Source organism: Coturnix japonica, chromosome 1 (assembly GCF_054131305.1).
Source record: "Coturnix japonica strain WE chromosome 1, WE-NBRP24, whole genome shotgun sequence".
Taxonomy (NCBI): domain Eukaryota; kingdom Metazoa; phylum Chordata; class Aves; order Galliformes; family Phasianidae; genus Coturnix; species Coturnix japonica.
The window spans coordinates 83,926,102-84,066,854 of NC_140663.1; the positions used below are offsets into that span (position 1 = coordinate 83,926,102).

At 44.7% G+C, this 140,753-nt stretch overlaps 7 protein-coding genes and 1 pseudogene across 15 annotated transcripts in view; 4 read left to right on the forward strand and 4 right to left on the reverse strand.

The window, feature by feature from the left end:
• Positions 1 to 390: 390 nt before the first annotated feature.
• STYXL2 (serine/threonine/tyrosine interacting like 2) lies at positions 391 to 22,368 on the reverse strand. 2 transcript variants are annotated; one of them, XM_085547009.1, is made up of 6 exons: positions 22,250 to 22,368; positions 21,202 to 21,296; positions 19,961 to 20,192; positions 18,360 to 18,577; positions 13,912 to 16,769; positions 391 to 8,984 (listed from the first exon to the last, which is right to left on the reverse strand). In XM_085547009.1, the coding sequence occupies exons 1-5, from the start codon at positions 22,360 to 22,362 to the stop codon at positions 13,945 to 13,947; spliced, it is 3,483 nt and encodes a 1,160-aa protein (XP_085403135.1). In that variant the 5' UTR covers positions 22,363 to 22,368; the 3' UTR covers positions 391 to 8,984; positions 13,912 to 13,944. The 2 variants fall into 2 exon arrangements, with proteins under 2 accessions (XP_085403135.1, XP_085403125.1); XM_085546999.1 differs by having other exon boundaries at positions 391 to 16,769.
• Positions 22,369 to 27,745: 5,377 nt separating this feature from the next.
• GPA33 (glycoprotein A33) lies at positions 27,746 to 35,900 on the forward strand. Its single transcript, XM_015879444.3, has 7 exons — positions 27,746 to 27,890; positions 30,873 to 31,024; positions 31,886 to 32,096; positions 32,627 to 32,785; positions 34,509 to 34,622; positions 35,049 to 35,166; positions 35,696 to 35,900. The coding sequence occupies exons 1-7, from the start codon at positions 27,857 to 27,859 to the stop codon at positions 35,775 to 35,777; spliced, it is 870 nt and encodes a 289-aa protein (XP_015734930.2). The 5' UTR covers positions 27,746 to 27,856; the 3' UTR covers positions 35,778 to 35,900.
• Positions 35,901 to 38,441: 2,541 nt separating this feature from the next.
• Positions 38,442 to 57,923, reverse strand: MAEL (maelstrom spermatogenic transposon silencer). 2 transcript variants are annotated; one of them, XM_085526962.1, is made up of 12 exons: positions 57,582 to 57,923; positions 48,573 to 48,659; positions 47,748 to 47,844; positions 46,247 to 46,402; positions 45,710 to 45,751; positions 45,004 to 45,131; positions 43,882 to 43,936; positions 43,216 to 43,357; positions 42,128 to 42,190; positions 41,173 to 41,305; positions 40,815 to 40,893; positions 38,442 to 40,032 (listed from the first exon to the last, which is right to left on the reverse strand). In XM_085526962.1, exons 2-12 carry the CDS (start codon positions 48,636 to 48,638, stop codon positions 39,917 to 39,919), a joined length of 1,077 nt encoding a protein of 358 aa, XP_085383088.1. In that variant the 5' UTR covers positions 48,639 to 48,659; positions 57,582 to 57,923; the 3' UTR covers positions 38,442 to 39,916. The 2 variants fall into 2 exon arrangements, with proteins under 2 accessions (XP_085383088.1, XP_015734893.2); XM_015879407.3 differs by lacking the exon at positions 57,582 to 57,923 and adding an exon at positions 48,987 to 49,284.
• Positions 55,553 to 57,318, reverse strand: LOC146762563 (uncharacterized). Its single transcript, XM_085526972.1, has 2 exons — positions 56,285 to 57,318; positions 55,553 to 56,116 (listed from the first exon to the last, which is right to left on the reverse strand). Exons 1-2 carry the CDS (start codon positions 57,203 to 57,205, stop codon positions 56,066 to 56,068), a joined length of 972 nt encoding a protein of 323 aa, XP_085383098.1. The 5' UTR covers positions 57,206 to 57,318; the 3' UTR covers positions 55,553 to 56,065.
• Positions 56,296 to 92,051, forward strand: ILDR2 (immunoglobulin like domain containing receptor 2). Of its 4 annotated transcripts, none has more exons than XM_015879379.3 (10): positions 56,296 to 56,413; positions 63,287 to 63,619; positions 64,119 to 64,238; positions 72,333 to 72,389; positions 76,708 to 76,854; positions 77,584 to 77,760; positions 83,037 to 83,153; positions 84,304 to 84,514; positions 85,376 to 86,057; positions 86,517 to 92,051. In XM_015879379.3, the coding sequence occupies exons 1-10, from the start codon at positions 56,365 to 56,367 to the stop codon at positions 86,550 to 86,552; spliced, it is 1,929 nt and encodes a 642-aa protein (XP_015734865.2). In that variant the 5' UTR covers positions 56,296 to 56,364; the 3' UTR covers positions 86,553 to 92,051. The 4 variants fall into 4 exon arrangements, with proteins under 4 accessions (XP_015734865.2, XP_085383064.1, XP_015734871.2 ...); XM_015879385.3 differs by lacking the exon at positions 56,296 to 56,413 and adding an exon at positions 56,615 to 56,791; XM_085526938.1 differs by lacking the exon at positions 72,333 to 72,389.
• Positions 92,052 to 93,528: 1,477 nt separating this feature from the next.
• Positions 93,529 to 98,423, reverse strand: LOC107321933 (uncharacterized). Of its 3 annotated transcripts, none has more exons than XM_015879431.3 (4): positions 98,373 to 98,423; positions 97,183 to 97,330; positions 96,083 to 96,173; positions 93,529 to 95,309 (listed from the first exon to the last, which is right to left on the reverse strand). In XM_015879431.3, the coding sequence occupies exons 3-4, from the start codon at positions 96,132 to 96,134 to the stop codon at positions 94,396 to 94,398; spliced, it is 966 nt and encodes a 321-aa protein (XP_015734917.2). In that variant the 5' UTR covers positions 96,135 to 96,173; positions 97,183 to 97,330; positions 98,373 to 98,423; the 3' UTR covers positions 93,529 to 94,395. The 3 variants fall into 3 exon arrangements, with proteins under 3 accessions (XP_015734917.2, XP_015734906.2, XP_085383116.1); XM_015879420.3 differs by having other exon boundaries at positions 97,183 to 97,363; XM_085526990.1 differs by lacking the exon at positions 97,183 to 97,330.
• Positions 98,424 to 99,214: 791 nt separating this feature from the next.
• LOC107321945 (uncharacterized) lies at positions 99,215 to 110,132 on the forward strand (annotated as a pseudogene).
• A 14,612-nt stretch (positions 110,133 to 124,744) lies between these two features.
• LOC107321952 (uncharacterized) overlaps positions 124,745 to 140,753 on the forward strand; it is a 16,055-nt gene continuing 46 nt past the window's right edge. The window contains exons 1-8 of one of the 2 annotated variants that reach the window (XM_015879481.3): positions 124,745 to 124,795; positions 131,169 to 131,206; positions 131,773 to 131,803; positions 132,625 to 132,903; positions 134,991 to 135,239; positions 137,281 to 137,418; positions 137,995 to 138,114; positions 139,446 to 140,753. The exon at positions 139,446 to 140,753 is cut by the window's right edge and continues 46 nt beyond it. In XM_015879481.3, coding sequence (XP_015734967.2) covers positions 124,777 to 124,795; positions 131,169 to 131,206; positions 131,773 to 131,803; positions 132,625 to 132,903; positions 134,991 to 135,239; positions 137,281 to 137,418; positions 137,995 to 138,114; positions 139,446 to 139,606 — 1,035 coding nt within the window. In that variant the 5' untranslated portion in view covers positions 124,745 to 124,776 and the 3' untranslated portion in view covers positions 139,607 to 140,753. Of the gene's footprint in view, positions 124,796 to 131,168; positions 131,207 to 131,291; positions 131,804 to 132,624; positions 132,904 to 134,990; positions 135,240 to 137,280; positions 137,419 to 137,994; positions 138,115 to 139,445 lie in introns of those variants that run through there. The other variant, XM_015879490.3, reaches the window with a different exon arrangement.

Genomic DNA, 140,753 nt, shown 5'->3' on the forward strand with positions numbered 1-140,753 from the left:
TCGCAGCTGTAGAGAGTGTAAAGCATTTATAAATGTAAAAAATACGTGCATAATGACTTCAAAAAAAGTGTTTAATGAACTCGCTAATAAATATTCTATATTTCAAATGTTAGATTTATGTTAATCATAAAATGAATGTCTAAAGCCTCTAGAAGAAACAGACAGCATTGCCAGGTGAATATCATGAATGAAAAAACATGAACCACTGTGAACAAGACCATCGTATTTCCCAGTGGCAGCTCCCTGTCTTCCTCTAATTCCCCCCTCCCTTCCCTCTCCCTCCTCAGCCACATACGCATACACTATGGGAGGAATGACAGCTGTTCTTCATGGAATGACAGCCCAGGGATATTGCATCCTCCCTTAAAAAAAAACAGGCAAGGTACAGAATAAGGTCAGTGAAGGGAGACAAAGGGGTCTCCCGGAGATGGCAAAGGGTAATTTATTGACAGATGAGATAGACGTTACTACAGAAAAAATATTAAATGGATTCTTTTCTTCTTTTCCCCCCATCTTTGGAAGGAAAAAAATATATATGTGTGGGAAGGGTTAGGAAGGACAGATGCCAGAAATAGAGAGAAATTTCCCAGGAGGGGAAGGAGAAATCCTGAAGGAAATTAGGATCGCGGCACAGAAAAAAAAGGAAACTGGGGGGAAAAAAAAAAAAAAAAAGAAAAGAAAAAAAAGGACATCTGAAGAGCTCAGAAATTCTGTATGGAAACAACAAAAAAGGGCAGTGGAGAAGGAACACCACCACTAACAGCCGCACTGCTTCAAAAGCACTGTGAGAGAAGGAAGTGCTGGTAAAACAGAGCCTGATTAAAAGCCAGTGTTTGAAAAGGGCTGTCGGGAAATTGAAGAGCTGTGCATGCACCCGACGTCAGCAGTGAGGAAGACTGCAGGAGCGCTAATCAAAGTGAGGCTGAGGGAGCATATGGAGCACGGAGATTTTATTAAGGACAGTTGTGAACCAGGGCTCATATAATGGGAGCAGCCAAGCTCGGGAGATGGGAGGAAAGAAAAGGCCAGGTCTTCTGGTGCAATAAACCGCCATAGCACTGTCAACTTTGACAGTATGTGAGTTTCTGCTGCAAGGAAATGACCTGAGTGAAAGGCTCAAACAGTGGATGTTATTAACGTGGCTGTTCTGGCCTAAAGTAATAGGTTTCTCTAAATAATTGTGCAGGAGAGGGCGGGAAAAAACACTGTGCAGGTGTGCTGTAGGCAGGGTTCTGTGAGTCCCTGCTGCCCTCAGCCAGGATTGCAAGATACCGACAGCAAGATACCGAGGACCTGATTCTTAGAGCCTGTGATGTGAGCAGAGTTTGTGATTTCCACCAGTCAGGGCCAGAGTAACACCAGAGGAGCAACCAAGGAAAGGTTCCACTGAAAGCAACAGAATAAAATGAATGTGTTGGAGGACAGACCCAATTTACATTCAAAAGCAGGGTTTAAGCCAAACACCTTACATCTTATTCTGATCTCCTTGCAAAGAACGTGTTTTTTATGGTATGTAACTCAGCCTGAGTGGTAGATTAAGGGAGCAGAGAGAGCCTTTTTGTGTCTGCTGCAGTGTGCCACATCTCCCTCATCCTGTTCTCACTGCACACCTTTTGGCACAACACTTCACTCAGAGCAGGTCCTTGTCCTCAGAGCCCTCCCATTCCGGCACCATGACATTACAAGACAATATCTCATCAGGCCCATACTCAGCAGAGACACAAATAAATACATGGTTCTGTGTTGTCAGCCTACTACTTTCTGAACGTAACGGTTGAAAAGTGGCAGAATTAACACTAGAATCTAATAATGAGCTTTGTCTGCCACACTTAGGGCTGACTTTGTGCCCACTTGTGGCCCATCTGCATTCAGATTTGGCACTCCAGAGGCATCAGCAGACTTTTAAGTCTCAAGAGAGAAGGACAAAGCAAAAAGAAAGGCTGGAGCTGTGCTGTGTTGTGCTGTTAAAAGCAAAGGAAATGCTAAATGTTGAAGAAGCCCTGCGCTCAGCAGGTGATGCAGCCCAGCTTTTGGCTTTCTAGCCAAACTGCTGCCGTGCTCTGGCAGTAATCTGCCATGCAGAGCCAGAGCCATCTGACTGTTTGCGAATCATTTCTCAAACAGAAAAACACATGTAAAGGTGCCAGTTTTGCTAGGAATGAATACCCCATCCAGGGGATGGCCTGCACTTGGATCTGAAAGCACCTACAATACCACAGCATGACCCAGAGCCAAAAGATGACCCAGGCACCAAATCAACAAGGTAACCCAATGTACTCCACACCCACATCACTGTGACATCATGTCAGAACTGTGATGTCACTGGGGAATGCGAACAGAGGGGATGCCACCACTGCTTCTGGCAGTAGTCTACAGTCATCCTGATTAGTCCTACACATGAGGCTGCAACAAAGCACACCTTTCCAGCCTGTTCCTGGAGCCCCGAGGTTCTGACACCAACTCAAGACACAGCATGCGAGCAGCCTTTTTCCACTTGGTATTCAGGTATCTCAGAGGATGGGATGGTTCTTTAACTTGCCAGGAGAAGGTGAATCTGTTTCCATGTGCATATTGGATGCTCTTTTCATGTGCTGTCGTCTGTTCTGGTGTGAAAGAGGGGCTGTTAATGAGTCCCACATCAACTATTTCTCTTCAGATGGATTATTTCAGTATTCTTTTAGCCAGAAAGACGAAGCGCAGCTTGGTGGTTAGCAGTCAGGAACGCTCACATGGGAGGGGATAAGCGTGCACTAATGAATCCTTAACTCTCTCACGTTGTATATTCTCTGGAAAAAGGCCTGGAACATATGTCTCCCCCTCTCCAGCGAACACTTAATCGCTAGTTTAGAGTCACGCTTGTGCTCTCTCTTGAGGCCAGTGAGTGTTTAATTGTGCCGCATACAGCTGAGTGATGGCTCAAGGAGAATGACTTTGTGAGTTGAATTTTCAGTCCTCTGAACTTTTCCAAGGTCTTCCTCTATTCTTCTGCAGTGTCAGGCTCAGTTACTGGTGTCAAATACATTTCCAGACACATCTCTTTCTCCCAACCTAGGTCTGTTCTGTTTTACAGCTCTCTTAGGGTAAGAACATCTTGAATCTCTGGATACTGATGAAGTAACAGTACATAACAACTCCCTTAGATATTAATTTATAATATCAATAAGTTGAAAAGGATGCTCAGAAATAAAGGCAAGGTCACGAAGAGGAAATATTTGGAAATACTGTGTATAAATATCAAGCCTAAATAAATAAATAAAAAGACCTTCCCCACAAAGAGAATTCTGTCTGCATCGAGGCTGGTACAGCTTGCCAAGGGAGGCGGTGGAGTCACCATTTCTGGAGGTGTATAAGAACTGTGTAGAGGTGACACTGAGGGACATGGTTAGTGAGCACGGTGGAGATGGGCTGGTGGTTGGATCGGGTGATCTTAATGGTCCTCTCCAACCTCAGTGATTCTAGGATTCTATGAAATGGTCATCAGGTGCAGCTCTCCATTAGCATCATGATAGCCAGGGGTAGCCCAGTTCCCCATGCAAAAGGTTTGTGGTTGTGATGGTGAATTAATACGCTGATTTAAAATCCTCATTCTCTGAATGGTGAATAAAGTATGACAATTATTCCAAAAAAAAATAAGGGAAAAAAATGAGCTAGAGGTAAAATAAAATAAAATAAAATAAAATAAAATAAAATAAAATAAAATAAAATAAAATAAAATAAAATAAAAACCTGCTGCTGTTCCCCCATGCATAAAATGGAAGGCAGGTTCCCTAGTAGCTTCAGCAACCAACATTGAAAAAATCTCTTTACATCTTCGCATAGGAATGCCACTCTATTTACAACATTAGTACTTTTTCCTTAATTGGACAACATTTTTGGAAACACGGGACTGACTTCTCAGAAATACTTCTGATGGTCTGTGCCTTTTTCCAATGTTTTTGTAGTGAAATAGCTATGATTTCAATTTTGCAAAATAGAGACTATTTCACTGAAAATTTCTAGGAGAAAAATCACTTCCACTTAGCAATACCATTAAAGCCACTGAGTTGGGCCACATTTTGCTATCAATGCAGTTTCAGGGACACTTGGAAAATATTTTGAACAGCAGGGAGAAAAAGTGATTACCAATACACAGTCTCTCAATGGTGTGAATATTGCAGGTTATTTTCCCTTTGACTGTTTATAGCCTATTTACAGTATAACCATACCAAATCAGGTCATAACGTGGCTCCTTTTTTATCGTGAAAGTAGAATCTAGCATCATATTTTATTTAGTGTATCTCTCCCAGAGAGCTAAGGAATGTCCAGCTGCCACGCAAGGATGATCTCTCTTCCAAGACATTCATGAAGAGACAAGGAGAAAGGTGACTGGGAAGAATAATAGGCAAGTTAGTCTCCATTTCTATGCACTTGAAATAGCTGCATTGCTGTCATCATAGCAAAAGTGCAGTTATAAAGGGAACTCAGTTGTGGACAGAGGGAAGAGGGTGCAGACCGTGAGGGGTTATAGTATGTGGCTGTCATCAGACCAAGCTGCGGACACGTGTGTGAGATCAAGACAGTGAAATATTATTCCTATCACCTCATCCATACCAGGCAGTGGCACTGTGTTACAGGTTGAGAAGAAAATAGCCATTTGAACTTGTAAATGGCAGCTTAAAAGGGTAATTGCTCTGTTGTGCTACAGACTGTAAGTAAAGGCCTCACCTGGGTATCTACTCATCAGAGAAAATCTAGCATGAGAATTGGCTGGCACTAAACTGCTGCATTTCTGGCATCTCATTTATCCAGCATGGGGGAAATCTGTTAGCCAGCACTGAGAAAGCCTGGGCACAGATCACTTCAGCCAGCGGTCTGCTGCTGGAAAGAATTATCCCAGCTGCCTTCTCCAGTGAGCCGATAGGAAAAATAATATAGCTCCGCAGTTTTAAGGATGCATACAGAAAAGAACAGCTTATAAGCTGATACATTGGATTTGGCGAAGGAGATACTTTCCAAGTGACAACCTTGTTTTCTGTTATTTAACGTATGATCTCATAAGAGTGATTCCTTTTTTCTTGTGAAGAAGAAATAAGCTCAAATGAGCTTCCACACTGGTTTAGATTATCTTATTTATAATTCTATTATTTATTTCATTTTATTGGTTGGAGACCCTAGCCCATCAGATAAGATCTTTGCTCTACCTAGAATATATGGGCAACCATCCCTGTTCATATGACAGGGATGAGGTCCTACACCCTGAAGAACACCTGGCTTTGGGTTCCTAAGTCAGGAAGAAATAGAAGAATAACATGTTTTAAATTCCTGTTTAATGTCTGTTAGCTCCTGGTTACTCCAATACTTCTTTCCAGAAATGAGTAATGAACTGATGTGTAAGGAAAAGTTCTCTCAGAATGAAACAGAATAGTTTTCTCAGGACCACTCTAATACTTCTACAGCTGTAAAAAATACAGATTTATTATACACACACACATATATAAGTATAGTTGAACACTAGCTTCAACCAAGAGCTGAATTTCCCAGTGTGCTCCAGGCTGAAATTTCTGAAAAGCCAAAATGCTCACTTGCAAGCTATCTGCACAGCCCAGGTCAGCAGGCAGCAATTAGCTTCTCAGCCACTCACTCTTCTTTCCAGCTTTCTGATAGATATTTCATCTGAGTTTATGCTCCCCTCCCTTGCCTCCTCTTCACCTCTCCATCTCTCTTTCCAGTAAGGCTGTGATGTGTCACTGGCTCTCAATGGACAAGACCTATACATCCCATCACAACACTGTCATAGGCAGCTGCATTAGACAGGCCAGGATGAAAAGCAGTTTGGAAGGGAGAGAAGCTGTCATGCTTCAGGGAAGAAACTTGAACTCTAACCAAGGCAGAGAGATGAAGGAGGACTTTGGGCCAGGCAGGGAGAAAAATTCAACTCAGGGCAGGTTATCCCGTAATTGCCCACTTAGGCTTTCTTTAGACCTTCTAAGATGCATCTTGTTCTGGCCAACATCAGAGAGAAAAGGGGTGGACCACTGGTCTGATCTAGCAGGGGAATGAGCTTCTTCATTCTTTCTGCCAGTGTGCTGAGTTTATAACATTTTCTGAAACCACAATGAGATCCCTTTTCCAAGCATGACCCTTGCTCTGCCAGTGATAGCCAAAATTCCTTCCCCTCGCCCCGTCCTTCACACTTCCACAGGCAATACAGAGAGAAGCCAGTACAAAGCCAGGTCAAGATGATAAGAACAAAGCCTTGAAGACTGCTCTTAGATACCAGCTTTACTTCAGCTGAGGGGGGAATTTTCAAAGAGGTGAACTCTTTCTGTCTCTCTCTCAGGCAGGAGTCTCCTGGGAGGAGAAGAAAACAGCTTTCATTTTAGCGAGTCATGATATTTATGGCCCTTTTATGAGTTTTGTTTGAAAATATAAAAGTGGATGGACTCAAATCTGTTTCAAAAGAGAGGAGATGGGAAGGGGAGAGACAGAGCATATGAAGGGCAGGTGGGTCTGAATCATCTGCCCATGTTCAAAGGAAAATCAAATACCTTCTTTGTTTTAATACAGACCCCTTCTGCTGGTCATGGGGATAACGTCTGACCTTTCCTTGCATAGGCCCTTTTATCCCTAATGACTTACAAATTTCATATGTCTACTGCCACCATGAACACTCTCTTTGGGATGAATTGAGACAACTATTCAATTATGCAGCTGCAGCACCATGCAACAGGTCAGGTCTGATTGCTCCCAAGAAGCAGACCTTCAGATCTCATCTCCTGCAGAAGTGAAAGCTTTATACTGCATTCCTGAGGGGCGACTGTCAGCTTCTGCTTGCTCACATACCTGAGTTTCATATGGGCTTTTATCCATCCTATTTTGGTGTCTGTTCAGCAACTGAGGTTGCACCCTCTTGAGGGCCTCCTGCTTTTCATATGTGGAATCTCCTCTGACCCTTTGCCTCCAGGCAGTACTTCAGATCCAATTCACAGACTAAGCAGCACATGCCTTGCAAAACTATCCAGGGAGGGAAGGTTAAGTTGAAGAACCGGATTTTGCATTTAATTTTGGATGTACTTAGGCCTGTGGTCATTTCATCTGCTCCGTGAGTGAACCTCCATAGGTTACAGCAGTGACTGAGAAATTTCTATGAGCACGATGTATAAAGCTTCTCATTAATTGGCAGTTTCTTAAAGGACACTGTGTTATCATAAAGCTCTCCTCTCCAACAGGGAGAAAGAGAAGATCTACCAGACCAGCAGAAGGCCTTGGACCAGATCTGCATTAAATGCAGTCATAACAAAGATCATAACAAAGATTTCTAGGATGATCCATGAAGATGCGTGAAGTCATACAATCTTTAATACCAACTGATGTGTGCTACATCTTTCTTTGATGCTGTGTCCTGCAATAGTCAAATGTAGAGATTACAAACAGGTTAACCTTTGAAGTTAGGTATATCACTGGCAGTATGTGACCCGAAGAGAACAGCTATCTGGCCAGTTGTAATCAGTTATTGCCACAACAGCTGTTTTCTAATGTCACTCAGAACTCCAAAAAGACTATAGGACTGTGAGCTCTGGGTGACAGATGCTGTTGGTAGTCGGGTGATGCCATAAAAACTATCAGTTCCTTTAAGCATTTCTGTCTTCTAACTAACATCACCTATGTCTTGGTTCAGTTTTATGCCTGTGTACATGCCCTTCTGAATGGATTTGTTCTTCCTTCCATGGCTACTTGTTCAGAGTCCTTGGTAAGTTTGAATCAGGTTTCAAGATTTATTGATCTGGCCTTGTCCATTTTGTGGTGTGTTCTTTGATTTAATTTAATGACCGTAAAGCATTCAGGCATGTTGGCATGAAGGGTGCACTGGAAAACACTAAGTGATTGATTGATTGATTATGGAGGGACATTGTTCTCTCCACAGTTAACAATGAAGCTAGTTTCCCATTACACTCATCTCTGTCTTCCAGGACACCCGTGCCCTAACTAAAAGTTAACCACACTGTCTAACATTTCCCAGGTTTGAATCACTGTGGGAGCAGTTACATTTTTTGCATATGGATGAAGTTTATCTATTTTAAAAGATAACAAATATCCTTGAAACACAATATATAGGGGAAGGCTCAAAGCACAAACAGGCTGTCCCTTCTCCTGCTCTCTAAGGTGATTTTTGCACCACCAAATCTGGGTGGCTTGACATAGACATTCCAACATTTACTTTAACCTGTTGGTCTCAGGGAGGAACTAAACCATATTGTTGCTTGCTCTCATGACTCATAAATGTGTGTGTCTGTGAATGCATGTGTGCATGTTTGGGAGAGGGTGCAAGTGCACACTCTGGTAGGGGAACAGCAGTCACAGAAAAACACTGAGCTGAGAAGATACTGAACAACTGTAACAGAAGGATAAAAGGAAGTAACATGAAATCAGCTTTTGAATAAAATATAATGTACTGGAAAGCAAAAGGCAGTCCAGAAAAATAAAATAAAAAAAAAGAAGAGATACAATTCTTCCATATCCAAAAAACGTATGTTCATAAGGTTAGCCAAAATGACAGAGTGCTCATCTAAACTGATTACGCTGGTACCAGCGATGTAAGCAGCCTAATCCCGCACCTCACCACAACCTACTTTTAACCTCTATCCACTTTTAATGCAAAAAACAATACAACAAATCTTGTTGGCATTTAACTGATTACTCCCAGGCAAAGAAGTGAACACCTTTCTGAGAAGACTGGGGCAATTCACGCACCATTTAAAGCAACGATCCAATCTCTCTGGAGAACTGTTTATTTGTTACACATGGTTCACATTTTTGAAGGTTCCTTCACAACTAAACAGGCAGAAAATTAATGCAGATCGGTTTTTCTGAATGGCAAATGAAATTCCATAGAGTGGGCAGGGAACTCTCAGCGCAGATTCTGCTGGAGTGTATGAGCATGCAGTTTCCGTTTCCGAGCCCTAGACTGTATTAATCCCATGCTTTCTGCATCTCCGCTAGATTGTCTATAAATTTAGGAAGGTTATATGGATACTATGTTTTCACGTTATAATGTATATATCCAATATATTTCAGCTAAACCTTTTAAGGAAATGCAGACAATGCAGCATAACCATCCCCAACTAAACTTTTAGTCTCATAATTCATCTAGCTCTCCACTACAACTAATGTGTAAGCATTTCTCAAGGAGCTGTATAAAAATGAAATTGTGCTAAATGCCTTTTAAAATTACCCAGTCTAAACTAGAGCCACAAGCAATAAAACAAATTGCCCTGAAAATCCTAGAGTGGGGGTGGGGGGGGAGGAATGGGCTGCAGCCCTGCCCTGCCAGTAAGGCCATGCAGAATGCAGCTGATACACCAGGAGTAACTCTCTCTGGCAATGCTTCCACTTCCTTTCAAACTTGCTTCTTGAATTCCCAACCTAGCACAGATGCCACTTTATCATGTATGTCCCATCAACGTTTGTCACCATTTCTCCCAGTCCTCCTCCTTCCCATTTCCCAGAAACCCATTATTTCTGTAAATCCCACTATCCCCCTCCTTCCCACAGAGGCTGCCCAATTGCCTATCAGCGAAACTGTTGTGCAAGTAAACAGATGAATACTTGGCATTAGCCTCTTTGGCTCCCATAGATATCTTGCTCTTCCATCCGCTGTAGATCTGATCCTTAATTTGCCTATTGTCTTCTCATCTCTTTTTCAATACTTCCTATCTCCGATCTCTCCAGCTTTCATCATTTTCTTACTTATCTCACTCAGACCAACATCAGATGTGTTTCTCTGTCCTGTTAACCCTCCTTTACTTCTTTGTTCCCCACACAGCCTGGGTTTCTACATTTCTTTTCAAAGGACATCAATGAAACAAGAGTAGTACAAGTGAGGGGCCAGCTGTGAAAAAAACACAAGACTTAGTGAGACTGCAACACTAAGCACTAAAATAGTAGATGAAGCCCAAGGTTAAAAAATGTAAAGCATTGCACATAGGAAAATTTAACCTATAAAGCGATGATCTCGGAGATGACCACTGCCACCCAGCAGCATGATTTTGTGGCTATAATAAATAGTTCAGAGAAAGTGTCACCTTGGTGCTCAGCAACAGCCAAAAAAGCACGCAAACTGTTACCAGATGATAGGGAAGGAACAGAGAGAAAAATAAAGGAGGCCTCTGTGCCACAGGATAAATCCCTGCTAAAACTGCACCATGTGTGAGGACTCAGTCTCTCATCTCAAACATGGTAAAGTCAGACTGCAAGAGGTTCAGAGAAGGCTGGTCAGAGGAATCAGAGACATGGAGCAGCTCTCATAAGGAATGAGAAACTCTTTTAGGCTGCAAAAGAGACAGTTAAGGTGGGACATCATAATGATAGAAGAGGGTAAAATCTTGTGGGCCATGTGGATTCTAATCAGGGATCGGTATCTTGGTATTGAAGCATGCTGGTAAGGAGCAGGTTCAGAACAGAAACAGTGTGATGGTTTAGCATTCAGTGCATAGTAAGTATAGAACTTCTTGCCAGGAGAGATCATAGAGGCTAACGGGTACAAGGCTATAATAGTTATAACTCAGAAATGATTAGGCACCTCCATGGAAGGAAAATCTGTCAAGGGCTATTAAATACAAAAATATCACATTTGGCTCAGGAAGTCCTTGAGTTGCAAATGACTGGGAGCTAGGAGATCATCCTGGGGAAAAATCACTTATATCACTGCTTTTATATTCTTCCCTAGGTATTCACTGTTGGTCTCCATCAGAGACAGGATATTAAGCCAGATGGACCTTTGGTTTGACCTCATATAGCCTTTCTGATGTTCTTATGTTTATATTCTTAACTGACTGTATGGATGCTCTTTGCACTTTCACCTTCCACTAAACAATGCCAAAAAAAAAAAACCAAAACCCTCACCTTCCTGCCTACAGCAGCGAAGTGAGACTGAGGAAAACATCAGCCCCAGAGCATATTTGCTGAAAAATCCTTCCCAGATAAATTTGGATACTTACCTACTCTTTCAGCCTAATGTCACACTAAGTGTCATTGCTGAAAAAACATTCTCTCTGCGGCTCTGGTCACCCGAAACAATTGGCGCAGACCTTTCCTCTTTCACCGATTCTGTATTGCCTTCTAAAATCTAATCTTAAAACCTGACTTTCTAGCCTCCCTTCAACCCCTTCATTTCTGTCTCTCCTGGTTATTGGTCTTATGACTGAATGCTTTAATATTTTCACCATGCAAGGTCTTTATGTCACTGTTTCATGTAATTTATACTTGTGAGCTGGAGCCTTTCCCAACTCACTTTCAAGCACAGACCATACACTGAATGGAGTCCAAAATGATCTCCACCCCCTTATTGCTTTGGGGGTTTGGCTTTATTAGCAAGGATATAAGCAATAAGAAAATAAAGTTCAGCTGTTTCTAAGGCTTCTCCCTCATGACTGCTCAGCCTGCATCCTAGACGGCTTCTCCCCAGCAAACCATTTTTATCTCTCTTTTAGACAAGGGAACTAATAAGCCACCTACCTCAGTGAGTCAGCAGAACCCACTTAACCCTTTCCCAGAAGGGTCAAAACTCGCTATCAGGATGGTTTGGCTCAGGCTGGTTACAGAACCATATTCTGCCCCTCGGTCTTGAATAATTTATTTGTGCAGCAGACCTGGATTGCTGTTTAAATCAAAATGCTACCCAAACAAAGGCTGTGCTGTGCAGTGCAAAATGAAACCAATTACTACATGGTATGATGCTCATCTTTTACAGTGTGAGATGCCCCCTACAGTACCTGCAGAGGACAGGCGTTTCTGTCAAGAGCAGCAGCAGCCTTAGGAAGGGAGAGAGAGATTTTCAGAGGGAACAGCCTTTGTAAAAGAGCAGATTCACTGCCAGAAGGTGTTGTGCACTTTCACTTTGATCCATCAAAACTGAAGTAACCACTTACTGTTGTGAGGAGGCAGAGGATGGATCCGGTGCTCACGCCCGAGATCTTTTTGAAATTGAAATTAAAGTAAGCTCCAATTAAGCATAAGCATCACATTGTTTTGCACAGAGCAACTTTAGCAGAGGTAAAGAAAAGCAGAAAATACCTATTTTAGCACTTTGCAGAAATTTAGTGTAAAATCTCCAAATGTGGATCAAAGCCAGAAATGCCACCACTTTAAAGAAAAACCTCTGAGAACTACACGGAAGTAAGGGATGCATTGTATTGCATTGTGTATTATATTGCAGTAGCTGTGCACTATAAGCCTTGCAGCACCTCTGAATGCCTGGAACATTAACAAGACAATGTTCCTTATGTACTTCAAAAATGAAATCTGTGCTTACTCATAAAAAAAAGAGACACAAGTAAAATATGTTCTTCTTCTTATTTTTCTAGCCCTGTTATTGTTCAATCACCTGATTTTGAGACACCATTCACCTGACAATAAGTAGCTATCATTTGCCCTGGTCCTAGCTGTCAGAAAGAGTAATCTTTATCTTCAGAGAAGCAGGGATAATGTCTAATCAGTGAGTTAGAGTCGAGACAAATGATGCTAAGTTTAGGAAAATTGGCACCTGCATTTTGTTATTAGTAACCATTATTTAGATAGCACTGCTGATGTGCGTAGTGTCATACAGAGAAGGACAAAAACTAGGCTCTGTGGAACTTACTGCCTATATTAGACAATTAAAATAGTGAGAGGTGATAGCATAGCAATATAGTGAGCCCTAAGAATCACAGTGAGAGAGAGAAGAAAGACAACTTTCTGTGACAGAGTGATGCTGTGCTGTTGCATCATCCCTTCATTGCTGTTTGTTTTACATTCAGCTCTGCCAGAGGACCCAGAGAGGGAACAAATAACTCCAGAGAAGGAACCCAGAGCAACTGGCCAAGGTGTTTATAAGGGGGAGGTGGAGGATGTCGCCTGGTAACAAAATGTTACAACAGGACAACTAAACCCACCACCTCCTAAATCAAGCTTCAAAGCACCACACTCAACAGACATACATTTTGTCCTTAGAGAAGTCTTTGCACAATGTCTTCTACCAACAGTTTAGTTATATGTTGCTTTACTATGAGGTCAGTTTGTGTATCACTCTTTTCCACTAAGGTAATTGCCTTGACAATCAAGACATGACAATTTGACTATCAACGTGAGAGCACAGACTCAGCTGAGCCGCATACAAACAGCAAACTGAAGCCAGTGCTCCAGAAACCCTGCCTAAACTAACACTAATCTTCACCCTAACTCTAAATCTTGAAGTAGATTTTAGACTGATGTCAATATTACTGCATTTTGCTACATTGGCCCAAAGTTATTCACAGGAACCAACCATGAAGCAAAGGTAATTCTATCTAAAAGACAAATACTGTGCCACAGGAATACATTCATTTCTGCCTTATACTTCTAAAAAGAAGGAGGCATTTTCTTTTTTCTAGTATTTGACTTTGCTTCATCTACTCAGTGAAAGAAAACAGTACCTGTATTCTCCTGAACAGTCTTATTTCTGTAGACACGCATAAGACTGGAATAAAAAATGGAGCCTTTCTAGCAATATCTTCTCAAGTAAAATTAAGACAGGAACTCTTCGAGTTCCTAGGAAAAGTTGTTGGCTTCTGCCTTTTATGATCAAAAAAACCCTAGAAAAATGTATGTTCGGTCTTCAACAAAACTAGGAAATTGAAATAATCAAAATGTGATATGATTGGTCTTTCGAGTGGAGGTGCTACCGTTACTTTGCTGCTGAAACATCACCTGGATCCTAACATTCTAACAACATTGTGTTCCTACCTACATTGATCATTTAATTCTAGCATCTTCTTTCTGAAAAACCACAAACACTTCCAAAACTTGACCTCTTCCCTTTATCGCTTTTGATTAAGAAAAGAACTATCTGCAGGAAATGCCCTGCAAACCACAAAGGATTATCAGAAATATAATGATGAGTGATTCTAGGCCTCTTACACTCTGCTTGTGTTCCTCTAATCTGATCCTTGGTCACTCTTCCTTTCTCCGACGGAGCTTTGCAGTAGTTTCTTCTAGTCGGTTTCTCCATGCAGCAATAATAGCATCATCATCCAATTCTTCATCCTCCTCTTTACGCACGCTTCGCTTGTACTGAGAGAACTGTCTAGATGCAAATCTCTCCTCACTTTGTTCCACTTTTGCCTCTTTCTTTCCATTTTCTTCAGACTTTGAAAAGCTCTGGGTGAACTTTCTCTTAGCTCCAAATTCTGACGTGTCTGACATGGCCTCCTCTTCACATGCCTCCACGTGATGAGATCTAACTCGACTCTGTGTAGATGACTCAGGGGATTCAGAGTCATAGGATGGTTCTGGTGTTTGGCTAAAAAAATGTGGTTCTGGGCTTTTTTCACCAGAACTTGTTGTCTCACTGACCCTCGACCTTGAGAACTTATACATCTTTTTGTCCTCTTTTGCCGAAGCAGAGGAAAATCTTGACACGCTTCTCAGCGAATCTCCTTTTGACTCATAGGAAGAACTGTCAAGCTCTTCTCTTTGGGATCTGGAGAATCTGTAACTGGATGTTTCAGAATCCATCTCTCTTACTTTGGATGATCTGCTATATTTCTCTCTGAAATTCTCACTTTGATCATGATACGATGATTGTTTTTCTGCTTTCAGGCCACTGAGCCACTTGGTAACATCAGTCTGTACTTCTGACTTAAGTGCACCTGTGTTTGCAGATAGACTGGACAGAGTAAAGACTGCATCATTTCTGTCTAGATCTGCTTGCAGTGGGTGCCTGTAGTTTGTTACGCTTTCTACATCATCTTCTGTTTCATTTTCCTCTCCTTTGGTCACCTTTTTCTTAAATAGAGTACTGCGTTTATTGTCGCTTATCACCTTTTCAATTTGGTAATCTGTCATTTTCTCTCTCATTTCCATCTGTATCTCCTTCTCCTTCCTGCTGAGTTTCTTTAGATCAACATCATCAGCAAAGAGGCTATACAGTGGTTTGCTTGTTTGCATAGTCTTCGTGTTTGCACTAGTCCCTTCTGCCCTCGCACTCACAGAGGTATTGCAAGACAGGACAGACTGAGACTCAGCCCTGTGCATGTCTTGCTGACCGAGATGAGAGGCAGAAAAAGATGAGCCACACTGAGAACTGAGAAGGGAAATCTTATCGTCATCTACACGCCTGCCAAGGTCTCCTGACATTACACTGGAGGCCATTGCAGACGATGGACGGGACAGCATCATAATCTCATTTTGCTTTTGAGCAATGGTTTCACTGACGACATTAGCAATCCAGTTCTGAATGCTTGCCATAGATATCGTGTCACCTGGGCCAACTGGAAGATTGGGAAGGGGAATATTTGGCTGTGTTGCCCCAGTGCTGCTCCTGGTCTGTGATAAAGATGAATGATTTGTCTTCATGCTCATTGTAGAAGCTGCATCCTCAGCACCATTCGCAGAAGGCGCGGAGGCCCAGAAAGCAGACAACGGGATACTCCCACTCATTGTACTGTCTGTCTCCCAGCTGCACATGGACTGGCTTTCTTCTAAAATTTTCTTTGAACGTTCAAGGAGCTCTACCCGCCTCTGCTTCTTTTTAGCTGAAGCAGAATCGTCACCTTTGGCAAACTCCACAAATTCCTCCTTGCTTTCAGAGCTCACCTTCTTCTGCCGCTTCATTTTCCAAGCCTGGTAAGCACTCAGGTTAACATCTGACAAATTCCTCCCTTCAGTCCCCTCCTCACCAGTCTGGCTGCCATCTTCTGCTGGAGATGGTGCAGAGGAGGATGATGATTCTAAATCCTTCTTGTGAAAGCCAAACTGGATTCTCTTGATCTTCCATCTTTCTAGAGGAGTCAGCTTGTCTTTGTTCCTTTGGCAGAAATTGTAGAAGGAGCTACAGTCTGACAACACGCTTTCCTCATCCACATCCCTCTCCTTTCTTCCTGTTTCTGGGGATTGTCTCTCCCCACCGTTCTTATTCTTAGAATGATACCTCTGAACAGCTTCCTTCTCAATCTCCATCAGCCTCTGGTTCCACATGTCCCAAGTGCTCTCTGAAGACATAGAGTCTGTGCGACTCCTCCTCATCCTGCTAAAGCTGCTGGCTTCCAACTGTTGCTTTAGGGTTCGGATCTCAAAACTGCTCACACTCTCATCATCACTAAATTCACCTGATCGGTAAGATCTTCCTCCCATGTTAGAATTTCCATCCTCCTCTGTGGGTGGACCCTCCATTTGGTATCTCTCATTTCTGCGCTGCCAGTCATGGATCCTCCGTTCCACATCCTCCTCATATTGCTCCCCTTCCTGAGCCTGAAGCCTCGAAGACACTCTTTTTCCCTGGTCACTTGCTGATTCCTTTGCAGGCAGGCCTTGTTTCTTCCTCCATTCCTCATATAATTGTTCCTCTTCCTCCTCACTGATGAGGGTAGAGCGTTTGGAAACCCAGCTAGTTTTTCCCACTGATGAAGAACTCATAAAACTACTCAGCATGCTGCTGTTGTCTTCTTCTTCTACTGTGATGGAGTGTGCTTTGGGTCCTATGACACTTTCGGAGTCCTCAGCTCCAGACAGCCGGGAAGATGTCCCTGGGCGGGTGACAGGACTTTGACTAGGAGTGACATCTTCGTCTCCAGTATGATCCAACTCTCGTTCCTCCAGTAATTGCTCATTAAGCTCCCTTAGCTGCTTGAGGAAGCCATCATTGGGGTAAATGGCACGCTTCTTTCTCAGAGTCATCAGAGCCTCCAGAATGGTCATATGGTGATAGATCATCAGGTAAGCAGCCACCAGCACAGCTGAGCGACTGATTCCCATTTCACTGCTGACAAGGATTTTTCCTACAGACATTGAACACAGAAGTAATTAGCTATTTCCTAAAACAGAGAGAAGTAGCTCCAATGTGTAGCACAAGTGCATTCTCTGAATACTGTTAAAAAACAGATTACAAGTTTCAGTGACCGAAATTGGTAACAAATATATTTTTGCTAGTTTAGTCCTAGTAAAAGTCTAGATACTTATGAACAAAAACCTCATCAGTTTCAAAAGCTCCGGGCATGCACATTTTAAAACAAGCTAAGCACCATTCATAATTTTACCTACACAATTCATTTCCCCAACTAATCAAAAAGCTCACAGTAGGTATTAGAAAGAGAAGCAATGCAGTATTCTTGACTCCTAGGCTGACATAGGGTAAGACATGTAAGCCTTCCATGCTTTAGTTTTCCCATATGTGAAAAGGGAGATATTAGCAGTAGCCTCCAAGAAGGTATTGGGGGGATACACAAATAACATCAATTAGGAACATCATAGAACTTTTAAATTTTATATTTATTTAATCATGTATTTTTTTTCCAAAGCCCATATCTGCTATTTTGCAGGGCACACTGAATCTGTTACAGGTGGAGTGACTAGAGGCCAGAGCCAGAGTAGATCTCAGAATAGGAGGACCAAGCAACTAGAGGAAAAGAGCTGATTTTGACTCCAGTAAGCTGGCACAGGTACTTACTCCAAAGTTTAGGACCCACTGTTCTGTAAACAGTGAGAGACATAATGATCTGCTGTATTTCACTGTGTTTACGCAGTAACTGAATCTTGCAAAAAAACCCTAAGCTTTGGCACAGAAATATTGTTTTTTAAATATAGTCTTACAGCAAATTAAAGTTAAATAAAAGCTTGTGAATACAAAGGGAATAAATGAGGCTTTGCTAGCCTGCAAACAACTGAAATTATTGTTCCCTGATGTGTGATAAACTCCAATTTATCAACGTGCTCTTTGCACTGAAACTTAATGAAGCCAGTTTAAACACCTCCTTCCTGACTGTTGATGTGTTACCATGGGTATTTTCTTGATGCACCTATTCCTACACTTTCCAAATAAATATATTTTACTTTTTTTTTTTTTTTTTTAGTACCAGAGTCCTAGTTGTCTTCCAAGTGTTTTAACAGCCAGTAAAGCCTATCTAACAGCTCAGCAAAAGGGGGAGATCTCATTCCTCTTCTTTCTTTCTTCTGTCTGCCTGCACCTTCCCCTGTGTAGTCTTTGGTACCCTTTGGTGATCTAGTTCAGCTTACTAGCCCAGTGAAAAATCATCTCTTCCTTGGAGGAAAGTTGGATTTGCTGTCTTTGTGAGCTGAAGTCAACAGTGGCACAAACTGAGCATCATTCATATGCAAAAGGAATAAATGGGAGTTATGAGTAAGAACTTGGAGGAGCAGAGAGTCCTCTCGTTCATAGTGGTTGAAATTGACTCTCTGTTTTGTATGAAGCACCATAGAAATGGGCAAGAAGTGTTCTCTGTACTTGGATACAAAGAGCAATGAATCTACCCTCTACCCACTTAAAAATGTATAATTGGCTGTTTATCAGAGTAACACTTCCACCCATTAATTCCCAAGCATTCCAAAGAAATATAATCCTTTTGCCTTACCCCTGTAAGTCAACAGTGCTTCATCCAGGAACTCTGCAGCTGGATGGAAGTGTTTGGAGATATCCATATCTGGAAAATCATCCACTTCAATGCCCATGTATTGGATATTTAGACCATTGTAGAAATCTGGTCCTGTGTATACACCTGTACCATGAGCTGCATTCAAGACATGTGTAATGCCCAGTCTCTTCAAACGGCTTTTGTTCACTGCAACACTCCTTCAGAAAAGAAAAGAAGGTGTTAGATATCAGTGATCCTATTTCAGGTAGGAAAGAAGCTGTGTGCTGCAAGAGCTACCCAAATCCCAGTCTGCGTCACTCATCCAACACGTGGCTCCCCTAAGACCTTAAGGTCTTTTGAGAGTTCTGCAAACATTTATTTTCAATGCTCACTGGGAAAAGATAAGCCTGCACTCACCACTATTGCTGCATGTTCTGTTTCAACTTCAGCTTGATTTTAAAATCACCCTGCCATCTTAGGCTCATGCCATTTACTTATTTCTCCATTTTTATCACCCCATAACTGATGTTTTAAACTGTATCCTCTTCTAATTCTATCCTGGTCACCTGTACAGGTGTCTCAGTGGTACAGCAGACCTAGTCATTTCTACTCAACATTTGCTATGGTATTTCTTTTTCAATTTTCTTTTACGCAAGAAGGTCTTTAGTCCCAATTTCAAGGCCAAATTCCAACCAGAAAAGCTCAATTTGGGCTCATTTTCCTTTTCTTATGCTACATTTTCTGAAGCTTTAAAATAGCATAGGAAAACTACTGAATGCTGGTCCAGACATATTTACTTCTCAGCATACAGAGATCTTTGAACTATGTGATCCACGTGAGCATATGTGTGAACATATATTCAGATGGCACAAAGTTGCTCAGAAAGAGCAGTGAGGCAGTGGCACCGGCTGCCCAAGGATAGGGTGGAGTCAGTGTCCCTGGCACTCTGACCCCAAAAATGGGAATGGAAAAGGGGAAGGGGTATGGAGATGGGAACTGGACTCAAGGAAACAAACGGAGCAGTGGCAACAATCTAAGGAGGAGATCTTATTTTACTAACCATTATATCAGCATGCAAGATAACACAGTATAATACAATCTAATTGAAACTGAGGCTAATAAGTCAAGTAAAATAAGGGAGAGAGAGTTTTCTGAAGACCGAGAAGCCTACTTCGAAATTGTAGTTGCCATGGCTTGGAAGCACACCCACACCCGCTGCCAGGCAGTGAGAGAGAGAGCCAGTGTCACTTCCGTGACATATTTCCCTCTCTGACTGCGAGGCCCTCTGGGATGTGTAGTTGTTCTCTGTGCTCCACATGATGTCATGGTGTGGAATATCAATAGCAAAAATTACAAAACCATGGTAAAAACATGGTTAGTGGACGTGTGGTGGGGATGGGGTAGTGGTTAGACTGGGTGATCTCAGTGGTCTCTTCCAACCTTAATGATTCTGTAGTTCTACGGTTAATATTCTAAAAAACACTGTGACTTTCTGGGGATGAAAGATATTAGATACATTTAATATATTTTATGCCTTCAGTGGTTCCATCTTACCCTTCACTGGGAAACTCATGCAACTTGATACAAAAGCTGATACTCACTTTTCCGCTATGAAGACATTAGGCCAGACTTCATCCACAGCATCTCTTGGCGTCTCCAGCCTGTCCTTTACAAGTGCCCTCTGCAAGTCCATGACACATGGAGTGTTAAACAAGCTGGTGTCATCGATCTTTTCTTTAACTCGGTTGTACAGGTCTTCCACCATCAACTGCTGTGCAGACTCTAACATCTTGGGACACACTGCATCTATCTTGATGTGCTTTGTCTTCAGTTCTGGAACAAACTGACAATTAACTAAAATCATGTAAAAACAAATAAAATACACAGCCTGGCATTCTTTGTTCCCAAGATAACCCTCATAGATTTTTTTCCCCAGTGACCTCGCATTGTCCTGTCTGCAACACATGAGCATACATGCTTACCTAATAGCCTGAAGGTAATTATAATGGGAAAAGTATAGTACACAGTCCTCTTAGTCCAGAGACACAATGGCTTGGGAGTTAAAGTGCACGCTCCTTCTGGCTCCAAAAGAACATTAGAGAACACTGTTGCAGCAAGCAACTAGCAACCAAAACATTTTCATCACTGTAGTACATGATTACGCCACAGATTCAGTCCACAGCTTCAAAGGAAGTCAATAAACCTGTATTTTGTATATTTCTGTATATTGTTATATGCTACTGTATGGGAAATTGGTAATCACAGCCTGAACCTCTGATTAATCAGCTGAGGCAAGTGTTGGGTCAGCTGTGGGAGCACAGGTGAGAGTAATTGAGCTGTGCTCCCAGAAGGGGTGGAGCTTGACTCCACCTCCTCCAGACCTCATTTAAGGGCTGACCACCACTAAGGCAGCATCTCTTGGAGATTGCTTCCTAGTGGAGATTGCCTCAGCATTTCCCAGTGAAGGCATCCATATTGGTGAGTTTTTCCCTATAAATAACCTCTTGAATATCTGTTACCATCTTTGTATCATTCCACCTTACAGCTGCCCAGAGATGTAGTGGAGAAACCTTCCCTGGAGAAGTTTAAGAACCCTGGAAGTGTGGCACCATAGAACATGGTTAGTGAGCATGGGGTAGGTGGGTGGATGGTTTGGACAATGTGATCTTAGAGGTCTTTTCCATCTTTAATGATTCTGGGATTCTCTGACTTTTTCTTAGTTTTCACCACCGCCTCAGGTGTGGTTTGCTCATAAAGGCTTTTTTGTCACTTTGAGTAGGCAAAACAATTGCAACTCAGGTCTCTACTATGTACATACTTCTTCCACATTTCCTCCTCTTACCTTCACTGATTATTTGTTTGGCAGCCACAGCAGATGACAGGTGGATAGGCTCCATGAAAATGCTCTCCGTATCAGCGTCCGATATCATCGAATACCTGCCAAACAACCACACTTCCTATTAGGCAAATGCCCTCTACTGGGATCCCATCTCCATGACCCATGATCCCATTAAGCCTTATACTCATTCTAGAGGACAACAAGAGGGAACTGGAGCAAAAACGATCTACTGATGATATAATGGGAGCCCTGCCCTCCTTGAGCCCTCACATTGCTCTCCAGAGAAGAGCTAAAGGCTTCAAATATGCCTTTCAATCTATATATAAAAAAAAAGATCCCGAGGGAGAGGAGCTTCAGTGACCTGTGAGTACAGAAGGCCAATGACATCCAGGCTTGTATCAGAACTTGTGTAGCCAGCAGGAGCAGGGCAGTGTTTGTCCTGCTGTACTCAGCTCTGGTGAGGCCTCACCTCGAGTATTGTGTTCAGTTGTGGGGCCCTCACTACAAGAAAGACATCAAGGCCCTGAAACTTCACAGAAGGGCAACGTGGTGATGGTTCTGGAGCACAGGCCTTATGGGGACCAGCAAAGGGAATGGGGTTGTTCCTTCTGGAGACAAGAAGGCTCAGGGGAGACCTTATAGCTCTCTACAGCTACCTGAATAGGTTGTGGTGAGGTGAGGGAGGGGAGGGGGCAGAGGGAAAAGGAAGAGTGGGGAAGGGAGAAAAAGGGTTATCTTGGAGCTCTCTTCCAACCTTGGTGATTCCATGATTCTATGACTTTTTCCTTCGTTTTAGGATTAGATCATGCTTTTTTTTACATGCAATAACTCACTGCTTGCTCCATGACAGCTTCCTGTTTGGTACCCAAAGCCTACGGCTAAAGATGGCTCTCAGCTAAACCCAAATCCAAAGATCCTCAGTCTTTCTTGAGGGGGAAAAAAAAGGGACCAACATGGACATAAAAAATCCACAGGTCCTTACAGTGGGTAGAAATTGGGCTTTTAGAGAGCAGAAGGGAAAGGCAGGCAATGTGCTACCACACACACTCACCGGCTGGGCGAAGGGCTGCGCAGGTAGTGGGCCTGCACTGCTTTCACGTCTGGGCCATCCTTCTCTTCATCAGGCACCACCTGCTCGCTGTCTGAATCCCCACCGCTGGCCATAGCAGCTGAGGGAGGCTCTGCTGGAAGGGAGGAACATGCAACACAGCACCGTTACACGCAGCACCAGGCTGGTGGTGAACCCTGCCACACGGTGGGCAGAAGGGTATGCATATCTTCCCAAGCAAGGCAGTGGTGCAAGGAGCCATGTCAGCTTCTCTGCCAGGGCACCTGCTGATCCTGTGTCCTCGTGCTGCTCCCTGGCTGGTGCCCAGCAGGCACCAGCACCTTCCTTGCCCGTGAGTAAGCATGCAGGAGGAAGGCTGGCAAGGCAGAAACTCTATCTCCCCCCTGTGCATGGTCTCTGGCCGGAGCTGTATGCCGCTAGGCTGGGACGGCAAAGAGCGGCGGGGAAAGAAACATGAGATCTCACCTCCCCAGCATGAAACACTCATCCAATTCCAAGCCAAAGCCATGGTTTCAGCCACCTTAACTCTCAGGACTTTGTCCCAGTAGCCTTTTGCAGGGAGGCAGCCACGCTCACCCAGGACGGCCATTGCTTGGCCTGGAGCTTGAAAACTGCTGGGTGGAAGCAGCAATCTGACAGGGCAGCAGGGAGGCAGAGAGCAAGGAAAAGGCACTTACCACCTGTGCCTGGATGAAAGGCTATGTCCCAGTTGTGGCACAGCAAAGGAGCTCTGAAAGCGGGGCAGGAAACCTGGCAGGGAGCTGTATGAGGGAGAGAAACCCACTGCCCCCCTCTCCCCGTGCTTTCTTCATCGAGGGGCAGGACAACTGTCGGCACCAAGCCTTTATCAGCTCTCTAAATATAGCCTGTCCCTGTGCTGGCTGCTGGGCTGCATGGGGAGGAATTCAGTGCCTCACAGGCGGCAGCTGGTCAGCCACTTAACTCCTTCCCCGCTGCGGGACCCATCCCTCTGTGCTTTTTCTCCTTGCAGGAGGCACCCAGAGAAGATACCAGAGCTGCTGAGGCTGGACTTCACTTGTTGGGAGCCTCCAGATGGCTGGGACCTAGCTGGGCACAACCTGAAATGCTGGGGTGACCCCTGATGTCCTTGGGACGCACAGTGAGGGGTGAGCCACCCCGAATTTATTAGGAGTAGTGTTTCACTTCTGGATAAGCCAGCACTGAGGTGCACTGCATCTTCCTCTGATACCACTTCAATGAGGAAACCTCCATTCTGGACTTGTTGACTCCCAGCAAAGCTTGCCAGACCGGCTGGTGGGGGAGAACACTGTGAAAGCTGGAAGCGCTGTTTACAGCATGGATGGCTCCAGTTCTGAGTCATGCGGTGATATCCCACTGTTGACTCCTTTTGCAAACATAAACTGAACAAGAAAGGACACATAAAAGGGCAAAGACCCTTCTTATGGCATAGCTCTCTGTGCTGCTGTGTTGTGCTGGGCAGGGGGTGCAGCTGCCCTGTGCTTCATACCTGAGGGCTGTGTCCACACCATGGGATGAGGCCACATCTGCAGGGATGCTGCATGACAACAGGGAAGAGCCATGAAGCAGGTACCTGGGTTTTTGTGTACTCACAGCCTAGACTTGTCTTCATTCATTTACTGGGCCAGGCAAGCAGGAACAAGAAAAAGTAATATACTGAATCTTGGGAGTTACACCAAGGAGGAAATGGATTTTGGCTTACAGGTTTGAACAGATACTGATGTACCAAAAGAGGAAGAATTAGTTGATCTCACAGCTGTCTTCTCTGGACGATGCAAGTTTTAGCCACTTCTCAAATGTAGTGCCATGTGTGTTCATGTTAGCTGATGCTAACTGAGGAAGTGATCCAAAGACGTTTGCTTGTGGGCTCCCATATTATTGGAGAATGGAGTTTAGTTTCAGGAGCACATACACCATAGATATCCAATAAAAACTGATGCTTTTAAGTCACTGAACTGCTTCTGAAAATCAACCTTGTGAATCTTTGGATACAACTGCAATGGGGGATGATGTTTAAACCTAGAATCATAGAATTGTTCAGGTTGGAAAAGACCTCTAAGATCACCCAGTCCAACCACGGAGCCATCTCCTCCATGCCCATTAACCATGTCCCTCAGTGCTACATCCACACGAGTCCTGAACAGCTTCAGGGACGATGCCTCTGCCACCTCCCTGGGCAACCTGTGCCAGTGCCCAAGGTATTATAGGACTAGAATATCCTGCCAAGCCCATCACAACAAGGCAGAGATGCTGATAGGACCTGCATATGTTACACAGAGAAACGCGGCCTGAAAGTTCTTCCTTACCTTTTGTTGTTACAACTTATAGGATCATGATGGCAGTTCTTTTGGTGGTGGTGTCAATACCTATGAGTATTGCAGCTCACACCAGACAGGGAAAGGAGGTCAACACAGAAACCGAATTAAAATCCCTTAAAACTGCCAGCTGTCGTACTCCTTCTGCACACAGAGATCTACGGAACTCTTAAAGCTGTGCTTTTGTCTCCCACATTTATCAGAAATTCCAGAAGCCCTCAGCAAAGAACTGTCGGGAAAAAGAATCAGGATTTAAGAGCCCGAATATCCCTAACTAACTAGAGTGGTAAATAGAAGGCTTCTAAACAAGTTGCTTAATATCAGATTTATGTACATGTACTGAACATGCTGAAGCATATTCTGTGTATGGAACTTAGGACAACAGATTTATCTAAGTCTCCAAACAACAGGGCATTATCCATCACAGTGCCAGTGTATTTACTTACTGCCTATGGAGACATCCCAGGTGTTCACTGGCAGCAAAGAGTTTAAAAGGCATGATGGCCAGCTGCACTGAGTTAAATGTAATGCCAGGTATTTGCCAGAGCTGCCTTCAGCCCTCCTTTCAATCTCCAGAGTACAGGTTTAACCCCGGCATGCAGCTCAGCACAACACAGCTGCTCGCTCACGCTCTCCAGGTGGGGTCAGGGAGAGAATCGTGATGGTAAGAGTTCAAGAGCTCATGAGTTGAGACAAAGACAGTTTACTAAGTACATTAAAAGCTGCATGCACAAGCAAACCCAAGCCAGGAATTCATTTGTTGTTTCCCACGGGCAGGCTGGTGTACAGCCACTCCCAAGAAAGTAGGGCTCAGCACGCATAGTGGTTCCTTGGGAAGACAAATACCATTGCTCCAAACGCCCTGCTCTTCCTCATTCTTTATGCTTTTTATTGCTGAGCATGACAATATGTATTGGGGGACACCCCTTTGGCCAGTCTGGGTCATTGTCCAGGCTGCCTCCCATCCCAGCTCCCAGTGCACCCCCAGCTCCTGGCTGGCAGGGCAGTACAAGGAGCAGAAGAGCCCTTGGCTCTGTGCAAGCACTGCTCTGCAACAACTAAATCATCAGTGTGCTCCCACCATTTTCATCAAAAATCTACAATACAGCATGGTACGATGCTCTACAAAGGAAATCATCAGCTCTTTTTTTGCCTTCTAACTGCCCATGTCCAATATGTGAGCAGTGGCTGGACTCTCAGTGTACATGCCTCGAGGAATGCGTAGCTAGCATGCTGTAAGCCATCGATCAGCTTATTCAACAGCCTTTTTCAGAGGAAAGAGAGGAAGTACCTTTGGCACACACAGCTGTTGTGCAAGCAATTCACTTGGACAGATGAGCATAAGAGCTCTGAACACCTGGCTAAGATTCACAGAATTGCTAGCTGGAGGAGACCCACGAAGATCATCAGATGCTGTGATTTCTTCTAACTTCCTAGAGCAAACTCTGACTGCAAGACTTCATAGATATCGAACTTCTGGTTTTTTGCTTTGAGCTTTTTAGCCCTGCTCTTATCCCTCCTTTTTCAGTTGACTTGCAACACAAGTTGGTTGCCATGCTCTGGAACCTTTTATTATGTTCTCATCTATATTTCTTCCAAGATGAATAATCACAGTCTACCTTAATTTTGCTTCATGCACGTATGGGAAATTGGTAATCACAGCCTGAACCTCCGATTAATCAGCTGAGGCAAGTGTTGGGTCAGCTGTGGGAGCACAGGTGAGAGTAATTGAGCTGTGCTCCCGGAAGGGGTGGAGCTTGACTCCACCTCCTCTAGACCTCATTTAAGGGCTGACCACCACTAAGGCAGCTTTTCTTGGAGACTGCACCTTGGTGGAGATTGCCTCGGTGGTTCCCAGCAGACTGAAGGCTTCCATATGGGTGAGTTTTTCCTGTAAATAACCTTTTGGGTATTTACAATTACCATCTTTTCATTATTTGTCACCATACAAGGCAGAACTTCTTCTGTACTTCTGACACCTTTCTGCTGGATTCTGTACTTGCTATAAGTTTATGTGGCTTCAAAAAAGGATTGAACAAAGTGAGAAAAAATGAATGAATCTGTTCAGGACTCCAAGTTACAAAGATATGGCAGCAGGAAATCCCTGAGCTACAAATCATGGTCATGCATCACTGCACCTGGCTTAGATTCTTTCTGGACATTCACTACTGTTGGCTGTCAGAAAAATGGACAGTAGGCTTTTGGGCTTTCCCATTAATGCAGTTACATTTTTATGCCTTACTCTCTACCTTGCCTATTTTATACAAAAATCTCCTTAGTAGGGGTTGGGGAATAACAATAAGTGCTGACAGCACTACAAGAGCATTGCATTTTATACAGTCATAGTGATTTTTCATTTTTCCTTCCTATTCCTTCACTAATCATTTCGAGATTTACCTACTTCCATCACTAAGTGCCTAATCAATTCATAAGAGAATTATCCACAACTTCAGCAGGCATCGTTTCATGGATTCCTCCCTTGTCTGCTTCCATTTACATTTAACAACGTAACATTTGAAAATACAGAATTCCTAAGCAATTTTATAATTCAGTTACTTCACATGCTTCTACAACTCTTAATTTTTACTGCCCTCAATAGTTCTGTACCATCAGGGAACATTTTTAAACTACTTTTCATTCCCTTTGCCAGATGATGCATGAATACACCGCATGCTGCTACAGTTTTAAGATTGCCCAGGAGGAGCCAGATCTACCATGGAGATGAAGAGCAGCTACCAGAAGTGGATCCACCCATGATAGACATGACCTAGCACTACCCTCAGTGTGCCTTGGCTCTATGCCGCGACATCAGGGCGGTAGAATGGCGGTAGAACACCAGGCCATCTCCCTGTCTGCATCACAGCCTCTGCCCCAACCATTAACTCAGATATGCCAAATGATGACTTCAAATGTTGTGTTGTGTACAGCCTGGTTATCGTACTCTTTGGATCATGTCTTCTCTCACTGTATGTACCTGAGCGTTATGAGAAACTGGGAGAGGCAGTTAACTGGGGAGAAAGTTCACAAGAGGGTAAGTTTCCTCTCTCCAGGGGGCAGAGAGCGGCAAGAGATATCAGATGCTATTGGTAATCCGCCTTGCCATTCTGGATGGGAGGAGGGGCGAAGCAAAGCACTTTAAAAGAGAATGAGGAAGCGGACCTGTGATGTCATTGTGCAGTAGCTTTCAGATAAAGTCAATTACTTCTCCAGCCACCTCCAAGATAGAAGGAAGAGCACCCTCCGGTGAAAGGAGGGAGAAAGGAGGAAGACAGCAATGAAGGGGCTCCAGCTGTTCATTTGTAGCACAGGTGAGTGCTGATTTGGTTGTATCTTCAAGGGTTTGGGTAGAAGGAAACAGCACAAATAAGTCTGAGTAATACAGCGGACTTGGTGCGCTTTGGTTTAATATAAGTGTCTGCATGTTGGTGATCAGGCAGGCGTGTTCAGTTCCCTTGTGCTGAATGCCCAGACTCACAGGCATCTCGTAAAACTCCAAGTCAACTTTATAAACAGGAAAAGAATGCTGTACTTTAAGAGGTTGGAAAATATCTCTGAAAGCAATTGTAACGCCTTCTGTTAAATACAGCATTTCGGCTTGAAAAAGGCATTTCCTCAATTGAAAAGCCCTGGGGTTTTATTATTTGATACATCTATCTGCATGGAGTAGATGCCTCCATAAGATTAACTCCTGTTGTTTATAAATATTCGGGTATGATTTGTGATCTTTATATATTGCTCGTGTCAAAGGGATGCACAGCAATCCCTGCCTATGCATATAACTGCAGTTTGCCCCTGGCCTTTGTCAGGCTCGCTCTTCCTCACCCCACCTTGTAGAGTCTGAGCCTCACTGCTTTCAGACTTGTCTTCTCCTGCAAATGGTCCTGTGTCATCTTTCGGACTTTACAGTTTTTCTTTAGAGGAAGCTGCTTACATGGAATCCGCTCAGTTTTTTAATCAAAAATCCTGATAGCCCTGCTTTGACAAACAGACCCACAAGAAGGAAATTCACAAGGTTTAACCTAATTAGGGAAAGGGATCATTCTCTGAATAAAATAAACATGACTTGAATCATAATCTTGCAATCATTGTGTAAATTGCACAACAGTGATACTATTTGTTCCCCCTTATCCTTCCCCTTTATGCTATCTTAATTATGGATTTCTGCTCAGAGAAGTTTACCATCTGTATGTTGCATGAAGCTCTTCTTGGCTGTTTGGGTAGGACTCAAATGATAATTCAGAGTGGAAAAAAATGTTTCCCCCCTCCTGTGTCTGAACTGATTTTTCAGCTAAGTTTCTCAGTAGAAATTAAACACAATTTCCTTGTAAAATGTGAATTAACACTTTCCAGCTCTGTTCCTCAGTGGCCTAACTAACCAAGGCAACAAAGTAATAACAGTCCTGCTCGATCAGAATCTCAACCTTTTCAGCATGGAAAATATCCCTTTAATTGGTTTCAGCTCTACTACTTGCCCTTCACTCTGTTTTGATACTATGCATTAACATGTATACAATAACAAATGTGAAAGTAAACACTGATTTTCTTCTTCCTTTGCACCAGTACTAATGTTTTAAGTTGAATAGAGGGAGCTAAAACTTTTCTCAGTTTCAACCAAATGTTATAAACAGACTTAATTAATAATGATAAAAAGTAACCCTAAGGCTTAGATCTAGATGATACCATCCATCTAGTGATGTAGTGGCTATTTGTCCCTACTGCTTCCCCAAGTTCTTTCAGAACTGATTCTCCCATCCTTTCAGTTATCTAAGAAATGGGGACTGAATCTGTTCCAAACACATGCCAGCAGTGACCAGCTGGCTGTTGGTGACTTCGAAAAGGTCAAATGTGGTGAGAAAGAGGATGGAGAGAAATCAGCAAAGTAAACAGCACCTCAGGATGAGATGGTGCAGCTTCCCTTACAGCCAAAAGGAGACGTAACACAGGCAACATGGGAGCAAGAAAGAGATGTCACAGGTGAAAAACGGGAGAGCATCAGAAGATGTTGAGCATTAGGATGACAGCAACGCACAAATAAGACATCTCTCTTGTTACGGGCTGTTTCTCCAGTACACAGCTGTTCCATGACCCTGCACAGAAGATGTTTGGGAAAACAAAACAAAAACCAAATCTCTTTTATTGTAGGATTTCAGTCGTCCAACTGGAAGAAGCCAAAGCTCTTCTGAGCGAAGCCTTAGGGCTGGACAGCTTCTTCTCTGCCTCAGGGCTGAGTTAATGACCTGTCAGTGAAGCCTGGCCTGGTGGAACAAGTTTCTGAGTGACAAAAGGATCAGGAAATTGGTTTTGCTCCATCTCCTAGTACAGATTATGATGCTTTCCACCTAAATGCAGGAAAGCATCTCTATCCAGTTGCGACAGGCAACAAGCTGGCTTTTATAGGTGCCTCTCATGCAGGGGGAATGATTAGAAACAGTCAGAAAGCCCTTAGGCTATGCAAGCGTGGCCCTTGTGCTGACTGCTGCAGAACCGGGAAAGATCAGGGAGTGGCTGCAATAAAACAATGTTAGAGGTACTTTGCCCTGCTAGTTTCCCTTGCGTGGCTGTCAACAGTTACAGATGAATCAGTGCCTTAGAGAGTAGGAACTACTACTGCCATGAGGAAGAAACCAATACGCACAGTTAATCGTCAGGACCACAGAAACCTCAGTTACAGAGCTGAGAACACAGAAAGGTGGCAACTTTGGCTAGAAGCTCCAGTCAGACAGCCTTTCCTTACCAGGACACTACCAAGCACAAAAACCAGCCTTGGCAGTGCTGCTGAAAATGCCTGAAGCTTTCTGAAGGCAGCTGTGGAAAGGAGGGCATCTCTGCCCAGCAGTAAGGAAAGAGCCTGCAGAGGAGAGAAAAGGTGTGGCTGCTGGGGAAATTCCCATCTAACGCATCTCAGGAGAGGGAAATGCAGCAGGTCTGGCAGGACAGGCCATGTCTACAAAGAGAATGAAAGGACATTTACCATGGGGAACAGGCTGGATCCAGTAAGCTGTTCCAGCAGATTTTTGCCTCTTACTACAGAGCAGATCCTAGTGCCGGCTGTCCCATACCAACCTGTGGCAATATAAAAATCATGGGAAGTAAAGCAAAGAAAGCAGAGCTTAGCTCTCCACCTGTGCAGCAGCTCCCTATAGTCAGTCAGTAGTAGCATATGTTGCCTCCTGCTCAGAAGGGAATGCCATGACTAACACAGGGGAAGTTGTAGGTTACTGTGGCAGGTAAAAAAGCCAAACATAGAAATCCAGTATTTTTGCCAACTAATTAATTTATTCTCTTTCTAGTTCTGGTGACTTCTTATGCCCTCACTGTGGAAACACCTATCAAGAATGTAGAGGTGGCACGAGGGAAGAATGCTACTCTCCATTGTAATTTTCATACTAGTATTTCCACCCACCCAGGAGATTTTGTTGTCTGGAAGAAAATCATTAGCGCGGTAAATCAAGTTGCCTAACAAAATGTATGATAGAGCATCCAGGAGGGAGGTGGGAGGAGAGATGGAAGCTGGACAGTGGGAACGTGTTTTGGAAGGAAAGGATCACTTTAAGATTTCCTTTAGTCTCAGACCTATGCAATTAGAAACTTTGGTGGTAGATTCAACGTAATATAAAGCTGTTGTGTGATATTAGGCAAGTCCCCACCCTTCTTTTCTTTCTCTTTTGGTCTTGCAACACTATATTGAGAACACATTACTGTATGTCCCTTGGGTTTGTATCTATTTATGTATGAGATATTCAGATACTTCATAAAAAGCTTTGTCAATTTTTATGTATATAAAGTGTGTATACATATTGGATGCTGTATAGGAAGTTTTAGTTGATACCAGTGTATGGAGAGATTCTTGAGGTTTCTTACATTCACGGGGAATATGACTCAAAAACCTCTAAAGTTCCTCTTGGGGATTAGTGGGAGGAGAAGCAGCACTTGGAGCCCTCCTTGCAGTAATTGCCAAGGGTTTCTTCTCCTAAGATCATTGCTGGAAGAAGGCAAGGGAATACATATAATCATAGGAGGATTTTGTTGACACGTGGGTATCAAATAAGTCTCGTAATATCCCATCATAAAGAGGAAAAGTAAAAAGACCCAACAAAAGAAATTGGCTGTCTCTGACTAGAAAAGATGTAAGGAGGATTCCAGGCAGAAACCCTCACTCTTTTGAACCTTCAAGTTGTTTGTTTTTTCCCCTTTGATTCTTTTCTGAGTTATCCTTCTCATAAGAATGAGCTTATCTAGGAGTCTGACCATAGACTTGCACAGAAGAACCTAAGATTGCTTAGTTTCCCTCCCTCTCTGACAGGATGATGCTGTCACTAGGTACTTTGATGGGCTTGTACAGTATGGCAAGGGCTATGAGAACCGAATACAGTTTAGCGGTGATGTCAACAGCGGAGACATCAGCATCACCATCCAGGAAGTAACCATGGAAGACAACGGGACATATGTATGCAGTGTTCGTCTACGGGATGACCCCCCACGGCAGTCTGCACTCACCAGTCTTTTTGTCCTCAGTAAGTACAATGGAGACAACATTAGATTCATTAGATAACCCACTGTCCTAATTTCTAAAGTCCATACTGTTGGTTTTTTATGTATAAAATAGACTTCCCAGTAAATCATAACCCACAATACTGTCTTTGATCTTTTCCTACAACTACAGAAGTAGGTTGGAAGGCTTAGCGCATCCAACTCCCTTAGATACTTTACTATAGAAAATATATAGAGTTGCATAGGTCGTTTTCCTCATAACTCAGTAAGCTTATTACAGATCACTCCTCATGCACTCTGGCTTGTCACTCTCCAGTTAATGAAAGGAAGATTTCCCCAACATTATTAGAGATATCCCAGAAAGTATCTTACTTTTTCTTCTTGACCAACAAGCATCAAGAAGGAATATACAGATTAGGGATGGTCTTCCTCTGAGAAGGCTGTAGGTGCAAGGCCAGCCTCTGTTCAGGAGGAATTAAAGAACAAATGTAAGAGACGGGTTGAAACAAAATACTACATACGATTAACCAAATTCTGTCTTTCCTTCCTTCAGTTGCACCATCCAAGCCGGAATGCAAGATTGTGGGCACAGCAGAATATGGACAGAACATCAATCTAACCTGCTTTTCTCATGAAGGCTCCCCAAAACCCACGTATACCTGGCAAAGCTTCAATGTACAAAATGAGCCCCGTGTACTACCAACAACAAACGGTATGGGAATTTCAAAGACACCACAGCTTTGAGCTCTCTGCTCACTTGACAATGAACAGGTCAACTTTCTGGAGCTAGGGCAAACAAAAGTTGGTTCCAGAAGCTACTTTAATTCCAAAGATGACTCTTAAGCTGGAGGAAAGTGTAATGAGAAACAGTTACGCCATTCCTATTTAGAGAATAAAATAAGCTTCCAATTCTTCAGGGCTGCCACAAAAGGCCTAATGTTTTATTTGCTTTTATTTTTACATCAGAATCTGAATCTCCACGGACCTCAGGTAGAATTATTCATAGAAAAATGTGAGCTTAATAGCTTTTAAAGTGCAGTAGTACCACAGGACCCAGATTTATTACTCCAAGCCACTTCCTTTCTTCCTGACATGCTGTTTAACTCCAAGAAGACAGACTACATGTCTGAGCATGTCTTTCCTGGCTTAAGTTATTGCAGCATTGCTGAACTAAATATGTTAAGACTGTAGGCAGTTCAGCTCCCAGTAGGTGATTCTTGTATAAATTATGCAAAAAAGAAATGGAACCTTCGCAGAAACACAAACCACAGTCACTTGACCGGCCACTAAGCGGTGCCAGTGCATCAGGCACAGCCCTACACACACCCTGATTCCTCTTTAAGCAACAGCTGTCTGCCCACTCCTGCCTTCATTCTGTTCTTTCCTGATCCGTTTCCACATGATTTCTGTTTCCATCAGAGTTTTAAGTTAATGTGGCAGAATTCGCAGTCCAGTAGCAAAGTGCAGTTCAGAGAGCTACAAACATCGTATTGGAGGAGGAAGGAAAAAGTGAAGCAAGCTCGGATAGCAGACTTTAAAAAATGAAGCAGGTGGAGCTCGTTAATTTTTGGTTTGCATGCTCTTTCTCTAGCTGGCACTAGGCGTCAGCAAAGACTAAACAGAATCTCTGTCCCATACAAGGGATGGAAAGAACCGAAAATCACAGAGTACGCAGCAGAAAAGCTACGAAAAGCATTCAGAGCTTTTGGATTTTAGAGCAGAATTTGGACCTATTTCAGTAGGAAACAACAACGCTGTACTCACACAGGCGACAGCTGGGGATGTAACAAGCACTGCTTGACAAACAGAGCTAAGGCTTAGTTAAGAGTTCTGTGCTCCGCTAGGTTGGATGGGCAGTGTCTGATGCCAAACCATTCCCATGTCACTGTATTTCTTTTTCTTCCTTTATTTCCACAACCCTGATGGCCTCTCTCAGAGCAGAGCACTGCTGACCCCTCTGCTATGTAATTCAAATCTGAAATCCTAAGGGTTGGAGGACTGACAAACTTTTTGGCATTTAACAAGTCAATTCATGAGATGGACGCTCATCCAAGTCAGGACACTGGTTTGTGCCATCTCACATTTCGAAGCAGAAAGGGCTTGTGGCCATTTACCCACTGCAAAAAAACCAGCCACTAAGCATATATCTTTTCCTCATCCTCCACCCACAGTTCTCTTGTTTTCTTTCTAAAAGGAATGCTCCAGTACTGCATTTTCTGTAATGAAAACAACACACTTCCATTTGTCCTCCTACAAATTACACCAAGACCTACAGACCAGCACGGAAACTCCTGAGCAAGAGGGAGCAATCCATCAGCTCCCATAACTTCTTCTCACTCCTTCCATCCTAGGCTAGAACTGAAGGACTGCTGTCCCCATTTCCTTTCCTCCTAATGTTCTCCTCTCCTCCTGACTGGGCTTGTGTTTCATAACAGGGGAGCAAATAACTCTGAAGAACATCTCGGCAGACACCTCCGGCTTTTACATCTGCACTTCAACCAACAGTGTGGGAAAGGAATTCTGCAACATGACAGTCAGCGTTGTCCCACGTAAGAGCCTATTCATTCCTTTGGAAGAATCTTACTAGAGGATGCAGCTAGCTGTGAGAGCATTAACAGAAGCAATGTAAACAACATTTAACAGTTCAGCTTTCCTTCAAGAAGCAGCACGTTACAAGTGCTCTTTATGCCGAGAGCATGTTTTAAGTTAGGGTGCTCACTAACACATAGAACTTACAGAAAGCCAGAAGTGGGCATGACAAACCTGAACTCCGAAAGCGTGAGTCTGATCTTGATAAAGTGTAGCTGCTGCTCTGACCAGGGGCTGTTCCTGTAGGCTTATCAGCTACCCAGTACAGGACTAATTCTCATTGCTGTAGTCAAACTCTGTCGGTAGGATCTAAAGACCAGTGCTTGCGCCGATTGCATCTGGTAGCGTTCTCACTGCAGAGAGGTAATTCTTTTCCTCCTTTACAGCATCCATGAACATCGCCCTTTATGCAGGCATCGCTGGGGGAGTTCTTGCTGCAGTCATAGTTATTGGTATTCTAGCCTACTGCTGCTGCTGTCGAGAGAACAAGGACTACGAAGAGACGTAAGTACCCTGCTCAAAAGAAAGGGAGCAGAACATACAAAGGGTTCACCTTCTCCTTCTGGCATCAGCCTATGGAGGAAAAAGCAAGGGACAAAAGAAGTCACCAAGGAAAGCATGCACTGGTGCCTCCCATCTCATCTCACAGAACATGCCCGTATCGTCAGGTGCCTTTGTGGCCAAGAACCCAAACATTCCATCTTGGAACTGAATTTTCATGTCCCACTCAGTCAAGCACACTCAGCCCAGTCTGTTTCTCATTTCTCCTAGTCCCTACAGCTGCTTCTGCCCCTGCATGCCCAAATCAACGTCACTCCAAGATCACTGTAAGCAGAGCGGGATGAGAAAAGACACGCCAGTCATCCTCTCTCTTCATATAAGCTCAAACGACCACCAAGACTTAATTTACAGTTCGGTTTGGTGCACGTCTAGATCAACCCAGATCAATCTAAAACCATTTTAATGCAAAATTTCTTCAGTATAATTTCTAGCTGTCTCTAACTAACATTTCTACTCCTGAATAACATTGTAGGGCAAGAGAAGATGAAGATGAACGCGTGCAGAACATACCTATGGACACTCAGAGAGCAACACATGCTGCTGAAGATGCATGAAGCGGGAAGCCAATGCCATCTTCAGGTTTTGCTGAGGAACAGACACCACTGTAAGAAAAGAAAGCCTCAAAGAGAAGAAATACCTATCTCTTGCCACAAGAAGTATTTAGAATAACCAAGAAGCAGCTAATGGCTCTGTCTTGCTGTTTCTGAGGGGGGACAGTATTCTTGTTACCCTAGAAAGATATGCTTAACATGCAACGGGTATTAATATTTAACCTCACAGTAGAAAAATGCATGTGAAGTGCAGTTCCACCCACTCATCCCAAAATAACAAGTCCTCTCACCATCCCACTTACTGCAAAGGAAGCCAGACAGGTCTATTTGGAGAACAGAATTGCTAATATATCTCTAGATCCACAAAAGGTTTCAAGGTCACTGATTCTAAGTTGTCAAGGGAGGGTGACCTTGCTTATGGTGCTATGCAAACATTATTGCATGCAGCGCTGTCCGGTACTGAAATTATTTTAGGCAAGATTGAAGCAAGATTTTTATGGACGTTTTATTAGATATATTTTTGTATGTATTACACAAGGTACATATGAATAAAAACATGGAAGAAAAAAAAAACCCACATGAGTAAGTTCTCCTGTTTGAAGCAACAATACTTGTGTTACATCTACCTTTCAAGAAGAGCCAGCAACCCTCCTACGCACAGGCAGCGCATTCTAGATCTTGAACCGTACATGTCAGACTACCAAGAATAACAGCTCTCTGCCTGCCTTTGTTTTGCATGATACTCTAATCACAGCCTTCATTTGTAGTAATAACAACTGCAAGGACCGGAGTTCTTTGTAAAGTACATCCAAACCCAAATCTCTCTGGCAATGGACAACTCGAAGCGCAACTCAGCAAGACGTTCTGAGCACTGCTTCCAGTGCTTTGTTTGGATGCATGACTAAATGTTGCTAAGATGGATCACCAGAGGAAAGAACTGCACACAGAAGCTGGAGGAAGGTAAAAGAGCAAGGTGTGTAGCTCAGAAACAAAAAATACAATGGCACGCCTTACCCTCTTTCTCAATAGGGTATGAATAGAAACATCTAATTAGGATTTTAACAAGTCTCTACTGCAAAACAAAGCTGTATCTAAATGTTTCAGGACACTGGTCAGTACTTTCTGTCCCATCACAAACACATCCTTGGGCTAAAAAGGGCTTTACTCGTGAGGGTAACACTGTAGATGCTCAAAGGCCGTAACTGGAGAAACCAGCAGGTGGCTGAGTCGCCATCCCTGGATGTGTTTAAAAACGGTTTGGATGTGATGCTCAGGGACATGATTTAGCGGAGGGCTTTTAGGGCTGTAGGGTTGGGTTGTGGTTGGACTCTATGATCTTTAAGGTCTTTTCCAACCTGAGCGATTCAACGATTCTAACCCATCATTTGTCCAACAAGCACAGTGGAGTTGATCAGTTTATGGTTCCCTACGTTGTCCCTTGGCAGATAGCTGCAATGTATTGCCTTCCTTCCACTGTTGCAGACTTCCCATGCTTTCTGTGACCTCTTGAAGATAGAATAGCTTCGCAAGGATATTAGGCAGTTTCTTTTTCAGCATCCTCAGATGCAACCTATCTTACCCCATGGCCTTGTACAGGTCAGATTTTCCCAGCTGATCCCCAACTTGATCTTCATCCATTGCTTTCCCATGTTTCAAATACAGAAGTTCAAGATCCTGATAGCAAGGACTGAGGCAAAGACGGCACTGGGTTACTGTGTCACTCACAGCTCACACTGGGGAATGGGTTCAATCACAACGTTCAGCTACAAGACCACTGCTCTCTGTTCATCCTTCTACTGTTAATACATTGCAGCTCTTCTTCCTGACCTTGATATGCCTTACAAACATCAGTGCCACACTGGAAAGCTTTACATTTCCAAATACCATCCCTACATGCCTGGCCAATGTTTTGGGGCTTTTCCTTTGTGGCCAGCATCTGTTCCCACCTCCTATATAATTTTATTTATTTATTTTGCACTGCAGTGCAGTCAAATGTTCCCTGAAAAGTCAAGACAGTCCCTGGCAGATCTACCTCCATTCCTAAACTGTTATTTCACTTGGTAGATGCGATCCTCAGTGTTCTGCCCATCTTCCTACACTCCATTAAAGAGTTGTCTCCCAGGGATTCCACCTCCCCCTTTCCTGCGCACCCCCCAGGGTCTGCTCTCACTGCACCAGTGTAACAGAGCCACAAAAAGCAGAGGATGACACTTATTTTCTACAAGAATGGTGCACAATTTGGAACTGATCGGATAGACAAGAGTTAATTACCTCACACTTCTTGTTGCTAGAGTAACAGCACCACATTTCTATTTATTCCAATCATCGGTTCCAGGAAAGACACAAAGAATGTCTCCTATCTGAAGTTCACAGAACAATAAACAAACCATTAAGGTTAATTCTGGATGCATTAGGACTAGCACCAAGTTCATAATAAACCAATATAAGGGCTTTTGGAACTTCTCTCTTGCCTTTCACCCCTTCATCAGGAGGTAATGGGGAATAATCTGAAAATCATAATCAGAAGCTTGTGGGAGCGTAAGTCTGCATTCCTCTCTTTCTGCTCAGACTTTGCTATCTTGAAGCATAGTAACAAGTTTTAGAAGTTTTTGTACTCACATTAATATGATACTGAATAAATATTTTAAGAATGAATTCTCTTCTTCATAAGAACTGAAACATGAAACTTTTATTGTACTGACTTCTGAAAAGAATCCAAAGATTACAGTTCTGTACATTCCGAAATGTCAATGCAATGCAGCCATCAGCTGGAAAACTTAGAACTTGACTGTGCTCCACAGCAGATAAAAACCTTTGTCACTAATAAGTAGACCTTGTTACCATGTTACAAAACTCTGTGATGCCCTTAAGTCTGGTAAACCTCAGTCTTCGAGGTTTACTGAGCTTTAACTGGTAATGCCTAGCAGTCAGACCAATCACCTCAAAGCAAGGAAACAGAGGTATGCCAAGGAAATTCAATGACAAGAGCAAACTCTTAAGTAGGATACATCAAAATGGCTCAGTGATCCTGGAAGAAGGCCTTCAAATGGCTTTACAGCAACTTTTAACAGGTTTCCAATCAAACCAGCAACCGGCATTTTCTAACATACTGATCAGCACACCTGAGTTTGCTCACAAGTGCGTGGATCCTCTTTTACCTCCCCTCCTATCATTCAAAAGATGGAGCTACTCAGTTCTAAGATCCAGTTCCTAAAAGGAATGAAATTCATTTCCTCTCACAGTTAGTTGCTATGGAGATCGTAGCGCACAACCGGACCTCTGCTGGAACAAGATGTAGAAAAAAAGCTAAAGAAAGCTCTTATTTTTGACAATCAGTTGTTCAAAGACACACACACTATGGAGGATGTTTACATAATAGACAACTAATTAGAGACGCATCCAAGATTTGCATCTCCATGAAACATCTATGCTTCCCATTATCCCTGGGCATACTGGAATTCTTCCCAGCATTCCTGTCCCACCAGATATAATTATGACTGGTCACAGCCAATTGAAATTATAAAAAAAAATAGAAAACAGAGCTAATTTTAGGAACATGCATCTTTTAATTGCTGATGCGAAGGAAAAAATAACAATATCTAGATTCCTGATACATAGTTTATGCCTCCAAAATAATACTAATAGACCAATAAAGCTGCCACCACACTCTATAAAGTATCTGCTCTTTTTGCATTGAATGACTATTTGAGTCCCCAAGGGGTGGGAAAAAAACAGAGGCCATGACACTTGACATTCCTCAGTGCATCCTGTCACACCTCCACTGCTCTCTCCATCATATTTGGACAGACAGTTCTACACTGAGATATTAAGTTTGCACATAGAGATGAGGTGGAGGAGGTTACTAAAGAAAAAAATTAAAGTAAAGCAGCACTTGTTTAAAGCTGCACTGGCCGCTAAAGCATTTCTAATCCAGTGATGTAGCTAAATGCACTCAAATTTGCACTCTATCCATTAAGGAACAGAGCATTGTAAATGACAGTTTAATCATTTTAACAAGAACCTGAACAATCAAAAGTTGCATGTAAGATGAAAACCTGCAGGCTGGGGAAACTGTTGCTTATCTTAGGGAAACAAGAATGGGAAAAAAACACAATGTACAGCTGTCCTGGATGTGAAGATTTTCAGTTACTGAGAGATTTGCTCAGATCAGGTGTACTTTCCAGCCATCGAGTGATTCCTCTTCCTCGAATGGTACTTCTTCCATAAGGAAAACTCCTCACATCACACGAAGCACCACCTATTGAATTAAATACAGTTTACAAATGGAATTTATACACTGTGGAGCGGAACATATTCAATATTTCTAACAGGAAAAGTGAGAGACGCGGGTTCTGTCCTGCACAAACACCAAGTCCACATAAGATGTCACTTTTTATATTTGGAATGGTTTCAGCATTTAATTCAGTGTCTATTGTCTATGCAAAAACATAAACTGCAAACTCAGAATTCTTCAGTCATTTGTCTTGCAAACTTAATTCTGCTCCTGTCTGAAGGTTAGTAGTACACTGCAAAATGAATTGAGTGTACATACTTTATATGAGAAAGATTTTTGCTCCAAGAAGAGGACTTGAAGCAAACACTTCTTATAGATCCAGGAGTAACAGAATACTTGTGACAGGTACCACTTGAATCTGGCATATACAACACCAGAAGAGAGGCAGTATTTTAAAGATGGCCGTGCCTCAAGGCATCTAAACATGCGAGAAAGAACTTCATGTGACAGAAAAATAAGGTGTTATAAATCAGATAGCAATGTTTATGAGAAAATCTGATTTTGGATAGACTTTCTGACCACAGGTTTTGGTCTAGTAGTAAAAGTGCAGTTATTTCATCTTCAGAAATTCAGTGAAGTCTGAACTACGTACGTACTGTCACAAACCCAGCTCATGCAGAGCTGAATAAGCTCTATGTCACTAACAGACAATAACATCTGAGTCAAAAAATTTGCAAAAGCTGCAATTTGATTATGTTTAAATACTCTTTTTTTTCCCTTTACAAATGGGGCGATCTCGAACTCACAACTGGAAGGGACAAGCTCTTGAACTCCACTTGGAGAAAGGATGTGTCTGTCACTTCCTGAATGCTCAGCCTTCAGTTTCTGCAGGAAGAAATAGACATTCAAAATAAGAGAAGTCTCCTGTAAGGTGACACATGCGTAACTACTCATGATACCTGTGAGTTGTAGTCAAAAAACCATCACAAGAAACAGCCCGGTTAGAGATTATTTTCCTTTCCTCAGTCTGCCAAGTATACCTTACCTTAAAAAAGGCAGCACCCAAAAAGGAAGATGGCTAACCTCAAATCACCGAGCGTGTTCCGTCTAGAATATCTGAGTTAAATAGAAATTACACAGGAAAGCAACTTAAAAGAAACTGACCTGAAAACGCCCAGCATCCAGTATTACCCTCCTGAGATTTGTATTTCCACTGGAAACACAGTCTTTAAGAGGCAGGTGAGCAGCTGTCAGTGAGACTCCATACACACCAGCTAAAGATTTACTGATGCAATAACTTGGAGCAGGAAAATAAAGAAATCAATAAAAGTTTAGTCAAGAGGGCTGCAATGCCTACCATATGGAAGCACAGCATTCTTAGATCCTCAACTGATAAAGCCACCACAGATGAAGACACAGAGATGATGACAGAGTGGAAAAGGACACTGTCACAGCAGCCAACAACCCCGTATCTTTCCAAGTTCAACAGAATATTCTACAACTTCATGTGAAATTAACACTGACACTTCCATGTGCATTACTACTATCGACTGAGATCTTAAACTGCATTTCTTTCCCAACTACCTACTTATCCTTCCCCCAGCCTAAAAGAAAGAAGCTTGTGTATTGACATCTATGTATAAACATAGAATCATAGCATGACCTGGGTTGAAAAGGACCACAATCATCATCTAGTTTCAACCCTCCCCTCCCGCCCTCAGAGATGGATTAAAATATACCGAGGATTTCCCACCAAACTGAAGTTTAGTAAACCTCTGAAGAAAAACGGTGTATTTATAACATAAAGAACTTTCTCTCAGCTCTCCAATAGTAAGTGGAGGTAATGATGACTATAAACCAAATGTGATGACTATAAACCAAGTGATAGATATTATTATCACATACATTGCACTACATTGAATTGCTAATACAGTAAACTGCTTTACAGTATTAGCACAAAAACCAAAGCAGAAAATAGTATAAAGTCCTGGAAGTGGAAGAAATAAATAAAACTGAAGGCTTAGAAACACAGTGCTCAAAGCAGCCAGGACCAAGAAGCGTGTGTGCATAACAAAATGAAATGCCATCGTACTGCAGATAACCCCTGAGAAATACTCACGCGATTTTCTTACAGGATGCCAAAGCACAGCACAGTATGTCATTCTCTTCATGCCACTCACACCTTCATAAAATTAAATTGAGGTTTACTGTGTAAGTATCTACATCTTTCATCAACACAAACAGTTGTTCTGACCAGAAGGAACAGGAGCAAACACTGAAGGTTATCTTTTGTCTCAGTGATCAACTTAAAATTACACAGCTGATCACCATTCAGTATCAGATTTAAGTGACTTAGGTAGAGTTGAGAACTGTTCTTAACTGACAACCCTTCATATGCTGAGGTGGAGGGGAAAAAGGAGAAAACGCCTACAAAATGAATTCAAAAGTAATTAGAAGCTTCCCACTACAGTAAGCAGCAACAGTGATTAGTCAGTGATCTGAAAGTCCATAGCGTAAGCAGACTTTCAGGGATAGGTTTTAGTAGACATAAAAAAAAAAAAGACAATAAATTAAGATCAAATTACTAATTCTTCCTTAAAACAACAGGAGGAAAAGCTGAAGTATTCTTCTAAGTTAACTGTATCAGTGCTAAATACTATCCCACAACGACTCTAACTAAGGGCTGTGTAAATACATAAGGATCTGAGAGTAGCAAAAACATATTCCTGTTCAAGACACACAGGGAAAAGAAGACAAACAATGCCATGAAGTACATGCATTCTAACATTATAAAAAACATTCCTTCAGGAAGCCAAGGGATTTCAGTTAACTCTTCAGCTTGTTTTATGCCACAAGAAAGCACGCTGAGTTCATTATCACAGTTGCAGTATGAGGTACATAGCAAAAGCCAGCTTCCTGAGACTCTGAATCTTCTCACTATGACTTCATGTATCATACTGTATTTTCTTTTGTAACCCTTCTTTAAATCTACAGGCTCAGCATTAAAGAGCCTCTGGTCTATTTCTTTTTTTTTTTCTTTTTTATAGACAGTATTTCGTGTTTCCTGTTGTAGTCACGCTACAAAAAGAAACCTTTAGATGAGATGGTTTGCTGAAGATTTTAGCCTAGCTATGCACAAGCCACATGTAAGGCACCAGGACAGGTCAGGACAATACCCATTTCCACAGAAAAAAGAACCCAACATACCTGGTATTACTGGAAAAATCCCACAGGACAACATCTAGCTCTCTAGACACCCAAGTCTCGGATGGCTCCTTATGGTATTTCTTCTGGTACAGTTTTACTAACAGGTCTTCTACAGTAAGAAGTTCCAGAGAGCTCTCAACACCTGGAACTCAGAGGAAATCCACGTCAGCAGAACATTCACCCACTTTTCAGCCAGTCTCTGTTCACCGTCCACCTCTTTCTATCAATCTCTACGTTCACATAAACCTCAATAAATTATTCTATCAGTGTTATTCAGATCTGGCATTTCAGCAAGGCGAGTCCTATATGCTCTCAGTTTTCTCCACCGCACCTTACCTACAGGCTATCTTTCCTGAGAAGCTGTTAGTTCCCCCAGCTATTACCTATAATCACCTTTTCAGTAATCTCACTGCTTCCACTACTCCTTTAACTGGCTGACCAACAAACAGCGTACACTGTTCCCTTCATGTGCTCATTGGCCAGTTAGATGGCTGACCATGCATTTAAGGGGAGAAAGAGAAGAGGGGGAAGCACACGCAGCAGTTCTAGCAATCAGCTTTGATGAAACCCACGAGACCTCAACTCCTTCTGACAAATACAGCGGTCCATAATCAGATAATCTTCCTTTCTTGAAGAAACAAAAGTCAAAAATGACTGGGCTCCCACCTGCCATGCTGGCCATTCGTTCCAGACACCAGCTGATTCGGAATCTGTCGTCAGACTAGAAGAAAGAAAAATTTCAGTCACATTCAAGAACGGCATAAGTACAATATATAACTCTTAATATCTGCAAGACCTCTAGCTGCACCTAAAGAAGTCATTTCCAAAACAGAAGTCCTTGCACACAGCCTTCCTGAACATTACCTTGAAGAGTAATCAAATACCAAGGCAGCCTTCCAACCAATCCTCAGGAGAAATTCTGCACTAATACGTGGAGACAAGTTAACAGGCAATTCATAACTACAGCCACCTCCACTAACTGCTGTATGGTACTTTGCTTTCACACACAGCTCTTGTATTTAAGTATGCAGCCCAAGATCAGGATCCTCCACTCCTGCTATGAATTTACTAACATTAGGAACAAGGGGATGAGACTTAAATTCCTCTGAATCCCAACATTTTGTTTCACTCATTGGCAACTCAGTGAAACGAGCGTACATAAGATGTATGGTATTATCAAGTGGAAAGTCATTGAAGTGTAAAAAAAAAACCCTAAAACCTTAGAAAAGTGAGATTATCTGACTATTATCCAGCACAGTCAAGTACAATCTTAAAAACTCAAAACAGTGTCAGAACATTCTGAAATGTTCACCAACAGACTGAGAGCCAGACGTGTGTGTTGGGAATAAGGCAGAATTTGTGTCTCTGATTTATATAAAGGTTAGCTTCTTTTTCCTAACAGCACAGGAGTCTGGATGGGTGGGTAGGAGGGGGAGCAAAAAAACCCAAACACACACACACAAAAAGGAAGTTTGCTCACTTAGGTTCCGTATCATTTTTGATCCATACAAAAAGCTGGAATTGATTAAATAAACACAACAGGTTTTGATTGCCAAACTTACAAAATTAGGTCATTTCTTTTTATAATGGAAAGAGGAAACCTTGGGAAAGAGTATTCCCTCCCCCTCCCCCCCCCCCCAAATACACACTCACACTTCCCTACAATCACTCATTTGCACACAGAATATGCAGAAAATGCTTTAGAGTAAAGTCTCTCCTTAACTATCCACTGGAAGAGAATTTAGGTTTTGATTCTGAGAGCCTTACTTTGACCTTAACCAACCATACCTTGCAGTAAAAACGAGGCCAAACACCTCTGGCTGGCTGGGCAAACTGAAGAAGTTCACGTATGACAACTGAGTAGCAAGTACGTGTCAGATGAAATCCAGATATAGGGATCTTATGAGTGGCATCGCCTAACAAAAGGTGAAGTGGAAGAACTTTTACTTACAAGAAACTCTGTTTCTTAAAATAACACCATTCCTCCTTCCTGTGTAGTTTGTAATTTATATATACACATACTTAAACACACACACACACACACACACACCTCTTTTCCTCTACAGGCAAGGTGTGTAATTAAAGTTATCAAAACGTTATTTCTTGCAGAAGACGAGCAGTCTGGGTTGTGAGCAGACACACGCACATTTATCCCTTTTGAGTGGCCATTACTTAAATATTTAACATAGGATAACATGGGCCAAGTTTGCTCTCCACACACACAAGGGGAGGAAGTGTACCAATAGAAGCAGACAAATCTATAAACACTGCTTAAGAGTCACAAGGGAAACACGGCAGTGAAGAGCTCTGCCAAATAAACGAGGTAACTGCAACAAGCTGTTCTGTCAGCCCTTTCTCTTCTAAACATGAGAGGAAGTCCTCAGAAGGAGAAACTTCCAGGGAAGGCTTACAAAACAACTGGATACAGATCTGATAAGCCGAGTCCAAAGCTGTAAACCATTGCATACCACTGTTCTTCTCCACTGATACTCACTAGCAGCCTGGCAGTGGTACCGGTAACCACGTGGTGGTACTTCTGCAGAAAAACATGAGGGATGGAAGAAAAAGAACAACCGTCATCCATCAGCGCAGTGACAGAGCCTTAATTCTGAACCAGGCAGTACATTTTGATTTAGAGAAAGGAGCAGCCTCACCTTCCCCCATGGCCTTATACAAGCATAACTATTTCTGATAAAGATATTTTCAGCTGCATTCATCGAAAGAACAGTACATTGCACTGCATGTATGTGTTAAGTCCAGAATAAACACTCCTTGGCACGAAACAAAGCACAAACATCAGAAGTACGCTCTGGATTTATTCTGCCCTCTTTAAAGCTTCATGCAGTTCCGGTACTTAAGGACATGTTCAAAAAGCAAGCAGAAAACAGCAACACTCGGTTGTAGTCAAAGAAATAAGCCTATCTGAATAGGCAGAAATGGAACCGGTGCAGAAGTAACTGACTCTAGAGAGCTTCCCTCTCAACCCAAAGCAAGACAGACGACTACCGGGCAACCCTTCCTTGGAAATCACCTGAATCTATGAAGCGATGGAAGTCAGCCATTATGCCTTCCTGCAGGGAGTACTTGACGCAGCCAATTTCACAAGGGAGGAAGCGCTGGTCACAGTGGGACGGCAGCTTGCCGTGACTGTAAACATTCAGGAAATAGAAGATGTCCGCAAGCACAGCTGAGAGGAAAGAAATAAATATATACAAGCACAGTATAATAAATATGATGTAGGCACATAAAATGTTAAGAGGCCTAGAGTCCAACAACAAATACTACTCCTTTTTATGTTGGGTCTCTGTTTACCCCTTAGGAAAAGGTAATCAGTAACTGCAAAGTACTTCCACAACTTCCAGTAACTTAGATAAGTGAACTGGTAACCTTTGTATAAAAGGAGAAGGGAAGAATTCTACTAACTGAAAGGATCACTTGTCCTCATTGAATGAGCTCCCAAAGAAGACAAGAATATCTAAGAAAAGCATTACAAAATAAAATATCTTCGATTAATTCTGTAAGACCAAAGAATGAAAAATACGTCAATTAATGCCTAACAGTCACAAATCCTACATCATATAACAGATCCTACATAAGTTCTTTCTTAAGTTTAAGATAATACCTACCCTTGAAATCTGCCCCTCATCAAAGCAATCAAACAAAAGCCTTGATTTGTTCTACTAAACTGTAATGGGCCAGATTTGATGGTGTTCAGCCCCACCTGTCCCAAGCTGAGTTCTGGAGCTGCCTTACACAGACCTTCACCTCTACGAGCTGCAGTGGAAAAGGAGAGATACCTCCTGAGTGGAAATCTTTCCACATGAATTAAAACAAAACAACTTGATATAGGTATAGGCAACCATGCAGGACTCTTACTAAGAAATACTAAGGAGCAGAAACAGAAGACACGTCTCAGACTCAAATGAAAGATTGGTTATGCCAGCTCAAGTCACCATGATCAAATTTCCATCATAGTGACAGCTGAGCAATGATTTGGGCAGTGAGAAAGCTAACAGACATTACACTTTTTAAACAGAGCTACTCTTTTCTGACCCTCTATAACCATAACACGTTCAAGAGATAGTTAGGTAAAAGGCTTGAGCAGATACCCAACAGAATAGCACAGATATAGCTTCTATTAATTGCCTACTTAACATACATTCCAGGTGCTACCATCTATCATTTTCCAGACTAAAATACTACAGATGTGTTTATTGCTTAACTCTAATCAAAACATCCATTTGAAGACAACATACAAACAAAAAAGTTTAGTTTTCAAGAGTTCTCTCAACAAGGAAACCAGGCAGGAGGTTACACAAGTACTGACCAGGTACACATCCACTCTTATCTTACTGAGAAGGTCAGGAAACCATTTTAATGCAACACCTACATGATATGAAGTTTGAGCTCCTTGCCCTTGGATCTCGATATAAACATTCTATTATCCTGAATGTGGACTAGGCCTTGTAAATCACAATTGTCAGAGCAAAAAGCCTTGAGACACAGCTTCAGCTACTGTAAGATCACCATACCCTGTTCACTCATCCACGATATTGCAGAGGCATCGAGAAGAGATGTCACTCTGTACATCTCTGTAGTCACACGATCGGGTACTGGATTATTATGCATCTAGAGAAGATGAGAAAACTCAAAATCAACCAAGTTAATGAACATCCGATAAAGTTCACCACCTCCTACACAGACACACAGGATGCCCACTGCTCACCATAGCTAGGTGGAACAAGTCTTTATGTACAAGTGTCTGCAGACTTGCTGGCTTAGGCAAGATTACTAACAAAGAGACTGTCATCTTAGTAGCTCAACCTGCACAGCTGGAAAGAACTACAGCTAAATTTCTGAAACATAATAAAAGCATTCAAAAGAAGCACTGTTTTGTTAAAGTTTAACTGCTTGTTGCATGGAAGGAAGCTTTCTGACTGAATTTTTTCAGCAATTCCCATGATTTTGATGAAGAAACTTGAGCCACTCATTTGCCTTTGATTAGGAAAGGTCTTTGTGAAAAGCTGATAAAGCCCCAGGTCATCAGATTGCTCTGCTATCTGCAGTCAAGAGGGGCTCACAGGCCTATTAGTGAAGCACTGCACATTCACACACAAACATTTGGCTTTTTGGGTGGCAGAAAGATTTGGGCAGATGCCCAGAAACCAGAGAGGCTTTACACAGTGCAATCAAGGCCTAAATTGTGAATAACATCCACATCCAGACACTCGAATTCCAGATAATTGTCCTTGCCTGACAAGGGCTGATAGTTATCAGTTTACACTTCTTAACAGGAGGAATTAGTCTCATTGAAGCAAGCACCACTTCCCAAGAGACATTCCTTTCTGAGCCCTTACCTCCTTCCCTGCCTTCTGAAAGGATTTCTTTTCATTCCACTTCTGAGCCTTCTCTGCATAGAACATCCTCTCCTCTTCCGACAGCAGCTTGAAGCAAAGCGAATTATCAACGAGATGTTTCTTTTTACCGCTTCCATCAGTAATCCCACAAACCAACAGAACATCACCACACTTTCAAAGGGAGGCCGCCAATTACTTCAGGCACACTGATAACTATTATCTCCCTATTATCACCCAACCAAGCGGGAGTTTCGGGGTAGTTTCCTCCCTCACAAAACCATCTGGCTTTGGAGCAGGACAGCTGACACAGGTGCTTTTACCCCACACATTCCTCCTGATGAGCCCGCTCCCCCACCGCTCCCCTACGAGGAGAAACATTCACCCCAACCCTTGAAGGACGGCCCTTCCCCTCACCGCCCACTCCTGGGTGAGGTGGGGAAACCCATCGACCACTCGAGCCACGGATAAGCCGCGCTGCTGCAACACGGGCAGCCGGTCACGCACGAAGAAGTAGTAGGCGCTGCGGGAGCGCTGGGAGCGCGACATGGCGGACCCAAGCCTCGCCTCGTCCTCCACCGCCACGCCGCGACGGCGCTGATGTGGGCGGCCCGGGGAGCGGTGGGCCGGGAGGGGCGGAGAGCTGACCGAGAAGGGCATGTTTCTGCTTCCCTTTTAACGTGTGGGTGGTGCCGTCTCCTGGAGGTCGGGGAAGGCCGCAGACAGCCCGTGCTGGCCCGTAGCTCAGGCTGTCGACTGTTGCAGAGTGTGGCAGGTGGCTTTTCTTTCTTCCTTTGGGTTGTTTGTGACTGCGAGCATTGAACGTCAGGTTCAGAAGGTCTTCCGGCATCTGCCAAGCCGGAAACCAAACAAAAATACAGCCTTCTACTGCTGGTGACTGCATGTGGTCCTCATCTGGATGCTGTGCTGTGTTGTCAAATGACGATCAGAGCTTTCCAGTGAGGTGTACTTTGAGAAAGAGGTGTGTGCTGCCAAAGGAAGCACAGGACAGCAGAGAGCGGCAGGGCCATGAGGGCTCTGAAAGGCAGTAATGGCCTCAGCAGCCTCCTTAGGACTCAGTGCATATTGTGCCCCTGGGCTGGAGCTCCATTTAAGCTTGGGCCTGGGCACCAAACAGAGAGCAGCCTCACACAAGAGGCCAGAGTTTACTTTTGAGATGCATAGCAGAAGAGTGGAGGCACTGAGGTGGCATGCATTTGCTTGGAAAGGCAAACTTGCTTATTGAAAATACATATGATTGCCTGCAATTGAAGACCAGAAGTTTGCTGTGAAGTAACTGAAATGGTGGTGTCAGCATCAGATCTGATTAATTTATGGCCAGTTTATTTTCTCCTTTAGATGTGTGATGTCTGCTACGTTCCTCACTGTTCTCTTTGTCTATGGGGACCATCTTGATGGGGAATCATCTTCAGGATGCGGTAGCAGTTCCTGCAGAGCCTGCATGGTGTAGCAGAACAAGAGTCAGCTCGCTGCTTCTCATGCAACCAACTTAATTGAAGGTGCTCCAGCCATCTCAATAAAAATGTAGCTCTGGCTTTGAAGATTCTTTCCAACCCTCTGCTGCAGAATACACTTGAGTTTACTGTAAACCTAGACATGAGGATCAAAAATTCTGCTAAAGACTTCCCTGTGTTTCCAAATCATTGGACAGCTTTGCCTTTTCCCTTCAGTCTGACTTCCTGCATCTTCTGTCTGGATAACTGAGTCTGTTCAGCTCCAAAGGAGGTAACCACTGGCTAGGCTTAAATCTTTAACTGAGCTAATTGTGTTTGTCACTGCTGGAACTGCTGGCAGATAAGGTCAGATCAGATTGCTTTTGCATCTTACTGGTGGCTGGTTTCTCTGATGGTTTAAAAAAAAAAAAAAGATGATGCAGTTTAGTCTTCTAGGGGCTCTTCTGTCTTGCTCAAATCCAATGAAATAGTTTATTTTATGCTGTTTGTGAACCACTTAATAGATATGCTGTTAAATTTACAGGAAGAGCGAATCACATTGCTAAAAACATATAAAATCTTGATGTGAATTCAATGAGAATAACTTTTTAAAGTCACTATCGCTCTTGTGCAAAATCATTTATATCCCAGGCTAGTTCCTGATACATTAATACCAAATCTCTCAAGAGAGACTGCAAGAAATAACTCATTTCTTTTAAATAGCAACTTCTGCACAGTCTAGTTTTTTATCCCCAGAGGTGAATATTACTGTTGTATTACTGTGTGAATTGTTGCTAGGAGTGAATCTGTGCACGCTTGCTTCAGTTTTCTTCACGCTGTGTTCTTTTCTCTCGTGCAGTTTTTTGACCCACCCTTTATCAGCCCATCCTTTAAAAAAAAAATATTAGATAACATGTGCATCAACTCTGGAAAAGACAAGGTTGCAGTAATAGCTCTCCTAGGGCTAGAGGTGTGGTTGGAAAATAACATTCATAAGCAATGAGGAGAGAAAGGATTTTCCTACACAAGGTTAAGGAAGAGAAAAAAAAGAGGGAAGAGATCATCTTTGGACGACAGTGTCATCAGTGTTCTTGGCCTTGGCCCTGGGAAAATCCCCTTGTGACTGAAATGGAAACTCGTATTTTAACTATGCAATTGTCTGCTGTTTAACTTAGCTGGCAAATGAGACCTCTAGACCATTTATGCTGATTTGTAAATAACTTTTGTAGCATTGAGGCCATTCCAGGGGATAAAAGCAAAGGTTGTGCTGATGTTTATATATTACTTTTTCACTAAAGTACTTAATTCAGTTAAATTACTCGATATGCCGACGCATGACCTTTAGATCTCTGGCCTTGGAAACGCAGCTCCAGAATTGGGGACCTGTGCTTTCCCATCAATGTATGTAGTTCATTACATGTCTCAAAAGATGGTTTGATGTAGATTGAAAAACCGCCTGGAACTTTGCTGCCACTAATGCTTCTTCATAAATTCAGGATTTATGGCAATGACCTTCTTTCCATGAGACATCTTACAGTAGTCGCTCAGAAAGAACAAATGGAGTTATTTGAAAAAAAACATGGCTGCAGTTCCATTTGCTGTTACACAGTGATGTGCTGCTCTGATTCTGGAGCAATATCCTCCAAAGTGAAATGTTAGGTGTTTAAATTAGGCGAATATACTGGACAAGATCAATAGCCTGCTTCTCCTGGGGTCTGTACTCCTCTGTACTACTTCGAGGGTGCACACCTGAGCTTTTACCACATAATTTTGCAGCTTGTATTTCTCAGCCTGGTTATGGAGATTTTAGGTTTATGTTATTTTCCTTGGAGAGTGATACAGAATGGGAACTTTGGTTTTTTAGTCCAATAATTGCTGTTGCTTCACATGTGATGCCTGTGCATTTCAGGAGTCATAACCTGCAGGCTTCCCCTTCCCAAGACAGTGATTTAGAATAAGCTACAGAAGTCGGCTTTCTCTTGGTCTTACTTCTGACCTAATGAATCCCGGATTTCTTTCTGAACAGTGTCATGACTGCAAAAGAAGCCATTCACCTCAGCTGCGTGATGGGAATGTGACTTTGAACATCTCAGAGTCAGGAGGCCTTTTTGCAGGAGGTAAGCCATGTTGCCCTGCCTTGTTCCCCTGCCTGCCTTTGCAGGGTTTCACAGTGTCGGACTTTTTGTTAATGTCCTAGATCAGGCCTCGTGGTGAAACTGCTGTTGAAGGAGAGGCTTTAAAACAGTAGTTCTACAGTTAGGTGCCAGAAATTTACCAGAGCCTTGTTTTGGATTTGACCTTACACAGAGTGATTTGGGTGATTACAGACCTGTCAGACCAGCAGGGATCTGAGGCAAAGGAATAGAATCACTGACACAAGAGTTGCTTCAATAATGAATTAAAGAAAACCAATGTCATTAATGTCAATCAAGTGGATTTGAAGAAAATATATTTTTTGTCACATTAGTTTGTAATTGCATCAAAGAGATATTAAGTGTGGGTACGAAAGGTAATGCATTCAGACACATCTGAGCCATCTAACACGACCACATAACACTAAATCAAGGAAATACAATGATCCAGAGACAATCCAGTCCCCAGTAAATGAATTAGGACATTAGCTTGCGTTGTCTCAAAATGCAGTTTGAAATGAGGAACTGTTATTGCACATTTTCAGCAAGATCGTTCCACGTCTTGGCTGCATACTGCTGAATGTTTATTAACAACTTTGAAAGTAACATGCAGTTGCCACAGATCCTTGCAAATGATACAGAGATGGGGGGATGGTTAATAATGAGGGTGACAGAACAGAATGTCCCTCAGAGCCAAAAGTCGTTTGTGGTTCTTTTTTTACCAGATATGCCGTAGTTCAAACAGGATGTAGAGTGGCAAAGTGATATGGCCTGTTTTATTAAGGAAGCTGGATTAGACAGTCAGAAAATTCCACTTAGTGAATTCCAGCTCCTGAAGGCATTTGTGCTGTCACGGTTTCCCTATAGCCAACAATCACAGTTTGGTATCTCCTTGGCTCTCTGTAGCTGTGCAAGAAGATTGTGTCTTATTCCTATCCTGTGTATTTTTTTAGTATAGTGACATACAAAAGATGGATGAGCTGGGAGGATTCGCTTCTGATCATTTGCCCACATATTAACCTCACAAAGCATTACAGCTGATGTGCACTTTGTGTTTTACTTCTGTGAATATTTCAGGTTCCTGTTCAAAGTGTAGCAAAGGTACACTGTGTCTAAGAAAGAATTGGGGGCAGCGTGGGAAACTTATATAGAGTGAATATTAGAGCGGGTGGTTTCTTTTCTCTCTTATAATGCTGAATTTATATTACAGAGATCAAGGCTCATTAGAATGAGAAAATAAAGTTTCCCCATTAAGCATTCGGAATGTTAGTTGGTACAAATGGTGTGGTTAAGAAGAAAAGCATTTTATATATCACCCAATCCTGACGTTAATGGGAAGTAAAAGCTCCATATTATTGTGCAATCATATGTACCCAGGCAGTTAAGAAAAGAAAAACCAAACAAAATATACAGAGAGAGAGCATATATTTCAGTGATGTCTTGCTGTGAAGCTATCAGCAATTAATAGGACAATCATAGAATCATAGAATTACCCAGGTTGGAAAAGACCTTGAAGTTCATCAAGTCCAACCGCAGCCTAACCAGTACCCTAACTCTAACAACCCTACACTAAATCATATCCCTGAGTACCACATCCAAACAGCTCTTAAACACAACCAGGGATGGCAATTCAACCACCTCCCTGGGGAGCCTATTCCAGTACCTAACTACCCTATCTGTAAAGGAGACTTTGGAGTAACAAAGCAAATGGGGAAAAGTTTTAGTTAGTAGCTATTGTGAAGAAACTCAATAAACACTAAGATTTGATGATGTAATGTGCTGGTCTCAGTACTAAATCAAGAGAATGGTGCCTAATGACTGAATCTAGTACAACGTCCCAGAAAGCTGCCGAAATCACTGTTTCTATGGAAATTTCTACCACAGAAATCCAGGGGACTGAATGGATGTGCAGAAATACTCATGGAGAAATGCACTTTCATGCAATATGTAGGGTTTTCTGGTATGGTGCTGAGATGGGTCGTTCTTAGCGAAGCACTGGCATGTGTCCTTCCAGATGTTGGAAGCATTAACAAGCTGACTGCTTATCAACAGAGGAAATGACCCCAAAAGACTGGTAATGGAAGATCAAAGGAGGGAGGGGAATTAGTTGGCAAGAAGACAGAAAAGCTATGGGTAGCGGCAGCATGAGTAACAAGAAGAGAATTTGTTTCTGTATTGTTCAGCTGAATTGTTCACGGTCCCATTGTTTACAGAACTGCTGCGAGCAGCATTGAGGTAGCACTTATATCTGTGCTGCAGAGTGGTATTCTTCAGAGTGGTATTCAGTTCAGCCTCAGGCTACATTCTTCAGGACAGAGACGGGGAACTTGGTCATCCATTATCAAGGTTGGAGAGAGATGAAGATCGAAGCCGTTTGATTGAATGCTGTTTTTCAGAGCACAGGTAGTCCCTGCAGTGGGATGAAGTGATCTGCCTAATTCCTTAGGAATTCACTTGCTGCCTGAAGGTGAAACAAGGCTAACTGTGCAGTCTTCTGTCTCCAAGAACAGGCTAAAATGAAGGACAACAACATTATCTATTAAGCCAGCTCAGAAGCTGTAATTTTCAGATCAAGGGTTTGCGAAGATCCGGAACATCTATTCAAGGCTCAGGCATCCATCATATGTGTGTATATACAACTGACAGCTCACGTTACATTAAAAAGAACCGTACCCCGTGTTTTAGTATATGAGCATTTCAAAGCAGCTGTAAACCCAAAGTTCCATGCAAAACAATGGCGCTTCCATGTATTGAAAATCTTTCCTTCCTTTGTTGTGAGTCAAAAGTTTAGCTGAAAGGTTGTATATGCCAAATTTATTTGGAAAAGCTGGAGTAGATTAAAAAAAAAAGAAAAAGAAAAAGCTAGGAGTAGCTAACAATAGTGACACAAGAGATTGTGCTACTCCCAGTTTTTAACCTATGAGATAACTCCAGATCAACATTGTCTCAGGAAACTGGATCGGCCTCCTGCCCAACTAAGTCATAGGAGGGGAGGGTGCAGGGATTTCACTTGGAACATTCAAGGCTGGGTTGAACAGGGCCTTGGCAGCCTGATCTGGTGGGGGGCAGCCCTGCCTGTGGCAGGGATTGGGGCTGGGTGGGCTTTAAGGTCCCTTCCAACCCAAACCTTCCTGTGATGTTTTGGATTCTATGACGTGTCAGGTCAGAGAGACCTTCTGACTCCCAGCAGATCAGGACACTAGTTGGAGATGGGTGTGTATTTCTTTATAAGCAACGCTGGATAAAAACAAACTATGTGAAAAGTATTTTTAAATAACATTGAGTTGCCGGGAATGAAGCACTTAAAAACAGGCTGTGCCTGGGGATCATCTCCTCACCCCATTCCAGTTCAACTACATCAACAGAAGGACTACAACTATTCAAAAAACAATCCAACTGTTTCAACACATCTTTTATCACAGCAAATGTGCCCTTTTGCTTTTTAGGCATTAGGGATCTATTTTTATTTGCTGGTTTTGGGAAAAAAAGAAAGATGTATTTTGCCTGCAGTCTAAAAGTTCAGTCTAAAGGCATGCAAAAAACACCTGCTGGAAGTGTCTTAGGGTCATACTGCAGGTACTGCTTTCACCCTGCTGGTAGCAGTGAGCACACCCAGCACTGATCCCAATGGGCCCAGCAGAGTGCTAGAAAATCAGCATCGGTTGTGTGCTGTGACACACTGGAACAGGTTGCCCAAGGAGGTTGTGGATGCCCCATCCCTGCAGGCATTCAGGGCCAGGCTGGATGTGGCTCTGGGCAGCCTGGGCTGGTTGTTGGTGACCCTGCACACAGCAGGGGGTTGAAACTGGATGATCATTGTGGTCCTTTTCAACCCAGGCCATTTAATGACTCAGTGATTCTCTTTGGCACATGCCATAGGAGTGGAGGCTGAAGGCTGCTCCCATGTGGATCATCGACATCTGCAGAATCCAAACTTCGGTTCCAAATGCAAGCTGAGCCCCTGAAAGAAGTACAGCGTGTTATGCATCCGGGCCCACGTTGGTCAGGGCTGTTTTGTGGCACAGCAACATCCACCATTCAAACAGCTTCCCCCGAAAACTTCCAGCTCCGTCCAACACGGTGTTGGCACCAACACCCAACGCCCCACGGCTCAGATGTCAGTCCCTACCATCCAGAACACCTCCTCCTCGCGTAAAGTTGGATCTCCTCCGGATCGAAAATCGCAGCTATTGCTCACGGTGCGAGTGGATGCCCAAGGGAAACGCTGCACTGCAACAGTCCGCTCTGATTTCCCGAGGTACGCGCGGTTAATTCGGGGGCACGGATGATCGGAGCGGACATTTTTATCAGCGGGGAGTCGCGGAGCAGCGCCGCAGGGAGCTCCTGGCAACAGAACGCCGCTCCCCTCGGCCCCAGCCCCGCGGATCCGCGCCCCCCGCCCGCGCTGTCCCCGCCCGGCCCGGCCCCGCGAGGCGGCCCCCAGCCGGCAGCCGGCGGCGGGGGAGGAGCGGAGCGGAGCTGAGCGGAGCGCACATACACGACGCGGCCTCGCAGCCGGCTCCCGGCAGGGCAGTCCCGGCTCTCTCCCGCCGCCCCGCGGCATGCTCGGCCGGCCCGACCGGCGGGAAGATGGGTGGGCGCCTCCTGGGCTGCGTGGTGCTGCTGTGGCTCGCAGGTACGAGCGGCGGGTTGAGTTGGGGCAGCGGGGCCCCGTCCCGCGGGGCAGTTTGAGGAGACTTCGCCGGGAGGGCGCGGGAGCGGCTCGGGGTGCGAGGGTCGGATGCCGCCGCGGGCACGGAGAGGAGCGCGACGGAGGGAGCCCGGGGGGAGAGCGGTGTCCTTGGATGCGGGCGGTGGGGACGGCGGCCGGGAACAACTGGAGGAACTTCTCCTTGGTCCGGAGGGCTGCGGGACCAGAGCGCTGCTCCCGGGCCTCCGAGAGTCGGACGGGACTGGGGCTCCTGCCCGGGCCGGATACCCGGGGGCGACGGGCGAGGGGGAGCGGCGGGGCTGCGGTGTGGGAAAAGGGCCGGGAACGGGCTGTGAAGGGTCGGGGATAGAGGAGAGGATGGAGGGCAGCGCTCTGCATGCTTCGAGCCGGGCACGGGAGGCTGTGGAAGGGCTGCGGCAGGCTGACTGCCAGGGAGGAGAAGGAGCGGAGCGCTCCCGATTTCACACCGGTATTTCACACCGGTATTTCACACCGCCGCCCGCGAATCCCACAGAAAAGACCTCAGGCTCTTCCTCTTCAGATTTAGGATTTGCAGGCTGTAAATTCGGCTTTTAGTCATAACACCTCTCCCACCGCCCACCCACCCCTTCCATCGCTTTCTGGCTCTGAGTCATCCCCAGCCTGCCTGCTGCTCCCTCCCAGCGCTACACGGCCTCAGCTGGGGCCTCGCAGCTCCCTGCCCGTCGCCCCCTCCCCAATTCCCTGCCCTCTGTTTGGCCGCTTTCGAGCGTACCCACTCGGTCTCCTCTCCGCTCGCCGTAGCGGCTGACACAAACAGCGTCCAGGGACTGGTAAGAGCGCAGGGAACGCATAGACGTGACTTCACATTCCTCCCTCTCCTTAAAGAGCTTCGTTATCTGCAAACGTCTGGCTAGATCGGGACCTCTCCATCAGCCTGCTGACACCTTTCCCGGACATTGAAGGAGCCCGCCGAGTCTGTGCGGAGCCAGAGGAAAGCTCCCAGGCTCCCCAGTCCTCCGGGCAGGCAACAGGTTACTGCGCGGGGATGGAGCAGGCACCGTGCTTTGCTCAGCCAAGAGCAAACCAATAAGCAAAGGGGTGTGTGTGTGTGTGTGTGTGTGTGCACAGACAAGGGAGAGAGGCTGGCAAACACAGACTCGGGATTGCCAAATGGCTGTGCGATGGAATGAGAGGTCTGTCTCGGGGTAGAGAGCCCGCGTCCTGCTGGAGGTAGTTGTGTTCCGAGGTAGAGCAGTGGGGGTGGGAGCTGGAGGGCTCGAGGCAGGGAGAGCGGGACTGGGAGACAAAGGGGAGTGAGGGAGAGGGAGGTCTCGCCCCATCACTCCCCTCCTCCCCCCTCGAGATGGGCTGAGAAATTCCCAATCAGCGCTCGCAGCTCCTTCCCCCCCAGTGACTGTTCTTCCTTGTCCGGCCTTTGTAGTTACTTTTTAGCTCTTGCGTTTATCTTTTGTCTCCTTTCGCACACTGTGACTTGAGCTCAAAAAACCCCCGTAAAGTGCGCTGGGTCTGGCTGGGCTTCCCTCCCGTGAGGTCATATTTTCTTTTCCCAGTAACTTAGCACTCAGTACCTGTTTACTTTTGTGTGCGGAAGGGCCACTGCAATGCTGTACTGTAACACAGGGGTGGGTGCATTTCCTACCCTTTCCCAGCCACAGTTCAGAAGGGGCAAGCTGGAGCACGGGTGAGCTTTGCCCTTCTACGGCCTGCACAGCAACCTCCCTGGATCCCTTCAGGGATATGGACTTCCCCAGTGAAGTTGGGAGCAGGAGTAATTGGGGTAACAGCATCGCAGGGAATGGGAACGAGTAAAGAAATCCGAGTCTGCTGCTCGGTATGCAGAGCCTGAGCTGTATCCCACGTGGAGAGTTTTCATATTGAGGTTCTGTGCTGTGAGTAGTGCCTCCGCTTTTCCACAACTTTGGTTTTGTTCCGTTCCAGGGTAAGCAGTCTTAAAAGAAATTTGGTTTTGCTTTGGAGCTGTGTAAAGCACCGCGCTTCCATTTCAGCTGCACCTGACCTATTTAGGCATTAGTTTCCTGCTGGCTACAAAAGTCGGCAGTTAGTGGCCATGGAGCTAAGAACACAAGTCTGATAGCACCTAGACTGTGACGTGCAGTCTGTTTCCCACAAACCACTCGGTCTGATGGTGGTGGCTTTGCAGGTGAATTGCATGGATTTTGTTGGTTAACCGTGCAATGTAATCCTGCCTGAGCTGATAGGAGTCAGTTCAGCACAATTTCAGTGGTGACACTGGCTCTCCATTCACTTGCTTGCATCTCTGCATATCATCACTGATTTACAGTCTCAGAGCCCAGACTTTACAATTGAGGCTGGATCCACATCTGAAAGCATGGTCTGTTCAGCACTGGGGGAGAGGACACTTCTAGTTGATGGGCAGTAGCTATGGCACAATGAAGAGAATCACTGAACCATAAAGGTTAGAAAAGACCACTAAGATCATCTAATCCAACTGCCACCCCATCCACACCAACCACATTGCTTAGTGCTATGTTTACCCTTTTCCTGAACACCCAAAGGGTGACTCCCACCTTTCTGGGCAGCAAATAACAGCAGAGAAAGAGATGTAATTCATGCGCAGATAAGGAGATCCGTACTGACCTGAAGAATGATGTGTACTGCCTTCTCTTGGGCTTGACTCTTATCTTATATGCTAGAAGGATGCAGACCTGTTACCTTGAAGTACAGTGTTTGTCATTATTTACAGAGATGAGTGTTTCAGATGAGCTTTATTCTATGCATAAAGACTGGCTTGAGGCTGGGTAATGAAGCTGAATCTTCCTGGGATCCATCTCACCTTGTGCAAGCACAGGCTTTTATTTCTGAAGGACAAGTGAAAGGAAGAACTGAAGTTTGCACCTCTCAATTACCCCTCTCGTTTTCTGTGTCTTGTGGAAGGTGCTTAGGAAGATCAGGCTCACGAGGTTCAAGTATGCCCATACGGATACCCCCTCTGTAATCACTAACTGGAATTTTCTTTCATCAGCAGTAAAATGTATTAGGAATAGCTTGTGTGTAATGTTGACTGTGTAGTTTGCATGCATAATCTAAGGATGGTTTGGGGATACAATCAGAAGCAAATATGGATACAAATACATAGATTTTTACTTTCTGATAGCCATGATATCCGTGTTTTTAAGGTGTACTTGATTAATATTTGCAGAACTTTTTCCGGGGGCTGTGGGGGAGCAAAGAAAAAGGGAAAAACAGTTATCACATGGTTCTGTGGTTCTTACAAGCTACATTTCTCTTGTGAAAGTTCAAACCATTTGAAATTCACAGTAAACAGGTTGGCTCTCTGGAGTGCAAGCATTTCGTTTCCATAATGATTTTGAAATAAGGGCTCATCTTGCTCTGCCCATGTTTATCAAAACATAGCAGAGCACAGCTCCGTTTCTTTTTAATTCTGCTAATATTAAACTCGATGCAGCCGCCGCAATCTGCTGTCACCAAGCTTGTCATCTGTTTTCATATCTTTGACTGGTTTTGTGCTCTGCTATGTAAGCAGCCCAGATTTCTGTCCCGAGGCTTCTGGCATCCTGGCTAGTCTCTTCGAGATCGTTGAGCTCAGCAATTGCTTCTTGAGCTTGAGGAATTCCTAAGGAGACCACTGTAATTGTGCGTGCAGACATCTGTGGTAGGTGCAGAGCCGCCATCTTGTCGTCAGGCAGCCTAGCGTCCTGCTGGCCTTTTGATGGGTGTTGTAGTACACCACTGCTGTAACGTGAATAGATTCAGAGGGAGTAACAGGTGTATAATTTCCCAGCTCAGCCCTGTGTAATTATATACAATTTGACTTAAATAGATCGAGAGTTTCCACCGGTCCGGCCTCAGTCTGAGGCACCGCATTGTTCTCAGATGCTATTTCTGGAAAAGATCCGAAAAGAATGTTTTACAAGTTAAAGAAGACCTTGGGATAAGGTGCAGAAGATGCCAGATGACTTACTGCACGTCTCCCAAAAGCTTTTGGATAGGAAAGGAAATGTTGTATTTTCCCCAAAGCTGCTTGCAAGTTTCTTTTCTCAATATAGACATTCACGTGGGAATGGGGTGGGGAAAGTTAGTCAGATGAGAATTTGCTAAAGCTCAGCTAATCATTTATTAAAGCAGTCCCTTGCTCGCCAAACTCATTAATCTCATTAACAGGAAAGGAGCGCTGCAGCGCATGGAGAGCTGAAAGCACTGTGTTTACTGAGAAGCGGACTTGGTTCACAAGGGAAAGATTTAAATATTCCCTGTGTCAGTGCGTTATCCCTGAAGCTGAAGTAACATGATGAGTCACTTGGTCACCTCATATCACGTGTTGGCTTTGGCCACAGGCTGCCTGGAGTCAGGTGCAGAGCTGTCAGATACAGGTCTGGCCTGTACCCATTCAATTTTTGGGGGTGTTTCTCTTGTCTCTTAAATGCAGATGCAGCCTGGGAAGCAGGTGTCTCTGGAGGGGAGGGAATAAGATCGCATCCTGCCTAGATCAGTAACTCTTTGCTAATGTCAGTGACTGTCTCCTCTCTCTGAAGTAAGCTTTCTCCCTAGGTGCTGTCCATACTTTGTCTTTATCTCCCGAGTGCTGTTTGTAGGCTTCGTTGTGATCTACAATGTGGACACTGATAATGTTTTGAAATTATATTCAGCATTGTCTAAGCTTCTCACTTTCTTTTAGTTACGACTCCCGATCATGAGGCATTTGCTTGCTTTTGCTTTTCAGGTCTGCAGCTGTATCCAACTGGACTCTGTCCCACTGTGCCTGTTGTTGTGCTTTTGATGTACTTACTGCTCCCATTGCCTTCTGCTCTGCTGCTTTAGTGTCTGTGTCTTCCTCATCCTAAAAGACATCTGTCATTTCAGTTTCTTTTGCAAGCTCTCTTCTCCTTTTCATCGTCAACTTCTGCTGTAGGTGGTGTATGTTTGTTGACTCAAATTCCTTTTGGCATCATGTTTTAATCTGCTCTAACATGGCTTTAGCCTTCTGAGATTATTTTGACCTAGGCTAAGACACCTTTAGCCCTTCCCATTTAATGTAAACTTTGTTGTTCTGCATCAGCCATCTACTTACCCTAATACTTTAGCCTTACTCTGTTCTTTCTTGGCACTTGCTCTTCTCTCCTGCTGTTTCCCCCCATAAGGAAGTCTTGCTGTGTTCTCAGTCTTACATTCTTCCCCAGGCCTCACCCAAGTCCAGCAGTCCCTCATGATGCAGTATAGGTTTCCTCTGCTTCCTTCTTCCCTATAATGTTTTCTTTTGGCTTGTTCTCTTCTTCAGTCTGCTCTGTGCCTCAGGGCATATCCTAGCTGTGGACAGGGAGCTGCCACTGTACTGAAACTGGTTCCCTTTTTCCACATGAGCTGTCACCATCAGGCCCTGCTGTCCCTCAGCTGCAGAGTGCCCCTAGACACAAACTTGTTCCTTCGCACTTCCCCCATTGCTGCAGGGCTGTTTCTGTGCCTCCACCACTTGGCACATCCAGGCTTGGAAAGGTGGCTGCATATGTTTCCAGTGTTGTGTAAGTGCTTCCTCAGTCATCCCTGCCTGCAGTGCAGGAGGCCAGGAAGCAAAGAAGGGCATGCGTGGGAGGTTTTGGCCATTTCACTGTGGGTAGATGCAGTATCTCGCTATTCTGAGTGCTCGTTGCTGGCATTGCTCACCATCTCTTGGCTTCTCCTAAAGCTACACAAGGATGTGGCAGCAATCCCGCTATGTATTTCTTTCCCATGTATCTTCTCTCAGGTCCTAATACAATCAGCTCCAAGTTGCAGCTTTCCTGTCAACTGGTAGATAAATATTATGCATTGAGCTTCATCTCCTCCATGGAAATGTGAAAAATGTGGGTGTTTGGGCCATTTTTCTGCATGCTTCCCACGTGGATCAGTTTCTCTCAGTGCCACACACCCATTGTGGCAAAAGCTATGCAATTTGGACCTACTCTTTCCCATGTCTCTAGTTTGGCTGAGCTATTGGCAACATTACTGCACAGAGGGCTGAGCTGGTGTTCCTGCTTGACCTTCAGAGAGCAAATGTGATGACACCGAAATTAGGAGGGGGTCAGTTATTCTTCATTAGGACTGGTGTGAATGTGGGATCTCACCCCTTATCTGACCTTGAAAAGTGGAATATGGCCATCCCTGAAATACCTCTTCCTTACTTATGAAAATGCCATAGAAGTGTGGATCAGCACACCACTATGTTGGTGTAACTACAGAGCATAAGGATACTTCAGCTGAACCTTCAGTCCCATTATGCAGTATTTTTCCTTGTGGCTGTAAATATCCAGGGAGCAAGCTGCCAACCTTTGTTTATGTATGCTGAAGAATATTGCACCCTGGCAAACTAATGGTCATTTTAACATTATGCACATGGGGAGAATGACAACATGGCAAAGAGCCACAATCCCCTCTTGAAGCCGTGCCAAGATATATGACACTGATGTTTTTGTCTTTCAGCTGAGGTGGAAGGACTGCAAGTCACTGTGCCCGAGAAGAAGAAGGTGGCCATGTTGTTTCAGCCTGCTCTGCTTCGCTGCCATTTCTCTACTTCTTCCACCCAACCAGCTGTGGTACAGTGGAGGTATAAATCTTACTGCCAGGACCGGATGGGAGAAGCACTGGGTATGGTAACTTCTGGTTTACAAACAATGAGCAAGAGGAACCTGGACTGGGATCCCTACCTGGACTGTGTGGACAGCAGAAGGACAGTCCGTGTAGTGGCCTCTAAGCAAGGATCTGCCGTCACTATAGGGGACTTCTATAAGGAAAGAGACGTCAGCATTGTCCATGGTAACTTTGCTATTCTGGTGACCTGTGATGGGGGTTGGAAGTGACTCTTGGCGATTTGGAGTACTTGAGGCTGGTTGTAGTTGTTCACTTAATTCCTCTGGGAAAGGTGTCAGGAGGGGAGGGAGCTCTTGTGTGACAGGAATTCAGGATTCAGCCAAGCAGCTCTGGAACCCAAAGGTCATTCTTTCCCTTTGGCGCTTCACTTCATAGCACAAATACTGTTGGGCCCCTGGGCCTTACATGGTGGAAAAGACATAACAACGCTGATTACTTTTTCTACTCTTGGTACCTGTGAAGTGAAATTCTGTAGCACTAGCTGTGTTGCCACTTACAGGTACAGGGTCTTAATCATCTTCCACTTTTTCCTGAATTTCTGGATGTTCTGGACAAGGTTAACCATTCTTCATAAGGAAATGAATTGGTTTTGGGACTTGAAGATGGACTCACTTTTTCAGTTTGTGTTGGAGGGAAACCTTAACTTTGCTTTTTTGACTTTCAGATGCAGACCTTCAGATTGGGAAGTTGATGTGGGGAGACAGTGGGCTCTATTACTGCCTTATTATCACACCAGATGATGTGGAGGGCAAGAATGAAGAATCAGTGGAGCTGCTTGTACTTGGTAAGCTCTCTTGTCAAATCTCATCTTCAGTAGGTAGCTGATGTAACTCTTTCCTTCTGCTCTCTTGCTCTCTCTCCACATATCTATGCACTGTATTACTATGGGTACCTTCACCATTGCCTTGCACCTTGTGCAGTCATTCACACCTAGGCAAAGTGGGTGGCAAGTACTGCCAAACCAGAATAGTAATGTTTACACCCACGCTGCTCACACATCAAACTGGTGTAAATGACTACAGAAAGTGCTGGTCTCAAGGAAGTCAGAACCCTTGTTTTTAAGGCATAAAACAATAAACATGTAGCAAAGTGAAGGTTTGAGACCGTGTCTTTCTCTCAAAAGACATCAAATCATATGCTTTTGCAGTCTTTCAAGTCTCTGTTGGTCCTACTTTTCTGAGCTTTGGGAATGCAAAGAAACACTGTGTTTATCTATTTGAGTGTGGCAGTTTGGGATATTTTTCTTCCTGTTTAGTTGTACTTACACACTTAGAAGTACAGTTTCATGATCACCCCAATCAAGTCTGAGCCAGTACTGCCAGTAAAAGGACCTGTCCTCTCTGCAGTATGCACACTAGGCTGCGTGTGCCTCTCTTAGGCTTCCTTGTGCATTGTGGATTAGGTTTTTGCCTGTTTGCAAGTTTAGCTTTCAGGTACAGTGTCTACGGTCCATTTTATAAGTCAAAAGAAAGCACTCATCCGAGCTATAGGAGAAAAGCAGAGTGGAACTGGACCTATTGGGAGCATTTGTTGAGTTTGCTTGAACCAGCTGTAATGCTATACTGTCCCAAATGGGTATGATATTTCTAATTACCTTGAGATCTGCTGATACCAATATATGTTTGTCTGGTCAGCATGTTTGTATGAGCTTTTGGGCTTACAGATCCTGTACATCCTGTGAAGGAAATATTAGAAAGCTTGGACCTGTAGTTCATTGTGATGCCTAGGGGCATGCAGTAGAATGTGAGATCAGGGGCATTTGAGAGACAAGGCTCAGGTGAGAATTTGACAGTCGTATTTAGAGCTGTATTTGTCATCACAAAATAAACAAGATTGAGTAGTTCGGGGTAGGAACAGTGCTGTCTCCTCTACTCATTCCTTCAGGTATCAGCCAGGTGACAGGCTGGATCCCTCAAAAAAAAAAGCATTAATACTCCTGTCAAATTCACAGTATAACTGTGTATCATACATTGATTAACACCACATCCAAGACTGATCTGTGTTAGTTTGTGTAGGGCTCTCTGCCATGAGAAGCTGTAGCTATTACATAGTCTCCATAACTGTAGCTGTGCAGTGGTGGGCTGTTGAATTTTGTCCTTTCTTCACCTTCCTTGACATAGTTTGGTGTCTTATCTGTATCTGCAGTTGTGCTCAGACACCAGCGATGATGCAGTACCATGGTAACAGGAAGAATCTTGTTTTCAGCATACACAGAGGATGGGGGCAGGGGAGAGGGGGGAAAGCTAAGAAATTCCCTCCTCTGAAGCTGGCCTGATGATACCCCTGGCCACAGGTCATTGTGGTTATACTGGGAGGAATCATGAGGTTATGCTGTGTTACCTTGACTGCATCTGATTTTCTTTTTGCAACAGCCTTTGGGTCTGACCTTGCATGTTGCACAGCCCTCTGCTAAGTTTGGCAGCAGCATGAAGGCATACTTACTGTGGGCATACTTTGTTCTGCCTCATGCTGTTTGGCGCAGCTTGCGTGTATTTCTTCTCCTGGGTAATGCGTATAGAGGCAACTTTCCAGCTTTCAGAGCAAGTCCAGGTTACCCACCTATCATCTTTCCTTCCCACTTTAGTCTTCTACCTGTGTTGGTTTTGTTGTTGTTTCCCCTCCCCCCTTCTTTTCCTTTACTTCTCCCCAGTTTTGGCTAAAGGAAGACAAGGTGGAGAAAGCAGCCAATGGTGAAAGAGACTATTTCTTAATATTCTGCTATCTTTTTTTAAAATATCATCTCATTACTCTATGAGGTATTAGTGACTTGCAGAGACAGTGATACTGATGCAGATCTGAGCACATCAGTAGTCCTAGGGGATGTGTGTTAAGAGGTTTTTATACTGCTCTTCAAATGGAACTTGGGTTCATTGTTGGAGACATTGGAGCAGCAGAGAGATAGTATGTCTTGCAGACACTGCCTATCCTACCACACGTTGCTGTTTGCTCCATGCTGGCAGTGGTCTTCCAGATATAATTTACATTGCTTATTTTGAGGCTGCTGTGTGGTTTAAGCCTAGATTAGAATTTTGAGTAGAGCAGATGTTCTGTCAGAATAGAAAAGGAAACAAAGATTTATCTTCTAATTGTTTCTTGTTAATGCCAAGAAGTGCATTTAGGTTAGAGGAAGATGCTGCTTGGCAGGGGAGCTTAGTCTCACAAACTTTGGAAGGTTGGAGAAGCAAAAGTGGAAGATATCTATCGGTAGGTGTAGAAACGTAGTTTAAAAGTAGAGGATCCTGCTTTTACACAGTGAAACACGACATTAGAATTTGGTCAAAAACTGCTCTGTCACAACCTGGGGCCAAATCCCAATCCTGATTAAAATTACAGTATTCCTTTTTTTTTCTTAGAGAAAAAATTGCAGAGACTTCTGGCTTTATTTTTGCAGTTTTCTGAACGAGTCTCTGTAGCCAGACTATGCCATTGTGGGATTGCGTATTGAGCTTTGTCCCCTGTACCTATCACATTGGCATGAGCATGATCTGGACAGCTCTAGGTAGCATCAGAGAATCCCAAATGCACTGTTTTCATTTCAAGCGTATTTCTGAAAAGCACATAAGCATTTATGTACATCCATTTATACTCAGCAAAGCCAATAGGATTTATAAAGCACGCTTGATGTTAAGCATGTACTTATATGCTTTGCTGAAAAGACTGTTTAGGTTTTGCTTTGTCAGGGTCTTCAGGGAAGATCTTTCCTTTTGCAAGGGAAGAGGGATAGTAACCTCTGTGCCTTAGGAACACAAAGTGGGTGAACCTACTGTAGAGAAAGGAAATTATTTCAATTTAAAGTATTATGTTTAATCCAAAAAAACTGAAGTCTCCTATCTTAGTAGGTAGCAACTGAGTGACCTGGCTCTTGAAACACACAGACAGTGCTATTAATCTCATTGTTTTTCATACCATGTATGCAGTTTTTATATGAGCATGTCTGTGGTCTTCAATAAAGTCATTTAGAAAGAGACTGCTTACCCTCAGAAGGCCTGTAAGATCCTCAAGTAAGTAGGGATCTCCAGATGAGATGCCCTCATCTCCACTGTCAACCCTTAAGTGAGGTCTGGGAAGGGATGGATCTTGGCTCTACCCCTTTTGGTCACTTGGGTATACTGCTTATGCCTGAGCTCCACTGGGTTGGCTCCGCTTTCCCACCAGGTGCTCAGTCACTGCTTCAAGCTGTGACTTAGCATTTCTGCTATGGACCTTGAAGGTCATCTAGTTCCAACCCCTCTGTTGTGGGCAGGGTGGCCACAAGTTGCCTAGGGCCTTATCTAGTTTGGCCTTGAACACTTCCAGGGATGTGCTTCAAGACGCAGTGGTTTCATTCCCAAGAACATTTCAAGTTGCTGGAAGAGGCAGCCAAATGATCCACTAATTTCAGTTGTTTGTTTGGTACTTTGGTCAGTGAATTTAGTGCTTTGTAGGCAATTGTTGCCTACTTTTTGTCCAACCAGTTCAGCAGCCAGTGCTGCATAGATGATACGCTAATGAAATATTGTTTTATAACTGATCTTGTAGATGTTTCAGCCTCAGCTTCTAGAGTATTATATTTTAAAAAACAAGGTTTCCCATCCTTTCCTCATATGGGATATGCTCCTGGACCCTCATCATCATTGAGATCTTTGGTAGTTTACATGACCAGCCAATACTTATATAGTCTAAAACCAAAATTTGTTACGTCTTAATACTTGTAGGTAGGAATGGAGGTAGGCACATTTACATGCAGCTTTATTGCACTGTACCTAATGTGCTAATAGAGACATGCGTCAGCTTTCAGAGAGGATAAATCTCTCCTGGGACGTGTGTGTATGGTGCACAATGCTAATTAGATGGCTCTTAGCAAAATGACTCAATACCTGGTATAAATATAGGCAGGTTGTGTGCTGGGAGACACTGTGTAATAAAAGTGGATGGGGTTTCAGAGATGGAAGAGTTCTTGGCAAAATTTTCCCTGACAGGAGGGCTGTTTCAGGATTCACTCTGTTCAGCTCAGAGGCTGCCGGCAGCGTCTGAGCCAGCACTCGGTTACAGTTCTGGCAGGTATGTCATTGCCACCAGTTGGGTGCTGGGGATGGAAGGGCTGGGTCTCAGCTGGAAGGTGTCCACAGGTTTCTTCACAGAGAGGGCTCTCTGATCCCAAGGGCGGGCAGTGGCAGCAGGCAGAGGCAGTGCTGGGAAAGCTGGCAAAGGCCTGGGTGCCATGCAGGCCGCCTGCCTCCCCACCCCCAGCACAGTCCTCTTTGGGCACTGCCTCCTTTGTAATCAACTCCAATCCTCTCTCTCCTGCTCGTCCCATGCCTGGCTACTCCTAGTTCTTTATTTCACGCCATTTAGGAGCGCTACTTGTTGCCTAGGATTTTTTTACCCCTCTTTTCCTTCTTATTTGCCAGCGACAGCCACATGCTGGTCACAAAGGAGGCTAGTGTGATTAAAGGCCTCCCTTACTAAGGTCCCCATGGCAACAGCCTCCTTGGAGGTCTTTGTTCCCTGCTAAAACTTTGATCTCCAAGAAGGGCTGCTGCTGTTCTCCCTTCAATTGGCAGCAGGAACGGAAGGGTGGGAAGGAAGAGTAAAGTTTACTACGAGCAGAGGGAGTGTGGAGGAACTTGCTGCAGAGAGCCGTGCTGTCCCAATAAATCTCACAGCAGCTTCCCTGGAAAAGTGGTGGATTTACAAGTGCCGTGTTTCCTCTCTGGTGCTTTCTGGCCTCCCTGGGGCTGTGTCCTGTGCCAGGGCCTCTGGCTGTGGCACAGCTTGGCAGAACCTTCTGCCTCTGAGGGAGAAATTGTTCCCTCTGCAGCTGCTGCCTCCTGTGGTCCCGCAGCTGCAGATGGAGCTGTGGAGGCAGCCCCCAGCAGGAAACCAGTTCAGTGGTTATTCTTGTATTTTCCAGCTACGTATCGCATTGATGCAATTGCCAGTATTTACCCAACTGCCGCGCTCCTTACTGTACCGGTGCTTTCTTTATTCCTGCCATTGTTCTCTTTTGGCTAAGCACTTATCCTAATTATTTTCGTGTCTTTTTCTCCGCAGACTCTTGCTCAGTCGCTGCTTGACTCCTGCTTCTCCCTGCTCCAATGCTACTCGTGCCCTCCTACCCTAGCCTGCCCTTCTCTTGCCTATCTGCTTCTGTCCTCACCCACACCCCTGTACCTCCGCACCATTAGAACCCTCCCGTCTCTCCTCCACCTGCCCTGCTGTGCTGTGATGGCACAGGCTGGGGCTGGTGGCCTGCCTCTGTGCTGGGGCCACCTGAGGCCTGGGGCGTGCAGGGTGCCTGCTGTGGGAACAGCGATGGGAACGTGTCCCAGATCTGTGCTCACATGAGGACAAGCTCCTGGCTCAAGTAGAGCTGCCTGGGACAACCCTAGTAAACAAGACTGTCCTCTGTATCCTCTATTCCTTTCATTCAGTGATGCCTGCAGGGAGTTCAGTACTGGGAGCTTGCCTTGGAGATGTGTAGCCTTTGCAGATGGAGTCACGCTGCAGCTTAGCAGCCGTGGTCCCTTCCTGAGTTTCTGTTGCTGGTGGTGTGGAGGGAGGTCAGCCTCTGTGAGGGACACCGCCAGGAGCCTCCTGTCACTGTGGCAACCCGGCCTATGGCCAGGCCTGGTTTGTCTGGCCCTGAGCAGAACAGCAGCGGGGGGAAGGGTTGTCAGGGAATTCATCTATGAGGGAAACAGGGAGAGCTGAGATGCAGTGGAAACTGGTGGGGACACAGCTGCCCAGAGCTGAAGCTGAGGGGCAGCCCTCCTGTGAAGGCTTTGTGCACCCCTTCATAGGTAGCAGTGGGGCCATGGGGCAGCCCCCCAGCAGGACTGAGACAGGCTACACAGACAGGAAAACAGTGGCTGGTTATAGGTAACACAGGAAAACTGCTTTGGTTGTCTTTATTATGAGTCTTCACATCACTATTGTTTCTGGGGGATGCTTCTTCTGTCTTGAGCGTATGGTTCCTCTGGAGGATTGCAGGGCGCTGTAAGCCCAAGCAAGTGCAGGGGTTGAGGCTTTTAACATAGAATCATTTGAGTTGGAATGGACCGTTAAAGGCCATCCAGTCCATCTCCCCTACAGTGAACAGGTTCACCTACAGCTTCATAAGGTGCTCAGAGCCCCTGTCCAGCCTGACCTTGAATGTGTCTAGGGATGCTACCACCTCTCTGGGCAACCTGTTGCAGTTCCTCACTAATTTTTAGGGTAGCTTCGAAACAAAGCATGGCTGCTTGGACTTGTGAGATGGAGATTCTGCTTTATAGCTGTCACTACCTTACCACTGGGATTTCATGGTAAACAGCCTTGCATTAGCTGTTTGCCTCTAGTTGTTTGTCTGTTGATGCCTGCTGTTGGTCTTGGACTGTAACACACAGGACCTGCCCTGCATGTATTATGTGCATGCCCGTTTTTAGAGAGCAGAAAGCATACATAACGTTTTTCTGTATAACGGGCTGGCTGTGAGCAGCTTGGACAGTTGATCCTTTCTGCTATCGATGTCATGAAACTGTATCTGTAGATTAAAATATTGCAGTATGCTGGTGGCAGGAGTAATTAATGAGGAACAACTATCTGAATTCTCAGTGTTGTGTCTTTTGCTAAGGCTTCAGGAGCACCCATGATGGTGTTACAGTGAGCACTAGGCAGCTTTGATGAGTTGCAACTGTTTGCAAAGCACTGCCTACATTCGGAGGATGTTTATTATGGCTCCAGCCGGCATCCTGGTGGATTTTTTATATCTACAGAAGCTCTGCTGAAACATTTAAGGAAAACTGAGAGTAGCAATCTCTTTGATAATAACACGCTAGAGAGCAAGGAGCTTGGGATCGAATTCATCATTGTGTCTGAGCACCGCTTAGTGCTGGACCTGAAGGATGTGTGGGGCAGCCTTTGCACTGGCTAATCCTTAGCTGCCTTTCCTACACTCCATCCACAGCGTATCTCTCTCAGGTGCAAGTCCCCTACCTTATTCATGTCATTAAAAAAAGCAAGCGCGAACATGGTGCAATTTAAAGGAGCACAAAGCACAGATGCACACAGTCATGTTCTGCCAGTGCATCAATGTGTGTAAATTATAGCTGAACATTATGTAGGATGTTTGCTGTGTATTAGAAATATCCCAGACACTCATTTCCAAAACAAATAGGCCCCAGGCTGCCGTGGAGCTTGGATTTTTTTTGTATTCCCTTATAAATTAAAAGATTCTTTTGTTTGTTTGCTTTCCTTTTGCAATGTGATTCCATAAAATTACATAGGAATCCTTCCCTGGTTAATTTGCTTCACTCAAAGGTTGTCTTTATAGTATACAGTCTCACTGAGTTGCTTGTTCACTGTGAAATAACCAGCACATACTCCCAGTCATTCTTCAGAACTCCTTTCCTGGAGCTGCCTCTGAAACTGCAGAGCCCCACATGGAGAGCCCCACCCACAGGTATCAAACGCATGTGACTGACTTGCCAAGGGCCTCCCATTAAAGATGTTTCGCGTCCATTCAAACGATATAAAGTAAACAAAATTCCTCTGTTTGAGGGCTGTTGTGTGTGTCCAGGAGCTTTTTGTATGTGCAAAGCATATCTCCAGCAAGATGCTGCCTTGTAATTATGCCAAGGAGACCTCCCTTTTCTTGTCATTTTGTGCCTAAATCAGAGCGACTCTGCTCCAGATTATTCCTCCTGCTGCAGCTCTGCTGACGAAGACAAAGTGCAAGGCCAGGCAAATGGAAGAGGTGCAGGGGCAGACACCAAACACTGAGCATGATGACATCTGTGGTTGATAGGAGTGCAAGTGGGCTGATGAGGAAGGGGACTGGAAGCTAAGGCAGGGGTTGGGAAGTGTGTTTTTCTTGCAGTAACCTGTCTCCTTGTTCTCCTCCTTCTGTCTTTTCTAGGCAGGACAGGGCTGCTTGCTGATCTCTTGCCCAGTTTTGCTGTGGAGATTATGCCAGGTATTCAGCCATTTCACCCATTAATTACCCAGTCTTCTGTCATCTTGTCTGTTTATCCTTCTGCAGCATCTTTTATGTGGTGTGCATTTTAACTCTCGTGTATTTTATCTGGGGAAGAAAAGAAAAAACAACTTTGTTGCTTACTGAGAATGTATGCTGGGTTGAAAATGGAGGAGTGAATCTGGGACAGGGAAGGGAACAGGCGTTCTGGGAGGTGACCCATAGAGATGTTAATGCCCTGCCAGGATCAATGTGACAGCAGAAATTCCAGCGCTGTTCAGAAGAGGTTTTGTATCGAGCTCTCTGCTAAAGCAAAGGTAACACTGCTGCAGCCAATGAAGACACTGACAGCCTCATGTGCCCATATGGCTCTGTGTGTCACCCATCCTAGCTCGCTAGGAGCTTCCCCTGCCTATCTGTGTGCTGCGAGCACTAATACAGCCATTGCCACAGATGGTAGCACAGGAGGTGCTAGCGATAGAGTACCGGCTAGTGACACGTTGGTGGCCCAGTCCTTCTTGTGCTGCATGGCCAGGGCATTATCTAGGTAACACCAGGTGGTGGGATGGGCTGTAAGAGTTGTCTGCCCATGACAAATTGCTCACAAGCCAAACTAACAGCCGCCAATTCTGGCACTCCTTAAAGAAGAAACAGCAACACATTGTCCTTGAGAGGGAAGAGCTGTGGGAACATTTAGCCCTAGAGTCATGATCATCCCCTGACAGTGCCCAAGAAGGCATTCTTTCACACGTTTGTGCAAAAATACATCTCCACATGAATGTGTGAATCTATTTTCAAAGCTATCTCAAAGATGCAAATGGAGAGAAGGCAAATACTCCCCCACCTCCAAAGTAACTCCCTTGAAGCTCAGTGTGCCAGAAGAGGGATTCAGGTTTTCATCATAGATAGAGATTGATTCTTTGTTTCCTAACACTATTTTGCACTGTTTACAGTCTGACTGGGTGTAAAAGTCCTGTATGTTGACCAGGTAATTTTCTGGTACTCTCACTTTGTGTGTATAAACAACAAGAAAGCATAAAAGGCAGTGGCAAACCACACATCATCCGAGTAAACAAAATGAGATGCTTTTAAACACAAACCAGTAGTTTTCAGACAGTGAGGCCACATAGCGTTTCAGCTTGTTAAATGTCTAAATCTTGGTGTTACACAATTGTTTCTGGAGGAGCTTTGAGAAAAGGTAATGGTTGTTAGAGCAAGGATTAGAGAATTGCAGGTAAAGCTGTTTGAACTCCCAATTTAGTGCATTAAGGAGGAACCAGCAGGCTCTTTTACTGCTTTCTTGACCTTATCACAGAAGCAAATGGTCGTAACTTTCTGTGAGATCAAATCCTGACTCATAGGACCCTCTGACCAGGACATGGATTTCAAATATCTTCTTCTGGTGCTGAGTGAATATATTTCCATGCATAAAGGGCATTGACATCTTTTTATACTCGTAGAACATTATCAGAAGGACCACATATACTCTTTGGTGAACTTGCTGTTTTTTCCCTCTATCACGTTTTTGTCCTATTATCTTTTTATCTTTTGTTAGTGAAGAGTTCTCTGATAGCTCTGGAGACCTGACACCTGTGCTTCATTGTGTAACTGTGGCTGGCCACTTCCATCATGCAATGCTGTTTTTCAATGGGAACATGACAAAAGAAGCCTCTGAGCTGTTGTCCTGTTTGGAGTGACATAGATTAGGAAACACAGGACTGGAAGAAATAGTCTGGTTCTCTATCTTACTTGCTTCCCAAGCACCTTGTAATTTTATACTTCTCATGCGCTTAGCAAATTTAAGAGTAGCCTGATTTAGGCCTTTCTTTCTTGAAACCATTGGATGGCTTTCTTTGATATACTGCTTCTAACTTCCATCTGGATTGCTCATAGCCTGTTTACACTTGTTTATTTAGGACCTTTAACTATAATGCCTGTTTTTCCCCTTAGCATTCATTCTCCTAGTGTATTTCCAGCCAGCAGCTATGCCTGCTTTCAGCCTTCTTTTTGATGGACTAATGCAGCAAGCTTCTGCTCTCACATTATAAAGCAGGCTGTCAGATCCCTTCATCGCTCCTGAATCTTTGCTTTGCATCAGCTCCAGCCTGAGTCAATCTTTTCTGATACATAGATGACCGGAGCTGCATAACATCAGTAATTTCAGATGGAGTCGCATGAAGCCCTGGTGTAAAAGCATTCCTGAACACTCCTGGAAATTCCTGCAGTTGCAGTTGTCCTGTGGTGAAATAGTCCTTTCTTTTTGGTTGTTTTCCAGTAACGCAGTCCCTATCACTGCAGAAACTGTCCTCAATCCTCGAACATGTGACCCTGCAATTACTATTGCATCCCTTGAAATTCAGCATATTGTCATGTTTCCTGTTCCTTATTTGTAGGCCCAAGGACAACTTGCCCTTTCTCTAAGATATCCCAGTCTTTGTTGGCTGTGCTTTGCTACCTCTTTGCTACCTCTCAAGCTGCATTAACATGTTCTTCTTTTCTGTCAGTCATTCAGGAAAATAATAAGATGGTTCCTAGAACCAGAACCTGAGGAACTACTAGTAATTTCCTGTCAGCTGTTACCTTCCAATTCACTAACCCTTCCCCCCAGCCATTTCCTTATTCATTAGCTGGTTTTTTCCTTCTTGACACAGACTAACAACAGCGACAACAAATTCAACGAGGACCAAAATTAATGCAAATTTAAGTGAAATTCAGCAGTTTCAGCCAAGAGTGAAATAAAGTATTCAAAAAACATAAAACATTTCACTCTACACGTCTGAAATGAAGTGTTTTGATTTGTAAGTGCCAGATCTTTCACTGATGGTTTTTTTTAAAGGAAATTTGAGAGAAATTTTAAAGGAAGTTTGAAATTAAAAAGTGCATTTGATAAGTGCAGCGGTTTGTGAAAGGATAAGGGAAAATGCCAACAAAGGCAACAATTTTACTTCTGTTCAAGCGGAATGCTCTGGATGAACCAAAAAGGAGGTTTCTTGTCTTTGCATTTCAAGAACTAAGAACTGGATGAATCTTTCATTTCGGTTGTTCTGAGCTGAACACCTTTCCTGGCCTTTTCAGCTCATTGACCTGGGTGAGAGGTACTGCATTTATCCAGTGTGATTCTGTACTCACACTGCAGTCCTTGTAGCAGCCTTCTGTGGCTTAAATGACAGTGTACCGGGAAGCCCTGTAGTGAACACTTGACTTCTGTTCAGAAAGAGTGGTCTGTTGCTGTTTCCACGGCTGAACAACCCTATCACTTCTTTCTTTGCCTTCCTAGCAGCTTTCCAAACCGCCTGGGAACCTGTGGAGATCTTCCCGTCTGGTCTTCACTCACCAGCAGTCTTGAGTTCTGGCTAGGTGGTAACATCCCCCTGCTGCAAAGCAAACCTCCTGTACATTCAAAGTCTTGTAATTCCTTGGTCTGGCTGTGTTTACTGACCATTCTCCTGATCCAAGGGGCTGCTGTGTGGTGGCATGTGCAGCTTTGTGCACATCATCCCCTGTGCAGTGCATGGTGGTTGGACGCAGAGCTGGGAGTTGCCCCCATTGCAGGCCGGGTACCTGTCCCCACCACAGCTCCTGCTGCACCATGTTTCCCACAGCAGACTTTGAGAAAGCTTTTCTTGCTTCCCTTCCTACATCATGTAAACGGAGACGATGAAAACCCTGTCGTGATTTTTGTGCCCAGCTCTTCTACCTCGTCACTTTTACAGGCTTCATCTGAGGCTTCAGTGAAAATGGGAAAAAAAAAAAAGAAGTGGTTGTTAGGTTTCCTGGCTGGCTGCAGCGCCTGAATAGGATGTTCGTTCAGCACATTCAAAAGAATAATTGTGTGCGTGGGCCTAGTTGTGAAGGGGCAGGCCTGGCTCATTTGCTGGGCTATTTATAGCCTGCTTTTCACCATAGTTTGTCCCATTAAAATTAGAATAGAGTTAGGGAACAAGCACACAAGCAGGGCATGAACATGGGCAGGAAGAATGAGTCTTAGATGAGACACAAATGCTAATGGAGCACGTCCTGCAGCATTCATACAGGTCTGCTCTGGGACAAAGGGTTTTCATATTGGGCAGACAGAGTGTTTTCCTCCATGCTGCTCCTTCTCAGGCAGGAAGGCACTGCATTCCAGTAGCTCCGGTTCTCACCTCCATGTGCCATTTCTGCTTCAATACAGTCTTAGGCCAGGAGGGAACCCACTTCTGCTAAAAGCCCCACCTGGCTGTGCTTCCCTTGTGCTGTCTGCAGGGATAATGTTGCTGCCATTCCTTTCCCCAGTGATGTGTAATCTAGTAAGTTTCTTTTTCTCCCTGTTTTTTTCCAGAGTGGGTCTTTGTGGGCCTGGTGATCCTGGGAGCGTTCCTGTTCTTCCTCCTGGTGGGGATCTGCTGGTGCCAGTGCTGCCCTCACAGCTGCTGCTGTTACGTCCGCTGCCCCTGCTGCCCTGAGTCCTGCTGCTGTCCCCGGGCGCGTGAGTGACCCCATCCAAGCTGACGCAGATCTTTCTTACCTCTTTTGCTCCCTGGCAGAACAGGAGGAAAATCTAAGAATGTTGCTTCCTTTGCCCTGAGCGCTTTGCTTAACCAAAGAACTGGTTCCTGGGGAGTGAAGCATCTGACCTATTACTCAGTGGTTGAGCGCTCAAAGTTAATTACAAATGTAATTTTCCAAGTCCTCCCTGCCTTGGCAGCTGTGCCTTCTTCTCCACAGTGTCATGCTCCTCTTCCAAAGTTGCCATCATGTCCATGAGTGTTGTGGGGGCAGAACTGAGACCATCCAGGGAGGTTTTTTTCCCAACAGTGAAAAGCAGCTGCCTTCTGCAACAGTGCAAAATACTTGCGATCCAGCAAGGTTCTCATTCAGAATCAGGCATATCTGTCAGGTTTCATGAGCCTCATTCCTGCAGCTTGAGTCATCAGTTGCTTCAGAAGCTGAATTGCTGCTAAATTGTGGCAGAAGAAATGCTGTCTCAGACACACTAGTTGTCTTTCTGTCGCTGGACATCTTACAGTGTTCACTTGTCATATGCATTTTTAATCTCCCCCAGTGCCCTTTGAGGCTTAGAGAAAATCAGATTGTTCCCTGTCATTTCATTTGTCCAATTGCCTCCTTTTGGGGTGGTTTGCAGGTTTCTGTCATGTGACATGTGGGTCTGGAGAAAGCTGGTGCTATGCTGACTGGTGTTTTTTGTGTTTTTCAGTGTATGTTGCAGGCAAAGCAGCAAAAGCAGGATACCCTCCTGCGGTCTCCTCCATCCCGGGTCCATACTACATCCCCAGTGTTCCTGTAGCTGGAGTCCCGTCTCCTGCTGTGCTGATGGATAAGTCACACCCACCTCCCTTGGCCCCAAGTGACACTGGTGGAGGAAACCAAAATGGTAATTTGCAGCATTCAGTCCACTTGGGAGCGGGGCTGAGAAAGGGAAGGATGAGGATCATTTATAGAGTACTATGAACAGGGTAAACCCAGAGAAACCACATCTTAATCCTGACATTGACAATGACAGTTGCATCCCTTAGGACCATGCAGTCCAACCTTCATAGTGCTGTCAGCAGGTTATCAGCTTGAGTAATGAATTAGGTCAGTGGAGAATGGGAGGTCCACACTGAGCTTTGTTTGATACAGCTGTAAACCTTCACTTGCAGGGTAAAAAGGGGTGAATGGTTTTAGTGGAGCAGAGGTAGTGGCTATTTTCTTCTTCGAGCCAATGCCTTAGAAGCTGCTCTTTCTTGGTAAACCTCTCTTGCTGCTCTGTGTGGGGCACTGCTTGCCCTCCTGCAGCAGTTTCTGCTGTAGCATGTGGTGCTGTCCCTGTAGCAATTTGGGCACAGATGTGTGCCTCTTCATCATTTCTACCCAAGACCATTGGAGGCTGGATCCCTTCCCCTGTGTTATGGGAGTCAGTAGGTCAGTCGGCTTATTCAGCCTTTTCATTTATGAGCCGTGAGTGACAGAATGCTTGTAACTAGAGTGAAGTTATGGATCAATGCCAGATGTAGAGCATTGGTATATTGGCCCTGTCTTGGTGCAGGGTCACTTCTCCTGCTGTGAAGGAAGCTGCCTTCAGAAAGTATGAAGTATTTAGCCACATCAGGCATTTCAGGATCAGAGTAGCTGCCTGATCTCAAACTTTTTGGAGAAGTGACTCTTAACCAAGATAGTCTCCATACTGACACAGTATGATTACAGTTGACCCAGCTGCATCTGATTTCAAAGCACTACACTAATAATCAATTGTTAAGTTTACTCATGGCAGTGTGTTGATAAGACAGTTCCAAAAAGACACGATCAAGTAGCATTCTCAAGTAATTAAGCTTTTGGAACAGTCTTCTGCAGCTTTCCCCTGCCCCAGTGAATGCATTAATCTTTCCAGAGTTACTAGAAGTATTTTCCTTCAACAGTCTGACAGTTTTTTCCTGTGAAATAAAAGCAGAGCCCTGGAATGCAACATTTTGAAATAGGAAATAAATCAGTCACTGATCCAAAGCAGAATGTATCCAATTGAAAAATCTTTGTTGGAAAGTGAAGAAAAACAGCTCAGTGCTTTTTTGTTGCTTTGCTCGTTTTTCCCTCTCTTGTGCTAAATGTCACTTCGTGTAGAGCATGGTATTGGCTGTGGGGACCTGAGGGATTTTGTAGGAGTCCCGTCGCAGAGCCAGTAGTCATCTCTGCTGTGCTTTACCAGCAGAGCACAAATGCAGAATATAAAGCAGTGGATGTGTGTGGAAACAAAATGGAGTGGCTCTTGGCATCCTTATTGCATAGAAAAATGCATTTATTATATAATCCTAAACACACTGGTGAGACTTAAGCCCTTAACTCAGGATTTGACAGGTAATACTATATGTTGCCATAGTAGTAATACTAATATAATTACACTGAGTTTTAGCTGTTGTGGAGAGACAGCACAGTTTCTTAAGCTTCTTTTTTCTTAATTAGTTTTTACTGTAATAGTTTGGACAAACCCTTAGCCTGGATTGTGCTCCTGTTGTGCAGGGGGCTGCACATAAAATATGTTCTTACACCTGTGCCAGTAAGGAAGATACTGGTATCAACCTACAGCCTCTTCCTTGCCTCCTGGGCTTCTCCATCATGCCAGCATATCCCCTAATTAGATACTGTAGAAAAGAAAACAATTGCGTGGCACTTCCAAACTATGTGTTTGCTGGTTGGCCACACACCAAGCTAAACAAAACAGTTAATGGTTGAATGGATAACGAAGGTCTTTGCTCAGAAGAAACACTAATTACAGCTTCTGTGTCTTCCACGTAGCCAGGATAAGTCTGATATGAAACTTCTAAAAGCTTGATGTCTTTGAGACTTCAGTCCTTCTGTCTAGTTCATTTAAAATTGGTCAGTGGGATCAGAAGTGCTGTGGGATGGAGATTGGAGGGTTCTGTAATCCTGTCTTGCCTGTCTGCAAAGGGCAGCCCTTGCCTTAGATGGCTTCTGTGCTTGTAGGTGACCCCTGTGTCTGGGTGAGAAAATGAAGGGGTGGGGATATTTTAAAAACTAGCCTATGGTTAGTTACATAAATACTGTGCAAAAAAGCTCCAGTGAAGCTTAGAAACTCTGTCCTAAACTTAGGTCTGAACAGGAAATAAAAATGAAATCTCAGTTTTCATATTTAGAAGATGGTTGGCAACACATGAGTTAGGATGTACGCTCTGCCTGTTTTAAATGTAATGGTTGCCTGGAGACTTGCACAGATTCTCTAATCCATGCACGTAGGGAAGACCTTGATCTGAGAGCTGAACTCCAGACCTCTCCTATGAGAAGTATAGAAAGATGAGAAATCACTTAATTCCCAACGCTTGCCTGATAAAAAAATAGTAGTGCTGTCCTTTCAAGGGAGGAAAACAGTTTACAGTTTTGTCTGACTTGGTTCCACCCACAGAAGAATGAAGAAAAAGCCCGTCTGTAGTTACACGGATTAAACATTAGAAATTCACAAACTGCTCAGAAGAAGAAAATACGCTGTAGCAGGGAAGAACATTCCATTCCTTGTGACTTAAAGGAGTGGTGCTTTAACATCCCTGCATCTTCATTTCCATGTAATTGAGATGGGCTTCAAAATATGCAGACCTTATTAAAGGATTCTGGCAATTTGTAGAAGAGGAAAGGTTTGAAGAGGAAGCGTGTGAGAATGTGGTTCTCACACAGGGGAATAATAAAGAGATTTAATCATGGCTGGAAGTATTTAATAAACCTAGAGACAAAATATGCCTTATCCGTAATAGAAAATACTACTAATGAACTGCTCATGGTCATCATCTTGCAGATTTAATTCCAAAGCTCATTTCTAGATTCTTACAGAATTAACCAAGAAGGTATTTTTCCTTTTGATACACAGCTGCAATACCGAGTCAAGCATGAAGCTAGCATGATGCCTAGCTAATTTTCACACCAGTTTCAGGATCTGTACATATTGCCCAAATAGATGTTTGGCACAGTCTCACTATGAGCACTGGCTCTGATCCAGAGTCTGGAAGCTGCTGCTCAAGGTCCCCAAAGGTTATTAGTCATTTCCAGCTGATGGTTGGTTGTTGGCCTGTGTAAAAATGAGGTGGTAGCTCAGCTGAGCTCCCAGGAGACACATTAGTAGGAAGAATAGCAAGAGGTCTCTTTCTTGGCAGTGCACCAGATCAGAGCTCAACAACAATAGTGAGGCAAAGTGGAGAACTTGCTGTGCTGTTGCTCATGCTGTGCCAACCCTTCCTCATAGCAGCAGCCTCACTCAAAGAGAAGTGCTGTCCTTCTGCTTTGAAATGTAGAGTCAGGGTTCCTTGCATTCTGTAAGTCACTGTGTGCATTTACAGACATGTTGCATGTACTTGTGGTGAAAATAAAACTGAAACACAGGCTGCTGTTGGCTGAGCTGTCTGGGTTTGTTCTGGAGACACGCTGAAAGCAGGACTGGGATAGACAGATACTGCGTTTTAACACCCAATACCTTTTGTAAGTGTAAATGCACAAGGTAACCCTCAGTGAAGCACTTTCCTTCTGCAGCCATTTGCGGGATTATTACAGGAATTGTTCCACCCATTTCTATGGCACAGCCACTTCTGAGGCAGAACATGGTTATTTAATAGTGCACAGACACATGCATAGCCATTGAGGACAGAAGGTGCCTAAAAATACTGCTGGCAAGTTCAGCCTACACAGTGCATACTATGCCCTCTACTATGCAGCATACTATTAAACCCTTATGTTAAGGCATGATGCATTGGGGTATGGGATAAAACATAGAAGAAACAGATTGGCTCAGTCCCACTGTCCAGCTGTTTTTTAAAATCATGCCTTAAGAGGACTGCTTGTGCAACGCTGCAATGTTCATGCAGGGGAACATAGCAACCTCTTGCAAGGGAGACAGGTTCATTTTGTGTTGCTAAGTGACATCCTCACAACAGTACTCCAGTGAGGCTTTGAACATTCACCCTTTTGGACTTAGACCCGTGTTCTTGTCCATCTTGGAATAGCTCTGGGCTGAGACCTTTCTTAAAGAAACTGCTGTAGAAATGTTATTTTCTTCATAGCTCCAAAAGGCAGATTTCTACTTGTTAGCTGTAGGCCTGCTGTAAGGTTGCCAGGTTAGCCTTGAAGTGTGCTTGGAGCCAACCCGGTGGAGTTAGAGCTGCTGTAGCTCCATGTGTGTCTTTTTTACATGAAGGAATATAGCAAAGCCAAAAAAGCTGTCCAGACTTCCCCTGCACATGGAGTAATCCCAGGAGGTGAGAGCTTAACACATCTGCGAGACCTACCTTTTCTGTAAGATAAAGCACATAAAGAATGCCAGGGGAAACAGTTTCAGTTACCCAGTGGTCTGATTGACCACTTAATTGAATTTGGTATAAATCTCAAAGCAGTGTGATGTGCTTTATGGGACTTCATGTTTCCTTCTGCATCTTGTGGAGCTTCTGCCACATGTTCTTCAACCTGTGTAAGAAGTCCTTGGGTGGGGAGATGGGCCGGTCCTGCTGTGTGACAGCTCCCAAATGCTCAGCCACCTGCTTCCCCTGCAGGCTTAGGGCCACTGATGCATAGAAGCGGTCTGACCTGGGACTGCTTCTCCCATGCCATGACAAATCCTTCCTGTATCACTGAGGGGAAAGAAGAAATTCTTCACTAGGAGAGTGGTTAGGTCCTGGAACAGGCTGCCCAGGGAGGTTGTGGATGCCCCGTCCTTGGAGGTGTTCAAGACCAGGTTGGACGGGGCCCTGGGCAACCTGATCTAGTAAAGGTGTATGTTTGGTGGCCCTGCCAGGCAGGGGGGTTGGAACTACATGATCCTTGAGGTCCCTTCCAACCTGGGTCATTCTGTGATTCTGTGATTCTGTGAAGTGCTTCTTTTCTCCTTACCATCTTCTGTAGAAGGTGGAATCACTCTGTGGCAATGTCATCACTTGGTGTATGTGGCTCTACATTTCCAAGCCATTTTTGCTGTCACTGCAAACTTTATAAATGATGCAGCTGCTCACAAGTTCACATCCCACCTTACAGACAGATTTCTCCTGAAGCAAGGACTGACTCATTGTTTTGGAGGCTGCAGCCTACCTGCCTGCAGACATGAGCTCAGCTATCGAAATAGTATTGGCTGAAAGTCTCCTTGAACTTCAATGCGTTTTCCTCTAATTGCTCTTCATTTCTCTGTAGCGGTGCGCAAAGGGTACAGGATCCAGACTGACAAGGAAAGGGACTCCATGAAGGTGCTGTACTACGTGGAGAAAGAACTGGCCCAGTTTGACCCATCGAGGAGGATGCGAGAGCGATGTGAGGAACAAGAATGGTTTGATTTTTTTTCACTGACCTGAAAAGTACTCTGCAAATTCATAGCTTAAAGTCAGCTGTCTTTGTCTTGAAAGACTCTAGGATATAATGCTTGGGATGGATAAAGTCTAGATTTTAGGAACCTATGGGTATATTTTGATTTTAAAGAGTTGCTTCTTATTTGATCGTCCTTCATTAGAGTAAACTAATGTCAGAGTACAAACCCAAGTGAGGATCTTCCTTACATTAGGAGATGGAGGTGCAGTAGTAGGAATGGCTATGAGGAGGACTTGCAGCACTGTGGGGGCTCAGTTCCTTTGTGCAGCACCCAACTCGTGCAGTGCTAACCCACATTAGCTGTGGTGGAGGCTCGTTTAAAACAGATGTGTGAGATCCTGCAAATCAGCAAAGGTAAGGGCTTTGGGGAGTGACATGAAATCAAGGCCTTGTACAGATTAGGCATAACTAACAAATGATATGTACTTCTAAAACAGTCATTGCTCAGTACACCGTCTTCTCCACCCACAAGATTTACTATAAAAAGACCTCTCCAGATTGGTGTGTCAGGCTTCCAGATGTCAATGTACTTGATGAGGCAGAGACTGACAGTGATTCAGACAGTCTCATATGTTTAAAAAAAAAATAATTTTTTTTTTCTTTTTGTGAGGGGGCTGTTTTTGTTTTAACTGGGCAAATCAGGCCAAATCCACAGCCAGCCTGTCTCACACCAGGAAAGGGAGAGGTGGCACAACTGCTGTGACGATGTGCCACCTCAGGGAGGTGGAGAGCTCCCACGTGCTGGTGAAGCAGGGCTGAGGAGGGATTTCTGCTCGAAGGCTGAGCTCAGCTGTCTGAATGCAGGCATCTGATGCCATTTGAGGTACCCTTGGAATATCCCATCTGGTTGCTGAGCTCTAGCTCAGAAGACTGGTAGTTCTGGCAGCAGTTCTGTGCTCAAACTGAGACCCAGGGCAGGGTTGCACAAAGGTTTGGAGGAGAGCCTTGGGTTCCATTTTGGACTTTTTCTAATGGAGAGCAGCTTAGCTTCTTTCTGAAAAAGCTGCAGCCAGTTTCACTTCAGACTTCCAGTCTTCTCATCCTCACACATGCCCTTAGGTGATGCCTATCTTATTTTCTACAACTTCTCCTGCAGATAACAACACTGTCTCTGAGCTGAGCTCTTTGCATGAGGATGATTTGAACTTCAGGCAGCCCTACCGCCAGGCACGGAGGAAACCTCTGCCTCCTGCAGAAGACCTGGATGGTGATGCTGAGTACTGGGCAGGAGTCATTGGTGGGGGCAGCACATCGAGATCACAGGCGATCTCTGATTACAGAGATGAGAGGGACACTTTCCGGCACAGGTGAGGAGTTTTGTGTTTGAGAGTCTGCCATGTAAAAGCGATAAAGAAGGGAGAAGGGCCAGATGTACCAGGAGCTTTTCTCCATTTCCTCCTGCTGTGGTCCAGTCTAGCAAGATGGAGAGGTTGCAGCTCTAGAGAAAGATGAAAGTGTCATTAGAGGAGGATAGCATGAATCTGATTTCCACAAGTCTGCTGAAGCCTGCCAAGCTGGGCAAAGCTAGGTACTGACAGCATTCCAGGTGGGATGCAAGAGTGAGATAAATAGGAGAAACAGAGCTTCCATAGTGCTCTATTCAGATTTGTACTTGATTGATCCCTTGGGCAATTTTTGGTGCTGTTGTGCTTTATTGGGAATCACAGAACTGGCACCTAGAAGAGAGATGCTGTGTGCTTTTCCCTCCTATGTTGGCAGCCTGGTCTCCCAGAAGTAGTGGCAGGGATTTCTTTCCCTCAGCACTGGGCTGGTGTTCCAGTTCACTCGCCTTAAACCTGTTTCAGAATTAACTTTCTGTGAGCTTCTATAGCCTGGTTCTTGGGTATCCCAGCAGGACATACACCTTCAGGTGCAGGGGGAAAGGGGAAGCAAGTCCAGTCCTGTCTAATGAAGGACAAGGGAATTCAGTCTTGGGGTTAATCTTGGGTAGACATGTAGAATCTGAACTATCCACAATAGGCTGCTGTTACAATCAGCAGAGAGAAGTAGGCACTTCTAGGATGTGATACATCTTTTTCTGCAGAAGGTGGTAAAAGCAGGTCAGATGATTCGTGTCCCAACAGTGCCTGTTTCCCTCCACTGTTTGTGAAGGCAGCCAAGGGGATGAATGTAGCTGATTCCCACCCTCTGTTTTTTCTCTCTTCCAGCCAGCAGAGATCCAAGTCCGAGATGTTGTCCCGCAAGAGTTTCTCTGTGGGAGTTCCAGCTGTCTCTATGGACGAGCTGGCAGCCTTTGCAGAATCCTACAGCCAGCGGGCCCGACGGGCAGACAGCCAGGAGACTCGGCGTTTTGAGCGGTCAGAGTCACGCAGTGGCCGTGGTGGAGGGCTGACCCATCAGGATAGCACCATGGATGAGTACTACACGAAGCGCAGCAGGGGGAACCGAGAGCCACTGACGGACTCGGACCGGGGCTGGTCGTACAGCCCGCCCCGGAGACGGGCCCATGAGGAGAAGCACCTGCCCAGGCTGGTGAGCCGGACACCTGGAGGGAGCCAGAAGTATGATCACTCCTACCTCAGCAGCGTCTTGGAGAGAAAGTCCCGGAGCTATGATGAAAGTGGAGACCATTGTGAAACTCCCTCAAAGCTGAGCTCACAGCACAGCCAGAGAGGAGGGGGAACATATTATGCCTGGTCACCACCTTCTACCTACAAATCTGATACATCTCAGCAGCAGGAGTCACCACCACCTGAGCAGGAGGAAGGGGAGGACACCCTGCCTCCCTACAGCGAGAGGGAGCTGAGCCGAGGCCCTTCGTACCGGGCCAGGGAGCAGGCCTACCTCAACGCCTCTGACAAGAAGAGGAAAAAGGATCCCAAGAAAACAGTGAGGCCCTGTCTTGTGCTTCTGTTCCAAGTAGGCTGAGCAGGGAACCAACAGGCAGGGGTTGCTAACCAGTTTAGCAGCTTTCCAGTTTAGCAGAGGGCAAAGCCTGGTGTCTGAGTTTGAGGAACTCCTGATAGTGCAAGGAACTCTGCAGAGACCTCAGGGGCATCACTGTGAGATGTTTGCCCGTGGGCATGTGTGCCGTGTGTGCCAAAGGCACACAGAGCCACATAGGAGGGATGCCAGTAGGTGAAAAACATCCTGTCCCCATCTGAACTAGTGAGGGCTGATGAGTCTGTTGTTTCTGGGGAGAGGGAAACAAGAACCAAAGTGTCCTGTGTGAGAAAGAAGGGTGTTGCTGTTGTTGTTGCTGTTTGCTGTGTCTCTGTCAAAGCTACATCCGTCTGATTGTCTGTTATGTGGGTACTTTCCTATTGACATCTCTCTCCTCTCTTTCAGAATGATTTCCCAACGAGAATGTCCCTCGTGGTTTGAAGTCACTGTGGACATGTCATAGCAGTGGGCTGGATACCATGATGTGATTGCAGTGGAAAGGATGCAGAGCAACAAGCAAACTGGGCCCCGGTGAACCTTTACAGACACTGGCCAGGGACTCTTTGTTCAAAAATGGTTTGTTTCATCAGGGCAGCAGGCTCCCATGAACAGCACCCAATCTCAGAGGCTTTGGAAGTCTGCCAGAAAAATGAGTCCAGGGCTCTGTTTGGCCCCTTCCATTCTGCACTGGAAGGCAGCCATGTCCTTACAACCCCTGCAGTCCTGAACTAGGAGCAAGGCTGCCTTTGTGCCTCTTTCCCTATCTCACATGCAGAAAGAGGCCTGTGTGCGTACCTCATGCTCCCTCTGTCTCCTCTGTTCACTGGATCAAAATCGTCTCCATGCTTAGAGTCTATTCTGTATCATCCCCACGCTGGGAGGAGGCCTTGTTCTTACAGCTGCAGACTGCCTCCAAGGCTCTAAATTATGAAAGAAAATCTACATCTTTTCAGACACCACAGAGCAGGACTGATGAGGTGTTTCTTTGCAAGGGCTGAACAGAGAGAGAGAGACAAGTATGGGCTGGTTTGTTCAATATATTTAGTTATGTTCATTGTGTGCTGAGAGTTGCAAGTGAGATTGATGTATTGTTTTGAAAGTGAATCAAAGTAGCTTTTCTTGTGATGAGAGCATGATGTGTTTTTCCCCCCATCCCCAACTGTGATTTGTTTTGATAAAGTTGCATTTTCTTGCAGCTGAGCTATGACCTGTTAGAGCTTCAAGCTAGAATATCTACTCCACCATATCATAAGCAGTGCTCCAACTTTGCTGGTGTTCTGCTCCCAGCGCCTCCAGACTTAGTGGCCTTTTTGTTTTAAAGAAGCAAAAGGGAAAAGGATGCAGTGAGAAGGCTGCAGATGTTTGTTTTGTGAAGTGGGACTGCTCCTCTCTGGTCACTGTTCCCAGGCTCTGAACAAAGCAGTGACAGCAGTGGAAAAAGGATTAACACTGGGTGAACACAAACCTTGAAAGACCCTTTTCAGTTACAGTCGTTTCTTTCACTACAGTTGTGACATGATTTTGGTGGCTCTTGTCTCAGGAACAGCTGAATCTAGAAGTGAATGCATCACACCATCTGGAAGCCGGCATTCTGGTTTTTGTGGGGTAAAATGCAGTCATTTATTTTTTAGCTGCTAAAATTACATGAAGAAAGATAGCGGGAATAATTCAGGGTCTAGTATCTTGCTTACCATTAGGACTGGAAACAAGTTCAGCATTCTATTTTGTTACAGATGTTGTCAGCCTCTGAAATGTCATCTCGTAACTTTGGGCATTTGTTCGTTACCTGGCCTCAAATTTATGGGGTGCTCACTCTAGCAATATGCTTTTGAACACTGGATCGATAGGTTAACATCACTGCAGTTCTCCATAAAAGTTGCAGATTCATTTCTGTACAAGTCCTTTGTGGTATTAGCTCACCAGGAGTGGTCGTGGGAGAGGAAGAGTACTCTCCACAGACTTGATGCTGCTGTAGTTTTTTTTATGCTAGAAGATGGATGACACAAGGATGGCTTTCTTTTCCACACTTTTCTTCCTGGCCAAAGAAAGATTAGCCTGCAGGAACATATTAGACCTGGATCTGCCTTGGAGTATGGTTTGAGAAACTAAATTTTAGGTACATTTTGATATTATTATTCATGTATATTCCTGGGAAAATCACAGCTCAGTTAACAAAAGGCTGGTGGGTGCTTTCCATCTGAGGTCTCTAAGGCCTTGAGAGATCTACAGTGTTACTTGATGTGCTGTTTAAAATTAAACATTTCACCCCTGACATATGATAACACTGTCAAGCAAAAAATGTTAATATTTTGTTGGTCTGAAAATCTTGGGAGGCCCTATGCCATGGATTTTAGGGAAGTTTAACTTGCTGTCCTTCCCATCAGACATTCAACAGACCCAGGAAGCTTTTCACCATGCAGAGATGTGCATCTGCATTAAATGTGCATCTGCAACAGTGATTGTGTCAGAAACGGGCCCATTAGCAACGTGTCTGTATCAGCACCAAATGGATCATCTGGAAAGTGAGAGGTGACGTAGAGTTGGGCTTCCATCTCCATAGCTGCACAACCCTAATGACCTGTGACTCTTGGATAAACAACACAAAGGGAGCAGGAAGACAGAAGCTGGTAGGAGTCACTTGTTTCAGAAAAGAGTAATGGTAGCTTTGTGCCTAGACCAAGTTTAAGAGCACCTGCAGGATGCTGGTACTGGAAAATAATGAGCCTGATTATTGCATTTAATCTGACAGTGATGGGATCTCAAATTATAAATTTTCCAGTGATCAAGTTTTATTGCTGGCATAAAGTTTAAATTTTTTTCATGCAAGATATGGATGTCTGAGTCATGTTGATGATGCAGATAGTTTTGTGGCCCTCAAATGAAGCATCACAACAGTGACTAGCTAAGTAAACAACCAAGATGATGAGCAAATCCTGTAAAAAATTAGAAGCCCTTAGGGCAGCAGCAGGACTAAGTATCAGTGCTACATCTGGCTGTGCTGTCAATAGTGTTATCTAGGCTTCAGAATAAAGTCTTGACATAATGGGAAAGTAAATACCAAGCAATGTGTCCTGGGCCTGCCTTACCTGTGCAGCCAGCAATGCCAGTCATGTGCTGAACTTTCCTGGAAAGCCCCAGCTCCTGCTGTTGCATGGATCCCTCAGCATCACACTGAATCATGATTTTAACACTGGTTTGTGACTCTGAGGGTCCCTGCTGACCATGGATCAGTAGATGCGCTGCTTTCTTGACCTTTTGTTCCAACAAGCCCACTCTGGGTGGGTAATACTAGTTCACTAGTGCACCTGCAACAGAAAAAGACCAGTAGTTAAATGAAAGACCTATACATACAACCTCCCTTTAAAGACTGACTTGAAACTGGCCAGAGAAATCTGAAGCAAAGAAAATATCAGTATTGGGCACATTAAGACAGAATTAATCTTCTATAGGGAAAATTTATTCTCTGAGAAATTTTTTTTCAAGGAGTTTTAAGAGAGTAAGCATGAGGGTGCCACTGTTGGAATGTGACCAGCCTTCCCCAGTAACAGAATAGTCTGACACTGTGCGGAAGAGCTTTTCTCAGCCCATTTGCTCCCACAGTCCCAGGTCATCCTGAGTAATCTAACTGCTAATGTCTCTTTTGACCAAAGGTTCCTTCCAAAGCTGCTTCTCTGAAGAAATACAGGGCAGTCACTGGCCTGTACAAATACAGATCCCTGAGCAGGAGTGATCACAGAACATTTTACAAGTCAAACATAGCAACAAACTTTTATAGAAGCACAGAACCATAAAATGGCATGGGTTGAAAAGGACCAGAATGATCATGTAGTTTCAACCTCCCCCCCCCCCCCCCCCCGCTGTGTGCAGGGTCTCCAACCACCAGACCAGGCCCAGAGCCACATCCAGCCTGGCCCTGAATGCCTCCAGGGATGGGGCATCCACAGCCTCCTTGGGCAACCTGTTCCAGTGCGTCACCACCCTCTGTGTGAAAAGCTTCCTCCTAATATCTAACCTAAACCTCCCATGTCTTAGTTTAAGACCATTCCCCCTTGTCCTATCACTATCCACCCTCATAAACAGCCACTGCTGTTTATATGCTCCCTTTAAGTACTGGAAGGCCACAGCGAGGTACATAACTACAATGTTTATCTTGCCTGGACTATTCTGAAAATAAAATACATCATCACTGAGACCATTCCACTGAGAAAATGCTCAGAGCTATCTTTTTTCCTCCAGGGTCCTTTCATGTGAAGTTGTGGGTGAGGTTCTGTTCTGTGCCACTAAGCAGTACAGGTCTGGGACATGTAAAAATGAAAGCTGGAGTGGCTTTAGCTCATTCTTTAACTGGGTCCAGGAGCAAATGGACCTTTGGCATAAGCCAGGTGCTGCAGAACTGACCCTCACTCCTGGAACCTCTGTGGGGCAGCACCGCCATCTGGCTATAATGGCGGGTATGCTTTGTGCAGCAGCTGAGCTGCCAAATGCACAGTCATCTTTGCGTGGGGCTCCTGAAGCCATTGTCCTATTACCCGGGAGGTCAGAGAAGAGATCCCTGTACACTGCACGATGGGTCAGCTATTTTTGATACCATCTAAAAAAATGCCAGCTGAATTATCAGCATCAGAAACGGAATGGTATTAGTAACGTTAGGAATAAATGGGAGGAATATGCCCTGATTCCCACGTCAATTCCCTTGTGACCTTTATAACTGCTTGTGGACATTCACCCCTACCTGTACAGGGGCCTTTGCCAAAAGAGACCTTCACCCCCTCTCCCTGTCTGCCCTTTGCTCTGTGTTGTGCATATGATCCCTCTCTGACTGCTCTGCATGCTCAGCTATACACAGCTGACCTTCAGCTCGGGGGCTTCAGTCAGTTTGGCTGTGGAGTGAGTTGCATTTTGTTAAAAAAGCAAAGGAAAAAAACCACCACCACCAACAGCTAAAAACGTTTTTACCCCCACAAAACAAAACCCCAAGCCTTCCATCTGTTCTTGAACTCAAGTAGGGATGTTACTGGAAACATTTTAAAGATTCAAGCCAAAGACAGTTTCTAAACAAGTGTGTATTGTTCCCAGTCCCAGGGCAGCTGCAGTAAGAGCTCTGAAGAGCAAACAATAGAAGCAAACCCATTCAGATCTCTTTGTCCTTGGTGTGAGGGGCAGCAAAGGGAAGGAAGTGGTGCTTCATCACACCCGGACTGCAATTACGGCTCCAAGATGATGTGTTACATCTGAGTTTAAAAGGATGAATTAAAAGCTGTCAGGGTGATTTTAAAAGTAAAACTTAGGTCAAGGAAATGGCATGGTTTCATCTCCAGTGCCTCCTTGGTGGATCTCTTCCACACCTGCTCACTTACCTTTATTCCTTCAAAGCCTTTACTTGTGCCCTGAGAGCCAGGTGACCTCTGTGCCCAAACGCCAGGTGAATGCGGAGGCAATGAGGAGCTCCTATGCACCTGTGTCACCCAGCCTGCAGAGCACCAGCACTGACCCAACATACATCCCTCATGTCTGGTGGCAGCCAGGTGCCCGCTTCTCACAGACCCTGCTGAAAATCCCAGCCATGGTTGTGGTCCTCCTGCTGTTGGTCACAGAGCTGTTGGTTGTATTTTTTCCTTTCTTTTGTTGCAGTTGCTCGTCTGCAACAGCTTTGTTCCCCCCATTAGGCACTGAGGGAGCAGCTTTCTTTGCTGTGCTCAGCTTCTGCTATTTTACTTAAATTCTCCTTCTTGCCTATAATGAAGTTATTTCCATAATGGGAGGCCGGAGGGAGTGTCAGAAAGACACACTGCTCTGTACAGCGACAATACAAGCACTCTGACAGCTTTCTGGGACACATCCTCACCCTCAGTTACCAAGCATTATGCATTCACCATGCTTGCAGTTTCCAATTTGTTGCTTTTGAGTTGTCACCATGGAGAATAAAAGCAAGAAAAGCTACTGCCTATCTATCTGCCTTTTTCTTACAGAATCATAGAATTGCAGAATCATCTGACTTGGAATGGGCCTTAAAGGCCACCCAGTCCAACTCCCCTGCAATGTGGCGCGCACTGCCCAAAGGGGAGAAGAAGTTGGGGCCATGGCAGAGCACCCTACTCCTACCCGCATCCTTGTTCTTCCACAGTCCTTGGCTGCTTGCTCCACTTTGCTCAGCAGAGTGCTTGCAAAGTGACACCTGAGCCACTAAACCAGGGACGTATCTGTGATGCAGTGATGACTTCACTATGACACACAGTGGCTGTCATGGTAACCCAGGCCTGAGCTGCACCTGGTATCCTGAAGTGTGGACATTTACCATGGCAGCAAGAACAAGCTTGAGCGTACTCAGCTCATTTGACAAGGTGTTGATGGTGGAGGGTCTGCAGAGATGACTTGCAGAGAAGGGATCCCACAGTGGACAAAGCCATTTTCAGACAGACACAAAGGGCTGTACGTCCTTCTTACATTGTGGTGCCCAAACGTGGCATTGTGGAAATGTTTCTTAACACCTCCCTCGATTTCAAAGGTAAGTGAATATGAAGCTGAATGGTATGCTCTGCATTTTGGACTGTAGCATTCATAACTATTGAACAGAGAGTGTGAAATGCCCTGGCTTGACATGGCCAAGTGAAGAAGGGTACTGTGAGCAACCTAAAAGTGATCTACATGAAGTCTCAATGGGAACAGATAATGCCCATCAGTAGGTTCTCTGTGTGCTCTTTGAAAAACAAACAGAAGCAGACAAGGAGTTCAAATGGGCTACTATTACTTGGCTTCCGTGCCCTTGACATGTTTAATTGACCAGGTAGAAGTAATAGTCCTGTTCATTGCATTGTGCATTACTCGGCCAGTAATTCCAATCACATTGCTTTTATTCACAGCTTGCTCCTTTCCCCAGTGCTTTCCAAGCTGGAATTTCTTTTAGTCCTTACTGCTATCTGCTGCTTGGAAGCTCATCTTCATGAGAATACTCACTGTTAGCTTTAGCAATGCTGAAAATAAAACTTCTACAGCACAACAGATTCAATCACTTCATTTTCTTGCCTAAAGCACGCTCTGATTTCTTCAACTGTTCGGCAACGTGGGCGGAACAGGCATTTCAGTATATATTGCTACGTTCATTACAGGGAGTTCTTCCGTGCTAGAGATATTAACATCTTTGTTATTACTGCCAGTTCTCTCCTCCCCCGTACCAAGCGGTGGTTGGAGCTAAATTTCCTTGTAAGGACAGACTCCCAGCAGTAGTATTTTCCTCCTCAAAGTGAGGATCTCTTCAGAGGTCACTTCATTCTGCTTTCTCGGAACTCTGCCTCCCCCGTATTCCTTAGAAAGTCATTACTAAAGATGTCAAAACCACCTGCAAAAATTCATGGATATTCCAGAAATGAAGGTCATTCATCATCACCTCTTTGCAATCATTAATGACTCAAAGGCCGTGTTAGAGTTAAAAACTTTTATGCAAGAAAAGATGTTTAACATCGAATACAAAACCGGTTTGACATAGCTTATTTTTTAAACACCGTCCTTGTTCTTTTCATCAGCTGTCAATGAAAGCTCACAATTAAAAAAACAAAAAGTCATCTGAAATACTTTTAACAGCCTTATGAAAACATTCATAAAGTGCCACCCACAAAAGCGCCTAAACCAGAATCTGTGAGAAATAACCTATTAGGATGTTAATTTACTTAACTGCTGCTGAGGACAAAGCTGTCAAACAGCAGCATCTGAGAAGCTGTCAGTTGAACAGCCATCCAACCCAGCAGAAATACAGATCCACAGGCACGGCCCACGCAGAGGATGGCTGGGCCTGCAATATACGCTCATGGGCACCCAACTCTGTTGCAGGGGTTTGAAATAAATAGCTAACACCACCTAAACCCAAGAAAACTGACAAGTGGGAGATGTGGATTCTGAGGGGAGCGATCATGCTAAGCTATAGCCTTACAACAGGCAAAATCCAGGCAATTTATACAGGAAATGGATTTTAGGACAAAAATCACACCCCTCTAAGAATAGCAAAAGAAGGCACTGATCCTTGGAATGTCTCTGTGTTCCCTCCCGTGGTCTTGAATGTACCATACAGTAAGCACATTTCTTTCCTCATCCCCGAACGAGGGGCTGAGAACAGCCAGCCCATGCAGTGAACCTGTACTAGTTCATTCAGTGCAGGCTGAGTGCCCAGGCAGCGCTCACAGACCCATTTACCCAGAGGGGCACAGGCTCTGAGGGCTCCATGCCCCCTGTTCACACCCCATACGAGGTGTCCAGCAGCACCAAGTCCATAGCCCATGGTCCACATGGCCAACTACCCTGTATGGTGCTTTTGGTGGCGCACCAGCTGGGGCTGGAAACGAAAGCTTGCTCCGCACTGGCTGCAGTGGTATGGTTGCTCGCCCGTGTGGATACGGGTGTGCTTGATGAGGTTGGAGTTGCCACTGAAGCCCCGGCCGCACTGGCTGCATTTGTATGGCTTCTCACCGGTGTGGGTACGAGCGTGGTTAATGAGGTCAGAGCTCTGCCCAAAGCGTTTGCCACACTGACCACAAGAGTAAGGCCGGACACCGTTGTGAACCTGCTGGTGCTGGAGGAGGTGGGAGTGTTGGCTGAAGCTTTTCCCACAGGCTGGGCACTTGTAGGGCCGCTCGCCTGTGTGCATACGCTGGTGTTTGATGCAGGTGGAGCTGTCGCTGAAGATCTTCCCACACTCACTGCACATGTAGGGTTTGAGCCCGGTGTGGATGCGCTGGTGCTTCAGGAGGTTGGAGCTCTGGCTGAAGCTCTTTCCACACTCTGCACAGGTGTAGGGTTTCTGGCCAGTATGGACCCGTCGGTGCTGGATGAGGTGGGAGCTCTGGCTGAAGCCCTTGCCACACTCCCCACACAAGAACGGGCGCTCCCCAGTGTGCATTCGCTGGTGCTGGATGAGGTGGATGCTCCGGCTGAATCCCTTGCCACACTCGGAGCAGATGGTGGGCCGCTCTGCACCAGGGGCTCGCCGTGCAACTCCTGCCACCCTTCTCTCTTGTCTTTTCACCAGGCTGATGGCAGAGCAAGGCAGCTTGGCCTCCTCTGCCTCCCTGTGGTCACCTCGCCATGCCTCTGTGGAACCACGCTGACTTCCATGGCTGTTCTCCAGCTGTTCCTCTCCTCCTATGGAGGACAACAAGTCCTGCTGATCTGTGCTTGCAAAGTGATTCAGAAAGGGATCGATCTCAGCACCTGGAAAAAAATACGACTAATTGTAATTTTTGCTGGGAGATGAGCATGGCAGAGAACAGGTGAGTTCTTCTTCCAAAGAGTATGGTCTGCACTGTGTAGGAGAAGCAGTTACAGGGAAGGACTGTGTAAGGTCAACTGTTGATCACAGCCTGAACCTCTGATTAACCATCTGAGGCAACCAACGAGTCAGCTGTGGGAGCACAGGTGAAGGCAATTCAGCTCTGCTCCCAGATGGGTTGGAGCTTGACTTCACCCCTCCTAGATCCCAATTAAGGGCTGACCACCACTAGGGTAGCATCTCTTTCTGGAGATTACTCTTTTGTGGAGTTGTTGTGGTGTTCCTCTACATTGGTGAACATCCATCTCAGCCAGAGGCTTCAGCACTAGTGAGTCTTTTTTTAAGATACCTTCTGGCTATTCATTTACTCTGTAATTACAGCTATACTTGTATTATTCCAACTATACAGACTGGGAACAAAAATAAAACTAGTTGTGAGAATGAGACCTCATCACGGGACCCGGAGCCAATGTGCCACAAAAAGCAGAGCCAAGGGCAGTGCAATCAACCCTTCCTTGCCCCCAGGAAACTGCCATGTTCTGTCTTCTTAATATGCTGTCTTTCATACATATTCTTAATAGCACACTGACAGGGCCACAGTGATAGGGAAAGAGATGGTCTCAAATTAAGATGGATGAAAAAAAGTAGTTTGAAGAACGCTGCAGGAGCTCAGATTGCTTTTTGCTTTCTCTATACTTATAAACTCATTTCTTACCCATGCATATCTCCTTTGAGGCCTCATGATCTTGATCTTCTCCTTGGTCCATCTGGGCAGGTTATGTCAGGTTCACCAATCAGGAATCCTCCTTACAAAAGCAAACAAAATAATCTTAGTTGAATACTCAGCAATAGCATTGTGTAATATGCTTTGAAATCTACTCCCCCTGCTGAATACAGGGACCAGATGGAATATTTGCTTGAAAGAATGGTGCCATCTGAGTAAAAAACGTTTATGGGCATCTTGTGCACTAGTGAGGTACCTGATGTCAGATATGTTGTATTTTCTTGCAGGACATTTAAGGTTGCTTCTCTTCTGATGACCGGTACATGAGGAGATAGACCAGATGTGCTGGACTCAGAATTGGTTGATAATTGCTATAGGTTTAAGGAAAAAGCAAAACTGAGCCACATCTGCATGCACAGCTGAACTGGAGGCATTTATGTAATAATGACAACCACAAGACTAATTACTGTCTTCAAATTATTCCAAATGGAAAATGACTCCTGTCATTTTGACGGGCTTTTTGTTGTGGACTGCTTCATCCATCACTGCCAGCTACTGAATGGAAGGTAATAAGCAGTAAGAGATTAGATGGCATCAGAATTAAGGAGATAATTCAGAATGGTCTTGGACCTCAGACACCAGTCTTGAAGTCTTAGTGGGATCCTGGGTGGCAAAGCTGGACAGAAAGAAAAGGAGCAAGCAAAAGAGAGACTTATTGAACTATAGAATGATGAAGAAAGAAAAGGGAAAGGGAAAAGAAGCCGAGTGCTTATTTTAAGTATCTGCTGATGGGGCCCATCTCTGCAGATGTGCCATTTCAGGCTGTCCTGAGCCAACATATGTTAGGTTGCTTTCAGGAGCCTTATAGCTCTCAGAACTTTGCTGGTACTGAGAATCTCTGTTGCAGCAGATTGATGGTAGGAGCCAACCCAGCTGCCAACATGCTGGAATGTGTACCAGATGGCCTGTTCCACCTGAAAGCAGGAGACTGATGTCACCAACAGAGGAGAAGGTCTTCAAGGACCAACAATTCCTTGTCTTCACCACAGCTGTTTGCTGACAGCTCTTTATTTTCTCTCCTGACCACTCACCTCCATAGCTGTCCTGTGGCTGTGTCAGGCTGTGGGAGTCATCCCAGTGTAGGGCTCCATCTCTCAAGCTCCCTGGGGTCCTGCAGTTTGCTCCTGTAATGCTGTTGCTGGCTGAGCGTTCTCTGCATGTTCACCCTCAGGCAGAAAGCTGCTATTCATAGCAAGGTGTGAATCTCCCATGCTGGAAGGGACCCACAAGGATTACTGAGTCTAACTCTGGACTCTGCACATGACCACCCAAAATCTAAACCTTATCACACAGAATCACAGAATGACCCGGGTTGGAAGGGACCTCAAGGATCATGTAGTTCCAACCCCCCTGCCTGGCAGAGCCACCAAACATACACCTTTACTAGATCAGGTTGCCCAGGGCCCCGTCCAACCTGGTCTTGAACACCTCCAAGGACGGGGCATCCACAACCTCCCTGGGCAGCCTGTTCCAGGGCCTAACCACTCTCCTAGTGAAGAACTTCCCCCTAACATCCAACCTAAATCTTCCCTCTTTCAACTTAAAACCATTTCCCCGTGTCCTGCTATTATCAGCCCTTTCAAAGAGTTTACTCCCCTCCTGGGAGTAAGTTCCCTTCAGGTATTGAAAGGCTGCAATGAGGTCACCCTGCAACCTTCTCTTCTCTAGGCTGAACAAACCCAACTCCCTCAGCCTGTCCTCATAGGGGGACCTGATGGCTGACTATGTCTGACAGCGGTGCTCCCTGGACTCCTGCACGTGGAGCTGTGTCCTCCACACTGAGCAGTCATCCCATGCCCGCCTGTTCCTGATATACAGCACTAGTCAGTGATGCCCTCCCTAAAGCACAGACTGATGTGCTGGGACAGGCAGGAGATGGGGTGGTCAGAGGGCACTGCCACGGCACCCAAACAGGGGTGAGAAGCGAGAGACGTGGAGCTCTGGGAAACCGGGGCAGCGTGTGAAGCTGCCTGTGCATAACACAGATCGGAAAGTGGGCAAGGAGATGCTTTTTCCTGCAGCAGGTGGAAAGCGATAGGACGGGGGGACGCAGGGACAGCGGAGACAGGAGTACAAAAGGGCAGCCGTCCCTCCCCTCCTCCTTTCTGCCTCTTTCCTCCACGGTGCCGACAGACAAAGGCTCAGCCGAAGCTTCCAACGCGGGCTGCCCCCTCCAGGCCCCGCACCTCACAGCCCTCCAGGTCCCCCGCCCTGCTCCTACCTGCAGGGCGCCTCTGCCGCCCGGCGCCGCCACGCTTCCTGCTCCGCGGGCAAAGGGCGCTTCCGGGGCGGGGAGGGAGAGAGGGGGTCGTGATTGGAGATGAGGGAAACGGGATGAGTGGGAGGGGGTTGTCCTCGAACACCTCCAGGGATTCAGGGCCGAGTTGGACGGGGCCCTGGGCAACCTCATCTAGTAAACATGGAAGTTTGGTGGCCCTGCCAGGCAGGGGGGTTGGAGCTTCATGATCCTCGAGGTCCCTTCCAACCTGGGTCATGCTGTGATTCTGTGATTGGAGCTTTAGAATGGATGTTAGGCTCAGAAGGAGTGATGAGGTGTTGGAATTGGCTGCCCAGGTAGGCAATGGAGTCCCTGGAGGTGTTCAAGAATCATGGAGATGAGGCACTGAGGGATACAGTTTAGTGGGCAGGGTGGGGATGAGCTGATGGTTAGACCAGGTGATAGTAGTGATCTTTAATAACCTAATGATTCTGTATCCCCATCTGTCTGTAAAGTAGTATGACCGTCAGGCACGTTGGTACATCCTTGTCATGTTTGCAGCGCAGCACGTCTGCTTAGAAATGTGGAAGGCAGAAGATCAATATGTTTACAGTCAGAGTACAAATGTATAGAGAAGAAAGAAAGAGGAAAGTATCCTGTGCATGAAACTATAGTACTGGCTGTGGCTTAAATACCGATATGAGGGAACACTAGGCTCAGGCATCAGACTGCTGTCCAGCATCAGTGAAGGCAACCATGGAATTCATTTCCAAATACAATGCTGAGAAGAAGGTGATTGGAAACCCTTGGTTTCAATCTACCATGACAAATCCCATCTAACTACCATGATTGCCTACTATCTAGACGTGACTGGTGGTGTGGCCAACAAATACCATATAAGTGGTATCAGCAGAGCAGCTTTACTGTTTGGTAAAGCTTCATTTGGCTGATGATGTGGAAGCACCCTTTTGTTGCTGTTGTGTTGACAAAGCTGATATACCGGTTTTTAAAGGTTCCATGCATTTAGGGTTAAACATATTTGTTTGTTTGTTTGTCTTTAAAACAACCTAAGCAGCTGCGGTGACCAAAGGTGTGTGTCTAATGAAGAGTTTGTTGGAGCAAAGCAATGAAAATCTGATGAGGTTTACAGTCAATAAGGAGAAACGCTGCACAGGGGAGTAATTAAGTTTCCACTTTGCTGTTAGTTTTAGCCTCTCAGCTTTACCATTCTCTTGGTGTTGTGGTGCCTGAATGAATGTCCTATCTACCCAACAGTCTTAATGGTAATTACTTTACCTTTAGCTCAGCTGCCATCTGAATAAAAGGGAGGAAGCTTTAAAGACGTTTGAGTGATTGCGGCTGCCCACTGAAGATTGTTTCTTAAACTTAGGTATTGATCGACCATTTTCACTTGAAAGAGCAGAGTAATATATTAATCACTCAAATGTTCACCTTTGCTCTGCACAATAGCAGCAAAGCTCAACAAAAAAACCCCACATCACCCAAACAAAAAAATCCCAGTGAAAACAGGTTGGGAAACTACATCGAGGAGTCTCTCAATAGACATGAGATTCTACGTATGCCATCTGCAGGAGATACTCAGTTTACATAGTCTGCAAATTAAGCAGCTGAGATCGTTTGATAGACTCATCATTCCTAGAGGTGTTCAAGAGCCATGTGGATGTGGCACTGAGGGACATGGTGAGTGGGCGTGGTGGGGGTGGGCTGGTGGTTGGGCTGGGTGATTTTAGTGGTCTTTTCCAACCTTAATGATACAAGGATTTCACATCGCTTTGCAGCCTATTTCCCTGTTCCACAGGAATGGGACATTCTCTTTCATGAGGTGATAGCAGGCAATGTTTGTTGGTGGTAGCAAACTGCTTTCCAAGGGTTCATCTAATCATTTTAATCCATCTCATGGATGTGGCAAGTTCTGTGCTCTTTTGTTTTTGGCTTTCCCTTAATGCCTGCAACTAAAGTGTGAGGAGTAGTTTATGTCTCTCCATCCTCCGATATCTAAGAATAACTGAACATTTTCAAGGAACTGTTACGCAGGACTTGTTATCCAAGGAAAAAAACAACAGATGCAGGGGGTGTGTTGGGGCATAGGTTAAGTATGTAGAAAACCTTCCAAAAAACCCCACATTGAGCAGCTGAAGTGAGATGAGCGGAAGTGGCAGGTACAGATATCCACTCATTTCCCAGCAGTTTTTAAGGAGGTCATGTTGTACTGCTGATGTACTCCTGTGCTGGGAGGGCAGTCGGGCACTCAGAAGCATTGGGAAGGCAGCTGGGATGCATCAAGTAAAACATCTTGTACAGCAGTGAGAGAATTGAAGGGGAACCGCCAGTGCAGCAGCTTATCACTTAGGCTTGTATTTAAGCAGGGCAAAGCTGCAAATTGTTTGTACAGCTGTCACCTTGCTTTGCTAATTTTATTGTTTTTCCAGCTATATAAATGTTCCAAGGTGTGCTGAGAATTTTGCTTTCAAATATCTGGAGAATAACATATCTGTGTACTGGAGGGGGCAGCCTTTCCCTGTTTCTTCCTTCAGGCGGCCTCTTGTTGAATAACTTCAGTGTCAGTGATGGCTGATCCAGAAATTGAACGATATTAACAAGGCTATTTGTTTAAATGTGCATTCTGTAGCCCTCATCAGGGTAATTGTGTCCTGCAGAGTTAAAGATAGCAGCCCCAGGTCCCAAGGCAGCTTAATTTCAATTGGAACCGACTGCTTGACAGGGTACAAGTGAATCTGTGTACCTGCAATTGCATACATGTGCCTTATCTGCCCGAAGGTAATGATATGCAAATAACTTGGGCTTCAGTGGCCTGTGGGTGCTGAGACGCAGTGATTCACAAAGGAGACTATCAGCAGTTCAGGTGGTGATGAGAAACCTGGCATCTAGTGCTTGGGGAAGGCTGTATATAAGGCTGTTAGAGGCAGGCTGGAGTCACTCAGCTGGTTTCCTGGATGCCTTTTCTAATTACAGTGATTGCCTGAGGGCCAACCAAGCCAGAGGGAGCTCACAACCAAAACTGAAGTAGGGCTGCACGTGGATACATGCACATATGCTTGTGTATGCACACTTCATCTTAGTGTGAGAATTATGATGTGCATGCTGAAGTTTACAGGGTCAATGTGACTAAGGATGCAAGTCAACACCTTTCCACTTTGAACCTGGTGAATGAATTCATTAAGCCCCGCTGCTTTTTTGGGTTGTGTAAAGATTCAGCCAATTACTGACTGCCTGACTGAAGTGTTGCCCTTTCATCTAACAAGGGACGTCACAGTTTAGTGTGTCGGGAAGGAAGGAAGAGGAGGTTTGCAATTACCAGTAAATGTGCAGTAGGGTGAATGGGTGCCTTTCGGGCCTACATGGCTTGTGGAGCTCATTAAGCTGACCTGGGTGTAGATTACCATACCCAAATTGGGGAGGATGCTACTGAAGCAGCACAGTTCATCTTCATCATGGTTGAAGAGGGTAACTGTTGGTGTGGCTACTCTGCCCCAGAGGTCTTTTGTAGTCAAAAGATGTTAGCTTTATATGGTACTGACAGACTCTTGCTACTTCTCTGGATTTATTAGATCACCTTGTTCATTTATATGATCTCCTTGGTGCAGTACTGTTTAGACTTCTTGTATCTGATGGTTTTCTGTGTTTACTTCTTGTTGTTGGTTTGAATATTTTCCTGTTGAAAGAAGCCAGTTTGTGGGTTTTATCCTTTTCTTTTGAATGCACCATCATAAATTCTTAGTCTTCAGAACACTGTAGTGTCCACACTGTGTGTACTTATTGAAACAAGGCAGTAAAGATCACCCACAAAGATATATTTCATGATCAGACACATCCAGTGAAGGCAGCAATGAAAGTTACAGAGACTCTGATCAAGTTTACACGCCAGAGCTGCTTGTCCTGTTGATTACCTGCAGAGCAGCAATCTTTTTTTAGTCATGCTGTGGTCTTTAGGGCAGTTGCATTTGTTTCTCATTTTCTATATGAGCGCACCATGTAAGCAGTTATTTTGGGTTGTCGGTGCAGGTTAGCTGACATACATTTCATCTTATGGCTCTTGGATATGTGCACTTCTTTGTCTCTGTACTTGGACATGAGGTATTGCTTGATAAGCAGAGAGAGGTGACTTGCTTTCTTCACTACATATCCTCTCCATTTAATTGTTCCTCCTGGGTCTCAGCTCTGCCCTAATGGTGGTTTTGCTTCTTTCTTGTAGAAGTGAAGACAAATATTTTTGGGGCAATGAAGAGACAATGAAGATAAGTTCAATTGACAGTTTATGGCACAGATTGCAGTCTCGGTGCTGTGAGTGGCAAATTCACCCAAAGTTATGGGATGAGAAATCAGACTTTTTGAACCTCAGATATAAATGCATTTTTTGAGCTGATTGCTGAGGTGACAGATACATTAGAACCACAGACCTCTCTTGAGCCTTGCAGGAGTTTGGTCTCGCTTGTGTTCCTTTGGCCTATCAAGAAGCACTTTGCGTTATCTCCCATGGGTTGTTTTATTGGTGTCATGTATGCTTTGAAAAGCTAGAAGCTGAATGGGTTGTGTGGCAATATTTTGGTGCTGCGCTATTTCACATGAACAGTTTACTTTGGGGAACTTTCACTATGGCAGATGACTGTGATATAACTCTTTATGGTAGACACTTTCACGCTTCTGGTTATAAAACTATGCACTTGTTGTGGTTTAACCTGGCTGGCAGCTAAGCACCACACAGCTGCTTGCTCACTTTGCACCCAGTGGGAATTGGGGGAAAGAAGTAAAACTTGTGGGTTGAGATAGTTTGACGTGAAAGAAAAGGGAAGAGGAAAAGAAAAAAAGAATACTCAAAACAAGTGATGCATAACAGAATCACTCAGCACTGATGCCCAGCTCGGTCCCGGAGTCAGCGGCAGACACGCAGCCAAGACCCCCAGCTCTTATTGCTGAGCATGATGCTGTATGGCATGGGATGGGACATCCCTTTGTCAATTGGATCAGCTGCCCTTGCTGTGTCCCCTCCCAGCTCCCTGTGCACCTCTAGCACCACAGTATTTTTGCAGAAGACCAGAGGAGCAGTTGTGCAGATGCACAAGTCCATCACCAGCCAGTCTTCGTTTGTTGACCTTCAGGTCATGCTTTACTCTCAAGTTCTGCATGCAGTAGCAAGAGAAAATGTATTTCTGATTGATTTATTTTTTCCTATGAAAAGCCATCTGATGGTGCTAACTTCAGCACTAACAGTCGTGTCATGATGAAAAAAGGGATGCTCACCCACAAGTTCATAGCTGCTACACCTTTGATGCAGTGGTTGAAGCCACAAAGTATGTCTTACAAATTAAGAAAAGCTATTTTGTGTGCCTGAGAATTTTATGTAGAGTTAGCAGTTAGTGTGAAAGCATCCTTTAAGTATTTCTGCTCACCTACCTCGAGACACAACATTCACTGATAAGACCTAGGTAAGTGGGGCTTAGTGATTTCTTGGTCAATAAGCCCATGAAATGGGCATCATAGTAAAGGAAGGATCCTATTTGGATTGTTATCTTTTTTCACCTTCCACACTGCATTGTGTGCACTGAAGGTAAGAAAATTTGTTTGCTTAATTCCTAAGTCCGTAGCAGCAGTGTGCTTCTACATTAAAATGGGATTTAAAACGATGTGGGTGCATTCCTGGAGGCTTATGCTGCTGAGCTTACTAATTGCAGGATGAGGACAATATTCGAGGGATGGGCTGAAAGAAAATTGCTTGCAATGACCTTGTTTTGTGTGTTGTATTTTCAGCTCATGGTAATGTGACAATAAACAGTTGTGTGTGTGACTGTTATTTTTGATCATGGCTATCCCCAGTTGGGGCAGCCTTTTGGGATCAGTTGGTACAAGGGAAATGTGCCCTTATAATGCAGGACATAGGGCAACAATAGGCATGGCCAGTGGATTCACATCTTTCCTAATGGAACACTGAGGCTGTGCACTGTTGGGAAAGAGGATGCAAGACAGTACAAAGCTATGATATGCATCAGCTTCTGGTTTTGTCCCTACAAAAGGATATTTTTGCATATGGCGTTGTGAGTGTAAATTCTCATTTAACCTTGCTCTCTCAATGCACAGGGATGCTTACATTGAAAAGGACCACAGTGATCATCCAGTTTCAACCCCCCTGCTATGTGCAGGGTCGCCAACCACAAGACCAGGATGCCCAGAGCCACATCCAGCCTGGCCTTGAATGCCTGCAGGGATGGGGCATCCACAACCTCCTTGGGCAACCTGTTCCAGTACGTCACCACCCTCTGAGTGGTTACATTATGATAAATAGGATATGTGTTCATGGCTGGCATCTTCTGCCTGTTTGTTCTTGAGTTCATGTATTAATCTCATGAGACCATTTTTTTTTCTATTTTTTCTATTGGCTTTAGTTTTACGTTGACTGATTTGAGAGTTTTGGGATGAAAGAGTTAAGTACTCTTAACAAGTTAAGTAATCTTTGCTTGTTGGGGCAAAACAATCTCAGAATTGCACAGGAGCAATTGTCATTATTAGAAGCAAGAAATTATTATTAACATGGGAGTTATTTTCATTCAGACATTGAGACCATAGTGATTTTATAACTCGGACATGCTGAATTCAACTTATGACAAAAGACACAGGATTTATTGTTTCCATATAGCTCCTGATGGAAATGACAAGATGCGGTTCTGCAAGAAAACTGTTCAAACTTAGTCTTTTGAGTTTTGTCAGTGTTGAAGACAATCTTGTAGATGTGTCCCTAGGTGTTAATACGTATGACAGATGCTGATTCATAATACACTCTTGTTGTGTCTTGTTACCTCCCAGTAGAATTCCACTGTCTTAAATCAAATCCAAGTAAACTGCTTCCTCAGCACAACAAGGAAATGGACCTTCTTATGATTCTTAGGGAACCGTTCAGGGACTCTATTCATTATCTGCCTTTCTCTTAAGAGTAAGCTCTGTTGGCATGCAAGTACCAAGCAGATAACTTCTATTCTCTGAGTGTGGCTGTGTGGTTTGTATGATTCAAGACTAAATGTGTGGCTTGTCTGGGAGCAGCAGAGCAAGGAGATGCACTTCTATGGAAAACACCATTTAGATGGTGCATGCTGCTCTAGCAGGTTTCTTTTTCCAGAGTCTGTGTTCAAAGGCTTCTAATTTCAACAAAATGAGGAGGCATGACTGATTCCTTTCCCCCTGAGACAAGCCTTGCTTATGGTTTCCTTGCCAGCATGTATGGAGTAAAATTGAAATATAGGAAATCCAAGTAAAACTCCAAACTGGGACAGGATTCAAGCAAGGTTGATGTTCCTGTGGTTTACCTAATGTTTGACTACATTTCAGAATACAATTTCATGCTCACATGTAACAATTTATTCATAGGGAAAGACTTTGCTTTCCTGGTACCTTTTACCTATGCAGAGGTAGAGCTCAGTGTGAACTATGTAGTGTGTAGCCTCCCAAGCATGTTTTGCAGCCAACCCAAAGCTCTGTGCCACTACAATGTCCTGGTATTTTACTACTAACCTTTCTTTATTGCAGGTCCATGTGACCTGCAATAAGGAGCTGAGACTGTAATGGAGATGCAAAATACGAAGTGGCTACCCTTGATTTATTTGTCTTGTGCCAGATGTGTAATCATATAGTTAACAGATGAATGAAACAGAGACTACCTGATGTAAACCTTCCTGAATAAAGCTGGGCATTCTTTTGCCAGCTTCACTACTTCAGCTGAAGACCGAGGGTGGCCGAAAGTGTCATTTATACTTTGTGTTACTCCAGTGCATGCTGGAAATATTGTCATCTGTGACTGGGAGGCAGTAAATTCTTTATCTGTATCTTTAAGTGCTTGCTGGTTTGGATATGTCAGAGGGACTTTCTTGTAAATTTGAGTTTATGACCATCTCCAAAATGAGAAATTATTCACTTGTACATCTGCAGCGGTTCCTGCAGTGGGGAAAGTGGGTAGCTTTTAATTAGATGCTGCCTATGATTGTGGTTTTGTTCTGTATTTCAGCTTGAGTTCAACCAGTTTTACATCAGTGTAACCTTTTTTTTTTAGTTTGGTTAAAATTAGCCTTTCTACTGACCAAGCTGAGTGGGGTTCATTTGAGGTGGAAACGATTAGTGGAAAAAAAATAAGAAGAAAGAAAAAGACTTTTCTTGCTTGCTGCTTTCCCTTCATTTAACACCATCTTGTCTTCATAGGCCAATGTAGACCTGGGCAGTGACATGTTAGGTCCCATATGAAATGACAGGAGCCTGCATGCACTTCCCTGGAACCAGAGGTTGTGCAGCAGTGGTGCTTACAAGGGTTTTGTTGCCTGAAGGTGATACTTGGACTACTGTTTCTGACTCCAGATGTGTGTACTTCTAGTCACTGTGCTTTACAAAGCCTACAGTGCTTTGGTCAAAGTGGAGCTGCTTTGTTTTTGTGTTTTTTCAGGCTCTGAGCCATCACTGATGTTCCTTTTGGACTATGATGTAGAAACCAAAACAGAGTGATACACGGAGACCTGCAAGTTTAACTGAGGCATATTGCAACAATAAATGCCTACTGTATGAATAATGCTTACAAGCTGTTCTTATTACTACACCTTGCACATATCTCAGTTGATACAGCATTTTCAGAAGTGTGGACACAGGACAGGTAAGAAACACTTTTCAACACTTAAGTAGCTTGTTTAAATAGCAGTTTATGTGTAGATCTAGGTCTTTGGATTTCAGGATATATCTGACTTCAGTTTTTACTATGAATTCAGTCAAGGCCAGCCATACTGCAACTTCATGTTGCTGTCAGGTAACAATTGGGCTGAAAACAATTTAACCTTCCTAAGTCCATGACAATTTTGTATGGTATGGATGAAGCTGAGTGCTTCCCCATTTGCTTGGAGGCCTGTGTGAGGCTTTAATCTAAATTGAAGATCTTTTGGTTTGTTAGTTCTGAATAGCTTACCTTCAAATGGAAGCAAGATGGAACTGAGGATCTCCTTTCCCTGCAGCAGTCATAGAGCAGTTATGATTGGAAAAGACCTCTAAGAACACCCAGTCCAACCATCATCACCAATGTGCCCATAAAACATGTCCCTCAGTGCCACATCTACCTTTTTCAACACATGATGATAGGAGAAAGTGGGTTTGCACAGTGTGGAGGATGAAAGATGGTGGCTCTCTATCAAGATGCTACTGATGAAAGATAGTGACCTTCTGACAAGATGCTGTTATTGCCTGTGGGTGTTTTGCAAAGTTTGTTCAGCACACAGATAGTGAAGGCAAAAGACAGTTTGTCTCTTCTGGTAGGAAGGAGTAGATATTTGGAAGGCTTAAACAGTAAACAGAGGAAAGGGAGGCTCTTGGAAAATAGGAGTGTGTACTTGAGATTGAAGAGGGTGCATGAAGAGACTGTAGAAATATAAGATCAGTGAGTAGCTTTTATGTCCTCCTGGGCATTACTTTTCTCTAGTAAGTGATAAGCTGTAGGCAATTGAGCTAAATGAAGAGTAGGATTCTTTTCACTGCTCCCTGCAAATATTTCAAGTATATTTATCTGCTTTTTTACTTGTATTGGCTTAAATCTGGATAGGAGGAACAAACTTGCAGCTTGCAAGCTTGAGACTAACAGATGATGATCTTGAGCATGACTGGAAGGAGACGTCCTCCTTCAGTATATGTCACTGTGTGGTTTTTTATTGGTTACAAACAGCGAGCTGAGAGTGCAAGGTATGATTGACTTAATCATACTGAGTATTGCGGACAGATATGATTCTTGGGCTTCTTTTCTGCTTAGTTTTGTAGCTGTAGTAAGTGGTGGAGGTAGTGGGTACAGGGAAGTGAAACTTGGATGTTCTCTTTGAGAGGCACAGCTGAGACCAAGGTTTCAACTTAATTATTTTTCTTATAGTTTATCTCACAAATATGAAACAATTCTAGAAATTTGGCTTCACCTAGAAAGCACAGACATTTTATTTACTATCTGCTCTGAACAAGCTATTTCCTACTTAACCCAGATCCCCAGAATGGCTTCTGGTGACATATTGTTCCACAGGGCAGATTCTGGTCCCTGATCATACGTGAGTCCCTTGACCGATGACTTCTCTGGCAGTAGTGAATTCAATAGCCAGTGCCTGAGAACATGTTGAACTACTAAGAGAACACTTTGCAGGGGGAATTGTAAGGATATTCAGGTGAAAATGCTGTAACTATTTGGGAGTGTTTCCTAAGCCACTTCCTTTGCATGAACTCTGATCCACAAGTTAGTGTTTTTCCTTTATTCTGCTATAAAAACGTCCACTGCTGCCTCAGAAGTAGCTGAAGAAGTAAGACTACCTAATGCATGGCTTTCAGAAGCCAGGCCAGGGGCTGACATCTGAACTCATCTGTTGTTATCTCCACTCTGTTTTCAACCAACTGTTTCTTCTCCTTTCAGAAAACGATAAGAACCTTTGCGTGCAAGGACTGCATGGTACAAACTGCTGAGCAAAATAATGAAAATTTGCTGAACAACAGCCAAGAGACTAACCCAGCAACAGCTGACATTGATATGTCTTGTCTCCACATTTCAAGGTAATCAGAAGCAAACACAAGGAAACTAACCAAAAGCAATACTATATTCAAGCAGCAAAGAAGAAAAGCGTTAGCAGAATTTCCCATTAACTTGTACAGTGGATTGGAAGCAACACTCAGGCTGGGGCAAGGGAAGCACTGCTGCCCATGCAAAGCAGTTAGCCTGGGCTTGGGGGAGTGTTTGGGCAGCTCTCCCCAATGCTGTGGTCAGGGGCTGCTCTGCCAGTGGAATTGAAAACTAGGCCCAAGTTACTGGTGTGCAGAGCTGTGGCCAGCCCTATCCAAAATGCTTGGGTGTCTTTGCTCAGCAGTACTGGTAGATGTGAAGCTACCAGAAGCTCTTCTCCCACCAACACAGTATAAAGGAGAAGATAAGACAGTGGAAGTTCCATTTTCTGCCTCAGGTGTGAATGGGTTTTTCCAGGTCCCTGTGTATCATCGCCAGGTGTAAGAAAATCTGGAGGCAAGGACCATGCCATTGAAAAGCAGAGGCACAAACTGAGCCTGAGTTTGAAGGGAACAGACACTGAGGATGGCAGCAGTGTCTTTGTGCCCCAACACAGATGGGCAGTGCTTGTGGGTGCCCTCATGTCCATTGCAGGTCCACCCACATCCCTCCTCAGGACACAGAAGAAAGGCCTGAACTTGGGGAGCTGTGAGCAGAGCTCGCTGTGCACAGGCAATGTGCTCCTTTACCTATGTTGCGGCGTTGTTGGCATTAAGATTTCTACTCAACTGATGTTTCCTTCCAGGTGGCAGAGCTCAGAGGTAGGAAAGCTGTAAAGCCTCCTCCTTCAGTTAATGAACTGTGTGGTGTTCCCAGCTTTGAGAAGAACATTTATCCAGAATTTGAGCCCTACAGTCCTTCAGGACATGAGGACTGTGTTCCACCACATTTTGATTATCCCACACCCCTACAGTTTGACTGTGCTGCAGAGTTTGATGATTGCTGTCTCCTTGGGTATGACAACTTGACAGATGAAGGCCATGCTATTACACCATGTGACTCCAAGATGCAAAGTGTCCTGGAAATGCAGTGGAGGACTTGATTCCATTCAGTATCATTCAGAAGGGGACACACATAGAACAAGTCTGGACATTCAAGTTATTAGATTTACCAAAAACCGTGTTGGCAGCATTGGGCAGAGATTTGGATTCTTTCCTTCTCTCTCATCTGGCTTTGAGCTCACCTTGTAATTCTGCTGTTGTTCAGGGAAACCTATTTTTTCTTGCTTGCTTTGAAGAATTGGCTGAAAGTCTGAAGAGAAATCTCTCAGGAGATTTGTTTGTTTTCCAGGGGTGATGCCTTTCTTTACCCTTTGTGTTTCTGAAGGTCATTCAGGAGGACCCATTCGGAATCCCCTGGAAAACAGATGTGTTAATTAACTAGGAGTTCAGTCACTGCATCTTTACTTATGCTAAGAGCTGTCTTCTCTGTGCCTGTCTTATGTAGTCCATGCACCTGTGTGGATGGTTGGGGAAGAGAGTGAACACCTTAAAAGCTTGATGGACGTGAGCAACTTGCCTAATCCTTCAGATAATGCATACCATTAAGAAAGCTGCAGTTTAGGCATGATTTTGATACTGGTGTTTAGTTAGAAGAATATACCACCAAGGTAGAGTCAGTTTGCACTATACATGGGAAGCATACTCTACCACAGATGATGCAGCAGTTTTTGCTGAGGAACTGCAATTGGGATAACAGCCTGTCTTTAAAACCCTTACCCTTCGTACTGTGTTCAGAAAGGAGAGGTTAGATATTTTTTTGAAGGGAATCACCTGCTAGCCCACATTCAAACTTACCACAGCAAACACCTGGTGCGAAGGCAAAACTCTTCAGTCCACAGTGTGAGCTTGTGAGTATTCATGGTGTAAAATTAAATTCCTAATGGGTGCTTGTAAGGAGAGATGAAAAAGCTGCTTACTTGCCAGAATCCACTGAATAGTGCCTTAGACTCACTGAGAAGCATCATAATTTGGTGACAACGAATGACATTTCTGGAGATGCCCAGTCTGACATCTTTTTTGGGAAAAAATATGATGATCTGATGATGACAAAGTGTCTGAAACCAGAGCGAGAGAGCTAAAATGCTACTAAAGTTTTGAGCCAGAGGATGGATGAATGAAGAGCTCATTCCAAATGGGCAGTGCACTTGGAGTTTCCTCCTGCCTGCAGGGAAAAAGCTCAGTCACACTGGCAAACACCTGACTGCTTTTTCAGCAAGGCTTCAGTTTGCAGTGTGGACTACAGGGGCTGTGCCACCTGCTATATGAGCTAGATGGCTTTGTGTTGCAAAGAAACAGATGCAGGTATCTGCTGTTAAGCTACAGCAGATGTGGGCATGCGGTGCTGGTGAGGGAAGGAGTGGCAATTGGGGCTGTAGACCTGAGAGCTGAAATTTCCCAGCTTCTTTGTGTCACTACCCTTCCTTCTTAAACACTGGTTTTATGTGCCTTTAAATGGTCTCCTATGCAGATGTAGTTCTCCACAAGATAACTGGAATAATATCCTTGAAGATACCCTATTTTGTCTAGTTGAGATACTTGCTACAGCTTCCAGATGTATTGCTTATCTCTGATAAATGTCATTTCTAACCACCAGGCTTCTATAATAACCGCAACATCCTCAAAATGTGGGCTGAAATCCCAGACAGTAACCAGTCACTGGAAACTAAGTGGAGACCAAATGTCCCTAGAAAACCAGTGTCCTCACATGGACAGCGTGAGGAGGACACCTCCCCAGACAACCACCGACTCCTGCAAAAGCACAGAGGATTCAGATTTGTTTGCTTAACCTTTTAACCACAGTAATCTTCTGAATATGTAATGGATAGGTGTGCCCTATGTAGTCAATAGTATATTGAGAACTGCTGGGTTATAAATAGTGGAGATAACTCAGATCTGCTTGATTTGTGGAGATAACTCACCTTAAGTCCTGTGCAGAAATAAAGCAATATTTCCCCTCTAATCACTTGTCTGTGTACCTTGCCCTGTGCTGCCTGGGCACCACCAGTAACTGTGAAACCAGGTGCCCAGCCAGGTAGCAGTAGGCCTTTGGTTCTAGAATGTTCTAGGCTACTTTATGATTGGCTTGGTCAAAATAGGGGGCAGGGCCTCTCTCCCCTATATAAGGGTACCTGACCAGGGGTACAGATGGGCTGGGTGGGAAATGAAGGGAGGTTGGAGGTAGAGGGGTCTGAAAGCCATGCTACTGTTATTACCTGTTACAGAGGGACACCCTGGTGATATGTTGGGATGCTTACAGAAGTACGCATCCCTGTTGAATCCTTTTGAGTGTTGTACTCTCATAATGAAGCATTGCTTTGTTGCTCTGATAGGTGGTGACATATCCAGCACTGCCTGGAGTGTGGTGATGAGTGCCATGTCACCACAAGACTTGCTTGTCAAGGCCCAGGGTAGTATTATGGGCAGTGGCATGTGGTATAGGACATGTTTCCAGCCACCCAATAGTTCCTTTCTCCATTGTAAGCACATAGCATTTGCAATTTTGAGTTTGACAGATCAGCTGATGGATGGGAATCAGGGAATCTCAAATGGTACAACATTACCACTGGTGCATCTGTGTGGTACTGATCGGCACCTGCTGTTCTTTTGCTCTTAGCAGTCCCCCAACAGAAAGGTCCTTTGAGAGACTGGGCTAAGTAGACAGTTGCCTAATGTTCTCCATCTCCAAGGCAGCTATACCAAAAACCTATTGGTACTCTTTTAGTCCTTGAAGTACCCTCTCCTGAGGTAATCTATACCAAGGATGCTCAGAGCCTCTGGACTGGTCACAATGGGGTGCTTTTGCTACTCATTGTCAGTCAGGCTCAATTCAGCCTCCACTGAATTCACACAGCCCAATAAGCCCAACTGTCCCTTTCCTCCACCTGATCGGAGGCAGAGCCTGTCTAGTTCTGTTAATTTCATTCATCAGTCATGAATGCAAACCAAAAGGCTGGTTATCAAACTCAGAAATAAGCTCAGACCATCTACTCTGTTTGGAGAACTACCCACTGGAAACTGGAGTGGTCATTTTCCAGGAAGAACTCCCTTTTGTGATGGTTTTCCCTTGCAACTCACAAATCTGTCCCCCTACTACTGAAGTGAGTTTTCTGTCCCATTTCCTCATATCCCCTCCTTGGTCATGCAGGTTAGCATCTGCAGGGATGCAAACACAGACATGCTTTAATGTTACTGACAGAGGATAGAAGCAGTTCTGGTAGAATTGGCATACAGCCTATGTGATCTTATTTGGACAGTGCTCACTCTAACTTTTATACTGTATGGTTAAAGCTAATGGAGAAGCAAGCTATACTTTCTGTGTTCTCTTAAGGGCTGCTACAGTCGATCTTTCTCAAGCGCACTACTGCCTCTTCAAAATGCTTTGTTGTTCCTTGCGCGAGAGGAAGTAAAACTGAAGCTGTCAAACCCTATTAAGTATGTAAATGGAGGGAAAACCTTGAAAAGAGAAGTATTCTGAATCTGTGACAATGCATGCAAATATCTTATTCGGTGATTCTGTGACCATTTTAAGCTCTAACATGGAGACACGTGTTTAAAGCACTCCAAAGAAAGCAGAAAGATAACAGTACTACAGAACATGTAAGCTCTCCCTCTTCTTACTTTGTACATTGCATGTATTTGCCCACTTCTATGTGTAATTATTATAAGAGTCTGCAAAACCAAAACTTTTTTTGACAAATCAAATAAAGTAACTACAATAACGTCTTTGTAGTACGGGCGAAGATGTCCCTGCTTTGATTTCAGTATAACGTTCCATATCTAGCCTTTGTGAACTTTCCACAGCCAGCCATCATTACTTAGAGTTACAGATGTTCTCAGCACAGATGTCTTGTATGCTGTTATGACATGCAATAGATTTCCCAGAAACTGAGGTGATTGCTCACACACTGCTATAGCCACAAAGCTTCAGAATACTGTTGTCATCTGATCCTTTTACTCCTTACCTGAGCAGTTGTCACGGGTTACTTAGATTTACCTATGCCCGTGACAGGGGAAGCCACCCCGTGGGCCCCCCTCCCGGGGCCCGGAAAGGAGGGGGAAAAAAGGGAGTGGGATAAAACAGCGACAATCTAAGGAGGAAAAACTTATTTTACTAAATATGATACCGAAATACAAGATAACACAATATAATATAATTGAGGCTAACAAATTGAACGAAACAGAGAGAGAGAGTCCCCGAAAACCGAGAGGCCTACTGTGAACTCTAGGCGACACGGCTGGAACGCTTCCCACTCTCCGAGAAGTTCGAGAGAAGAAGGAGGGCACTCCAGCCTGGGAACGAGATTATACAGCGTCCTGGTCCCGTGACTTATCATTAACCCTGTTGTTCTCTGGGATATGTAGTCTTCTTCTGTGGACTGCACATTCAATAGAAGTATCCATACTTTACATGATGTTATGATGTGGAATACTGATACTGATAGCAAAATTACAAAACCATGACATTCCACCCCTTATTCTACATTATTACATCATGGTAAATATATATATACATATATATACACGTATGTAAAATTATGATAGCTAAATAGTAGAATTACATGTAACATAACTAAATGTACAACTATAATAACTAAAATACACTACACATGCAAACGTATATACATATAAATACATAAAATTATTGACTGCACTCCCCCAGCATCAAATTCCCTTGTGGTACACATTGAACATCCCCATCCTTCTGCATTACCCACCAAGTGCACCCAGGTCCCTGGGCAAAGACAGTTCCACGGATAGGTTTGCCCTTTCCAGAAGCTGGAAGGACCCAAACAGCTTTTCCCAACATGTTCTTTACATGTACAACAGGGACCTTATCTCCTTCTACAGTGTGTAGGGGGCTAGATTGACTAGGACCATCACGATTGACAGATCCTCTAGTATTCACCAACCAAGTGGCTTCTGCCAGATTCTTCTCCCAGTGCTTAAATGTTCCGCCACCCATTGCTTTCAACATAGTTTTCAACAACCCATTATATCGTTCAATTTTACCAGAAGCTGGTGCATGGTAGGGAATATGATAAATCCACTCAATGCCATGATCTTTGGCCCAAGTATTTATAAGGGAATTTTTAAAATGTGTCCCATTATCAGATTCAATTCTTTCTGGGGTGCCATGTCGCCACAGGACTTGTTTCTCAAGACCTAATATGGTGTTTCGAGCAGTTGCATGGGGTACTGCGTATGTTTCAAGCCACCCAGTGGTTGCCTCTACCATGGTGAGTACATAACACTTACCACTGCGAGATCGTGGCAAGGTGATATAATCAACCTGCCACGCCTCCCCATATTTATACTTTTGCCACCGCCCTTCCTCCCAGAGAGGTTTCATCCTTTTGGCTTGTTTAATTATGGCACATGTTTCACAATCATGAATAATCTGCGCAATAGCGTCCATGGTTAAGTCCACCCCTCGGTCTCTGGCCCACTTATATGTCGCGTCTCTTCCTTGATGACCTGAGGTCTCATGAGCCCATCGAGCTAGAAATAATTCACCCTTATTCTGCCAGTCCAAGTCAATTTGAGCCACCTCAATTTCGGCAGCTTTATCTACCTGATGGTTGTTTTGATGTTCTTCAGTAGCCCGACTTTTGGGCACATGTGCATCCACATGACGCACCTTTACAACCATATTCTTTGTTCGGGCAGCAATGTCCTTCCATAATTCAGCGGCCCAAACAGATTTACCCTTCCGTTGCCAGTTGTTTTGTTCCCACCTCTGTAACCACCCCCATAAGGCATTTGCCACCATCCATGAGTCAGTATAAAGATACAGCATTGGCCACCTCTCCCGTTCAGCAACATCTAAGGCCAGCTGGACAGCTTTTACCTCTGCAAACTGACTTGATTCTCCCTTACCTTCGGTGGCCTCTGCAACCTGTCGTGTGGGGCTCCACACAGCAGCTTTCCATTTGCGATGCTTCCCTACAATGCGACATGATCCGTCTGTGAATAGGGCATATTTCTTTTCATTTTCTGGTAATTCGTTGTATGGTGGGGCCTCTTTAGCACGTGCTACCTCTTCTGCTGGTGATGTTCCAAACCTTTTATCTTCAGGCCAGTCCATGATTACCTCTAGGATTCCTGGACGATTGAGGTTTCCCATTCGCGCTCGCTGTGTAATCAGCGTAATCCACTTGCTCCAGGTGACATCGGTAGCATGATGAGTGGAGGGAACCTGTCCTTTGAACATCCAGTTCAGCACTGGCAGTCGAGGTGCCAAAAGGAGCTGTGTTTCAGTCCCGACTACTTCGGAAGCAGCCCGAACCCCCTCATACGCGGCTAAGATCTCCTTCTCAGTTGGAGTGTAGCACTCTTCAGACCCCTTATATGATCGACTCCAGAATCCCAGGGGTCGGCCTCGGGTCTCTCCTGAGGCTCTTTGCCACAAACTCCAAGTGGGGCCTTTTTCTCCAGCAGCAGTATAGAGGATGTTCTTTACATCCTGTCCAGTCCGTACTGGCCCCAGAGCTACAGCTCGGGCTATCTCTTGTTTAATCTGTTCAAAAGCCTGCTGCTGCTCAGGGCCCCATGCAAAATCGTTCTTCTTCCGTGTCACCTGATAAAGGGGGCTTACAATGAGGCTGTAGTTTGGAATGTGCATCCTCCAAAAGCCTACTGCACCCAGGAAAGATTGTGTCTCTTTCTTGCTAGTTGGTGGAGACATGGCAGTGATTTTGTCGATCACATCTGCTGGGATGTGACGACGTCCATCCTGCCACTTTATACCTAAGAACTGAATTTCCTGGGCAGGTCCTTTTACTTTGCTTCGCTTAATAGCAAAGCCGGCTTGTAGAAGAATTTGGATGATCTGCTCTCCTTTTGTGAAAACCTCTTCTGCTGTATCACCCCACACAACAATGTCATCAATGTACTGCAGTTGTTCAGGAGCACCACCTTGTTCCAGTACAGTTTGGACCAACCCATGGCAAATGGTTGGGCTGTGTTTCCACCCCTGGGGCAAACGGTTCCAAGTATACTGAATGCCCCTCCAGGTGAAGGCAAACTGTGGCTTACATTCTGCAGCCAAAGGAATAGAGAAGAAGGCATTGGCAATGTCAATGGTGGCATACCATTTGGCTGCTTTTGACTCCAGCTCGTACTGGAGTTCCAACATGTCCGGCACAGCAGCGCTCAATGGGGGTGTGACCTCATTCAGGCCACGGTAGTCTACTGTCAGCCTCCATTCTCCACTGGCTTTACGCACTGGCCATATGGGACTGTTAAAAGGTGAGTGAGTTTTACTGATCACTCCCTGATTCTCCAACTGGCGAATCAAATCATGAATGGGGAGCAAGGAATCCCTGTTGGTGCGATACTGCCGTCTGTGCACTGTCTTTGTAGCAATCGGTACCTGCTGCTCTTTTACTCGTAGCAGCCCCACAACAGACGGGTCCTCTGACAGGCCAGGCAAAACAGACAGCTGCTTAATGTTGTCCATATCTACAGCAGCTATCCCAAAGGCCCATCGATACCCCTTAGGATCCTTGAAATGCCCCCTTCTGAGGTAATCAATACCCAGTATACATGGAGCCCCTGGGCCAGTCACAATAGGATGTTTTTGCCAGTCTTTGCCAGTGAGGCTTATTTCAGCCTCCAGCACAGTCAATTCTTGAGAGCCCCCAGTCACTCCAGAAATATGGATTGATTCTGTCCCTTCATGACTGGAGGGCATTAGGGTGCACTGTGCACCGGTATCCACCAGCGCCTTATATTCCTGTGGTTCTGATGTGCCAGGCCATCGAATCCACACAGTCCAATAAACTCTATTATCCCTTTCCCTCCCCTGACTGAGGGCAGGGCCCCTCTATTGGTTACCTGTGATGACTGGAGCAACTCCACTGGTGGTTGGTATGTCTAGTAGTTCTTTCACCCGTGCTCGTAGTGCAGAAGTGGGCTGATCATGCCACTTCCTCATGTCTTCTCCACGGTCACGTAGGTAGCGCCACATGGAAACACGCGGTGCAATCGTACTGTTGTTCTTTGCTCGAGCTGGGAAGCGTGTGCGTTTAACAGCTGAGACTTTTGATGATGCAGGTGAGGAGTAGGACTGGAATACTTTGATCAGATCCTTCATTAGACCTGGAGGCCCGTACGAGGATTGACCTTCATCAGTTGTTTCTGATACTATTACGGGATCATCATTACGATTAGTTGATGGAAACAATTTCTTGCACATTTCATCTACTCGGTTTTCTAGCCGTGAGATGGCAGAAACTGCGGCATGCAGTTGAGGGAGCTGCTGATCGGTGGTTTGAAGCATTATAATCAGCTCAACAACTCGGGGCCATCTGTCCACGAACCCTTTAGAACCTGTTACCAATGACTGTGCCATTCTCTCTGGTGCTGTACTTGTGATTTTCTGCCACATGTCAGGATCGGCCCTCACTCTCTCAGGGTCAAGTTCGCTTGGATCAGGGCTGTACAACATTTTCGCCATGGCCAATTCCCTCAGGCGCTGAATACCTTTTTGGACGGTATTCCAACTATCAAATTTAGGCTTCAAAGCATCCTTATAGGGGTACCTTTCTCTCACGGCTTCTAACAGCCGCAACCAGAGAGTGGCAGCTCCATCCGAACATCTGCTAATCCCTCTGTCGATACCTGCATCTTGGGCAATGTTTCCTAGTTGGCGAGCTTCATTACCATCTAGAGACAAGCTGTTGGCCCCGTTGTCCCAGCAGCGAAGCAACCAAGCAAGGATACCTTCATCTTGACGCCGTGTGAACTCCTTTCTTGAGCCTTGGATTTCAGTCAGCTTCAGAGGTCGACAATAGGTGATTTCCTCCTCATCATCAGTCTCTTCTTCATGCCTCTTGGTTTTTGCCTTTGCTTTTTTCGGTACTGCTCCATGCCCGGCACCTGGGTCTTCTGCAGCCCCCCCCTGTGCTTCTCCTTCTTTTCGTTCTAGACGCGTGGACACCCGTTTCCATTTCTTGCCTTCCACAGGGGCAACTGATATTGCTACTGATGCCTCCTGTGACTGATCAGAATTAACTTGGGCTTGAATCTCAGATCGGAAACTCTCTCTCTCCAGAATAGTATGATACAAAGCACGGTATGCATAAGCCAAACCCCACATAAGGTTTACCTCCTTAGATCTCTGACCCAAATACTCACTTAATTTCTTAGGGTCCCTTAGGTGTTCAAGAGTGAAATCCCATGACACTGCGGGTCCCCATGCTTCTAAGACTTTTCCTAAACCTTTCCATATTCCCTGCCAGTCATCATTCTCTGGTTCTGGAGGAGACTTCCGCATAGAACGAATGCATAGGAACATATATGCATTCATTAATAGTGATAACATGGATGCAAGTATGAACCCTATCTCAGTTATTGAAAGGCGTGTGGAAATCTGAGAGTACAACCTAAATAAAAAGGGTTTTTTTAGCCTGTACAATGAATTAAACATGGTGGTGTTTGTAAAATTGCCTGTTCCATCTGGGATGCAAGTACTTGTAAGATTCGCAATTCCATCTGGGATGCAAGTGTTTGTAAGATTCACAATTCCATCTGGGATGTAGGTGCCAAAATTCTGACCATACCACATCTCATAAAAGTACCAGGCAGGTGTCTCCATCAGTATCCACCTTATTAGGCTATATACCTGCACAATTCCACAACACCAAATTATGGTGTTAATAGTTGACCAATACTTTAAGAAGATCATAATTGCTTTCAATCCCTTAAACAGAGCAACTGGGATGAAGAGTGGATTCATAGCTGGCAGGCTCTGTAAAAGTCAGAGCTAGCTAGCTTTGCTCTAAGGGAGAAAGAAATCCCTTTGTTTTCTACACAAAAGTTAGATAGCAGTGCTGAGAATGTGCAGCAGCCCTTAATGTTGACAATTTGTCTGGTATTTCAAGGTCACGTTCTCAGTGAGCAGCTACGAAAAGATAACACTCCCCTAACGAAGCTCTTTAAGAGTAAAGAGAGAGTTGTTCTAAAAGCTAAAAAGCTCTATGCCCGCATTCTCCACCAAAAATCTGTCACGGGTTACTTAGATTTACCTATGCCCGTGACAGGGGAAGCCACCCCATGGGCCCCCCTCCCGGGGCCCGGAAAGGAGGGGGAAAAAAGGGAGTGGGATAAAACAGCGACAATCTAAGGAGGAAAAACTTATTTTACTAAATATGATACCGAAATACAAGATAACACAATATAATATAATTGAGGCTAACAAATTGAACGAAACAGAGAGAGAGAGTCCCCGAAAACCGAGAGGCCTACTGTGAACTCTAGGCGACACGGCTGGAACGCTTCCCACTCTCCGAGAAGTTCGAGAGAAGAAGGAGGGCACTCCAGCCTGGGAACGAGATTATACAGCGTCCTGGTCCCGTGACTTATCATTAACCCTGTTGTTCTCTGGGATATGTAGTCTTCTTCTGTGGACTGCACATTCAATAGAAGTATCCATACTTTACATGATGTTATGATGTGGAATACTGATACTGATAGCAAAATTACAAAACCATGACAGCAGTTTTCCTTTTGGTGTCTCCATACTACAGTGTTTGAATGCCATCGGTGCCAGAAACATGAGCCTCTTCAGCCAAAGGAACCACAGAAACCCCACTGTTCTATTGGCCCAAATCTGGTTTCATGAAATGACTGCATATCTAAAGTCCCAGCCTACCTTTCTTGACCATGCAATTGGTTCATAGACGTATGCTGCAGTTTTAAAGCTGTGTCTAAGCTTCTGCCTCTGCTTATTCTCAGTTGCTGGGCCATTCAGTTTTAAAGAAGGGGACTGTAGTTAGATGGTATAGAGTGGTGAGTTTCAAAGCATGCCATATGTAGATTGGGCAGAGGAGTTCAGCACCAGCAGAGGTTAGATGAGGGAGAGGAGTGGGATGGAGCAGCAGGAAAAAGTCAGTGGAAAGGGAGTAAAAGATCCTTGTTGGATATTTCCTGACCATGTGGTTTGTGTTCTTCTGTCTGTTTTCTTTCTTTATTAAACTGCAGCATTTCCCTTTGCCTCCTTTAGCCAGTTTGGTGGTCTGGAAGCAACTCTGATGCCTTTACCCTATGTATTGTGTGGCTATGCTCAGGAAGCCCTACATGAGGAAATACTGCGCCAGAGATGTCTGCCTGGAAAAATTAATCCCCTGGGAAAGACATCCCTCAGCAGCCCATTCTCTTTATCTCCAGGCAAGCTATGTTGCACGTGCATTCAAAGGCAAAATGGATGTAAATGCTTGTAGAGCAAATTTGCCTGTAGTAAAGCAGTGTTTCCCAAGCAGAGAACAGAACAGAAGCAGCAACGTTAGATGTATGCATAACTGTTGCTATGTAAAAATACATGTAAGCCAAATTTACAGAAGTCATAGAAGTGTGTATCTCAAGGCTGAATGCAATAACGTGTAAGGAAGATGATTAATTTTACCCTCAAATCTTCTGAGATTTGAGCAAATATATATTTCTTCATGTAGACGTGCAACATTTAAATCTTTAGTAATGAAGTATTTTTTGTCTTCTGAGCCATTAAAATTAGTTCAGCATTCATTCATCAGGTTATGATCAAGGCTTTCCTCTTTGGTTTGTAAAGTGCTGTAATTGCAGGCGTTAGACCACTTAGCTTCAGTTGCAGACAGAAGCTGTAGCCTGCCTTTAAGCACAGACTGACCATCGGAACTCAGTTCTTCTAATTGGTCTCGCTTCCTCCTGCTGCATTCACTGCTGTGCTGCTTAGTGCTGTTGGACAGGATGTGCAGGAACTCAGAAGCAAATTCTGCTTGCAGACTCCGTGTCTCTGTCCATCCTCTGTGCATTTCTGAGAGTCAGGATGTCTCAGGAGCAGAGGCAAGCAAACCACATGCTCAGAGCAGCATAGAGGGTTATGGGTGTTATTCAGTGTATGTACACTCAGACACACACAGGTGTCCATTTTAGATAAACCCCATAAGCAGGTAGCAGAAACTCCTTAAGCAAGTGCACTATTACTTACTGACCCCCTCTCCCCCACCACAGCCTCCCTCCTGCTTTCATTCTCCCCGTGATCTGCAGGGCTTTTTCACACTGTACCCATGCGGCCAATGCGTGATGCAGAGCCCAAGTGGAACACCTGCTTGCAAAATAAGTTTTTGCAAAGACCAACTACCAAGGTCAGCTCTCTCTACAAAACAAGATATTTGCAGTAACAGCCACAAATATCAGTTCCCTTTAAACTGTCAGATTACTTTGTTCCATCCCAGGACCATTCTTCGGTTGGGGCCTTTAGGTCCCTGACACACCAGTCTAAATCTCCCCTCTTTTAGTTTGAAACCACTGTCCTGTCACAACAGACCCTTCAAAAGAGTCTGTCCCCTTCTTTCTTTCAGCCCTCCTGACCCTGAAAGGCTGCTCTCAGGTCTCTCCAGGACCTTCTCTTCTCTGAGCTGAACAGCCCCAGCTCTTTCAGCCTGTCCTCAAAGTGGAGGTGTTCCATCCCTTGGATCATTTTTGTGGCCCTCCTCTGGATGCACTCCAACAAGTGCATGTCTCTCCTGTACTAAGGATTCCACATCTGGATGCAGCACCCCAGGTGAGGCCTCACCAGCTCAGAGTAGAGGGCAGGTTTGCCTCCCTTGCCTTGATTCAGCCACACTTTGCTTTCTGGGCTGCAAGGGTACAGTGCTGGCTCATGTTCAGTTTCCATCCACTGGTATTCCCGAGTCTTTTTCAGCAGGACTGTGCTCTACCCTTTCATCCCCCAGCTTGTACTGATAGTGGAGGTTGCCACAGCCCAGGTGCAGGATCTTGCAAATGGCTTTGTTGAACTTTATGAGTCTCTCCTGGGCTCACTGCTCAAATCTATCTAGGTCTCTCTGGATGGCATCCAATCTCTCAGTTCCTTTTTTTTTTTTTTAATTCTCTCTTTTGAGAATGCATGTTTGCTTAGTAAGGACATTAGATACCCTTTGTTTATAAGTTTATTCAGCTGTAGTGATTTACATTAAGTATCAGTGGGTCTGTAAGAGTAAATCAGATTGATTAGATCCATTTTGATCCATACGGCATCTCTTCTGTGATCATAGGTTTGCTGTTGATTGGTAGTAGTAAGGAAATGATTAAAGACAGCAGGATACAGAAGGACTTGGGGGTCCTGATGGACGAAAGACTCAAAGTGAGCCAGCAGTGCGCTCTGGCAGCCTGGAAATCAAATGGGATCCTGGGCTCCATCAGGAGAGGAGTGGTCAGCAGGGATAGGGAGGTGATTGTCCCTCTCTACTCGGCTCTTGTGAGGCCCCATCTGGAGTACTGTGTGCAGGTGTGGAGCCCTCAGTACAAAAAAGACATGGAGATTTTGGAAAGGGTCCAGAGGAGGGCCACAAAGATGATCAGGGGGCTGGAGCACCTCCCCTATGAGGACAGGCTGAGGGAGTTGGGTATGTTGAGCCTAGAGAAGAGAAGGTTGTAGGGTGACCTCATTGCAGCCTTTCAATACCTGAAGGGAACTTACTCCCAGGAGGGGAGTAAACTCTTCGAAAGGGCTGATAATAGCAGGACACGGGGAAATGGTTTTAAGTTAAAAGAGGGAAGATTTAGGTTGGATGTTAGGGGGAAGTTCTTCACTAGGAGAGTGGTTAGGCCCTGGAACAGGCTGCCCAGGGAGGTTGTGGATGCCCCGTCCTTGGAGGTGTTCAAGACCAGGTTGGACGGGGCCCTGGGCAACCTGATCTAGTAAAGGTGTATGTTTGGTGGCCCTGCCAGGCAGGGGGGTTGGAACTACGTGATCCTTGAGGTCCCTTCCAACCCAAGTCATTCTGTGTGATTCTGTGATTCTGTGATATTCCTTTGCATCGTCTTCACTCTAAAGGCACATCAGATAGATTTGTAGTGCAACTGTTGATGAGCTGACATCATCTGAGAACAACTGATGTCCCCCATCTTTTCTTTCCAGTCTATGCTGTGCACCCTTGTTTTGGTAAGCCTTGTTTGTATGTTGTCTTCTGTTTTGGTTTCTCAGTAACATTCTATATGTGGGATGGATAGTTAGTCCGCTCAGATTGTATGTGAGAGTATATTTTTTCGAGCATAACTCTGTGTGTACTGTGTTGGGTTTTAGGTGTATGAGACCAGCTCTTGGGGAAACAGCAGAAGTGAGTCAAGAAGAACAACCAGTTCAATTCCCTGCATCACAGTTTGTGTTTGAGGGAGCCTAACTTTGTAGGGGTGCTATTCTAGGAAAGAGCAGATGACCTCCCATGTAATTGGTTAGAACATCCAAAGGGTGTCAGCATGGTATGATGGGAAAGAGGTAAAATGGATCAGAGCTCTTGTGTAAAGCAAGCATTGTCCTCAGTTATGTTTGTGCTATGGTAGAACATGATAGATGGGATACAGTGTGACCTGCATCTGGTGACCCCAGTTTTTTGCCTAAATTGCAGAGACTTGTGACCTGGCTCACTTAAAAGTGTACCAGTTTGTTAGGCCATTCCTTGTATTGGGTGGATAGCCTTGAAAACTTTGAAAAACGAGATCCTGACTGCAGTAGACAACTGGGAAAGGCACAGAGGATCTGAGATGAGAAGATAGAAAACCCTTAAAAGCTCTTTCTTTCTGGATAAGGATGTTCCAAGATTGTAAGGGAAACTGTTGATTACAGCCTGAACCTCTGATTAACCATCTGAGGCAAGTGATGAGTCAGCTGTGGGAGCACAGGTGAAGGTAATTCAGCTGTGCTCCCAGAAGGGGTGGAGCTTGACTCCACCTCTCCTAGATCCCATTTAAAGGCTGACCACTACTAAGGCAGTATATCTTCCTGGAAATTGCTCCCTTGTGGAGTTGTTGTGGTGAGCCTCAATGTTAGCGAGTATCCATCTTGATGGAAGGCCTCAGAGTTGGTGAGTCTTTTCCTTAGATACCCTTTGGCTATCTATTTACAACCATACCTGTATTATTCTAACTGTACTTGTGTTATTCCAACTATACAAAGATATTTTCTGAACTTGTGTTATTTGATGAAAAACCTTTCATGGTTGTCCCGTGATATGATGCCTATTGTGTATCCTAAAGAACTGATTGTCATGGTTTTGTAATTTTGTAATTTTGCTATCAGTATTCCACATCATAACATCATGTAAAGTATGGATACTTCTATTGAATGTGCAGTCCACAGAAGAAGACTACATATCCCAGAGAACAACAGGGTTAATGATAAGTCACGGGAATCTCGTTTCCAGGCTGGAGTGCCCTCCTTCTTCTCTCGAACTTCTCGGAGAGTGGGAAGCGTTCCAGCTGTGTCGCCTAGAGTTCATAGTATGCCTCTCGGTTTTCAGGGACTCTCTCTCTCTCTGTTTGTTCGATTTGTTAGCCTCAATTATATTATATTGTGTTATCTTGTATTTCGATATCATATTTAGTAAAATAAGTTTTTCCTCCTTAGATTGTCGCTGTTTTTATCCGATTCCTCTTTTCCCCCTCCTTTCTGGGCCCCCGGGGGGGCCCACGGGGTGGCTTCCCCTGTCACGGGCATAGGTAAATCTAAGTAACCCGTGACACTGATGAATTGCAAATTATTTAATTAAACATTTTAGTTAAATACTAATCCATAATACGCACTTTGTAAATGCAGTAAATAAAGAAGAGGAACACAGAAACAGTCTTCCAAGAGATCCCACAGCAAGTGGGGAGAATCTGTAGAGTAGAACTATTTGAATTTCCAGTTCAATTTCTGATCAGTTCTACATGACTATCCTACAGTTATAGCCCAGTATCCCTATAACACTTTATTGCTGAAGAATGTATCTGCTGCAGTAACAACCACACTGAGCTGTCTGGTATGGCTTCTCTCGATCTTTCTGAATGTCTAGAGGAACTGGTCTTCTTCAGTCAGCAGTACGTTTCATGCTTTACCTAACAGGACCTTAGTTCTCAAGAGTGCACTTCAAGAGGATTGGAGGAAGTACACTGTCAAGAGATATGATGTATCTGGTTATCTTCTTTACAAAAGAGGCTTTCAACTACATGTGTAAGATAGATTTAAAAGTCTTAAGAGTAGTGTTTTGTTGTGCTGTGTTGAGTGTCTCAGAGTGTTACTTTTATCCCTCCATCACGTTTCTTGTAGAGTATAGAAGAATTTTTACCAACCTGTAAATGATGCCTCTAAGATACAGTAAGGAACTGAGAGTCTTTTAACTGGAGTGTGAAAATGTGTGCCATCTCTGTCCATGAGTTTTCCATTGGTTTTTGAATAGCATCACTAAGTAATGAAATACAGTTTTGCAAATAAGCTTTATCATGGATTTAAGCAAAAAAAGTGATGGATTTCTTAAGTTGTCATTTCAGAATTGACAAGTGACAACTTGTAGCCGTTTTTTTTCCCTCGTGATTTTTTTTTTAATTCTGGAGAAATCTCTAGCTCCAAAACTCTGGTGAATACACAGCAATTCAGTCTCCAATGAGATAAATGTATAGAAAGAAGGGCTCCAGAGAAAAGAACCAGAGGTGAGTATCAGTTTGATCTGCATACCTCATAGTATTTGGGAGTGCTTTAAGGTTGTTAGTGTCATCAGAAATTCGCTTTAGACTGTGAACCTCCATAAGAATACTTGTCTATATGTGCAAGTGATCAGAAGTGCTGCTGTAGAGGACTGGAAAGTATAAGGTAGAAATCCTTCAGTCCATATTCTTAATCTTTCAAGATGTTAAAGTCAGTCTCATGGTGTCTTTCCTTTGTTTCAGAAGGCTTAGGTCTACCTGTACTTCCATTGCAAAGCAAACTCTGTCGCAGTGTAGTTTGGACCTATTCAGGAACTACTCCATTAGAAGAGTTTTATTAATTTTAGCTGATGAGATCTCTTTGTTTTTGTAAGTAGTGTGTACCTAAGCAAACTGAAGCCAGCAATATAAACAAAATTATCAGTTCATTTTCCAACACGGGGGATTTTGCCATCTTGATTTTTACTACACCAAAATGAATCAAGACAATCAGGAAAAGATGAAAAGGATGGCCTGGTACTTGAGGAGTGAGAATGCGACTGCAGAAAAACTCTGATAGGAGCTGAGAGCCTCTGTTGGAGATGATTTTGTCTGTTACCTAAGAGCAGGTAAGGCGAAGAACTGTGTGCAGGAGACACTGACAGTCACTTGATGGCAGCCTCAAAGCAGGGCTCAGATGTTAGTGACCAGGGACTAAAATTGGTCCGAGTCTTGTAAGTGATGTTAGAAATGAACAGAAACAGTTGACCTGCAGCAGCTAGTGGCAGTTTGTGTCCTAATGTGACTTATTCATGGAAACATACCTTCCTCTAATGCCAATGAAGGGTAGGAGTCAAGTAGGATGATGGGTGAGCATTGAGATACAGGCAATAGCTGATGCTGGAACATATGGCAGCAGAACTGGTACCTTCACAGGTGGTATCCTGAGCCTGTGCACTAAGCAGTGTGTGTATGAGAAGGCTGAGAGGATTCAGCAGAGGTGTTCTGACAGGGTGATGCACTACCCTGCTGTTGGACTGTTCACCTGGAACACGGCACTGGGTGTACTGAACAGAGCACCATAGCACAGTGCCTCTGCTGTGTGTCTGCTGCTCAGTTCTCAGATCTGCTTGGGTATCTCCTTGTATGGCTGCTCAGCAGTTGTGGAACTGGGGGGTTGCGTGTAGGTGGGGGTGAATTTAAGATGCTAATCCTGGTGCTGGCTCATGGCTGGGGAAAAGTGGGAGGTACTTGCTGATACAACAAGAAGGAGAAGATGTAAGAATGGTGGCAGCCGTTAATTAACAGAAGTCTGGTTTCATTCTGTAACCCTGATTAGTCTCATTTCAACACCAGGGAGAGTTGGAGGGGAAAGCTTGTGTATGAAAACTTGTTTGTAACAAACACATGGATTTTAACTTGTCAGAAATGAGAGCTGAAAATCTCTCTCCAGATTGCTATTTCCATGCTTAGAAGACATGGGACTTCTCTGCAGTGTGTTACAGGGCATGTCTGCTCTCCAAGAGAGGACAATGTGCATCAGATAAAAATGCTACTGTATGTTTTCTACTTGGTTTATTTTGAGCAGAGGGTTTCTGCAGATTAAATCTCCAGCTTGCTCTTGGTTACTGTGAAAGATCTTGTCTCCTTTGCCCCTTCAGCATCCTCCATGCCATGCGCTGTTACTTGGATGGTTTATTTTAGACAGGACAGCAGCCTGTGGTTCAGTGGCTCTCAGACAGCCTCAGCATTGCATAGCAGAAGTGAATGCTGTGGCAGGAAGCATGAGACAAGGGCCAGTGGTGTGTGTCTCATGGAGATGAATCTGAGGTATGGCAGACTTTCTGCTGGAGATCCTCTTGCTGTCTCTTTGTGCCTCATTGTGCTTATCTGTACAGGTTTATTTCATTTTGTCAGCATTGCCCCTAAACACTTAACATGACAAAGTCCTCATCTGTGTTTAGAGGATGAAGCTGTGCCTTTCATTCCCTTGGCAAGAGGAAGGTCCATGAGAGGACCTTCACTTATGCCTATGGTTCTGGTTACTCTTGCTCTGCTGGTGCACCAGAGCTCTTTGGCTAGATTCACTTAACAAACCAAGAACTTTTTTTTTTTCCTCCCCCTGCATTAGAATTAGTCACAGAATTGCTCAGGTTGGAAAGGACCTTAAAGATCATCAAGTCCAACCACAACCAAACCATAGTACCCTTACTCTAACAACCCTCTGCTAAATCATGTCTCTGAGCACCACATCTAAACAGTTTTTAAACGCAACCTGGGATGGTGACTCAACCACCTCCCTGGGGAGCCTATTCCAGTGCTTAACAGCCCCTTCTGTGAAGAAATTTCTCCTGTTATCCAACCTAAACTTGCCCTGGAGCAACTTGAGGCCATTTCCCCTCATACTGTCACCAGTGAGAAGAGACCAACCCTGCTCTCGCTTGTAAGCACCTTTCAGGTATTGGAAGAGAGAATAAGGTCCCCGGTCAGCCTCCTTTTCCCCAGACTAAACAGCCCCAGTTCCTTCAATCTCTCCTCATAGGGTGTATTCTCCAAGCCCTTCATCAGTCTTGCTGCCCTTCAGAGATCAGGGAGCATTTGGACATTGCTTTTAGACATAGGGTTTGGGTGGTCCTGCGTGGCACCAAGAGTTGGACTCTATCCTTACCGGTCCCTTCCAACCCGGGGTGCACTCTGATTCTATTATATTCACCCTATGGTTTCAAGGGCACTGCTGACCCCCAGAAGCAGCTCAGGCCTGCAGAGCCAGCCACAAGCACCACCGCAGCTGCTGTACCTATTTGGTGTTTCTGTGCAGCGAGGCTCCGGCACTCAGCTCTGCTGCTTTGCTCCGTGTGAAGGCAGGCTGTGTGTATTTGTAACAGCAAAAATAGGTGCCCTGCAGGCGGTCACTGGCCTATTTAAAGGCAGATGTGGGAGTTAAGATGAACACGTTTTCTTCATAGTGCTTCACAGCATATTTCCTGCTTTACTTACTCGCTCAGGCTTTTCAGTGTCCTTGTGCTCCATCAGGGCCTCATGCCATGTAGAGAACCAGTCTCCTTCCTCAGCTGAAGTGATTAGTAGTGCTATCAGCAGCTGAAAGGACAAAATGGCCCTCTGAGCTTGCAGCTCAGCCAGTGAGAAAAGATTTAATTCATTTTTCCTTCTACTTGTGGTTTCTGTTAAGCCCCACAAGGTGTTTTTTGTCAGAGAATTTTGCATCTTCACATAAGAAGGGGAAGTAATTTCCCCAGCAGTTCCGAGGTGTTGTGAGCATTCATTGGTTGATGTCAGACAAGATTAAACACTAACTTTGAAAAATACCTTGTGTATTGAATCTGGGAGGGTTGATGTTAAGAGAAGACTGCTGACGGGTGGCAGCACAGACAGTGCATGTGCTGTCATCTTCATGCTGGCTGTGAGCTCGGTCTTCTAGCTCGCAAGGGTGTTGAGGGACAGAAGGAGCCTAATGGGACTTCACATCCCATGTGATGTATGGGGCACTAGCACTCAGAAATATTGAACTCATAAATGTACTCATTTGCCCTGGAGTCACTGCGAGGGAGACTAAATGCTGGACACCGCAATGTCACCGTCATGCAGAGTGTCTTCTGTAACAACAGAGCTGCAGCTGAAAGGCCATATTTTTCTTTCATTTCACTGCAAATCTGTAAGTGAGCCCTGCAAGGCTGCTCTCACTGACTAGAGGAGAAGCTGAACACTTGCTGGATTGTGCATTAGGTGGGCAAATTGTTGTTTTTTTGAGGTTCTGAGCTTTTGGGGGGACAATGTTCTGAAGCGACCCTCACGTAAGCTGTCCTTTTTGCCTCCTGCCTCCAGTGCAGCATTGCACCCTGAAGTTCAACCAGCTCACCCTTCCAACGTGAAGGTGAAGTGAAGCTGGACACAAACATCCAAGGCGGGCAGCTGGCCCCTATCTTGCAGCAGTATTTGGAAAGACAATTTCTTTAAGTAATTGCAGCTGCAGAGAAGGAAACGAAAGTGTTTCTTTAAATACTTTTCTCTCTCCCCTGTCCCCTGCGTGGCTGCAAGTGTCTAAAGACTCACTTCACTGCTTTTCTCAGAGAAGGCTATTTCTGTCGCATCGTAGATCAATTTAGGACTGTCCTATGTATGTACAGCACAGATAGGATGGTGCTGTGGTAGCTCTGAGTGAACTTGTAGATCTTAGACACTTAGAGCAGGAGGGAAATTTCATTGTCATTGCCAAGGAGTCAGAGGGACCGCTGGCTGAAATGAGGAATTATTGAGCAAAGATAAATTGTTTGAATAATAGTACAGACTGCAATGCAAGGGCTTTAACCGTTCCTTAGAAGCATGCTTATACACAGAGCTGGACTTTGGGGTGCCTCCTTAACTGAACAGGCTGTTTAAGTCCAGAGAAACGGCACCACAGCATTAGAGCTGCAGCTGCATCCTGAACCCCTGTCACTGTTGTTCCCAAGCACATCTGTTAAGTGTGTCTGAAAAAAATCCAGATCTTTGGCTCTCATGCTGTGGCAGTTCCTGCTGCCTTGCTTGTGTAATCCTCCTCTGTGCTCTGTGTAAAACACAAGAACCAAGTGACTGACATACTTGCACTCAGGTGCTGTGGATAACCAGCTCCCAGTGGTTCTTCAGAACTGGCTTTTCAGTCTGATCCCTGGGAGCAGTGCTCCAAATAGAGCCAGGCTGGCTTTCAAGTCGTACTTGGTCTATTTCTGCAATGCAAGTTTGCCTTAGCTTATATTCTGCAACTGGGACAGTTGTACAGAGCGCTTCCTTGCCTCACAGGTGCCATTGTGTCTCTGGAAAAGCCTTGCAAAGTTCAGGTGAGTAGCATAGCTTTTCAATGCAGAGGGACAGCCTCCTCTCACACCTTCCTGCTGGTGAGGCACTTGGTGAGTGACAGTCATTGGCACTGCAGAAAATCAGCCCATCTGCATGCCCTGTGCTTTATCTGGCTGGCTGGATTTCTCTTCGCTTTGTGGGGCATAAAAGAAATTGGTGTTTCCCCTTTGCCTGGTCTCTGCATTCAGGTCTTCGGAAATGGGGTACACTGACCGGGGAGCCTTCTCCTCCCCTCACCTCTCAGTCCTGTTCTCATGCTTGCAACTAGCTCCAAGGTGTGGGACTAGAAGAGCACCGCAGCTCGTCTTGGTTCAGTCTGAGTTCAGTCACCCGCAACCTTGCGGGTCTATTTTGAACCATTATTCAGTCTGTCCAGTATAGGGTTTTGTATGGGGTTTCTTTTCTTTCTTTTTTTTTTTTTTCACTCTTGCTTCTGACATCATTTCCTGAACGCTATATTCACTGGGCTCTGTAGCCAGATCATCTTCTCTGCATATGATGCGAGGAGCTCTTTAAAATGGATTTCAACTCTCCTTTTATTCTGCAGTGTTTGCTGGTGATAACGACTGTTACTGATGGTAAGTTGGATTTTTCTTTACGAGGCTGTGGTACAGATTTGCCTAGATGAGCTGACACCTTAATATTAGTCTAAGATCTTTTAGGGCTCTACCAGATTTCTACAGATCAAGTAATTTAACTGCTAATCTATGAAGGGGGCAGCTAGACCAGAGTAAGTATTTATTATTAATCTTGTATTTACTTCAGTACTCTGGTGATAACTAACAATATAGTATTTTCTCAGTGCACTGTGACTGCAAAAGCATTTCAATGGAGAATATAAGGTCCTGGTATGCAGAATGCTGCTTGAAGGGACTGGAGAGCAATGTGGTCCTGTTCTTGCCATTTACCCATCTGGGACTTGAGTGCAGGAACTTAATCATGTGCAGGGATACTACCAGACTTAGTCAAACTAACACTGCCACAGCTTTCCTTTGTTACCCAAACGAAGCTGTGCAAGCAGCAATTGATTCTGATACCATCTGCACCAGATGCATGGCATTGATGCCCTGAGGATCTTTCTCTGTACAGACTCTCTGTGATCAAGGAGGGTGATAGAGGACAATGTAAAATCTGGGCAAAGACCTGCTGTTGAGACATCCATAGCAGTGTGTGTGGTGTGTGCGTGACCGTAATGGTACCTGGGTAAAAAACTGGCCTTTATAGATAGCATACTGTCACCCTTCCTACTCCTCTGACTTTCAATTCCTGGTGTCCTCAGCCCATCCCTAGGGGTGGGTCCCTCTTGTCTCACCTGGGCTTTCACCTTTCTGGGAGGCTACTGAGGCTGGATGGATAGATGTGCCAAGCTCACTGCCCACACTCTGTGTTCTCCTTCCAGGCTCTGCTACCACGATTGGTGTGTTCAGCGGCAGCTCAGCGAAGTTCCCTGTAGGAGCTGAAAACTTTCAGAATGTCCCAAAAATGAGCTGGAATAATAAGAACTGTTCCATGGATGTGGAACATGATACTTTGTTGGCCGAGTGTCACCCTTCTTCCAAGAGATGGCTGAAACTGGAGAATGGCTCTCTAGTGCTGAGGAGAGTGGAGAAAGAGGACGAAGGAAACTATGAGTTTTATTTCAACGATACCAAAGTACTTTTTACACTGAAAGTATTCGGTAAGTGGCCCTGTTAGCAACAGATAGCTTGTGAACGTGTGAGCCTGGCTGAAAGCCGATGGCTTGAATTTCTTTCTGAAGGACCTCTTGAGCTTTTAGGAGTTAGAAGTACCTCTGGAGCAGCAGGCACAGCTTTGTTAAGTCTCAGGGAGCAGTAATGATGAATGAAAGCTCAAGGATGCTTTCACACCTATGCTGTCGGTCTGTTGAGCCTTCCTTCAAGAAGCCAGTAAGTTGAGCTACAGGCTATTTCCCCCCTGATGTAAGTGACATTAGCATGAGGTGTTTGTAAAGCTGAGTGTACAGTACATAGATATGCAACTGGAGATATCAATTTCCAGAACAATATTCCTGATAGCTCTCATGAATAGACTGCTTCATGTAGTCGAGAAATGGTAGTGAAAGAGTCCAAATGTGATTTTCTGGTTTTGTAATCTGAAATCCATGGGGGAAAAAAAAAAAAAGCTTTCTAACTCCAATGCAGTGTTAGAAAGCAGCATTCCTTTATTACTCATGATACACTCATGAATCCCTATTGCTAAACAAACCAACCTGTATCAGTTCTCAGATGTCCACTAGTAGCTTGGAGATCAGCATTGTTGCATTGTCTGTATAAAGACCATCAGAGGGTACTTTACCAATTGTCCTGATATTATCTCTTTGACCTCAGAATTCCTGCTTCCCCTGCTTCCTTTCCTTTGCCTGTTCATCTATCTGTGAAGTGAGAAGATGGAAATGAGGTCACTTTGACTCAGAGTACAGCTTATTGCTTTATTTTGTACAGAGAAGGCTTGAACAGGTTCAGCCCCTTGCTGAATAGTGCTCTAGACAGCCGGTGACCATGGGTCCAGTCCTAATCTTCACTATTCCTTTTACATTTCTTTCACTTACACGGGTTTCTAAGAGAAACTGAAGTGCATAAAAAATGTAACGAACATGTCAAAGCAAAGTGATCTCAGTGAAGACAAATGAATCTTACACCACTGAAGTGTAAATGAGTAGAACTGACACAGAATAGGTCAAGGATGTGACTCCTCAGCAAAAAAGATTGGGGGCTGAAAGTAGGCAAATACTGCCAAGCGTCCTGGTTTTAACCTCTATTTCAATGAATTTGTTCTGGGAGCTTTTGTCTCCCCCTTGTGTTCTGTTGCCACATAGCTGTGAAATTCTTTCCCTAACTTCTAAGGTATTTCTGGACTCACTGAATTTAGGCTGAAGATGATGTCGAAGTTGAGGAAAACGATTTCTGAACTCATTTACATTGATGTTTGCATAGATACTCACAGAAATCACAGAATGGCCTGGGTTGGAAGGGACCTCCAGGATGATGAAAGCCTCCACCACAGGCAGGGCTACCAACCCCCCCCCCCCCCCCATTTAATACCAGACCAGGCTGCCCAGGGCCCCATCCAACCTGGCCCTGAACACCTCCAAGGACAGGGCATCCTCAACCTCTCTGGGCTACTGTCATAAAATCATACAACCTGTCTGTATGTATTTGCAGTGTGGCAGATGTAGGAAGTAGGCTGGTTCCTTGCAATAGACTAAAGAGAAATTCAGTGGTGTACTCTTTCAGTATAAAATGTCCTCATCTGGATTGTTCTATCTAACTAACTGCAATTGTCTGGTGTTGATACCTACCTTGGGCATGGTTTGTATTAATTCCTCTCTAAAACAGAAGCAGATACAGAAACAGCAGAAGTACAGGCCTCTCCTTTGAAGCTATAATGGGTGTAATCAACTACCCACTGATTATAGAGGAAGCCTCTGGCCAGCAGGAGCTTAGTGTGTCCTCAGATCGTGGTCTTCTGTTGCTATCTTTTTCACTTTTAACAAGGAAAATAGAGGTGCCATGTTTTTAGAGTGTCCCCAAAATGCTGACCAAGTGTCACCTGTAGGGTTGGGTGGGTGCTGTCAAGAGCTGGGATCTGGCAATTGAAGAGTGTGGGTACTTAGCGATGTGCTCCCTGACTAACAGTGAATGTGGTGGGAGCCCTCCTTATAGTGCAGAGCCCTCAGTCACTGCTGAGTCTTCTCATTGTCTCTCTTCCCTCTCCATTCCCCACTGCCCTATGCTGTGTGACCAGAGCCAGTCGTTGATGTTTGGTGCTTCCCCAATGGAACTGCAGACTTGACTTGTGACATGGACAGCAACGAGAGCATGACATTTGAGTGGCTGCTGAACAACTCTCGGCTGAATGCCCATGAGGCTTGTATTAAGGATGGTGGAAAGAAGGTCCGCCTGGAGAAAACTGTGCCTGGGGAATTTGTATGTAAGATTAAACACGATCATGGCCTCTTGAGGACCAGGCCCATTGTGCTCTCCTGCAGCTATGGTGAGTAATGGCAGTGCCAGAAAATGTCTCTTTTGGTCTCTTGCAATGGGAATCAAAGGTGTTGTTGCTGTTGGTATGAAAATGAAGTCTCCTGTCCTTGGGCAGCTGCTTTCCAGACTTACCACATCCTCCCTTAGAAAGCAGCCCCTTGACTTCCTTCAAGACTTATTACCTTCCTTATCAGACTGTACAAATACGTCCCTTGCTTGGTTATGTTTCTCTGTGAGGATACTGTGACCTCACCCATCTACAAGCTTTTCATAAATGCCCAGTGATCTGATTGAATGAGGCTACAGTTAAATGAGACAGTAAGTCTGGATCCTAGGACTACTAGAACTTCATGATGCAAAACACTGGTCAGTGTTGTAAACTAATTTTTAATAAAAACAAAACCAACCTGATTAGATATCACAGATGGAGATGCAAGTGAATGGCTTTTGCAGTGAAGGTAGTCATAATGTTTTTGACTAATTTAGCTGTAAATAATTTAATCAAACTTGGTTGGTAAAGAAACTGTGCTGTGCAGCAATACCTAGTGTTTTCGAAAACCATCTGAAAAGCTGTAACTCTGCAGCAGATCAAGTACTGCCTTTTCTTATATGGCTGGTGTAGAGTTGGTATGAAAGCAAAAATATTGACCTGAGCCCTGCATCATGTGTTCTGGTACCCTGCAGAGCTGCCATGGGCATTTTGCACCAGATTATATTGGTGGCACGGGCCTGCCTGTACAGATATGGCACTAGCAATTGTGCAGCAGCCATCCTATGTCCAGCTGAACTGACCTAAGGTTGTTCAGAACAGACAAACACAAGTTAACTGAGACACCGAGGAACAAGAAAGCAAACAGCCGTGAGCTCTGAATCAAGCCTTGTGATAAACCACACGACTGCTGACACCTACTGTTGTTTGTTCTGGGTGGCTGCCCAGGCCCCTGGGTCAGATATCTGTTCCTCTTTTCCTCTTCAAAAGCCAATGGGGGAATTTAGTGATAGCTGTTTTGGGATGGATGTGCATTGGGAAGAGTGTGAGAGCAAGGAAGTAGCAGCAATTCTACCCTTTTTTTCCCCACCAAATGCAGCCACGTTGATAAGAATTTATCTATAGCTATTATATTTACTAGAAAAAAATGAAGATAAATGAGTTCAATTTTGAGAGCTGCTCTGGAAGTAATACCTCCTATTTTATTATGTTGGCCACCAACATTAGAAGCAAATGGTGGTATAGCAGTACAGGTAGAACCTTGCCAAAAAATATCCCATTACACATTGTTGCCCTGCGATAGATGGCAGAGTGTCATTGAATTCCTCCATGTGGAAAAAAGGGCACTCGTTGATCTTCAGTGCTTGGTGAATCTGGTGACCAAACAGTGGATGTAAGCACAGTGAGGCAGTGGGTAGTGCATTTCAGCAATAGCAACACTAATAGTGGGTCACCGATGCTGGTGCAGGTATTTATGAGTGTGGCATGCAGACTCCTGTTCACTGTTGGTAAAAATGCACAGCTAATGGTGGTGACTATATTAAAAGACAGTGTTTTGTACCTCTATCAAATAATGTTATTCTGCTCTTTGTATTTGTTATAGTTTCTGTGGAAATAAATAGGAGGCATTACTTTCGGAGCAACCTACGTAAATGAATGAAGGACTAACTCATTTTGTGGGTTATTATTTGCTCCAGGCAGAGGGATAAACACAGCTTTCTCACTGTAGATTTTCATAAAACTTCTTGAAATGTAGTATCTGTCAAACCTTTTCTGTTAAATTTGATTGAAGCTTGTGGATGATCTGAGATGTTATTGCTTGGAGTAGGCAGAAATAGACCTTGTGGTTGGTTGCACAAGCTCCTTAGTGGAAACAAACCTCCATACCGTAAGTGATGTGACATGTATGATGGTGTGTCACAGGTCAGAATTTCTCTTGCACCCTTGATCCAAAATAAAGCAACAGTGAAGCCCAAATATCCTCATCTGGCTGTGGAGATTCACCGCTGGGGATAAAGAGGGTTTCCCACCCTGGTATAATTATAATGCTGTCCTCTTGCAGGCGACCTTTTGCAGTACCCATGGTTCATCTACATATTGGCAGGATGTGCAGGGGCCACGGCCATCCTGGTGGCTGTTGTGTCCTCACTCATCTGTTGCTGCATGAGGAGGAAGCACAAGTTCATCGCCGTACCCTCAGGTGAGTGGGGATCCCTAATTGCCAGAAGGGTCTCCCAGAGAACTGTGTGTGCAGGTTGGGGCTGAAACTACCTCAATATGAAATAGCCTCACATTGGCAGGTGCTGCTCTTCCACCCAGCCCTCCTTGGCCCAGTGGAGCAGAATCCCGCTCACTGATAGACAACTCTTATGCCCAGTGTGGTCCTGGATAGAGCCTTGCTTTTCCCTGTTTCAGCTTGCATGTGCTTTCCAGAAGCAAGCACAGCAAAACCCCTTTTTTATGGGCAAGAAAGCTGAACCTTGCTTGGGGTCTGATGTGAAAGGACCAGAAGGTTTTTGCCAGCTTTATTTTGCCAGCACCTGTCCTCAGGTGCTCTCTGCCCATGCCCAGTGAGGTCACCCCAAGCTGTGAGCCCACCAGCATGACCATGCTGGTCTTTGGCAAGTTGGGAGCAGCCCTTTGTCCTTGGCATCTGTTTGCTCTGGGAGTAGAGCCAGGGCTTTGTGAGGAGGAGGCTCAAGTGTGTTGGTGACCTGGCTTCTTGCTGGGATGTGCAGGACCTCTTTCCTTCAAGCCTCTGGTTTTGACTTTACAGAGGAAGAAAAGGATGATGGAATAACAATGTCGGTGGTGTCCAGTGAAGGTGTGAAGAGCCCCCCCAATGGAGACCATGTGGAGGCTCAAGCTGCCCAGATTGACTGTCCTTCAGTTCCAGGTGGGCCCAGTGACTTGTTTTACATCAGACAGCCTGTTGGAGAGGGTAAAGCACCAAATGGGTGCATATGGCTGCTGGGAAGGAGCTGACTGGAGGGGAGGCCTGTCTACACCGCAGGTGTTGCAGAAGAGCATCTGTCAACATAGCACCCACACTCTGCTCCTTCTCAGGGGTAGCTTCTTCTTCACCCAGCAGTGAGATGGAGCAGCAGCCATCTCATCAGCATCCCACAGAGGGTACAGGTTGCAGACTGTGCCAGTGTCTGCAGAGCTCAAATACGTATCTAAAAAAAACCAGCAACCTTGCTCCAAAGTAGCAGCTTTCCTGCAGTTTTTATAACCTCTCTCTGTCCTCTGCAGTTGCTTTTTTATAAGTAGTAGCATTGTTTTAATAGGCCTTGTCCTTGGGACAGCATCTAACAATAGGGACATAGTAGAGTCACCATCCCTGGAGGTGTTCAAGGAACTGTTTAGACATGGCACTGAGGGATATGGTTAGTGGGCATGATGGGGTGGGTTGGTGGTCAGACTGGGTGACTTTAGTGGTCTTTTCCAACCTTAATGAGTGCTTTTTGCACTGGGACTCCTTCAAATTTGTGTAACAAATACAAATGCTGGCAGCACCTTCTGCAGTAATGCATCAGCAGCTGAAGTAGGACCAGAAGAGATATCACATACCTGAACAGCATTACATAGGTCATAGCATGGCCTGAGCTCTGCTACTATTGTTCTTCACTGCACTGCACGCAGCATCTCACCCACTCAGCTGTACTTTCTATTCTTAGATGCTTCTTTGCCCTGCCTTCAATTGATTAAAAACATTTATTAAAGAAGCATCGCCCCTAAATGACTACTAACAAAGCATTTGTTAATGTAGGGAAAGAAAAAAACAAAGATGCAAGTGATTCAGAGAATTGCTCAATATTAATATCTTAAATAAGTAGGATTTATTTTGTCTAAAAAAATCCTCAGCCTTAGATTGACTTGCAATGCATCCTGTCTTTAATTTCTCTACAAGTTAGTAACAGCAGAATTGCATGTGAAAAGTATTAAGGTGAGAATATATTACATATACACATAGGAAACTTTTATGGTTCAAATGCAACTGAATAAATTTGGCTTCGGTATTTTGAGCTGCTGGGCTCAAAGAGCTTTCAGCACCAATGTATCTTACAGAGAAACCATGATGAACAGCTCAATAAATGAGTGGTTGTGACGCATACTGAAATCAGGCTTGTAGAAGCCTGCTGCAATGGGAGTTGAGGGGAAAACTTTTCTGCAAGGATTACTGTTGTGCACATATGTATGAGCCACCTCTCCCTTCTTTTCCAGACACTGCCCGGACTGATTCAGGCACTGAGCCTCAGCCCATGGTGGAAGAAAACTTCCCAGTAGCAGCAGAGCCTGGGGAAATGGCAGACCCAGAGGTGATAGCTGATGTGGAAAGCCAGGAAAATGCTTCGAACTGTTTCCCTGACCCAATTGATAACTGATCTGATACGCTCATTGTTCTGCCCTTACCCGAGTCCCTTGACACCCATCCTTTGCATCCCATAGTCTCGATGTAAGAATTGGTCTGAAAGATTTTAGCAGGGGGAAGATGTGATGTGTTAGGCCTGCTGAGCTCATTTACAGGAAAAAAAAAGAAAAAAAAGAAAAAGAAAAAATGGAAAAAAAAAAGTACATGTGTGGCTTCAGGACCTTGGGCTGCCAGGTTCAGTAGAAAAACTGGGCAGCTCTCTGGTACTTTGCTTGTTAGCAGACATACAGTTACTCTGTGGAGCCCTGAGGACACCTGGCATCAAATGGATGATGCCTCCTGCTTTCTGCTTGCTCCATGCCTCCCATCTCTGCCAGCCAGTGGTTCCTGCGAGGGGCAGGTGGGACAGGTAGATGTGGCAGCATGCCAGTCACAGGTAGAAACCAGGAACCACTGGAGGTCTCCTGAGAAAGTCTCTTATCAGGAGGCACTGGCACAGGATGCCCAGAGAAGCTGTGCATGCCCCATCTCCAGCGGTTTTCAAGGCTGGGCTGGATGGGGCCCTGGGCAGCCCTATCTCCCCAGTAGGCCTTTAAGGTCCTGTCTAACCCACGCCATTCTGTGATTCTATAATTTCAAAGCATTTTTTCAGGGGCCCTGCAAGAAAGTCTGACCAAGGCTTCGCCAAAGTGTGTGCTATGCTGGACGTTAATCTGAACTGCTGCTCCAGACCCCACTGGTACCTTCAACCAGAGAGTTAACTGCTCAGGGTGCCAGAACTCCAAAAGTTCTGTTGCCAGCTCTCTTTCTCAGCAGGAGAACGCCTGGGGCTTGGACGCATTTATTTTGGCAGAAATATTGATTATGATGCTGAGATCGTTCATCAGTGCAAGCATTAGTGCCTTTAGCGTAATGGTTTAGCTACTCACCGCAGGCTGACCGAGCCGGCCATCTGCCTGTGCATGCAGGCTGCCGCAGAGCTGCGCTGTCTGCACGGGCAGCCGCAATTCGCAGTCCCTCCGGCTGTCCTTGCTGCAATGTGCATCTCGGTGCCAGGCGGGGGAGCCGGCGGGTAGCTGCGTACCCAGCTATTGTTCTTTTATGGTTGGTTTTGGTGTTCGGAGTTATTTTGTTCCCCATTTTCCCCGCCATGATGTTGT

Bases quoted from the DNA above. Each gene is read 5' to 3' on its own strand.
- STYXL2 (XM_085547009.1), bottom strand. From the start codon at position 22,362: ATGGCCAGCGGTGGGGATTCAGACAGCGAGCAGGTGGTGCCTGATGAA. The intron at 18,578-19,960 runs GTGAGTATCAGC...TCTTTTCTGAAG, and splicing joins AATGTCTTCATAGCGGAAAA to GAGTGTTGCAGTGAACAAAA. The intron at 16,770-18,359 runs GTAAGGCAAAAG...CAATGTCTGTAG, and splicing joins AGCACTGTTGACTTACAGGG to GAAAAATCCTTGTCAGCAGT.
- GPA33 (XM_015879444.3), top strand. From the start codon at position 27,857: ATGAAGGGGCTCCAGCTGTTCATTTGTAGCACAG. The intron at 27,891-30,872 runs GTGAGTGCTGAT...TTCTCTTTCTAG, and splicing joins GCTGTTCATTTGTAGCACAG to TTCTGGTGACTTCTTATGCC. The intron at 32,786-34,508 runs GTATGGGAATTT...GTTTCATAACAG, and splicing joins TGTACTACCAACAACAAACG to GGGAGCAAATAACTCTGAAG.
- MAEL (XM_015879407.3), bottom strand. From the start codon at position 49,229: ATGCCCTTCTCGGTCAGCTCTCCGCCCCTCCCGGCCCACCGCTCCCCG. The intron at 43,358-43,881 runs GTGGGAGCCCAG...TCTGAGTTCCAG, and splicing joins ACGAATGGCCAGCATGGCAG to GTGTTGAGAGCTCTCTGGAA. The intron at 40,033-40,814 runs GTGAGTTCGAGA...TTAATTCAATAG, and splicing joins AGAGCTTGTCCCTTCCAGTT to GTGGTGCTTCGTGTGATGTG.
- ILDR2 (XM_015879379.3), top strand. From the start codon at position 56,365: ATGCCCAAGGGAAACGCTGCACTGCAACAGTCCGCTCTGATTTCCCGA. The intron at 83,154-84,303 runs GTGAGGAACAAG...CTTCTCCTGCAG, and splicing joins GAGGAGGATGCGAGAGCGAT to ATAACAACACTGTCTCTGAG. The intron at 84,515-85,375 runs GTGAGGAGTTTT...TCTCTCTTCCAG, and splicing joins AGGGACACTTTCCGGCACAG to CCAGCAGAGATCCAAGTCCG.
- LOC146762563 (XM_085526972.1), bottom strand. From the start codon at position 57,205: ATGCAGAGCGCTGCCCTCCATCCTCTCCTCTATCCCCGACCCTTCACA. The intron at 56,117-56,284 runs GTAGGGACTGAC...TACTTCTTTCAG, and splicing joins AGGAGGAGGTGTTCTGGATG to GGGCTCAGCTTGCATTTGGA.
- LOC107321933 (XM_085526990.1), bottom strand. From the start codon at position 96,134: ATGGACCAAGGAGAAGATCAAGATCATGAGGCCTCAAAGGAGATATGC. The intron at 95,310-96,082 runs GTAAGAAATGAG...ATTTTTTTCCAG, and splicing joins CTCAAAGGAGATATGCATGG to GTGCTGAGATCGATCCCTTT.